Source organism: Pogona vitticeps, chromosome 6, assembly GCF_051106095.1.
Source record: "Pogona vitticeps strain Pit_001003342236 chromosome 6, PviZW2.1, whole genome shotgun sequence".
Classification (NCBI taxonomy): Eukaryota; Metazoa; Chordata; class Lepidosauria; order Squamata; family Agamidae; genus Pogona; species Pogona vitticeps.
In genome coordinates this window covers 22502161-22646339 of record NC_135788.1, presented here as the reverse complement: position 1 = coordinate 22646339, position 144179 = coordinate 22502161, and the positions used below count along the sequence as shown (strand labels likewise).

The 144179-nt window shown below is 42.0% G+C and overlaps 3 protein-coding genes and 2 long non-coding RNA genes across 10 annotated transcripts; 3 read left to right on the top strand and 2 right to left on the bottom strand.

Moving 5' to 3' along the window:
* Nucleotides 1–4324: 4324 nt before the first annotated feature.
* On the top strand, nt 4325–8578 carry RPP38 (ribonuclease P/MRP subunit p38). 3 transcript variants are annotated; one of them, XM_020777969.3, is made up of 2 exons: nt 4325–4518; nt 6410–8578. In XM_020777969.3, the coding sequence occupies exons 1-2, from the start codon at nt 4340–4342 to the stop codon at nt 7302–7304; spliced, it is 1074 nt and encodes a 357-aa protein (XP_020633628.3). In that variant the 5' UTR covers nt 4325–4339; the 3' UTR covers nt 7305–8578. The 3 variants fall into 3 exon arrangements, with proteins under 3 accessions (XP_020633628.3, XP_020633627.2, XP_020633629.2); XM_020777968.3 differs by having other exon boundaries at nt 4373–4508; XM_020777970.3 differs by having other exon boundaries at nt 4381–4514.
* Nucleotides 8579–10679: 2101 nt separating this feature from the next.
* On the bottom strand, nt 10680–44896 carry NMT2 (N-myristoyltransferase 2). 2 transcript variants are annotated; one of them, XM_073003126.2, is made up of 12 exons: nt 44723–44896; nt 30065–30200; nt 27151–27253; nt 23840–23958; nt 23349–23440; nt 22391–22507; nt 20421–20591; nt 18256–18364; nt 16549–16719; nt 13388–13555; nt 11552–11689; nt 10680–11363 (listed from the first exon to the last, which is right to left on the bottom strand). In XM_073003126.2, the coding sequence occupies exons 1-12, from the start codon at nt 44830–44832 to the stop codon at nt 11343–11345; spliced, it is 1455 nt and encodes a 484-aa protein (XP_072859227.1). In that variant the 5' UTR covers nt 44833–44896; the 3' UTR covers nt 10680–11342. The 2 variants fall into 2 exon arrangements, with proteins under 2 accessions (XP_072859227.1, XP_072859226.1); XM_073003125.2 differs by having other exon boundaries at nt 27109–27253; nt 44723–44894.
* Nucleotides 16908–24367, top strand: LOC144583821 (uncharacterized). Its single transcript, XR_013537791.1, has 2 exons — nt 16908–17034; nt 24177–24367. It is a non-coding gene; the product is annotated as an uncharacterized LOC144583821 (long non-coding RNA).
* Nucleotides 44897–53992: 9096 nt separating the features above from the next.
* Nucleotides 53993–143684, bottom strand: FAM171A1 (family with sequence similarity 171 member A1). 3 transcript variants are annotated; one of them, XM_073003123.2, is made up of 8 exons: nt 143484–143684; nt 106166–106393; nt 95098–95190; nt 90171–90329; nt 86039–86215; nt 61222–61338; nt 59615–59729; nt 53993–56822 (listed from the first exon to the last, which is right to left on the bottom strand). In XM_073003123.2, exons 1-8 carry the CDS (start codon nt 143584–143586, stop codon nt 55115–55117), a joined length of 2700 nt encoding a protein of 899 aa, XP_072859224.1. In that variant the 5' UTR covers nt 143587–143684; the 3' UTR covers nt 53993–55114. The 3 variants fall into 3 exon arrangements, with proteins under 3 accessions (XP_072859224.1, XP_072859225.1, XP_078234802.1); XM_073003124.2 differs by having other exon boundaries at nt 86039–86176; XM_078378676.1 differs by having other exon boundaries at nt 106139–106393; nt 143484–143511.
* On the top strand, nt 59365–61214 carry LOC140708121 (uncharacterized). Its single transcript, XR_012088270.2, has 2 exons — nt 59365–59524; nt 60862–61214. It is a non-coding gene; the product is annotated as an uncharacterized LOC140708121 (long non-coding RNA).
* Nucleotides 143685–144179: the final 495 nt, after the last annotated feature.

Sequence of the window (144179 nt, the reverse complement as noted above, 5' to 3'; positions counted from 1 at the left end):
CAGAAATTGATAGTGATTCATGAATATCTTCTATAAATTTATTGTTAACAACAATCTTCTATTTGATAATACACTCCTAACTAATCACCTCTCAGATTTCCCCAAACTCCACACTATCTCCTTCTCCGCTCTCTCACTCTGACTCCCTGACTCAGGCTCCGCCTCCTATCACATCTCTCTCAGCTCCGCCTCTCCACAATATGAATATGCATGAACAATTAACATAACAGAACATGAACCATTGACATAATAAAGGGGAATGCTACACCTCTACTCTGCCTTGCTGCCTAGGATAAAAGGCTCAAGCAAGGACTTCAGACTTTCAGAAGGTGTTGGGACAGAGATACAGAACAGCAGCATTAGGAAAAAAAATGGTTGTTTATTTTAAAAAAAGGCTGCCCAAATTAATAAAAATATAATATCCACCATTCATTTAAGAAGGTATCATAACACAGAATCCTGTCACCAACCATTAACTATATGGTATAAATATAGTTAAATATAACTGTATAAATCCTCAAAAGTGGGAGATATACAGATACCATCACTCATATGCTGTGTATGTGAACTACTCATTTCATGCCATCTAGCCTTTATGTACTGAAGTACTGGCTCATCATTGTAAGACATTATTTTGTATATGAATATGGATTTAAACAATTTAGCAATATGATCCATAAGTAAAATAAGGTTTGGGGCATGCATTCTATTGGACCATCAAAATATTTTAAATGGGAACTTTTTCACTCTTTTAAACATCTCCATTAAGTTGTGATTAATACTGATGTAAAGCACTGTACTGGATTTTTTTTAAGTTAATAAAATGGTCAGTGTGTTTCGCCCAAGGCAATGAACAGATCTGCAGAGGTCCCAATTGGGCTGTTTTCTCCACAGAGGAAAGAGGCTGTAAAGTGATGTGTTGCTCTTTCTTGAGATCTGAATCTACAAACACCGTCTTGCCTTACCTGTAGTCTGCGTGCAAGAAAAAACAGGCATCACATCCAGCCCAATTTGAAAAAAAAAGGTTATTGCCTCCCCATCCCCAAATTTCATACCATTTTTTGCTTGATGAAAGAGAATTTGAGAGTCCTAGTCTGTTACTATCCCAGTAGTTTCCAACCTTGGGTGTCCCCCCCCCGCCAGATGTCCTTGGACTAAAACTCCCAGAAGCCTTCACCACTAGCTGTGCTGCCAGAATTTCTGGGAGTTGTAGTTCAAGAACATCTAGGGATCCAAGGCTAGGAAGCATTACTCTATCCACTATACCACAGTGGATAGCCTTCTTAATAAAGTTACTAGCTTTTAAAGTAGCAATAAGGAATAAGTGGCTCTCCAAATATTCATAAAATAAAACCCCCCAGCATGCCTAATTATTGGCCCTACTGACTAAGAATCATGGGAGATGAAGTCCAACAACATCAGGAGGGCCACAGGCTCTCTTCAATGCTTTTCAAAAGCATATTTCCCAACCTGAGAGTCGTAACCCCCAAGGAAGCTGCAAAGTGTTTTCTGAGAGGTCATGGGTCACCTTATATGTGTTGAAGCCCTTATTAAATAATCCCTTCCTTGAGCTTTTGGAGTTGTATATTAAAATTAGCACGTACAGTATGTGCATGTATGAGAAACAGTCCCTTTTGGGGAGAAGGAAGCCTCTACTTTCTGAGAAAGGATGACTTTACTCCATCAAAAATGCCTTTTTAATGCAAACATGGTGGGAGTGTTGTCACACGTTACTTGGCTATTACAGTTGTGTTCAAAATTATTCAGCCCCCAATGCTGTAAAGGGGTTTAGGGACTATAGTGTACATTTGGAATTGTATTCAGAATCAAATCCTACAAGGACGTTTTAAAGAACCAAATGCAACTAAAATAACATCAATTGTTTATGTAATACAGTAGTAAATGTTTCTTTTGTGGTTTCTTCATTGCCACAATTATTCAACCCCTTAAAGACTACCACTCTGAAGAAGAGAGGTTCATTCAGGTGTTTTCGATCAGGTATTGAAAACACCTGTGGATGTCACCGAGCACCAATCAAGCATAATAAGCACCAATTAGGCAGCTTTAAAATGACTGTGATACTCAGCTCCTTCTAGACATTTACTGGTGTGGTTACAAACATGGTGAAGTCAAGAGAATGGTCCAGGAAAACAAGAGAAGAGGTGATTTGTCTTCACAGGAAGGGCAATGGCTATAAGAAGATTGCAAAGAAGTTAAACATACCAAGAGACACCATAGGAAGCATCATTCGCAAATTCAAGGCAAAGGGCAGTGTTGTAATGCTACCTGGTCGTGGAAGAAAGAAGATGCTGACTTCGACTTCTGTGCGCTACCTAAAGCGTAGAGTGGTGAAAAGTCCCCGTGTGACTGCTGAGGAACTGAAAAAAGATTTGTCAGATGTGGGTATAGAAGTTTCAGCTCAGACAATAAGGCGCACACTGCGTAATGAAGGTCTCCATGCCAGAACCCCCAGGCGCACCCCCTTGCTGTCTCCCAAGAATAAGAAGAGTTGACTGCAGTATGCCAAAAGTCATGTGGGCAAACCACAAAAGTTGTGGGATAGTGTTCTGTGGACTGATGAAACAAAATTAGAACTGTTTGGGCCCATGGATCAACGCTATGTTTGAAGGAGGAAGAACAAGGCATATGACGAAAAGAACACCTTGCCTACTGTGAAGCACGGCGGAGGGTCAATAATGCTTTGGGGCTGTTTTGCTTCTGCAGGTACAGGGAAGCTTCAGCGTGTACAAGGTACCATGATTTCTCTTCAGTACCAGGAGATATTGGATGAAAATGTGATGCAGTCCGTCACACACCTGAGGCTTGGGAGACGTTGGACCTTTCAACAGGACAATGATCCCAAGCATACCTCCAAGTCCACTAGAGCATGGTTGCAGAGGAAAGGCTGGAACATTTTGGAGTGGCCATCGCAGTCACCAGACTTAAATCCGATTGAGAACCTCTGGTGGGACTTAAAGAAAGCAGTTGCAGTGCGCAAGCCTAAGAATTTGACTGAACTGGAGGCTTTTGCCCATGAAGAATGGGCGAAGATACCCGTAGATCGCTGCAAGACACTTGTGTCAAGCTATGCTTCACGTTTAAAAGCTGTTATAACAGTAAAAGGATGTTGTACTAAGTACTAAGATTGAATGTCACTTGGGGGTTGAATAAAAACTAATAATGATGTGAGCACAGAAAAGACATTTGTGGTTATTTCATTATAAACTTAAGGTTATATTTCTCTGACCTACAAGTGCCTCTTTCATGTAAATGTAAGCAAGATGACTGAATGATCAAAATCAATGTCAAAATGGCCAAAACATTCAATTTCAGTGGGGGCTGAATAATTTTGAACACAACTGTATAAAAGGGAGTTGTGATCAAAAAAAGGTTGGGAACCACTGCTTTGGAGATAGGAGACCTCTTACCCTACTATTTTCTGGGCAAATGCTTGGTGATCATCCTACATTGGCATGCTTCCTTGTATGCATGACCGAATGCATGGTTCAAATGGTCCTTTCTCTTTCCTGTGGGACTTTTCTCTCTTTAACAGACAGGCAGATTTGCTTTCCACCCGCAGCATTTAAAATAGTAAATAAATAATAATCTCCAGCGGTCACATCAAGACTGACTTATGGGGACTCTTTTCAGGGTTTTTCCAGGTAGAGAATACACAGAAGTGGTTTACCATTCCCTTCTTTTGGGGGGCGCCCTGAGACTGTGCAGCTTGCCCAAGGCTACACAGGCTTGGATCTATTTACAGGAGGCACAGTGGAGCATCAAACTTCCAACCTGAACCACTGAACTATCTGCTGGAATATTACAGAAAGTCCAATCAAGAATTTGCAACTAGGGCAAACCTGACCAATTTCAAGCTTCAGGTGGAGGCCAGCCCCTGACCTTTCCAGGTAGACTGTTCCCTAGTCTTAACATTTTCTGTACTGAGGGAGTTTCTCTTAATGTTTACCCAAAATCTGCTTTCTTGCCATCTCCCTGCTTTGGTTCTAATCCTGAACAAGTTTACTCCACCTTCAGATATTTAGAGACAGGTTCCCTATCACCCCCTACATATGCTCTTTTTGGGGGGCTACATATATCTAGCTCTACCTGGTGCATTTCTGACTGCTACATAGTGGCACAGAAAGCCCTGCCGGTCAGGGGGAAGCCCTGTGGGGCCGCTCCATTCGGGAAGTTAGAGGCGAAGCTCAGCGAGGAATCCTGCAGCAACATCCCTTGCCTCCGCTTCCCGGGCAAGACGCCCGTGTGAACGCAGCGGGACTCACGCGGCAACGAGCGTGCACAACGTGCAAGGGATGAAGCTTGCCCGCAGCGACCCCTAATGGTCAGTGGGGAGAACCTCGGCTTGCCTGCGCTTGGCCGGGAAGTTGTGCGTGAAAGGGACCGGGATGATGGCGCCTCTTCCGCTTCCGGGCGCCGCGTGGTTGCCTCTTCTGCGGGTGCTTGGGATGGCTGCTCGCGGCGTGGAGACCCCGGCGGGATTCCGAGAGGTCTCTGTGGGTGAGGGGGAGAAAGGTGTCGGGGCGCCGTAGCTGGGGGGGGGGAGCAGCTGGCGCCTGGTTGCTACTTGCATGGGGCGGTGGGAGGCCGCGAGGGAACCGTTGCAGCGGTCTGGGAGGCTTGCTTTACCGAACGAGGGCTCCTCGCGGCTCCTGTGGGGCTCCCCCTGCTCGTCACCCCCCCCATAATTTGTGCACCTCGCGGCGGCAGTTGGGGGGGGGAGGAGAAGGGGAAGGCGCGCCTTAGAAGGCCGGCCCTGTGAGGTGGGCTGCCTTGGGTTGAAGGAAATTGGTTGCTCCGGGGTAGGGCGTTTGAAACTTGGCTTTGCATTCTTGCAGAAATGTAGAGGGTGAGCGTGGCCCCTCTCAAGGGGACCAGCAAAGCACCTAGTAACATCTTAAGAGACTAAAAAGGTTTAACTTTAAGTGACTTATTTGGAAATTAGCAGAAACGTGGGAACACGCGCGCGCGCGCGCACACACACACACACGCACACACACAGAGGCATTCTATACGGCAAGGAGTGAGGACCGTTTGCACTTGGACCAGCTTTAGAGGATCACACACACAAAACCCCTTTGCCTGGTATTTGGAAAAATTGGCTTACAGTGCCAGTAAAGGATAGGATGTGCTAGGTCACAGGTGGGTAATTAATTTCTATAGGGGGGGCCCACATGAAAAATCTGAACTGTGTTCGGGGGGGGGGCTGAACCAACTTTATTTAAAAATAAAATGAAACAGTGATGTTATGATTGCTTTTATTTTAAACTTGTTAATCTTCACAAATACTAAAGAGGTTTTTTGCGGTATGTTAAAGATAAGCAATTGATCAACTTTAGACAAAAAGCTATACAATGGTTTTGATGTTCAAAACTGTCCACGGGCCAGACAGGAGCGGCTTGCAGGCCATATGTGGCCCTCGGGCCACACTTTGCCCAGGTCTGTGCTAGGAGTTGTAAACCAAACCACTGCATTGCCAGGCAAAACATTTGTGACTCCTTCATCAAACAAGACATGCATATAGGAACATGTGTGGATGGGAGAGTGGGTGGGGTGCGATAATGAGACCATTAGACTAGAACTTTAGCGAACCGGTTCAAATCCTCACTTACCCATGATATTGGGTGACCCTGGTCTCATCACACACTGTCAGCCTGCCCTACCTCCCAGCAAGGTTATAAAATTTAAATGGGGAGAAACCCCTGCACACTGCCTCCCGCTCTTTGCAGGAAAGAGGAGTGATAAAAATAAGACATTCCGTCCCAGCTGAAACATAGTTGTTTCTTCAGCAGTATTTTCTGTAGGCAGGCATGGTGCGTGGATGGTCAGTTGAAGACTGCAGTCCCCTTTTCCCAGTTACAGTGTGGCAAACATATAATTTGTCTTCAGATGAAGATATAACTGTGCTGAGGCACAAGCAGGAGTAAAAAACATACAAAAGTGGACTGCACCATAGAATCTTAGAGACAGATAATAAGAATGGACTTAAAAATATGTAGATTTGTGCATGATGGGGCTTACGTTGAACTTCCTTGCAGATTGGATTCTGACTGCATGAAACACAGAAACTGTATAATCCAGTGGGACTTGGCAGTATTACCACTGGATAAACTGATTTTCTTTAACAAGTTGCTCCCCAGTCTGGATGCATCCTCCAGATGTGTGGGACTATAATTCTTATCATCCTTTAACATGCTGGTTGGATGGGAATGATGGGAGCTGTAGACCCAAGAGGTTTTTTTTTTTGCTTCTATATTTCCATTGTTCAGCTAAATAAGAGGTTCACTCCGTCTTCTGCTGTCAGATGCAAACTTATGCTAGAGTGGGGCCTTGGGGGAAGAAATATGTAGATATGTGTTTAGATGTGGTATATCTCTGGTTTTGTTCACAGTAATTGCAGCTTCTTTGAATGTGCAATTCACATGTCAAAGCAGAAGAAGAGCATCAAGATGTCTGCTCAAGAAGGGAAGGGCTCTGTCCGTAAGTCAAAGCAAATGACTATAAAAACCTCTTTAAACAATCCCTATGCTCTCCGGTGGTGCACCCTGGAAGGAGAGGACATGCATTTCATATTGGAAACCTTGGAAGAGGTCATGAAACAGCTTGCTTTTAAAAAGATAGCATTTCGGAGGAGGAAGAAACCCTGTTCTGGGCAAAAGGAAAAGAAAAAAACGCCCTGTGCTGAAGCCATCAAGCTTCAAGAGAAAAATGAAACTGAAGACGATAAAGCACATGGGTGGACTGACTTGCAAGTGAGGGACCAGCTTGCTGTTGGGATCAATGAAGTAACTAAAGCATTGGAAAAAAACGAACTGCAGCTTGTGCTGGTGTGCAAATCGGCAAGACCTGCCATGCTGACATCTCACCTTATCCCACTCAGTGTAAGTCGAGCCATCCCAGCTGTCCAGGTGCCACGGCTGAGTGAAAGACTAGCACCAGTTCTTGGGTTAACGTCCCTCCTAGCCCTGGGATTTAAAAGGAACACGGACGCATTTGGAGAGGTAGCCAAGGTGATTATTCCACGAATGCCTCATTTGGAGGTGCCATGGATTCCTGAACAGTCCCCAGGAAGCGAAGAAGACACTGAGCTAACAGACTTGTCAGCGGTTGAGCTTCCGGAATCAAACCCAGAAGGCGGCTCTCCTAGTCAGAAGCGGAAAAGAACAGAGATCAGCCAGCTCGCCTCTCCTGTCATAAGGCTGCAAGGGCTGAAGGTTAAAAAAATAGTTCCCAATCCAAACAAGAGAAGGAAGCTTCCAAAACCAAAAAAACGTATTTCAAAGTGACCAATTGTATTGGCTGCCGTCCTCCTGTATATTGTTTGTCAGTTTAAAAAAAAACCTACGTGATATTAAATCAATAACTTGTTCAGCAGTTAAAACCATATTACTTTACAAGGTCATTGAGGTTTCTGCTGAGGTTCAAGCTGATGACTTGCTGTTGTTTTCCAGGCCATGTGTAAATTTACAAAGACACTGTTTAGTACAAAGGTGTTTTAGGTGGAACATAATTATTCAAAACAAAAGAATATGAAAGTGATACATTTATTCAAACATCCATCTGTGCTATAGGTTTAATAGTTGTGCATCTGTTAGATGCTGGAGTTGCAAACATCTGTAATTTTGAGAGCACAGTGTTCTTTTTTCCCTTTTTAAATTTTTTTTTCACTATTAGATAGTTGCCCTTGTAATCAAATAATTCATGCAGAACTGATTCTATGCATTTTGCTTTTAACATTCAGATGCTTTCTTTAGCATGTCTATTCGTCCAAACACCTGCAGTAAGGAGACTATCTGAAGTTCAGATTTTATGCCAGGACTCGTGATCTTACAGATCTCATGATGCAGATTTCCTAAACAGAGGTTACAACTTTACCATGTTCAGATTAATAACATGCTATCGAATCCAAAAACCTTAGCAGCTACTAAAATAGCACAACCTAAACAGTTCTTTAGAGTTTAAACTTCCTTCAGTACACTGCTGTAGTATAAAAACTAAAATCAAGTTGTAAGGAATTGGGAATGAATAGCAACAAGAACTGAATAAAAATTTTAGGATATACAGTATAATTAATTACATACTGTGCTTTTACATGGCATTAAACCGCAGGGGGATAATTTATAGCCCTGCAGATGCTGTTGGAGTGGATCTCCCATCAACCCAAACCTGCAAGAGGATGCATGTCCCCCCACATTTATTATTTTAATATATAGGACAAATGTTCTAGATTGTAAGAGAATGTGCTATGTGTGCAAATTATGCCAATGCACATTGTGCCTTGGTGAGAGATGATGAGAGGTGTAGTTCAGCAACATCTGGAGTCTATACATTCTCTCTTACTAAACCATTTTCTTTCCCACACGGCCAGGTTTTATGTGGATAAAACTTTGCAAACTTAAAAAGAAACATTGTTTACATGGTTTTATGACTAGTGAAAATGTACAAATCATGAACAGTGCTGGCTTTGTTATTATGTACTCTACTCAGTTGCTCAACAAAACTACTGTATAAACCCTGGATTATTTCGGCTTGGTTCATAAACTAGAATTTGTCATCATGATTCCTGCTTTCCATGTAGTGACAACCTAGGGATGGGGGAAAGGGAGACTACATGGGTCAAGAGCCTTCTTTCTGGCCATGGGGGAAGGGAAGGGAATATGCAAGCCTCAACCTTTTTTCAGGCTTGTAGTAGGCCATCTCCATAGAACTAAACCCTGTCTTAGTGCTGTGTACGAGGCCATTTAGTCTAGTGAAATATGTTCTTTAATTTAGCTTTGCACTTGCAGTAGTGGTACCTCTCTTAGCGATCGCTCCGTTTAGCGATGAAATCGCTTAGCGACGCTGTTTTTGCGATCACAAAAGCGATAGCTTTGCGATGTTCTCGATGGTGTATTTTCACTTTGCAATGATCGCAGGGAAGCGATCATCGCAAAGCCCCCATTTTTGCACAGCTGATCGGCGGTTTCAAAATGGCCACCGGGGAAAAATCATGGGCACCCGCTGTGTTTAGGGATGGATTCCTTGCTTTAGAGGCACCAAAAATGGTGGTGCTATGGAGGATCTTCGCTCAACTGTGAGTTTTAAGCCCATAGGAACGCATTGAAGGGGTTTCAGTGCGTTTCTATGGGCTTTTTAATATCGCATAGCAACGTTTTCGTTCTGCAGCGATTTTTGCGGAACGAATTAACGTCGCTAAGCGAGGCACCACTGTAGTTTGTTTTTTAAAGGGTATGAGAAGACAAATCTTCACTTATCTACAATATGTTTTGTGTTTGACCTTCTTGGAATGCACATAGAACACTAAGGAAAAGCGGTTAGTAGATAATGGCTGAAATCCAGTAGCAAGTTGCAGCTTGGGTAGGCCTACTGGATTGGTAGGGATCTGGCAAGTTGTCTTTTTCTACTAGATTTCAGCCACTGGGTTACAAAAAATTATCTAAAGTCCAAATTATTGTTTATTTTGTGATTTGGGGTGGGGTGAGGGAATGTTAGTCATGTGAAGTCCTTTGTAGCTGCAAGCCCTTCCCAGTATCAACCATACCATGACAATTTCTTTTTCTCCAGAAAGCTTATATTTTGCTCAACTAGTCTTGTAAACTTGTTCAAGTCACTGAGGATATCTACATTTTTAAAAAAGCTGAAGGGGTGGAGGGGGAGAGAGTCAACATCTGAAGTATTAAGTTGAAGTTTGCAGAAGCATTAATTCATTCACCAGAGCTGTTCAACATGTACACATCCAATCAGAAATCAATTTAAGGATGAAGCTAGCATGAAATATCCCATGACTACCTTATTTCAAGTAAATGGCACCTGCAAACATGGTTTACTTTTGCAGGGTTTAAAAAAAAAATCTAATTGCTATTTGCAAAATAAATACTTAGCTGTTGCAAAGTGAGGAATGGCTATCAAATAAATGTATTAGCATATTTTAAATAGGGATGCATCAATAAGATTGGGATAAGGGAGAGATACATTGTGGCATACACTGATCTCACCTAACAAGGTATTTGCAGCAGTGAGCATTTTTGCTTATTGGGTTAAGGAGCAGCAAAACCTCTTTGCTTCAAAATTGAAACTCATACTATTCCTAGCAACAATTTTTACTTACACAAACGTACTTTCAGTTTTAAATCATGGACTTTTTTTTAAAAAAAGCAAGTAGACAAAAGGAATATGTGCAATTTTGCAAAAGCCTTAAACACATTCAGTCTTAACACATCTTGATAACAGTACCGTGTTTCCCCGAAAATAAGACAGGGTCTTATATTAATTTTTGCTCCAAAAAAAGCAGTAGGGCTTATTTTCAGGGGATGTTTTATTTTTTCATGTACAACAATCTACGTTTATTCAAATACAGTCATGTAATCATCTGGTTGCGGCACAGTGGTGGAGGGCGGGCTTATTTTTGGGGTAGGGCTTATATTACAAGCATCCTGAAAAATTATACTAGGGCTTATTTTCAGGTTAGGTCTTATTTTCAGGGAAACAGGGTACAAAAATTCTTAAGTTTTATGTACAGCTGAACTTAACCTACCACAAAAAGAGCAGGCTTTTCTTTCTCCGAGCTGTAAGATGAATAGAATAACATAATTCAGGCAACATATAAACACCTGCAGTAGACAGTGCGATACTATTGAGTCAAGTCAGTGATCTCTTGAAGATCAAAGTACAAATCTGTGTTTTTATTGATTTGGCAGCATTGCTTATGGAGAAACAAATGCACCAGTCAAACCAGCACATTTCGATACCACTCCACAGTTACAAAAGACATCCAAGAATTGTTTCCTAACAAACAGTCATATTCCCGAGACTTGTCTCCTTTCAACGATGACATCCATGTGATGGAAATAAGCAGAAATACTCAAAATTGGCTCCTTCATGGTTAACACTGATAAACATACACTACCACTTAATAAATAGAAATGCAGCAGTTCAGTCACGTAACAGTAAAGAATTTGTACTCTATTCCACTGTAATTGAGTTGTTGTACAAAAACAGTCTTATGCAGGAAAGGGTGGGAAGGGAGAGAAAAACCCCTTTTTTATCAAGATGCGAGCTAAGCGTTCAAAAATTAAATGTGCTTTATTTGTTTTCATTGATAAACAAAAAAGTTCATGAGCTTTTCTCGTTCACAGCCGAATGTGTGGAGGGCTGGTCACGCATGGATTTCTTCATGCCCCTCCTGCGCACACCTCCGAGTTCAATGGTTTATTTAAGTTCATCAGGCATTGTGCTTTTACTGCTCTTGAATTGCACTGATCCAAGAACTTCCAACAGCCCAGATGATCACTTCCAAGAAGTATAAATACAAGTGTCCTTTCCTCTTATTGTAGTACAAGACCAACCTAGAAAAACAATAGCACACACTTTAGTCTAGACAGTGAAAGGAAAGCATGGATAGCTGAAGGTTTCAAATCGTGCTTTTACTATTAGTGTTCATTTCAAAGAGTAACAAGGAAGAGAACAGAATTACAGATTATCCAGGCAAATGCAAATTATTATAAAAACCAAGTTCCCGTTGTAAATGTGTTACCTTTTCAGATTCCATGCCAGGACACCTCCAGTTATATAGGTAATACTGCAAGTTGCCATCTCCAATACCAAATTTCAGTTTTTCCAGGAATGTTTTGTTTTCCATCAAGTCTAGTGCATTGAACACATCAAATCCTTTCTGGCAATACAAGAAAATTCTAAATTGACTTCCTAATAGGTTCACTTATATCAAGGTTTACAATGACACACACTACATAGGAAGAATATTGTGGCATCTGAGAAATATGTTGCCAAATTTCAATTTTTCCAGAAATGTTTTCTGCTCCATCAAATCTAGTGCATTGAACATACCAAATTCTGTCTGGCAATACAAGAAAATTCAAAATTGACTTCCTAATAGGCTCACTTATGTCAAGGTTTACAATAGTGCTCCGTTTAGGAAGCTAATTTTGAATTTAGTTGCATTCATATTACAGTATGTTCTTTCTCACACATCTGGCATCACAACCTAATTGGTACACAAGCAAGTTCCAGGACAATTATCTCCCTATTCCCATGTGCTCTGAAATTTATAGGAAGCTTCAAGTGGAATTGTATCCAAACTCACCTCGAATCAGATAAGGAATATTTAAGGCTCTGTGCTTAAACAGAGATAATCCTTACATCTCAAAATAAGGAAGGTTACCAACACTTGCAAGCTTAGCTTTTAGACTCTGAGTATTTTATGTATAAGGCAAACAAAACTTGTCTTAAACCTTAGTGTGAAACCCATAAACCACACAAACAAAACAATTTGTTGTTAAAAACAAATGCCAAACTCGCAGGTCTAGGTATTAAATAGGAAGGGGAATATAAGAGAATTTACTTGTGTGGAGAAAGACCAAATGGCTTAAATATTATGGCTAAGCATACTTATTACAGACACAAATTATTTTAATGAAGAACATAGCGGCAATTAATAACTTAAGGTAACCTCGAGCCAGCTACCTGAGCATGGGAATCAAACTAAAGTCATGAGCAGAGTCTTGGCTGCAGTACTGCAGTTTAACCATTACACCATGAGGCTTTGGCAGTTCCAGATCAGTTGAGGTAGTGCTGTTAAACGAACACGAAAGCCAAATTTCATATTGACCTTTTCAGCACAGAAGCACAGCAATAAACCTTTGGATTTGAGCTGCTGAGTACAAATGATAGCTCTTCTGCAGACCAACAGAAACAGAGCTCTGGGCAAGCAGAAGGTGTCCTTCAAGATCAAGACAGGTGCTGCATCACAAGGTCCAATGGGGCAAGGATAGCATGCTCCCCACTGGGGGAGACCATGCTCTCACTGAACAAGAGGTCTACCATTTTTCTGTAGCAGACTGGACAACTTCCAGAGATTTGAAAGCTGCATGCACATACACCGACATAGGGTCACATCCACTCCCATACTCTTATCTTTCTAAAGTTTTTTTTTTAAATAAAAGCTTAAAAACTGAAAATACTTTCTCATCCTGTATGGTGACCCACTTTTTAAAATTTAAAAGATAGGTGAGAAGACAAATAGTTGCTAATGGCCTCCAAAACACATGGAAAAATGACCTCCCATGGGGTTTTTATGACCAAGTCTTTTTTGTTTTGTTTAATTTTGTTCATGTATTTTTGGACCTGTTGAGAAGATTTTAGGGTGTGTGGGACCCACAACTGGGCCCCTGGGGAGGGGGAGGGGCACAGGTAATCCATAGGACACACTTTTGCCTGTCCCACTCTTAACAGGTAGGCACGTATGGTGCTTCATAATGCCTCACCATTAATTAGCCAGGCTAAAGATTTCCAGGGGCTGTATTTGCCTGTCCCATTCTATAATGAAGGAGAAAAATCCAAGTGAAGAGCTTACCAGCTTTGCTATAATGAGTGCATCATTCATGAGATCCAGAAGAGGGGTTTCTGTATGAACATTGTAGAAGGAATAGGCAGCTTTGAGGCTTTTATGAACAGGATGATGCATGACAGTTGACGGTAATGTATAGAAACTTAGGAAGTCAGTTAAAACACCATTTGAACTCTGGGGAAGGAGAAAAGACTGCAGTGAGGAATTGCAACAAAACGTATTAAGCAACTCAGCTGACAGAATTACAGGTGTGGGAAGGGAAGAAAGTGTGGTCCTTTACAAACTCCAACAAAGATGAGCAATACATCATTAAAAAGCGCAAGCTTTTGAGTTCTACAACTTCATGTTGGGTGTTGTAGAGATCGGGGAAGAAGACTGAAATGTCAAAAAATCACCTTGGTCAGAGAAGAACTATCTTGGTAATGTTTTATATCATGCAGTGGCATGTTGATAATACATATATAGCTAAATAGATATTAGTATATTTTATTGGTGGACAACAAATGTCGCTGTAGCTGAGGACTACAAATGGCCGGCTTGGGGTCTAGAAAATGAAATCTAGATTTATCTCCAGCCTTCAGCCTAATTACAAAAGAGAAAAGTGAGGGCTGGAGAGAGAGAGAGGAAGGAGTGACAAAAGCCAACAGCCTCACTCATTTGAGTGTTAAGTCTTGGACATTTTCCATCTGTATAAATGCAGCCCTTGCTTGAACAGAAGTTCTACTTTCCTCCCTATCTGGCAACTGGAGAGATTGGGTACACAGGCACTTACACTTACGTCTGGAAATAATTGGGACGCTGACACAGTTTTCATAATTATGGCTCTGTGCGTCACCACAATGGATTTAAAATGAAACAATTGAGATGCAATTAAAGTGCAGACTTTCATCTTTAATTGAAAGAGTTGAACAAAAATATTGTATGAAACGCTTGAGAATTGCATTTTCATACATAGTCCCATTATTTCAGGGGCCCAAATGTAACTGGACAAATCAGCACAATCATAAATAAAATGTTCATTTTTAATACTTTGTTGAAAGTCCTGTGGAGGCAATGACTGCTTGAAGTCTGGAACACACGGACATCACCAAACGCTGGGTTTCCCACTTTGCGATGCTTTGCCAGGCCTTTACTGCAGCTGTCTCCACTTGTTGCTTGTTCATGGGTCTGCCTTAAGTTTTGTCCTCAGCAAGTCCTTCAGTGGCCCAGTGCTACTGGAAGACATGCTCGCCCATGCCATCACACTGCCTCCACTGTTTTACAGATAACGTGGTATGCTTCGGATCATGAGCTGTTCCAAGCCTTCTCCATACTTTTTTCTTCCCATCATACTGGTGCAGCTTGATCTTAGTTTCATCTGTCCAAATTATGCTGCTCCAGAAGTGGGTTGGCTTATATATATATATATATATATTTTGGCAAAGTCTAATCTGCCCTTTCTGTTCTTGAGGCTTATTAATGGTTTGCATGTTGTGATAAACCCTCTATATTTGCTATCCTGAAGTCTTCTATTTATGGTAGACTTAGATAATGATTTGCCTGCCTTCTGGAGAGTGTTCTCCATTTGGCTGGATGTTGTGAAGGGTTTTTCCTTTACCTATGATCATCCTCCACTGGATCCTATGATTATCCTCCACTGTTTTTCTTCCGTGGATGTCCAGACCTTTTCATGTTCCAAAACTCAACAGTGTCTTCTTTTCCCCCCCCTAAGAATGTAGCAAAATGTTGATTTGGGCACTCTTAATGTTCCTGATGTCTCTCTTGATGGAGTTCTTTCTTTTTTGGCATCCTAAGGATGGCCAGCTTCACTTGCATTCAGAGCTCCTTTGAATGCATGTTGTGGGTTCACAGCAACAGCTTCCAAATGTGGATGCCACACCTGGAATCAACTCCAGGCATTTCATCTCCTTTATTGATGATGAAATAACAAAGGAATAGCCCACTCCTGTCCATGAAACAGCTTTTGAGTCAGTTGTCCAATTACTTTTGGTCCCTTGAAAAAGAGGCTACATATTAAACAGCTGAAATTCCTAAACCCTTCCACCCATTTGGATATGAATACCCTCAAATTAAGCTGAGACACTACACTTTGAGCCCATATTCACTATTTAACTCTTAACTTGTATTTGTTTAGGTAAACAGTCAAAGAAACAAAACTTGTGTCAGTGTCCAATTATTTCTGGACGAACAGTATATTTCATCTTTTCCTCCAAGGAGTTGAGGACAATGCGAAAGGTCATCTTCTATTTTGATCCTCACAATGGTCCTGTGAAGTAGATTAGGCTAAGAAATAATGGGTGGCCAAAGTTCAGCCAATTCTCTTCATGTCTTGAGTGAGGACTTGTACCCAGGCCTCCCTAGTCCTAGATTCTAACCCTTACACCATGAGGCCTCTTGCTTGACTTCTCCAGGGTTTGTGGGAACAACTTACAACTAGAGAAGGAAATCCTACAAGGCTCCTCCACTGTGGCAAGACCCACTTCAAGCTCAATCCTGTCAATCTACCTGGGGCCATCTGTGGTGCTATTGTGTATATTCGTCTTTATTGAAGGAACAGCCAAGGCTCCCGATTATAATAGGAAGATGCAAACTGCCATTACCAATTAGACAATGAGGGTCATCTATAAATAAAAAGTTTTATTACAGACATATCGATAATTTTACTTCAAGGGAGACATATGACCATGTCCTGCTTTGAACATTAGGCTGCAGAGCAGCGTAGCATTACATATATGCAAGAGCACCAAACTGTGGCATAGCGATCAGCGTGTTGTACAAAGACTTGGAAAATCCAGTTTCAGCTCCTCACTGAGTTATGAAACTCAAAGAGATGACCTTGGGGGAGGAGGCCACTGCATTCTCAGCCTGACCTACTTCACACAGATGGCTGTGAAGATAAAGTGGGGAGGAAGAAAGACATGTATAGAGTCATCAGCCCACTGGAGGAAAGAAGGGACTATAAATCGATCATATCAATGAGCTCACATCCCCTCCGCCTCCCTGATGTAGCCATGAGGAGATTGCAAGTGTTGGGTTTCCTCTTTGAAACTAACCTGAATTCATTATGCACACGTATACACTAAAAGAAACAAAAAGTAATTTTATTAAGCAATAGAAAGCAGTAAAATTAAGGGTAGTTCCAGACATGGGGTCAGAATCTCTCTCACCTCCACAACAAAGGTGTCAATAATATGTTCCTGAGGCAAGAACCAATGGGCCACTTCCTCTTCATCCATAAAAGGAGCAAGATTAAACTGTTTCAAGTAATTGTTGATTAACTCTTGAACTGCTTTAATATCTTTTCGTTCCATAGGTCTCAACCCTGATGTTTTCGTGGTCTTGGTATAATGGAAGATCAAAAAGAATTAAGAAAAACACACACAGAGAGACACCTTATACCTTAAGTAAATTCCAAAGAAATGTGCAAGAGTATTCAAATTAGGAGCAACAAAGGTTCCTATCCTCTAGCACAACCTTTGCTTAAGCTGGCACCCTCCAGACATGCTAGACTGCTATTCCCTTCTCCATCAGTGTGTTGGCTGTGTGTCATAAGCATTGTTGTTGGTCCAATGGATTTGGAAGGAACCAAGTTTGAGGATTACTGCTCTGGAATGGTCTTTAGCACAACTGCCAGCAACCAAAACCATCCAAAGGTACAACCAACAGTACCATTATTCTCCACAAATGTTGTGTATGTTTGTGTACCTGGATTTTGGGAAGGGGCCAGATTCTGGATTACAGTGGGGTCTTGACTTAAGAACGGCTTGAGTTAAGAACATTTTGACTTAAGAACCACTCTCATAGGAAAATATTGACTTGACTTACATACTTAGATTTGAGTTAAGAACTGAAAAAAAACCATGTGGGAGGCAGGGAAAGTGCAAAATTTGAACCTCTAGTGGTCGAAGGCGGAATAGCAGCTTCCCATTAGTTTCTATGGACGGAAAAGAGCAGATACGGATCAAATGGTTTTCAATGCATTCCTATGGGAAATGCAGATTTGACCTGAGAACTTTTTGACTTGAGAACCACCTTCCAAGTTCTCAAGTCAAGACCCCACTGTATAAATGATGACTAGACCACTGGTTCTTAACCTTGGGTTACTCAGGAGTTTTGGACTGCAACTCCCAGAAGCCTTCACCACCAGCTGTGCTGACTGGGGTTTCTGGGAGTTGCAGTTCAAAAGCATCCGAGTAACAAAGGTTAAGAACCAATGGACTAGACATCATGTTTTCATATTTCTTGGACTCCAAGAAATCCACGTCCTCACATGTGTTTCCAGTTGTGCACAGGTAGGGAATGAAGGCTCCATCTTCCATTATTTTATGGTGATGAAGAAATGGATGAGAATGGCTAAATTTTGTGAGAACTACAAGGAATATGAAAGTTGCGTACATAACCATGACTTCAAGCCATTCTTACTCCAGGTCTCTGAGACCACTTTTGAGACTACAGAATTAGTGGACTCTGTGAAGAAAATGCATCATCAATTTTGTATCTGTAACTTTGAAATTGATAAAAACGGATGTGGAACCAAGAGCCTGCCCTAAATAATATTCTGGAAAGGATGTTGTCTAAATGACACATGTTCAGAGACTGCTTCATGTTCTAAAGACCCTGTGCAACGTACGTGGAGAAAAATGAGGCTGTTAAAATAAAATAGCTTATTTCCTGATATTGTCTTGTCTACTTAAGCCACCAGTACTCTTAATAATTCTACAGTTCTTTAAAATATTTTCTCCAAATGGCAGCAACTACTTCTATGTCCCTGAGTAGGAAATTCTGTCCTCCCAAAATGAGCCCCTTGTCAGAGAATGACAGACAGACATTTTCGCCCCGCCCCTACTCCCCAACGATAAGGATATACTGCTCACATCAGGAAGTCGGTAGAGCTTCATTGTTCTCTGTAAAGTCATATTTCTACTCAAATGAGAAAATTTCACCTCTACCAATTTTCTGGGATTCAACGATCGATGCCAGTACCTGGGAATTATTAAGAAAAAAAAGGGGGAAATTACCTTGCTTAACGCCAGTTCCTAAATAGACATCTCTTCATTTGCAATTCAGATAAAATTTATTATTAAAATTCAATTACCTATTTTAAGACAAAATCTTCCTATGTCACTTGGAGAAGACCAAGGCCATAACTGAACAGAATTTCCATATCCAGATGTCAAGTCTAATTTTGCTGTTTTTGAAATGTGTGTGTGTTCCAACTAAGCAGCAGTACAAAGTTAAGTCGTGACAGCTGCTGTCCCCATCACAGACTGCTACAGAGAGCATAACTGAAATGTGTGGGAACTACATGTAAACAAAAGCTTAGATTCTGCAACTCACACATCTGAAGCCAATGTATATCAGACCCATATATATCAGTCTTCTCCCAGCCTTGCACCTCCAACCCCTCTCCATCCTTTCAGTCATGACCATTGGAAAGCTGATACAGTGGTGCCTTGCTTAACGAGCGCACTGTATAACGACGAAATCGCATAGCGATGCGGTTTCCGCGACCGCTAATGCGATCGCTTACCGATGGCCCCAATGGGCGAAACTCGCATAGCGAAGATCGGTAAGCGTTTAACTTACCGACCTTCGCTTTGCGACCCGCGGATCAGCTGTTCGGCGGGTCCAAAATGGCCGCCGGAACAGCTGAAATGGCCGCGTGCGTTTTCGCGTCCTCCCCTCACTTACCGAGGGCACGAAAATGGCTGCCGGCTATGGGAAGACTTCGCTAAATGGTGAGTTTTTAGCCAATTTTTACTTTCCAATGGCTTTTTACTTTCCGTTTAACAAAGTTTTCACATAGCGAAGGTTAATCCGGAACGGATTAACCTCGCTATGCGAGGCACCACTGTACATATCTTCTCTTGCACTCAGCTGAAAACAATATTTCACAGCACAATTGTACAATTATCTACTCAGACATAAGCTCCACTGAATTCAAAGGGACTTGTTCCTGAGTAGTACCCTGTGTGGTGTAGTAATGGACTAGGCCTCTGGAGACCAGGGTTTGAATCCTCACCTGGCCATGGAAACTTAGTGGGGTGTAGAACTGGTAAAACCACTCCTTAAATATCTCCCTTTCCTTGAAAGCCCTATTTGGGTTGTTATAAATCAGTTCTGACTTGATAGCACTTAAGTAATGAACTATTCCTGAGTAAGTTGTATGCACTACCACTATCTCTCTGAATATACCAAATCTCTGACTTCAGGAGCTAAGCAGAGTCTGGCCTGCTTAGTATTTGAATGAGAGAACACCAAGGAGTACCAGAGATCTCCAGGTAGGTTCAGGAAAGAAGCCTGCCTAAAACTGCTGCAAGTCAGAACTGACAGTATTTGACTGGATGTGCCAAAGTAGTGACTTAGTATAAAGCAGTAGCCTTGGTTTGTCATTCCAGTTTCAGCTGCATCTATGGCTTGTAATTGGGTCACTTAAATTTCTTTGAATGTAGGCAACTTCAGATGTGTTGCGCATAACCTGCGTCAGGGAATCTTTGATCCTTCAATGGTTTTGATATCACCATTCCCCAAGATTCCCTGGCGCAGATTATGCGCAACACATCTGAAGTTGAAACTGGTACTCCTTGGTGTTCTCTCATTCAAATACTAAGCAGGCCAGACTCTGCTTATCTCCTGAGCTTGGCTAGGAAGCCCTACAAAGAGTTTAGGGCTTTATAAAGAAAGCATGAAGAGACGCCAAGAGAAAGGAAGCAGAGTTCAACAGTTCAATCAGCGCTGTTTCCACTTCATAGTATTATCAAGCTCCCTGTGGAACATGAGAAAGGGAAGGGTTTCTCTACAATAAAATATGCAAACATTTGGGAACATATTTTCTCCTTTGAACATAATGCTAGAAGTGTGACATAATAATGCGTTATTTCCCGTTTCCATGCAGTTTATGAACCTTCACTCCGACTTTAAACACACTGTGAAAATGAAGCCTCAAAACTATGTTTTGCAGGCTACATGCATAGAATCAAAAAAGACACTCCTCATTTTTTTGAAAAGCAACCAGTATTTCAGAAAACCTTTTGCTTACCTGCAAGTTGCTACAGGTTTGGGAAGTACTACTCCTGCAGTGTAAACTGCTTGAAAGATCCCTTCAAGGTTTACTCTCCTGGTTATCTCCCGAATCAGGACTGGTGCTACTCGCTTAGATCTCAGTTTTTTATGGACACACAGAAAATTAATTTCTACCATTTTCTTCTCACTAGAAGAACAGAAAGTTATAACAGCTACTTCCCATTTTCAAAAACCCAAATCTGCCCCATCAGAGAAATAAAATTGAGATTTTTATGACTTACAGTAGCTTAAAAGTATGGAATAAGACCCATTTGAATCAGTGGAACATACAGAGGAGGTGACTCACCATATAACTCTATAGATTCAATGGGCCTACTCTAGTGAAATTTACTATGCTAAGCGGCAGGATTTTTGGCACTGTAATACACAGAGTTGGCACATCTTTTAACACTGAATCCTGTTTGCTAGTTTAACAAAAGGAAAACTTCATTATTTCAACAGAAGGAATATTCCAATGGATTACTGCCAATATATTTGCTTAGAAGTTTTGTACTCTTTGCAAATCATATACCATATATATTATTATCCATATGTATCCACATCTTTAACCTTGCATGCCTCCAGCTGTATAAACAATATAATATTTAAATTATATCTGGCATTCTTTCCTTGAAGTTGTTTCCCAGGGAGGGGAGCTTGAGCAATTCCCTTGGAAATTGTTTGCCTAGCTAATTGAGTACCTTGTTTCTTAGAAAAGCCTTCAGATTATTAACTTCTGGACTTCCAATTGCACTGTTGCTTTCTAAACTTCAAAAAACATTTCAAAGCAGCTTTATAGTTCAGTAATATTTAACCATTTTAGATATTATTATGCAGATGGTTTAAAAATACTTCCTTATTAAGTGAAGTTTTTACACTGGGCTTTGCAAGCTGCCACATTACTGCCTTCTAAATCTATTCCTAACACTTCTGCCTTCCAAATCTATTCCTACTAAATGTACTCAAATATCTAAGTGTTAGTAAAAAATGTAGTGAAATGTTGGTGGTCGCTCCTTGCAGCACCCATCTAGTTCAGAAATTTCCAGTGGTAAAAAATAGCACATATTCTATCCCCCCCCCCCAAAGTTCCCAGGTCTTTCCTTGATTTTACTATCTTGGTCCCCATGTCCCAAATTAAGAACTATATTCCATAAATTACAGGCACTGACTCAGCTGGTGATGCCAGTAAGCACAGTAATTATCTGGAATGTTCAACTATAACGTGTTGTCCATTTTCTGGTTTAAACTCAGAATCAGTTCTTAGAACACATCCTCCAAAATCAATGGGGCTTAAATCAAACATGACTAATGCCAGTCCCATTGATTTACATGTATCTCTGCTTTAGGGATGTGATTCTTCCCTGACTTTGCATGTAAAGGATCAGGAATTATTCTCCTTGTCCTACAAAATGGCCAAATATTTTGTGGTTGTGCCCCAAAAAAGAAGAAAGCAAGATTTCATTTTTAAATTTTTTTTTCTGCAAACTTGCACGAAGAATGTGCTTAACAAAAACAGTGCAAACTGCACAACACGATGAGGGCTGCTGCTTTGCTGGATGGAATTTTTATTTGCATCTTTGAAAACCATCCGCAAGTCTGTCTCTGCCGCCTTCTTTATTTGAAGGAAAGGTCACAAGTTTTGCACAGTTTGTGGAAATTATGCAAATAGCACTTGTTATCTCGCTCTTGCTCGAAGGCAAGTAATCGTGTGGGGTTTGAGAATTCTCCATCAAAGTGTCTTGTTGAGTTGAGACCGATCAATGAAAATGAAAAATTTAATGAGTGTTTATTACATCCACTCAGTGGGGCTAAACCAGCATAGCACAAGATTTCAGCCTCAGGATGTATTTAAAATCTTCCCCAAAGAATAGTTTTTCTCCAGTAAATTATTACTTAAAACACACATACCTAATTTTATAAAAAAAATGACAAGCGATCAGGGCCTACCTCTCATAAATCCGAATGTGTGCAGGAATGGCACTTATGAACCCCACCAGCTTTCTATTGGAGGATACCCTGACTCCACAGTGCCACTGGGGAAGCCAGCCTGGAGGCCGTAGGGCCCTGGAAAAGATGCAGGAAAGATTTAAAAGATATTGAGATACGTGGAGTTTTCTAGGTGCGGTACAAACATTTAAAACGGGAAGGCTGCCTCCAGCACCCACTGTGGCCTGCCTCACTCCTGAGAAAAGCTAAATGAATGAATGAATGAATAAATATTTCAAAAATAATAATCTTAGAACTGCAGAGCTGGAAGGGACCCTATGGATCAATGAGTGCAGCCCCTCTCAAGTAGGCCCAGTGGGGAATTGAACTCCCAACCGCTGGCTCCACAGCCAGAGACTTAAACCACTGAGCTTAAAATGATTTAAAAATGGGGTGGGGTGGAGAGTTCTAAAAACTCAAGTCAGGATGTACAGTAGGTGTGTAGCCTCTGTTCTAGTTTTTTTCATTTTAAAATTAGGCTGTTTTTTTTTTGTTTTTTTTCCCTTTTTCTTTGGTAAAGACTGCAAAACCACTGGTCTTGTAGGTTTCTAGGTGCAAGTCTAGGGCCATTTTTACCTGGCAAAGAGTCTTTGGATCTGGAGGGCCAGAAAAACATAGATGAGCTATGTATATTGCTCACTCTTGATTTAAATTAACTATCAAAATTTGGAAAAGTTACTTTCGGGAGCTTTTGCTCCTACACCCAAAATGACAGCATGGCCACTGGAGAAATTGCAATTAAGAAAACAACAACATAGTTTCAAAGTTTTGCTACAACACAGTTCCTCTCAACAAAATCCCCATATAATGGACGAAATATGTAAATAGGGAGGGATGGGGAAGAAAGAGAGGAACAAGAAAAATAAGATACTGATTCTTCAGAGACTGATGTTCATAACACACAAAACTGGTTACTCACCATAAGAGAAATTCTGGTGAATAGTCAAACCTAAACATATTATCGTCATCTTCTACATAGTTTTCATTTAGCAGCATGTATAACTCCTTTAGCTGAAAAAGTATTAAGAGGAAAAACATTAAGCACTGTGTGCTAGTTTGGATTCTTCAATAGTCTTCACAGTTCAGAAACTCCAGATCACAAATGGATTCCATGCTCATAATAAAGTTCCCATGTGTAGGAGTATTACGCTTACTGGAATATCAGTGGAAACGTCCTATGTACTCAAGCAGAACCATGCGTCTAAAGCCTCAACACTGAAATTGAAAGGTTGTAGGTGGGAACAAAAGATACGGCATAGCAGATACTGTTCAACTGCAACTCCAATTAGCTCATGTCACTGGCCAGGATTCATGGGAACTGCAGTCCCACAACATCATGCCATACATTTGCTACCCCAGGAACAGATATTCTGTGTTCATGCTTAACGGACTACAAGCGGTTCTACTTACAACTTCAGCATTGCTCAGATCTAAAGTGTCCCACGTAAAACCCTGTGGTAAAGAATATGGCTCTAGACGGATGTTGTCCTTATCTGGTTCGATTGCACCATGAGAAGTTATAACTTCACCTGGTAGGGGGAAAAAGACACAATACACTGCATTGCAGATTTGGCATGTTTTTGAAAAACACTTGTTTCTAGGAGGAAAAGTTGATACCGTTATTTTATCTGATTCCACAAGCAAATCAACTTTAGCATAATTGTTAGTTATGCCAGAGTACCAATAGTTGGTACAGAACCCCACTGCATTGCACTGAACTGTCTGTTACTGCCTGCCTCTTTTCCAGGACTGCATGTAAAGAGTTTCTCCAGAACATTTACTCTGGTTGTTAATTCTGATCCAAGAGAAGATCCACCATCTCCAGTCGCACAAGGAAACCTGGAGCCCTCTCTCACCTCAAGGTCTACCAGATGAAAGATTTCTACTGAGACTGTATTCCATATTTGAAATATTTCTCTTTAGCAATTTTGTATTTTTTTTAAAAAATACACTATTATGGATATACAATTAAACAGAAAAGGGTTTTTAAACATAAATAAATTCCATTGTTTTTAAAGTAATAATTTATTTTCCTGATTTTATAGTTTAAATCTAACTGTTACTAGAGCCACTGACTTGTGTTTAAGTGTCAACTTAACAAAATCCTACAGATTCAAAAGTTTTTCCCATGGCTGGGACTAAAAGCTGAATTTGGACTTCTATTTTTAAGCAAGATCATCCACACTCTTGTATTTCTAATGTACAGGTGTGAAAGATGGCCAGTGAAGAAAGCTGAGAGGGGGAAAAAATGATTCATTTGTAACGTGTTGTTGGAGGAGAGTTTTGTGGATACCTTGGACTAGCAGAAAAATGAACAAGTGGGTCCTAGATCAAATCAAGTTTGAACTATCTGTAAAATAGGCAAAAATGATGAAACTGCCCTACTTTGGACACATCAAGAGAAAGCAAGATTCTCTGGAAAAGACAACAGTGCTGATAAAGGTGGACGGTAGCAGGAAAAGAGGAAGACCAAATATGAGATGAACAGACTCCTTAAAGGAAGCCACAGGCTTGAGTTTGCAAGAGTGTGGCTACTGAGGATGGAACATTTTGGAGATCGCTGATTTATAGATTTCCCCATCAGTTAGAGGTGACTTGACAGTGTGCTCGGCAACAAACTAACTGTGCTGGAATATAATTAAGCCACCTCCTTAGTCTCATGGTCACTTTTCATTTTATCTTTCAAATGTCCAACTCATCCCTTCCCCTTCCTTCTTTCTTTCAAAACAGGCCCAAGAGCATTTAGAGAAGCAAGCGAGGAAAATGCCTGGCGTGAGGGAAAAGCATCTAGAAAGATGGAGGCAAGGAAGGACCATTGGGGAACAATACCGTCAACCAAACAGTTTGTATGGTTTTTTTTAAAAGCAATTGTTAGTCTTAATGCTAATCACATAAAAGCTTCACACACACACTCCAATGTATTCCCCTTCCCCAGTCTTCTGCTCCCGCCTCCTAATGGTTAGTAAGCATTTTATGGTCACTGAAGATACTCAGTTCCTTAATGCGCTGCTTTTGGCGGAGTCTCCCTGAGAGTTACTGGAACTTTCTAATATGCACAAGGTCATCTGCCTGTACAGGACAGTCATCTTCAAAAGCCCTTCTCTGGATGAAGGGCAGGGCTGGAAAAAGTTACTTTTTGAAGGTTACATCTCCCTGAATTGTGCTGCCAGCAAGCCACTGGCCATGCAAGACAGGGATTCTGAAAGATAGCAAAAAACAACATCTCCCGCCTCTGAAGAGCATTAGGTAGCAATTGGGGAATTTTTCGTTGTGGCTTCCTTTATCTATCAATACCTTTCTCCACTATTATGGATATACAATTAAACAGAAAAGGGTTTTTAAACATAAATATATTCCATTGTTTTTAAAGTAATAACTTATTTTCCTGATTTTATACCGTATTCTTCGCTCTATAAGACGCACTTTTCTCCCCCAAAACGTGGGGTAGAAAGCCTGTGCGTCTTATGGAGCGAAGGTGGTGATTTTGCCGCCCCAGCCCCGTGGGGAGGGAGAGTGGGAAGGGTCCCAGTGAGCCTTCCAGGACCCTTCCGACGCTCCCCCCACCCCCCACGGGGCCAGCGGGGGCAAAATTGGGAGCTTCCAGGACCTTTTCTGAGCCTGGAAAGGTTCAGAAAAGGTCCTGGAAGCTGCCTATTTCGCCGGCGCCGGCCCTGTGGGGGGCTGGGGGGAGCGTCGGAAGGGTCCCAATGAACCTTCCAGGACCCTTCCGACGCTCCCCCCACGCCCCACAGGGCCAGCGGGGGCAAAATCGGGAGCTTCCAGGACCTTTTCTGAGCCGGGAAAGGTTCAGAAAAGGTCCTGGAAGCTGCCTATTTCACCGGCGCCGGCCCCGTGGGGGGTGGGGGGAGCATCGGAAGGGTCCCAGTGAGCCTTCCAGGACCCTTCCGATGCTCCCCCCCACCTCCACGGGTCCAGCGGGGGCAAAATCGCCACCTTTTGGGGCTGTTCTGAGGCTTGAGAAGCTTCAGAAGAGCCCCAAAAGGTGGCGATTTCACCCCCTTTGGCCCCCGGGGGGGCAGGGGGAGTCTCCAAAGGGTCCTGGAACACACCCTAGGACCCTAGAACCCTAGGGTGTGTTCCATAAGATGGACCTCTCCATAAGGCTCACCAAATTTTAGGAGAAGAAAGCAGATTATTTTTTTCCTGTTTTCTTCTCCTAAAAATTTGGTGCGTCTTATGGAAAGGTGCGTCTTATGGAGCAAAAAATACGGTAGTTTAAATCTAACTGTTACTAGAGCCACTGACTTGTGTTAAGTGTTGACTTAACAAAATCCTACAGATTCAAAGGTTTTTGCCATGGCTGGGACTAAAAGCTGAATTTGGACTTATATATAACTGAACAGAATTTCCATATCCAGATGTCAAGTCTAATTTTGCTGTTTTTGAAATATGTGTGTTCCAACTAAGCAGCAGTACAAAGTTAAGTTGTGACCGCTGTTGTCCCCATCACAGACTGCTACAGAGAGCATAACTGAAATGTATGGGTTGTAATAATAATAATAAAATAATAACAATAATAAAAATAATAATCTTAGAACTGCAAAGCTGCAGAGTGATTCGTCTCTATTCTTGTTTTTAGTTCTTACTGTTTGACAATAACTGTACATAACACACTTCAATAAGTGTACTTGCACGTTGAGTTCCTCTTAAAGACTTACTAAGCTTGGGTACAGGCTGTGTATCCCAAAATTGGTATTTACGTTTGGTCGCCTCATCGATATTCTTTGCTGGCCCCTGACATGCTGATAGCAACTCCATGGCTCTTTGAATATCTTGCAGCTTCTGCATTGGAATAGCTGGATTCTGGGGGGTGGAGAGAGAGACAGACAGAGAGAGAGAGAGAGAGATGCATATGCACACACAGTTAAGGAGACAATTCTGTTATCTGTAAACACAGTAATGCTCCAACCTATTTCAGCTATGATATTACCTTCTTTGATGAACATGATTGATACCTCTTGTCCTTTAAACACAACCTAATCCTTCAGCTGCTACTCATGCTGGCTGTCAGACTCTGGGGACTTTCATCCAATTTTTCACCCTAACATTTCTAACCACCCCATTAAAAATGACCTACTGTATATGAATGCTCTTCTTCCAATATTTCCTCTTTTCTATTCCATTTTACTTGAACCACTCTGTCTCTCTTCCTGTTCCAAGTTGTTCTTGGATCGATTCTTTCTCAAGCCACTTAATTATTTTTTTCAGTTACAATTCCCAGGGCCTCTGAACTAGCATAACCGCTGTCAGTTCCTGGTTGGGGAGGTCCCTGGAGTCTCCAGTGTAGAAAGTAGTATGTCTGAACTTTGTTTCCTCAAAATGACATTAAACCAGCCCAGATAATTATGCCAGAATCACCACCATGAACAGTTGGTGGGTCAGCTTCAGATTATTGAGTGCCTTCAGCCAAAACACTCTAAATGTGCCTGTCTCTTCCTCAGATTGCCAAATTCAGAATTTCCACAAGCTGGCTCCTAGCAAAAACAAACAAACAAAAACTGACCAGTTATTTAGCTGCCCTGGAAGATGCGGGGGGAAAAATGGTCCCTGGCAGAGAGGAAAAAAAGGGACATATCAGATCCCTAACCCTTTGCACTCTCTCTTTATCTCTCTGCCCCCATTTCTGTCTGACATCAATTACGTCAAGTCATTTGCCTCTGACAGCGTTTGTGAACTTTATTGACTGCAAAGCGAAACTCATGACTGTGGTCAGAGCTGTTGTCAGCTGCCGACATCATACACATGGGAGCCAGCGGGCAAAGTGCAGGAAAGCAATCTTCTGGATGCCTCAGGAGCTTTGTGCCCTGACGGTCAAGCTGACTACAGATGTGAACAGCTGTGCTATACAAGGTCTTCATTCCCTCCTTGTCTATGAATGCATTTGCTCACTTCAAAATTTAAACAGGGCCACTGGATTTCCCCGAAAATAAGGGAGGGTCTTATATGAATTTTTGCTCCAAAAATGTATTATGGCTTATTTTCAGGGTATGTTTTATTTATTTTTTATGTACAACAATCTACATTTATTCAAATACAGTCATATCTTCTTCTGGTTGCTGCACAATGGTGGAGGGCAGGGTTTCCCTTAACTGGGACTTATTTTTGGGGTAGGGCTTATATTATGAGCATCCTGAAAAATCATACTAGAGCTTATTTTCAGGCCAGGTCTTATTTTCTGGGAAACAGGGTATTAGGCAAAACAGGGAAGGAAACTTGGCTAGATTTGGGGTAATCATAAAGGGCAAGAAACCATTACTTCATTGTTATTGTTGCAACTGACTATTAAAAATGGAGGGGGGGGGTTTAGGTGGGAGAGATGCCAAGGTAGGGCAGCTACATACATTCCTGGGACTAAGCTCAGTACTCTTCTGCTGTTGAGATGGGAGAAACACTTCCCCCTGTTGCCACCATCCATTCCATCTTACTCTGAGGAAGAGCAAGAGGGCTGCAGAGAGTAGCACCAGTTTCATGCAAGGCTGGGCCTTGAGAATCATCTAAGGAGGGAAAGTGTTGCCGTAGGAAAATGGTTGATACAACTTCCCAGGACCCACCAATGTCCCCTTTGTGGATGGCCAGGCTTGCTGCATCCCAATGCAGCTTTTGGCCCGAACAAACACAGAGCAGAGGGGCTCTTTGAGGCAGCACCCGGAAAAGGGGCTGCCAGAGGGAATGAATATTAATTCACCATCTCTGGGACCAAGCGAAGTGCCTTGCCTTGCCTAATGGGCAGGTTTACCCTAACTAGCCCTTTATTCCTTTGGAGTTTCTGGGTGTGCCTGTCATCTTGCAAGCCCTGTTTCCCCCTTTCCCAGACAGCTTTTTGCAAAATAAATTCCATGTCTCCCGTGCTGTAGGACAAAAAACATCTTATCAAAACAAGCACCTAAAAATAATCCAGTCCTCCCTTGAACCAGCTGATGTTGTGGTGTAATTGGGTGACATTGTAATTAGATACATACCCGGCGCAATTAGAATGCAGCGATTTTACAAACTTGAGACCATTTATGCTGCAAATACACAAAGCCCACATTAATTGCAGGATGCAGATTTGCTCCCAAAGCCCCCCCCCCAAATGCATGCCATCCAAATGAAAATGTACAAGGCTGCAGTCTCAGGGTATGTCTTGCCAAATTCAGAGGGACTCGCTTCTGAGGAGACATGCATGGGATTAGATGGCTGTTTATTTTTCTAAAGAGAAAAAAAAATATTCAAAACAGGTCATAATGAAACCATATTGAAAACCTCAAAAGAACACAATTTCAAGATAAAAACGATGATCTCAAAAAAAAATCAAAAGAAGACAACAAACTCATACGAAACTTTTGACAATAAAATTGCGAGAGGTGGGGATCTTGTCCAGGAGGGGAGTTATAACACACTGATGGTATAACATGAAAGGAACGAATTTTAAAAGACCAAACAGAAACAAAAACAAACCCATCACTGGATTGCCAAGATCCTCTCATTTCAACTTTGAAAAAGTCAATGATCCTGACGTTTCTCAGCCAGACAGTTCTCTTGTTCTGCAATGGCAAGAGCAGTCTAAGCCCTAGCATGACCTCTTCTAATTTTTGGACTGAACCATCACAACGAAAACAAAGCCCAGGCGCTCACTTTTGAAGGTTGCTGTATTTTAATCTCTTGAGAGTCAGAGGCAGAGTCTGATTTGGTTCCCCCGGAGTTGGTCTTCTCCTTTTTTCGCTTCTGTTTCTTTTTCTTTTTTTTCGCTCCCAAGTCTCCTCCCGGACTTCTGTAAAGAGAATGAGCAAAATGACCTGTTTTCTTTCTCTTTTTTAAAAAGTACAGTCCAAAGTTGAAGTACATATGGATTAGAAAGTAAGTGCACAAATACACATTCGCTTGAAAATTATGTGTTTCTCAAACTGACATTATCAGAGGTGGAATGCATTTCAATGAGGTGCGGAATTTGTCAACCTACCCTACATAAACATCTGGCCCATAGCATTTTGCTGCCAGAGGCAGGGGATAAGACACTGCCCTTCCCATTTGTGTGTGTAGAAAAGGACAGATTTCTTAATTTTTTTTTTTACACTGGAGTGATGATGCAGTATTTTCAAGACAGCAGACTAGCTTACAGCAGTGGTTCTCAAACTGGGGTCCCCAGATGTTCTTGAACTGCAAATCTCAAAAGCCTTCACCACTTGCTGTGCTGGCCAGGATTTCTGGGAATTGCAGTCTAAGAACATCTGGAGAGCCCAATTTGAGAACCACTGGCCCAGAGTGTGCAAGGAAGGCCATGTGAACTATACAGCTGTGCCTTTCAATATCTTATAGCCACTTCATTCTGCCATAGGGTAGGGGCATTCCTGAACATTATGAAGAAAATCCAGATCCACTTATGTGTACATATCATGTAGCTTTACTCTGTTTAAATCAGAACTTAGAAAAACTTGCTTTTTTTAAAAAATATAACCCACAGAATCCTATAGCCAGTATGACTAGATGGAGGAGGACATTCATAGAGTTAAAGTACAGAAAAATAATTTTCTCAAGTTCTGATTTCAGTGTGGAAGTACACATTTACAAACATTATGAGGACACATTAGAAAATAGCAGCCCTGTGTTCAATCTACCTCCTCTAGTAACATTTAGGTCATCTTTCCCCTTCCCCTGAAGTTATTACAATATGCATTTCCTTGTACCACACTGCTGATAGCTGTGAGATAAAAATACAAACACTTATGTTGGAACAAGGTGTTGTGTAGAAGGACATAAAAAGAGAACAGGGGACTCATGACAAGGCTGTTGGCAATATGGCTTATGGCAAGATATGGTTTTATTTCATTTTGACTGAAAAACAGAACAGAACAGAACCAAGGACAGCAATATTCTATATGAAACCAGACACTTGTTTTAACTCCATCATTTTGGAATCAAATCATAGAGAATTCTGGAACTGCAGAAAGCTACCTAGTCATTTCAATTAACAAGATTTTCCTTGGTTGTTTTGCCTCATATTTGCAGCTTCTTACCACATACATGAAAAGTTTTCATTATCTTTAATTCAGAGGTCTATATTCCAATTGTTATTTTGAATTACTGCGAACGCATTCAATCAATGAAACTTACTTAACAGTTGTTTTACCAAAATTGTCATTGACTGAACTGTTGTTCTCCAGTTGGGACTAGGTCACAGGTAGTAGAGCCAATGCAGTAGAAAAACAAGTCCCAAAGCCGAAGGGATAACACTGTTGTTGTTGTTTTTTAAAAAAAGAATTACTGTTTGTTTCAACAGCCCTACTGAAAATCTAAGTGTTACAAAATACATTCTAGTTATTTCAGTAACAGCGGCAGACTCTGGAGAAGAAACACAGACCCAGTTTCTCAAGGGGCAATCCTAGATTATGTTAAAAACTTATTGTATTAAAGGAACATTTTGTGCAAAGATGGACATGATAAAGGACAAAAATGGCAGGTACCTCACAGAAGCAGAAGACATCAAGAAGAGGTGGCAAGAATACACAGAGGAACTAGACCAGAAAGGTCTGGATGTCCCGGACAACCCAGATAGTGTGGTTGCTGACCTTGAACCAGACATCCTGGAGAGTGAATTCAAGTGGGCCTTAGAAAGCATGGCTAACAACAAGGCCAGTGGAGGTGATGGCATTCCAGTTAAACCATTTAAAATCTTAAAAGATGACGCTGTTAAGGTGCTACATTCAATATGCCAGCAAGTCTGGAAAACTCAGCAGTGGCCAGAGGATTGGAAAAAATCAGTCTACATCCCAATCCCAAAGAAGGGCAGTGCCAAAGAATGATCCAATTACTGTACAATTGCACTCATTTCACACGCTAGCAAGGTTATGCTCAAAATCCTCCAAGGTAGGCTTCAGCTGTCAAAATCAGGTTCAATGCATTCCAATGTGGGAGAAAAAAATTCACCAAAAATTAACGAAGAGTCAGAACAAAGCCAAATTAAGTTTGCACATGTTTTAGAAGGTGCACTAACGATTCCAAGCATTTAAAAGTTTGTGAACCTTTTAAGACACTTTTAAAATTGCAAAAACGGACATCACAAAACCATTGAAATGCATTGAATAGGCTTCAGTGCATGCCGATGGGGGAAACACTGTATTGCTTAACGATGTTTCTTATGGCGATTTTCGCTTAAAGACTGCAATCCGTTCCTATTGGAACGGATTATCCGGTTTTCAGTGCATCTCTATGGGAAAACGTGTTTCGCATAGCGATGTTTTTTTTTTGAACCAATTAAAATCGTTAAGTGAGGCACCACTGTATATACTGTATATGATATCTCAGGAGCAGTTTTTAACCACTGGCATCCTTCCATGGCCAAGCAGACATTTGAATCCAGTTCTCACAAGGACTAATCTATCACTGTATCCAGCATGCCACACTGGCTCTTAGACAAAATTATAATTTAAACACAGGATATTTCTGGGAGACGTGGTTAGAAAGCCAGACAATTGTGTTGCAGTCCAGTGAAGGGATTTTTCTGATCTATTTGGGGAGGGATCCTTGAACCTCACTGAAATTTAAATGAGTAAGCCCTACAAAAACAAGGCAGGAGGACTTACACGCAAAACTGTAAGTTTAAATGTGTATCTGAAATACATAATTTCTCTCCCAAAACCACTTCCATCAGCCACAGCCCTGGAGGAAGCAGCGTTTTAGAATGAAACAGAAAGAGATTTTCAAGAATGAAAACGTAACACTAGCTCATCTGAGTCACCTTATCTGGACTCCCAACATTCAGCAGAAATGACCACGCAGCATGTGAAAGATACTGAGTTCTCCATCTCAGAAAGCCTCCTAGGACATTATTTTCTGCAGCCAAGTTCATGCAACCTTCTGTTGCCCCAGAGCACTGTTTTAGCACATCAGAAAAGCACTGCAGGTTTTTTAGTTTTGGCAGTCAGCGGCGTACAGCCTTGTTTTAAAGTGTCAGCTTGGAAAAGTGAATCCATTTACATACTTGCCTTAAAACCAAAGAGAGACATTGCCAACATCCCCTCCTTACATGAGAAGCGAATCTTGAGATCAAAAGGGACTGTTTGTTCAATACCACAAAAACAGTCTACTCTGAAAACACAGCAAGACACTTGACATGATCATATTTTTAAGCAGTATGTCATCTTGCAAACCGTTCAATGTACATCAATGGATGCAGAAACTTCACTGAAAACAGGGGAATCGTGGGGGGGGGGGAGAAAAGAAAAGGGCTTAGATAGCTAACAGCAAAAAAAGGGGGGGTAGGTTTGGTTTAAAAAGCGTTCCTAAAAGATAATTTGCCCCTGGTTATTAAATGGTAAGCCAGGTAACTGTTAGACTTTTGTTTTTAACATCATAAGACTATTTTTGTTTTCTCTCAATTTAATTGTCGTAACATTGACAAATCTTGGTCATTATAGTTTTGGCAACAGGAAAGGAAATGTCTGAAATTTTCTCTTACCACTTCCTGTACTGAAATATGTAAGTAAATTTCCCAGGATTCCCTTTAGAATGGATACAGCAACTACAAACAATTTTCAAACTTCCACCCCATATTAAAAAGATAATGCGTCTTCTCTGACGTGACTCCATCCTTATCTAAGGTCAGAAAAAACTCAGCAGAATAGCCGTCTAGCCACTTAGATGTTTAATGGATCCCAGTAATTGAAAACATGCTTCCATCCTCAGCTAAGGCTCAAGAGTAGAGGTGGGAGTTTGTGTTCATATACGAATACCAAGTCCCCCGGCACAGATGGGCGGCCTGATTGCCCCCCACCCCTAGACCTTGCCAGACCATGCACTGAGTGGCCCGCGTGGCTGGCGTCATCCCTTGCACCCCAATCATGGCCATAGCTTAGCTGGCACAGCCCCACCTCCCTGCATGCCCAGCCACTCCGCGGCCAAGCAGGGAGACTCATCCTCCTGCCCCCTTGCTGGAGTGGCTGGGCAAGCAGGGAGGCGGGGCCGCATCAGCTGAGCTACTGCTGCGATTGGGTCACAGAGGATGACGCCAGCCACACATCTCTCAGAGTAAGGGTCTGGGGGTGGGAGGTAATCAGGCCAGCCACCTGCGTTGCGGGGCTTCGTATAAGAGAAGCTCCCATCTCTACTCAAGAGTTCAAACAAGAACAACAACTCCACATCTGCGCACAATGAATATGTGGAGTTGCTGCTGCTGCTGTTTTCCTGCTATACACAATGTATATTTTTCAGCACTGGAAGGGGAAGAAACTATCTGTTTCAATTTCTGTCTTTATTGTTGTTTTCTTTCAGCTAATATACTTCACATGGGACTAACAACTGGGTTTAGCCCATAATATTCAACCAATTTTAGTAAGCACCTGGTAGGATTCATGACCTCAGAACACTACACAATATGTGGAACAAAGCATATTGCACTACACAAGCTGCAGAAATATATGAATCGAAAGTCATCAGGATGCACCTCAGCAGAAAATCCTACACTACAAATCCCAAGATCCCTGAAGATGAGAGTCACAGCTGCTATAACTGTGTTGTGTAGATCCATTTCAGGGCTTGGATAGCGTTGCACTGCTCCTATCTCTAGCCATATACCCCTAATAATCATACACAGGCATTCTGCATACAAGCTGGGCCTATGGTACGGATGGGCTGAGTGCAGCCCTCCAGATGTTGTGGGCATGCAACTCCCATCTCCCACCACTGATGAGGCTGGTAAGACCTGCTGGGGGAAGCATTTCCACCACATCTGGACAGCTGCACTATGCCCATCCTTGGTTTAATCATGTACACTCATGTTATAGTGTTTTAAAGCTGTTTGGGTCTGGGTGGGAGATTGCTAAGAAGCTCCAGTAAACCTGTTCTAAAAATAGAACACAATAAATTTAGATATTCTTAATAATAATAATAATAATAATAATAATAATAATAATAATAATAATAATAATAATAATAATAATAATAATAATAATAATAATAATAATAAAAAAAAACAACCAGGAATGCATGGCCACTCAGAATAGGTAATAATGTGTTTGTAATGGCATCTATCTGAGGGCTATACACACATTTCTCCCAATAATGAAATTGTTATCTTGCAAAATTGGTTATATATTGGTTAATGATTGGTTTAAATCATTTTGTGCAACTTTACACTGTGCAGAGCTGATGATGGCATCAGCCACAGCAGTTTTTCATGAATTAAAGGGATCTCCTTCTTCCTGGGAAATCCTTTGGGGGCTGCAGAAGAGGGGGAGGAAGTCTTTAACTAACCACTAATTGGGGGCATTAAAGACTTCTTCCACTTCCAACCTGCGGTCTCCAAAGGCTTCCTCAGAATGAGAGGGATCCCAAGACAGCTTTGGAATCTTCAGGGGAGAGGAAATCAGAAACTGTGGCTCATGACATCATTTACCTTGTGCAACAGGATTTTAGTCACTCTATGTATATATATGGAGCAAAGAGATCAAACTGCTGCTTTGTCGTCATGTCAAATAGGAAATCAAGACGACATTGTATTCCCTTGCTTTTTGTTAGCTTACATTAAAGAAGCTGCCTTTTTAAAAAAGGGAACTTAATCCAACCTACTCCTAATGAGAACTACAAATGAGATTCTAAGCTTCAGAACTTTGTTATCTAAAACATCCCAGGGGAAAGAACTAGTGGCAGGTTAACTCCAAATTAATGCTGAGTGATGATCAAAAAGCACAGCCATAAGAAAGCAAGGACAAAATCAGCAGCAATTCCGGAAAGCAGTTAGAATAAAGTCATCCTTGCCAGACTAACCAAGCAAGTACCAAATGTCTGCATTTTTACAAATTTGTTGTAATATTCCTATTTGATTGACCAAAAAGAAAAAAAGAAAAAAGTCCATTCTGTTACTATATTTACCCAAACACAGAGAAAACTGCAGTTGTTAAGGGCCATGACTTTAGCACACATGATATTTAGGTGATATAGGGAAGAGCAGACTATCTTGTGTTTACCTCCGGCTTCAGGACTCTTTTACAGCTGGAGAGCAGTCAGTGACAGACTGACAGGCAGTTTCTTACTCGTTAATATAAAAATATGGAGTCTGTGCAAATGGAACTAACATGTAACCTGGAATAGTAACTTCAGTTCCAAGTATCCAACTGGCAATAGTATCATCCATATAAACAGTGCCAGTACTATACAGGCCAGTTTCCTGTTCGGTATTCATGTGCATGAAATTTCTGCTGTGGAAACCGCTGCAGTGATATGATAGCACTTTTCAAATATTTGAAAGGCTTACAGGGGCAAGATCTGTTCTCAATCATCCCAGAGTGCAGGACACGCAACAATGGGCTCAAGTTAAAGGAAGCCAGATTTTGGTTGAATATCACGAAAAACGTCCTAATTAGTAGAACAGTACAGCAGTGGAACCAGTTACCTTGGGAGTTGGTGAGTGCTCCAACACTGGAGGCATTCAAGAAAAACTTGGATAATCACCTGGCAGATATGCTTTGATTGTATTCCTCCGATGAGCAGGGGGTTGGACCTGATGACCTTGTAGGCCCCTTCCAACTTCACTTTTCTATGATTCTATGATCTGACAAGGTACTGGGTACATAACTGGTTGTGTGCAACCAGTACCATGTCCGACTGCCACAGCCGCTTCCGCAGCTGGAGTTCCCACATGCATGTACTGTAAATACTGAACAGGATACTATTGAGCATGGTTATACAGCAGGACCTCCCTATCTGTGGGGTCAGTATCTGCTAATTCACTTATCCACAGCTGAAAATACTAGATACATTTTCAGGCTATGAAAGGGACGTGGTGGCGCTGCGGGCTAAACCGCAGAAGCCTGTGCCGCAGGGTCAGAAGACCAAGCAGTCGTAAGATCGAATCCACGCGACGGAGTGAGCGCCCGTCGCTTGTCCCAGCTCCCGCCAACCTAGCGGTTCGAAAGCATGCAAATGCAAGTAGATAAATAGGGACCACCTCGGTGGGAGGGTAACAGCGTTCTGTGTCTAAGTCGCACTGGCCATGTGACCACGGAAGATTGTCTTCGGACAAAACGCTGGCTCTATGGCTTGGAAACGGGGATGAGCACCGCCCCTAGAGTCGAACACGACTGGACAAAAAATTGTCAAGGAGAACCTTTACCTTTACGGCTATATTTACCAGAATTGACCCCTAGAGGGAGCCAGTCCAATGATGTACAGTGTTTGATACTTCCATGTTTTCTGGCATCCATGGGAGGGCTTGGGACCGATCCCCTATGGATACCGCCGTCCTACTGTATACATTTAATCTATGCTCTTGGGTACAGCCTGACTGGCTACAAAGCAATAAAGTATTTTTATACGTTTGATATCATTTTCACTGTCAAAGCTCCACCCTACGGAATCCTCAGATTTGTAGTCTGGTGTGACAGAACAATGTATTTCAGACATTTTCCTGGATATTTGGGAGGCTTACACTGATTTGTATTTAACATTATTGTATTTCTTTTTTCCCCCCTCTGCTTTTGTTTTTTTCTTTGTTAATTCAAATTATTATTGTTTTTAAAATGCAAAATTTGCAAAAAGGTAAAAAAAACCCACCCCACCCCAACTGTCACAATGATGGCAAAATAAACCACAACCAAGCATCAATTTTCACACTACCCTGACAAACAGAAGCCTTGCACCTTGTTTTTACATTAAATTGCATCTCCAAAAGGCTCTAAAGAGTATGATTCCATGCGCCTCCTGCAGAAGATTTTAAGTCCAATTGTCTGTATATCTGTTAAAAAGGATGTGGACAGCAAAGCAGAAAAGATTTCTGTCAGTATTCCCAGAAGCCTGCTGCCAGTCAGAGTGGACAATAATAGGCTCAGTTAGATATCGAGACCAAGTGCCCTCGTACAGGCTGTTGGCCTCTTGACTTCCAAAAGTTGCACCCAGCATGAGCAATAGCTGGGAAGTCCCAGTCCATCAATATCTGGAGGATTACAGGTACCTCCCAGGTAAGCCACATTTAGGTGTCTGTAAGGTACTGTATGTGTAAGTCAGGTAAGACAGACTGATGTTCCAACTCAGTGTGAAGCAGCTTTTTGTACAATTGCTGTAATTCTGTAATCCCAAGCCCACCCACTTCTAACACAAAATTATTACTTCAGCCATCGCAGAGCCCTTGTGCACTTCTGCTTAATCAGCCCAGAACAGAGGCATCCAATTGTGGCAACTATATTTCCAAAAAAATTACAAAGCAGAAAGGATTCTGTAAGCAGCAAGGCTGATAAAATCATAAAGCAGTAAGCACACATGTAGAAAGAATAGAATAGGATTTCCTTTGTTTAAAAAAATACACCAGATGTGGGATGTGATTCTTCATGAAAGCAAAACATATACTCTACCACTGTATTGCGGCCCTTCCCAAAATGTTTCAGAGTAATGGTTCTCAACTTTGGGTCTCCAGATGTTCCTCAACTACAAAATTTTCAGTGCTGGCTAAGATTTATGGAAGTTGTAGTTCAGGAATGTCTGGGGACTCGAGGTTGAGAAGTACTATTTTAGAAGCTACCAGAAAGTGGATGGAACAACACTACCATTCTAAGCCACTGAGAATCACATTAAACTAGTACTAGTTTAATGACAAGTTGTTCAGAATGGAAATATTAATATACTGTACAGTGGTACCTCACTAGACAATTACCCCGCATGACAATTTTTTTGCTAGACATTGACTTTTTGCGATCGCTATAGCGATTCACAAAACAGTGATTCCTATGGGGGAATTTCGCTGGACAATGTTTGGTCCCTGCTTCGCAAACCGATTTTCGCTAGATGATAATTTTGACAGCTTCCTCCGCGCTCGCAAAACAGGTGTTTTTGGGACCCAAGCTTCGCAAGACAGAGATTTAAACAGCTGATCGGTGGTTCACAAAGCAGCTTTCCTATGGCCGATCTTCGCTAGACAACGACGATTCTTCCCGATTGGGACACATTAAACAGGTTTCAGTGCATTCCAATGGGGAAATGCTTTTCGCTAAACAATGATTTCGCTAAACAGTGATTTCAGTGGAATGGATTATCATCATCTAGCGAGGCACCACTGTACTTACTAATGGGACAGAAGTGTCTTGGAATTGCACACATCCTCACAAAAAGATAAAAATCCCTCTCTTTAGGGAATAACTATCAAAAATGATTTGCCTTTAGGCTGCTCCTTCACTACAGAACTTCCATGGCTTTCTCTGCCTCTTTTGACTCATAATATAAAATGATCTCCTGATCATAAAAGTTTTACGTAGTGTGGTGGGCAATCCTAGCCGATATGCAAGGACATGCATATATGATGTGCAAGCAGATGTAAACAGCAAGAAAGAAACAGACTGGTGTCAAATGAACAAAAAATATATTTTTGCAAGCTCACCTGTATATTGGTTGCAAGTATCAACGGTTCTTAAGAGCTGGCACATTACACAACTGAATGTAGCACAATTTCTCCCCATAGTATCCAAATATATGCAACTCTAATTAGTTTTAAAATCTCTGCAAGGGCGTAGCAAATTGAATAATATGCTGGTGTCTATGAGGAGTTGAAATTAACCTTTAAAATCAATATAACAATGCACAGAGCCCACCTTTTGATGTGTTTATAAATATGGTCCTATGTTCTTAAACATCATCAAGTATCAGAAACATATCTATCTATTTTATATATTACACTTACACCACAATCCTAGGTCTGTCTAAACAGAGTTAGAAAAAAATCCCGTTGAGTTCAGTAGATCCTGCTCCCAAGTAAGCCTGTTTAGGACTGCAGTCCTAATTTATATGTATACACTTTTTCAATATTCAACTCCCAAACTACATTAGAGCATAAAAAATGAGAACACAACTCATGCCAAGAGGTAACCACCAGTTAGAACTAAATGAAAGCAGGAAAAAAACCCCACACCAAATAACCATAGATACTAGATAGAACATCCATTTCAATGTACAAAAACTCATACTCAAAGATACTGCAGGCTAAAAAGGCTTTCAACTCTTTCCAAATGAAATTGATATGATGGGCAAAGAGTTGTCTTAGAGGAGAGGCTGGTACTCTTTTGGGGCAGCTACTAAAAAGAACCTAGGTACTCTGAACTGATGTTAAGAATGCGTCCACAAGAGATGACATCCTGTGCAGAACCTTCTTAAAATCTGGGAAGGAAGGGATTAAATGAGAGATGACACCTAAGAGGTTGACATGCAGGCATGAATATATATTTTCCAGCTATGCTCGCCAGGAAGCCTATCTAATAAACAATCAGAGGCCAATCCAGGTTTTGCCATGCATAACATATGGATTAACCCCCAAGATGCAGATGGGAGCTGTAAGGTTATTCAACAGAACTCTATCACCCTGACATACAATATCTTGATCGCAGCCCTAACTCAGCTTCTTATTTGGACACAGAGGTGTCGTTTGTAAAATTACTTTTAAGAAGGCGCATGTGATGATGAAGCAGGGATAGGAAGATGCTTTGGTTTCCAGAGAATTATCCTGTTACTGCTCACTGATAGATCCCATTCATGCTTCCCATGCTCAGCACAAGGATTGGCAACTTTCAGGAGGTGAAGGGACACTCTGGCACACCCAGAATCCACTGGCATGGTGAATAAACAACATAGTTTTGTCTCTTTAAAAAGACGTTCCCCCTTGTTTACAAGTAGAATCACACTTTTCCGGAGTGTAAAAACACTTTTAAGGGATGTGCCTGGGGAATATGCCCTTTTTTATTTAAGGAAAATCAGCTCGGAGGTACCAAAACAGCTGGGCAGTCTTATGTTTCTTTTTTATATATATAAACAGAGAGACATACGTATTCCTTTTGCAAACCCAAGTTACCTACGCTGAATGACAAGTCAGCCTTGTTTTCTAGTTCTCCAGCATATCTGCATGCTTGCCTTTAATTTCAGATGTTTCATCAAGGTTAGAAAAATCTGATTGACTCTCTTTCACACACTAGATGTTTCCTTAAAAAATAAACAGGAGCTGAGAGACGGTGGTATTTGCTACATTTATAAACAGTGAAAAACATTTTAACGACTAGCCCTTCTTAAACTGAAGAGTAAACCTCAAGCCCATGAATACTCTTTTCATGAGACACAGGGTAAAATATTTTTAGGCTATAAGGCCCAGTGAAGCAGAATGTACATTAAGCCTGTCAACTCTGGTGTTTGTAAGCAGGAGTTTTACACCATTCATGCTAAACACAACCTGATGTGGGAAAAAGACTGTAAACTGGGGACAATTTCTACGCAAAGGGGACCAAGTTTGACCCTCTAGCAATTCCAGATAGATTTCAGCAAAAGCTGTCAGAATCTGACATTGTAAATGCCTTTTACATCATGGTTCCTGTGTTGAAACCACAAATTCAGCACCAACACCTAAACTTAGGTCAGCAGTTCCCAAATGTTTCAACCTCATGCTCCCTTAAAAAAAAAAAAAATTGGGAGACCTTCATGCATCCCCCTCTTCTGAACAGAAAATTCAGTGTGTCATTTAAAATAAAAAAAAACAAACACACAAACTTAGTAAAGACAGTCCCATTTTAAATTAAATAAATAAGCATTAATCATTTTCCTTGTCAATGAAGTGAGTTAAAAAGTAATTTAACATATAGTAGAGGCAAAACAAATCTGATGTGAAGGATGATAGAAATCACATAGTCTCTCACACACAGTACTTGGCATTTCACACCCACGCCCACTAGCCTGGGAACCAATAAGCTAGTTTTCAGTGGAACAGTGAATTTGGACTCAGTGGTTTTACAGCTGTGATCTGTATTTGTTCACTTCAGGATTTAGCACATCAGCTCTGCTGTGTCTGGAGTTCTTCTGGCTCATTCCCCCAAGAGAAACCCTGACTGATGCTCCAAGTCTGGCCTGACAGCCCTGCAGCTAAGCCTTTTCAAGGCAAACTCTTTGGGGTTGCAGAAATAAAGGTGAAGGTCTTACTACCATCAGCCCCACCCATTGCATTCCCTGCCAACCTGGGAAGATTAATCTATTTTCCTCCTAGTGGGCTGCATCAACATTTCATTGTACACAAAGTAGGCCCCGGTGAAATAAACGATATTTGTTAGCTTAAGGGTCTTCTTTGACCATCACACACTGCAGAACAAAAAGTACAGATTGTTACAGCCCATCATTCAAGGTAAAATCAATGTGAGAAGATGTGCAAGGAGAAGACATGGGCCGCTAAAGAGCCTTGGTTTAGAGTGGCTACAGTCAAAGACAGCACAGCCATTATCAGGTTCACCTTCGAACCGAAAAGAAAGTACAGTGGTGCCTCGCATAGCGAGGTTAATCCGTTCCGGATTAACCTTCGCTATGCTGAAGCATCGCTGAACGGGGCAGCGATTTTTAATGCGATGTTTAATGCGTTCCAAATAGGCCAAATATTCACCGTTCAGCGAAGCTTCAGGATGGCCGGCAGCCATTTTCGCGCCCTCGCCTCGCTTAACGAGGGCACGAAAATGCTGCGCGCAGCCATTTTGGGCCATTTCCCGGCTTCCGGCGGCCATTTTGGCCGCTGAACAGCTGATCGTCGGGGTTCGTTTTGCGAAGATCGGTAAGCGAAACGCTTACCGGTCTTCGCAAAGCGAATTTTTCCCCATTAAAAAAACGTTGAGCGATCGCATTAGCGATCCGAAAAAACGGATCGCTATGCGATTTCATCGTTATACGGTGCGCTCGTTAAGCGAGGCACCACTGTAGTTTTGCCTAACCTAAATCCCATTGATTTCAATGGACCTGCATTAAACACAGATCCAACCCATTAATAATAATAATAATAATAATAATAATAATAATAATAATAATAATAATAATAATAATAATAATAATAATAATAATAATAATAATTTATTGTCATTGTAAGTACTGTATATACACAGTATACCCATACAACGAAATTCACAGACACCCAGAGACCAAACACATGCACAAAGAGAGGTGTTTGACCTCGTCTTGGGGGAAGCCACACCACCCTGCCCAAAAACCCTGCCTTCTGCAGAAGGGATAGTTGTGGTTAAACGGCAGTGTGAACAGTACACTGTGCAGGCGCAAGGTACCAATCCCTTTTCTGCTGGCCTGCACAGGAGCTGAGCCTCACTAAGCAAAACGAGTTCAGGATTTTCAGGTACTGGCACGAAAAATAAAAAGTCCCAGCTTGCTTCTTCCTTACATGTTTACCTTCTTATACAAACCTAGTACCTTATGTTTAGAAAGAAATCAGGATGGCACCAGAACCGACTGGAGCCTGCCTCTCTCCTGTGGTGATGCACAATTAGACATGAGATACCAGCCTCCAAAAGATCACATCCCTGTGTTCTGCACTAATTAATTTGAAGCAGCTACGGGCTCTCCACACCGCCCAGCACCAGAGTGGATTAAGCATTCTCACTTCGATGAAGACAGGAAGAAAAAGAGGGAGGGAAAAAGACGAGGCGAAACCCTGCACCACATTCGAGATCGTGTTTAAGAGAAAGCTGAACTCAGCTCCTGGAAGTAGGCGGACTACCAACCCTGCACCATCCACAGCCAGCCAGGGATGATGGGGGCTGTAGTCCTCCCTAATCCAGAGGTCCAAAAAGCGGGGTGAGGCTGGGCGCACCGCTTCTGGCATCAAAGGCGCTGCCCAAAGATGGTAGGTGACCACAAAGAAAGCATGTGGGGCGGCGGAAAGGAAGGGGGGGGGCAAGCCGGAAGAGGTGATGGATGATTGTGGGGATGCGGGGTGGAGGGAAGCTTTCCCAGGCGAAATCACATGCTTGGGAGCCGCAGCAAACATGAGCTTTAAAAAAAGGGAGGGGAGATGCAAGCCGGGAGGGGTCGGCCTTGGGAATGGGGTGCGGGCGGGGGGGGGCGGGACAGCGAGAAGGGGAGCGCCCGCGCGGCCGAAGCCAGCGGCGCGCCCCCCCCCCGGGCCCCGCGGAGCCGCCTCGCCTCCCGGGCGAGCAAAGGTGGCTGGCCGGCCGCTGGCGGGAGGCGCAAAGGGGAGCGGCTTCCTGGCCCCCCGCCCGGCCGAGGGTGGGCGACGGCTGGCAGCCGCGTGGCCTTTCCGCGCCCGGCGAGAGCGAACCCCAGCCCCAGCCCCAGCCCCCGGCCGCCTCTCCTCCTCCTCCTCCTCCTCCTCCTCCCCGGCACAGGCGGAGGCGCCCGCCTGCAATGCCGCAGGGAGCGGCGGCGGCGGCGGGTGGCGGGAGCCGGGCTGCCCCTCGGAGCTCTCTGCCCGGCCAGGCCGCCTCGGAGCGCCGGCCCCCGCGCCCAGCAGCCTCCCGGGCGGGCGGGCGGGCGGGCAGGCGGGGCTCGTACCCTTTGGAGTGCTCGGTCTCCTCCTCATTGTCGCCGTCGATGCCGCAGGTGTCCTGGTCGTCCAGCTCGAGGCTCTGCTGGCTGGCGGCAGACTCGCTGTCCTCCGCCATCGCGGGGGGAAGGCGGGCAGGCGGGCGGGAGGGAAGGAAGGAGGGACTCTCCGCCGGCACAAGCCTATGACAGGCGACCCACTCCGGCGAGAGGCGGGCGGGCGGGCGAGGCAGGCAGGCAGGCGGCGGCGGCGGCGGCCCGGAGGAGCTCCCCCTAGCTGCTGTCCTCCCTCCATGTTCGCCGCCAGACAAACAGGCGCGCGCGCCCCCGCGCCCGGGCAAGGAGGGGCAAGGCGCGCGCCCCCCGGCCAGGTGGGCCGGGGGAGGGGGGGGCAAGCGCTCGCCCCCGGGACCGGCCGCCGAAGACACAGCCGCGGCTCGCTGTCAGTCTGCGGGGTCGGGCTTTTCCCATAGGGCACCCGCTAAACGAGTTTGACTGCAAGCCCCATCATCCCCATCCAGCCATGCTGGGAGGAGAGGATGGACTTGTAACCCAGGACGGCCTCTCTCTTGCTTAAGAGCTGCCAGTACCGCTCGCTGTTACTGCGGAGTCGGGCTTTTTCCACAGGGCACTCTCTAAATGAATACAAGCCCCATCATCCCCATCCAGCCATGCTGGGGGGAGGGGAGGGGTATCCTCACCTATCATCGCTCCACTAAGGAAGATTTGGTTTATGTAAGATACAAGAGCCGAAGTATGGTGCAGTGGGTGGATTGTGGGAACTGGGACTCAAAGAGACATGGGTTCGAATCTTTGCTTGGCCTTGGAAGCTCACTTGAGGGTGACAATTCTGAGCGACTCCCTGAACATCTCGCATAGCTCAAAAACCTTTATCTGTCAGTTGGTGGCGAGTTGAGGGCATGCAGGAACTGTGCACAAGACTTGGCTTTGTTGGAAGATGCTAAGAATTTCTCGGATGGAGGGGTGATGAACAAACGAAAAGGTGTCAAAATGAATGAATAAAGCCCAAGAAATCATAACACCCATGCAATGCAAAGAGGGAAAACATTTGGGATGAGAAGCAAAAAGTACAGATTGTTACAGCTGATCATCCAAGGTGAAGTAAATAGGGAAAGGAGTGGAGGAAAAACATATTGGCTAAAGAAGCTTGGAGACTGGTTTGGACGGAGCATATTGCGTTTGTTTAAGAGCAGCTCCATCCCAAATCAGTATAGCTGTGATGAAATCCAGCGTCTGGCAGGACAGGATCAAGAACAAAAAATAATTTACTACAAGCATTTCAGCTGATGGCTGGAATGGCGCCACTAATTAGCAGGTGTATTACAGTTCTTTACAAATTACAATGTATAGTTATTTGAAATAGTTTTGCAATGGCATGTACTTCATGAAACCTGCAGCTGGTTAGCCCAAAGAAGCCGTCCTTCTGTAGAGAGAGGAGGGTGACATGACCGACCCTCTTGTGCCTCGTGATTATCCTGGCTGCTCAGTGGTGGCCCCAACCAAGTTGTGGGGAGTGGCAAGCTGGCTGGGACAGCAGCCTCTTGTCCAAACTGCGTCCAGTGGGGTTACTCAATCAAATCAACAGCTGTTTCCTGCAATATGACATATAATCAGAGTAAGTCCTGCTGTAAAGCAGGAGGGGAGAGCATGTGCCTGCATCTGAGGAAGTGAACATGTCCACAAAAGTTCAACTTAAATTATATCACACCATCTTCAAGATGCCACAGTGTTTTTGTTGCCTTTATTTTTAAACTTTCTTTTGTCCTGCTATATAAATGAGAAAGCCACCTCAAGCAGCAGATTTTTGATTTCGAGAAACAGCAGCAAATAGTTATGTATTTAATACATTATTATATTACTGCCAGGAGTGGAGAGAAATATTTGTGGGGTTTTCTGCCTTCAGTGTCAAAATAACTTTACTAGCAGTGGGTAATGTACCAAGGGCCAAAATAACTTAGCTGGATCTTAGAGGGGCGATCCCATTTCCTGCTCTGCCCGTGGGAGTTTATTTCCTCCTTTTTCTATCTGGTGGCTGATGTTTACGGATTGCATTTGGACTTCTGGTCTAAAATGTTGGACTGCATTGCTTATTTGAGGAAAGATGATAAGGTATTCTCCATGTATATATTTGTATACAATATGTGATCAATTCATTTCCCACTTAAAAGCAACTCTATGAATTAATGATGTTCAAAAGCTTCTGTCCACTACAATCTTCTCGGGATCTTACAGGCTACGGGTTGTGGTTTTCTTTTTTGAGGCAGTCGCTTTCATATTTTTGTTGTTGTTGTTGTTGTTTAGTAGTTAAGTCATGTCCGACTCTTCGTGACCCCATGGACCAGAGCACACCAGGCCCTCCTGTCTTCCACTGCCTCCCGGAGTTTGGTCAAATTCACCTCCTTTTTTCCTGCTCCCTTCAAGTTTGCCTAGCATTATTCCCCCCCTCCCCATGAGTCTTCTCATTTTGTGCCCAAAGTACAATAGCTTAAACCTTTGTCCTTTTACCTTGCAGTGAGAGTTCCCATGTTTGGCAGTATAAAACTCTCTTCCAACACAACATTTGAAAAAAAATGTTATCAGCTTTCTTCATTGTCCAGACATTATAGCTGGGAAAACCATAGTCTGTTAGGAATTAGTGGGCCATGAAGCTTGGTCTGCAATAGTTTTACAGATGGGGTATCATGAAATGAATTCTTCCCTAGCTCAGTGATTTAGGTCCCTGGTTGTAGAGCCAGAAGTTCAGTTCCCACCTACCCCGACTGTGCCTCCCAGGAGAAGAGCCAGCCTGTGTAGCCTTGGGAAAGCCCTCTTACTTGTGCAAATTGCCCAGAGAATGTATGTTATTAAGTAGTCTATGCAAACACAGTAAATAAAAATAAATAAGCCCCCTTCCCTTTCCACCAATTCTGAATACACGGTTAAGGCTTTTCTTTCTGTTTGTTTGTTTTTTTGTCACCAGGTTATGCTTTCATCTTTATGGGTAGGTGCAACTGGTGTCTTTAAATATTCCAGCAGATTTTTCTCTCATAAATTGAATTTCTTAAATTAGGATGATGGCTTTTATTGAGGGAGAAGATTTTATTGGTGAGAAGTTCCCCATTTGTCTACCGTAATTACCGCCAGCTTGTTAATTGCCTTTGCTTGAAATAATAAAACTGCCAGAAATGTACGGAAGGGAAGCGCAACAGAGCAGGTGCCAATGTTTATTGAGCGCTAACGGGGGTCCTTGGTGGGCAACGGAGAATCGTGGCCAAGAGTTACTCCTATCAAAAGGCTGGCAGCTCAGTCAGTTTGCAGAGTGCTCTTGGTACCAGCCTCCAGGCGGCTCTCTGGAGAAGCAGTTTTTCCAATGCAAGGAAAGAGGAACCAAATCCCCATCCGTGCAAGGCTTGGAAACAGAGGTCTCAAAAAGCTTTGGCACTGCTGGCGTGGCCTTCTGGGAACTGAAAATCTAAAACAACTTAAGTTCCCCATCACCTTATAAATCAGGGACACGATATACAGCAATATCCATCAAAGCCTGTTCTCAGAGGACAGAAAAGAGATGAAGCATAAATTATGAATATGAAGAACGATGTAGAATATCATTGAAACTTCAGGCTGTCCCTGACAAGAAGAAATGTTTTAAGGGCTTTGACGTAAGCAACTAATCGTGATGTTACCTTATGGGTGGGTGGCCCTGTTTGGCTTGTTTTTATTGCTTGTCAGTAGCTTTTAGTTAAAATTTCTAGAAAGATTTCTTGCCACTTTTACAGCTAGTCGGTCCATCACTTGGTCAATAAACAAACATTTGCAATGGTTTGCTTCTGGTTCATAAAAGCCTAACGGTGCTGCAGCTATGGGCACATTGTGGAACTGCAAGGTTGAGGCTGAGCAGTTTGCCCAAGGCTAAACAGGCTGGGTTTTCTGCTGGGACACAGAACAGGGAATCAAACCCCTTGTCCCACGCTGAACTCACTGAGAAAGCCAGCCTCCAAAGATAAAGACATGGAAACATGCATCGTATTTCCATCACCATTAGAATCAGGACTATTTAGAACAGGGGTCTCAAACATGCGGCCCGGGGGCCATTTGCGGGCCCCCCCATATGATAGTTTGTGGCCCTCGCCTTGCCTGCCCCCCCAAAGTGCCCACATATTCTCAGCTGTCAAGAGTAACAAAAAAACCTTGCCTCGCTCGCCGGCTCTCTCCCAAGACAGCACCTCTTGCACCCTCCATCCAGACCTGCAGCCTGCCAGCCAGCCCACCTGTCTGTCGGCTAAGGAAACTCCTGGGCGGCTTCCTCGGGCTCTTGCTCCGCTTGGCGGAAAATCTGATGCGGCCCAGCCTCACCCAGACTCTGCCTCTAGCAGCCCCCAGGTAAACTGAGTTTAAAACCCCTAATTTAGAACCATCATAATACTGTACAGTACTGCATGTCCAAAAGGCCACTAGGGTGCATTTGACTCATCGTAATTGGTTAAATACACCTGGGTGGGCAACTTGTGGCCTTGCAGCTATTACCGGCCTGCAGATCTCCTGGGATCTCCTTCACACAGCTGATTTTAAGGGAGGATGGGAGCTACAGGCCAACTATATCTGTACAGTGACACATCCCATGGGTTTGATTGTACTGCTAGGTGGTAGAAAGAGGCGAGGCCTCAAAGACTGTTGTAAGGAGCTCAGTGGTTTGGTAATCAGGGTCTTACATCAGTTCTTTGCATTTGTTAACAGGCAGCACCCTTGAGCCTTGGGAGGCAAGGTGGTGTCTGCTGGACTGGTGAGGTTTCCTGTAATATAGATGTTGCATTATCTGGCACACCACAGGTTGGAACGCCAAGAGCCGAGTAACAGGTTTCTGGAAAACGTACAGCCTTGGGGAAAATCTATCGTGTATATTAAGAACTGTGGCTATGCTAGCATAGGTAGTTATATCAACATGTAAACATATCAGGCAATACAGGAGAATGCAGACAAAAAAATTGTAACTCCTTAAAACAGAAATTTAGAAATTTGCAAAAGTATTAGTTGAAAGTGCTATTTCTGGAATCATTGCTTTCCTCTCATGGTAGCTGAGTATACTGTTTAGTTCAGCATGAGGCAAGTAGATTTGCTGATAGCATCCTGCCTTGAATATGCCTTTATAGAATACAGTACTGTATCTCCTTATCTCCAAGGTTGGCATGGAAGGAAAAAAAACTTGTTGCCACTATTGAGTTCACCACTAGGTGGCATCAATGCTTCTTTCCTGCCGCTGACTTTAATGCCATTTACAATTTTCTTGAATTGAATTTAGGGGCAAATAAAAGTTAGCTATCGTAACCACAACACTTTTAAAAGAGAGAGTCTCACAATATGCAGATGACACTTGTTACTGCGAAGGGTTAAAACAGAAATGTTCCTAGTGAAGGGAATTTCTAGGATGAGGGCAAAGAGCTGGTTCCAATCCTATCACCTCTCCAGTAGAATTCGTATCTGTGAATCATACTGCAATTGTACAGTATCTGCTGATGTATATTTACAACTGACAGGGCTGGCCCAAGGTATTCTGCTGCCTGGAGGAAGGGGAAATCCACCATCCCTTTTCCCCCCATCTGTAGAAGCTGATGGGTCTTGGGAACAGGTAAACAAGGCAGTGCCCTCCACCACACCTGAGGATAGAGTTGTGTTAAGAGGGAGGTGTCCATGGGGCAGCCACAATGTCTCTAGCAGAGTACTCAGGATAAAAAGAGACAAGCTTGTGTTACAACACTCCACCACCACCACCTGGGCCAGTAACTGCTACCTGAGACGGTTGCTTTACCCTTCTAATGGAGGCCAGTCCTGGATATAGAAGAACTGAACTAACAAGACCTCTCATATGATTAGGGTTGGTAGGTGGCGAACTTTGGTGTAATACTCAAGGGGAAATGTTGATCTCAGAATAACTTATATAAGACATAAGCGTGTGTATTTTAATTCTTTGAAATGTATGTATGCACTGGTAATGAACTGAGTCTGTTTGTGTACAATTAAAGCAGCATGAGGAACACCCCCTCCCTCAGCACAAATCCTCAAATGTGTATGCACACATGCACATGCATGTGCACACACAGTATTTATGCACAAGCCAACAGTCAAACTTAGTTCAAGTGACCAAAGGAATGGCGTTTCCACATTTTGATGTTTATAGTCAGGGGTGGGGCCTTGAGTTGCAAGATTCACTCTTAAGTCAGACTTAAGTAACACTGGCAACTTGACTCAGATTTCATTTTTCTTTTTAAAATGACTTGGACACAACTCACAACTCAAGAGCCCATCCGCCCTTCCCTTTTTTTCTGGGGAAAAATGCTTGTTTTTAATAGGGACCCAGACTTGGCTTGGGATTCAAGATTTGGTACCAAACACCCGGACTTGGTGTGAAAAACTTGGAATTTGGACCCAAAGACATGCCAGCATCCTTTTATATTTCAACTTGAAATGTTCCTTTTGCTTGTCTTATATGTACAAAAGCACAGGGCACAGATGTGGAACTGGGGCAGCTTCTACCAGCTTGAGCCGGTGAGGAGGGAATGTAGGAGTTACAGTGAAACCACATTTGGATGAAGGAAACAGCTTTCCGGGTTACCCCAGGTCTCCTTGAAGGAGAGCTAGGAGGTGTTTGAGAAGAAAGCCTTCTGAGGAAGCTCTTATTGGCCTTAGTTTGATTCTCAGAATATTTTTTTTTGTTATTCTCCTCTTTGATCCTCCTCCCCACTCCACCCCCACTTAATTACAAAGAGAGTTAAAATGCCGCTTTTGCAGGAATCTGAGACTCCATTGTTAAATTTCTAATGGTCCTCCAGGGCTTCATTAACACACACTGAGGTGGCCCCTGCCTGCGGCAAAGACAGGAGACACACACACACACAATTTTATATACAACCATCTGGGCTGGCAGATTAACTTCTCTTAAAAATGATAATGGGAGAGCATCCTGCACCCGCATGCAGCAAGCTAGGCTGAGGCAGGAGAGACAGCTGTCATTTCTCTCCCCCAAGCATTTACTGCCACCTCAACATTTACTGCTTGAAGCACTCACTTTGCCGAATAACAAGGCCAACTACCTTAGAAGAGCCTCGTGGCGCAGTGGTTAAACTGCTGTACTGCAGCCAAAACTGTGCTCACGACCTAGGGTTCAATCCCAGGTAGCGGCTCCAGATTGACTCAGCCTTCTATCCTTCCGAGGTCAGTAAAATGAATACCCAGCTTGCTGGGGAGAGGCAATGTGTAGTCTGAATAATTAACTTGTAAACCACCCAGAGAGTGCCTGAAGCACTATGGGGTGGTATATAAGCAGCACGCTTTGCTCTGCTTTACCTACATAACCCTTAAAAATTGCCACAATATTATTGAAGGCTTTTCCAGAACACTTACTTGCTGTATTAGAAGTCTTCAAACATTGCTCATGGCAATGTTAGCCAATCAGGCCCTTAATGGGCACTGTACACACACACACACAAAAGGTCTGACTGAATTCAATGGGGCTTATTTCTGAGTAGGTATGTACAGGAATGCCCTGGCAGTCACACACCATCCTTTTGTTTCACCTGATGCATTCTAGTATTATAAGAGGTCTCATCATGGAGCAGGTGTGGACAGCTGCGGCCCTCCAAGTACAGGCAGACACTCCGGTAAGATTGGCAGGGTCAAGCAGACAAATGAACAAAACTGAGTGTCTCAGGCACACAGGAAACAAAAGTGGCCAAGAAAGTCTGAACTGTAGCTTTCTGGTTGTGTACTTACAAGCCCAAGGTTGGGTGCGAGGTTTCAACCCAGATTGCCTGGGTTTGAATCCCCACCCAGCCATGGAAGCTCATTGGGGAACTGGTGGAACTAGATACAATGCAAATAGCATTATATTTCTGAAATCCAGAAGAATTCTCCTACGCTTTAAGAGATATGCTTACTTGTAGTCTGCTTGTATGGCAAATATATTTATATTGAGGCAGACCTTTAGACAACGAATGTCTGAGGATGATGTGCCTTTACTGGCGTGTGTTGTGTGCATATTTGGTTGTTGTTTTAAAAAAGGGTTTAGACTGTTTTGTGTGATTTTAATCCAATAATTTATTTAATTATGTTTGAATATCATAATTTATTATGATTTTAAACTCTATGCCTTGGGTCCTGCAAGGGAGAAGTGTAGACAATAGGTAGATTGATAGATGAATGAATGGACAGGCAGGTAGGAAACCACTTAAAACAGACATCTGTGTTCATAATTACTGTTGGCCAGTGGCAATGTTCAAAATGCTTGCTTAACCTCAATTTGAAAATTGCCTTGACCACGCCTCAAGAATTCTTCTAAAAATGACTACGTATTAAAACTATCCTGCAGAAAAATTTACAAGATTTAAATTGGCTGCTATCCATTTGGGCGTCCATCAGTGGTGCCATGATGAATTCTAAAATGCTAGGGGTCCTCATTACTGTCTCCACAGCAGTGCCCCAAAGAGTCCAAAAAATGGAGGCAGTTGTGCTCATCTACACCAGCAAACCAATCTTGGTAGTTTCCATCAGTTCTAGGACTTTTCCTTTCTTCCAGGAGCTAATGATCTACAAAGCTAATCCATCTTAATTGGCTGCTCCGAACTAGCCCACCTCGCCACTACCTCTAACACCACAATGCTTTCGCTTACAACAGAGATAGATTACACAAGACTATGTTGTTGACAGGAAGATCTTTCCTACACTTCCAGCTACTGTGAGGAGTGCAAGAAAGCTCAGAAGGTAGAACAGGAGACACAAAACATTTGCAAGGGTTAGTTGATGGATTTGAACCCCTGATCAACCATGGAAAGCAGTAGGCAGGTTAGTGTTTCCTTTAATTTCCTCTGCAAAGGTATCCACACTGTCTCCCCACTTTTCCCATGACAGGTTCTCTTCTTGCATTTGCTCTGTTTTGGCAAATGTAAATCAGGAAGCATGTTTCTGTAGATCTTCTATGTTGTTTTTTTCTGCAGGTAAATTTGAAGAACAGGAGATCCACATTGGGAAACTTCATTCCACTTTGTGTAATCACTTTTAGACACTGAAGACTGGCCTTATAGTTGGGGCTGCTGCAGGTCATCCTATAAAATATCTCTACAAAAAGGCTGAGAGAAGCAAATAACCATGTCTGATGCCATGACATCTGTTGTGGGCCTTAACTAGGATGCTGCAAGAATTAAATAATCAGACTCAGGCATATATACTTTAATAATCACTTTCAGAATCCTTGTTTAGTCTACTAAATAATAATGCTGTGACACCAAAAAGGAGTTTTTTAAAATCCTTTTAAAAAGTTTTTTTAATTATAATTTTTGGATAACCAAGCAGCTTTATGTAGAGAAAGCACAGAAGTGTTACCTGGCACTTTTTGATAGTACATATAAAGTTTGCCTGACATTTTGAAAACACATTCAGTTCACTTGCTTGGTCCATGATCCATGTCACTCGAGCCTATATACATCATATGTACAGTCAGTGAAACTATCCCCTTGGCTGCTTTGGGGTCTTCCAAAGATGTCCTCTAGTCTATCTCGGCTAAACAGAATCCACAGTACACACCATAACGAGAGAATACATTGTAGTGAAATGAGGAATCATTCAGCACAGACACTTGATGGCATGCAGTTTAAAGGAAAGGTACAGCTTCAGAAATTTTATTTAAAAAAAAATCTGAATATTCAAGGCGCTAGCAAAAGAAGGGGCTGTTCATTGTTCCTGTAAAAAAGGCACTTGGATTAGGGACCAAAACTGGAGGAATTGCAGCTGACTTAAAATTTTTATGAAAATTTGGTTTCATAAAAAAGCTTTTTAAAATACCACAAAATGCTACCCAGGCTCCACATACATAAAAAACTCAGTTGCTGAGCAGACTACGAGAAAGAGACGTACAATGTTTTACCACTACCTTGTAAATAAGTAAGAAAAGCATAGTTTAAACAAAACGATTACTAAAAAGCAGCAATGCATAGCCTTCCTTTGAGATAATGCATATCTGTTAAGATGTCAAGTGTCAAACTCTGAAGATACCCTTTCAGTAGCGTCAATAACATTGAATCAAGAAAATGCAACAATGCTTCACACATCTGAGGTCATAAATCCGCCATACCACATGCCAATTATGTCCAAACGTCCTTGATGGCCAATATCAAGTAAACGGAATTAACGTCACACTGTTCTCTTGCAGGACATGTTCCTCGTATAGGATTCCGAGGAACAGATTTCATTCTGCACAGGAATCCTTAAAGTGTACTTTCTCTGTTGCCTGGCCGTGAGGGTTATTTTCATCTCCTTTTCACCCCCTTTAAACAGCCAGAGCATCCACTGGAAAAAAATATTTGGCAATTTTATATTCCTCTGGGGAAAGGGGAGAAAAAAAGAATCTGTTGTAGCTCACTTTAGATTAAAAGCCATGAGTGGTCTTTCTTCTCGTTTTTGCCAGGGACTCTTTTTATCTTCTCCTTGGTCATCCTCCTCATCGTCCTCATCCTCGTCCTCCTCTCCAACTTCACTGTGGACAGTTGTTCCATGTTCTGGACTTGTTAAAGGCTCTGGTGAACTTTCTACAGTTCTTTTTATTGTTTCTTCCTGCAAGCTGGGCAACTGGCCACCCGGTCGTCTGCTGCCTCCATCTAACAAGCACCTCAGGGTGCTGTCTTCCGGACTGCACACTGCAGTTCCACATTCACTACCACTTTGGTCCATATCATCCAGATAGACCAGCTGTGTGTAAGCTGTGCTGTCCGGAGCTTTCTGCTCTTTCTGCGGGTGTGTCTGCCCTTGCTGATGAGTTTGCTGCAAAGACAAATGATCTCCCCTCCCCTTTCGGGCAGATTTTGGTTCGTTCATGTCGACGCCCGAATCCAAACTGGCATCGTTGCTTCCATTCCTTCCAGCTCTTTGAAGATCGATGTACGAATGTCTGACATGGGCGTTTGAACGCCCATCTAGAGAAACAAACCACGCTCGTGGATGAGGTAAAGGCTTGCCTCCGCCCAATTCCATGAGAGCCTTCTCCGTAAGAAGCTGCACTTCGCTGTTCATTTGGGCCAAAGAAGCATCATTGAGCGAGGCTGGGATGGACACAGATTCCGACATGGAAACATTTTGCGGGTTCCATTCGCTCGCACCAGCTTCTTGCAAATGTTGTTGAGATATTGCCTGAGCTGCCAGTTGTTGAGGCTGCATCTGTTGCTGGGAATGTGGGAAAAGCTGCGCATGAGGACTCGCCAGATCTGCCTGGAGTCTTTCGATATCAATTGGCTGGTCAGTGGGAACTGCCAAAGGCTGGCTAACATAAGGATGGTCCCCAGGGAGTTTCATGTAATGACCTGGAATGACTAAGGTAGGCAATACTTTTCTGTAAACACTGTCATTAACCTGATCCACAGAATTACAGCAAACCAGTTGACCTGGCCGAGGGAAAGATGTAGGTCTTTCAAGATGGTCGACAGAGCGAGACATCATACATTCAGAGGGTCTGCAGTCTAACAGTTCTGTTTCAGGCGCTGAAGGTATGGGGTACAGTGGTTCCTGAATATTGTATTTACTTCCAGTCGAAATATGATTCATGGATGTTTGCTCTTGCTTCTCAAACAAAGGCCGAGCCAACATTGCATTGTAACTCCTTCTATGATCCTCCTTGTCAGGGGAGTCATAGCCTTCTGATGTTTCTACAGATTTTCTTGGGTTTATAGGGAAAGCATCCACTAATTTAATATAGTCTTTTCTCAAAGTGTCACCAGAGGTCATATTCTCCAGAGACATTCGGTTCTGGTCCTTCTTGTGGGAAAGCAGTTCTTCCCGAGAACTGAATTCCTGCGAAGTGCTATACGCATGTTTGAGCATGGGAGTACGCATATCTGCTTCTCCGCCCAAACCACCTTTCTCCATGTGAACCGCTCCCATCAGCTCTTTATGGCCTGCCGATTCTGCATGCCTGTTGCTAGCAGCAGAGAGCCCACCAGGAAATTCCGACTCTCGTCGTGAGAATATTAGGTTGAGGTGGGACATTGAGGTTGATTGATCCTTCTTGGCTCCACTAAGTGCTGAGGACAACTGCAGTTTCTTATGGTGTTGACGTGGTTTCAAACATTTTCTCCTGTAATTTAAAAAGGAAAAGGAAAGAAAATTTGTCAAGATAAGTGGAAGCCACAATAAAAGATTATTGCATATCCTCAACCCTTAACAACAGTGTTTCTAAGCAGGGTTCCAATTAGCTAATACTGTTAGTTCATGGTTCAAGCAAGTAAGGCAGCTCATTCTACAGTGTGGGGAACGGAAAATTCCCTCCTATCCCGATGCTTCTAGGTAGAAACTGCTGGTGTCCAGATATTTTAAAAGTTCTACTGGACCAACAGCAACAAGCAAACACTACTCTCAGAGTTAGTAATAGATACTTTTTGATGAGAACAGCAGGTGGTCTCCATTAGACTCTCAAGCACAGTTTGGAATTGTTAATTTTGTGTTCCTAAAATCCCCCAGCCAGATTGACCATGATTTATCTCTGGTGGAGGTATTCTGGGAGTTTAGTCCCAAAAAAGTAAGTTTTCTAAGTTCTGGCTTTTCCCCTCACTTTTCTAGTTTTTTTCCCAGTTGAGCTCAAATTTCTGCAACTCAGTCTTCACTGCAGTATCTTATGTGTTCCTATCTGCCTTATGTTTCTGCATACTCTGGGTATCATCACCCAAGCATGCTGTTATGCCTCTTTATTTTCTCATGGATCTCAAACACCTGAATTAGTTATTCATTTCAGTTAATATTTCAACTGCAAAATATACAATAAAACTCCCTAGATAAAGTAAACAAGTGAACAAACAAAAGGTGGAAAAGTTAGATTTCCAGTCATTCACACAGATTAAAGTTATTAATGGTTATTTAATTATAAAAATTTACAAACATCAATTCAGCAGACATTAGTGTAAACCCTATGACATATTGTTTCAACCCAAAGGGGTGAGACTAAGAAAGAGTGGGGTTGTGAGTAAGAGATCTGAATCAGAAAGAGCGGAAGAACTGAAGAGGCTGGACTTGCTGCTGCCACTTAGACTACTAAGGCCCTTGCCAACTTGGTCTAGATTTAATTCATACTGGAGGGGTGAATCCACATAATGCATTCATGTACAGTGGTGCCTTGCAAGACGAACGCCTCACATAACGAAAAACCTACAAGACGAATGGTTTTTGCGATCGTGTTGGTGACTCACAAGACGGCTTCTTCTATGGCCGTGCTTCGCAAGATGATTTTTTCCCCGCAAGACCGATGCCTCACAAGATGAAAATAATTCATTCATCTTGCGAGGTTTCTTGCTTTTCGCAAGATGAAAATTTTGCAAGACGGTGCTACTCGCGGAACGAATTACTTTCATCTTGCGAGGCACCACTGTATATGCAACTGAATTTATATTTTATTCTCAGGGTTTTGAAGTCTCTGCATGTGGGGCTGATTCTTCTATGTTAGTGATACCCAACCTAGCCGAGGAAGATATGATGGAATTTTGTCTGAATTTGAATTCAAAAGGACACTTGATTTTTCCAATTCTACAAGCAGCTTCTGTATTGGTGCTGTTGCCAAAGACCTGGGTGCACAATTGGTAGCATTTTGTTATTGTTATAACTGCTTATGTTGTCTGTTATATAACTGTGAATAAGAAGAGGCTCATTTTGTGAAATTACAAACAGTCATACAGAACTCAGATGTGTTACGGTATTAGCACCTAAAAATAATCTTCTTATACCCAAAAAAGAAATATTCAGAAGGGGATTGGGAAAAACAAAATTCCAGTTAATGTTTTGTAACAGGCCATTGTTTAGTTTTCATACAAAGTTAAAATGAAGGCTTTTATAAACAGATCACAGTGAATTGAAGAAATGGCAGCTTTTACTGATCTTCAGCCAAAATGAAAAACCTTTATAATCTCATTTGTTAATATTGATGATTTCCATCTCAACACAATGGAGCACATGCAAGTTTAAGATTTTTCCTTTGCTTTTTTGATTGCTAATTTTGTTCCTTGTTTTACAGTGCTAGTAACAAAAAAAATCATTTTCACATTAACTTTTGGGTTCTTAATATCTGTACTCATCAAGCCATAAAGTTTTCTATAGAGTAAGCAAATTGGTTCTTCTTTATATTGTTCCACATTTTATACTGAAAAATTAGATTTTCTTTAACATGTGGCTTTTAAAACATTGGTTTAGATATAATGCCTAGGATGCAAACATATTATTCTGAATACGGAAATCATATTATACTCACAGAAGGACCATTTTACAATTTGTGACAGAATATTGCACAAGATATTTGAAACAAAAAATAGAAAGTGTGTCTGAATCCTTTACATAGTGCAAGTCTTGTACACAGACTTGAAAGTGAAGTAGGAAAATCAAAGAATAATCAAATAAAATGGGGTTACTTGGATGCAAAACAAAATTTCTGTGACTGGAGAAATTAAATCAATGCAGCATTTAGGGGCTTGCGATTTATGGGCCCATGTGTACCGAAGAAGATTTAGCAAATGGCTGAGATAATGCTATTGAAGCAGCTTCTGGTCAAACATAGGCTAATTATCTTAACATTTTAATTTGTCTTTAATTTTATCTATATTTCATATACTGTATGTACATAATTTTAAATTGTGCAGTGCTCTGATAGGAAGGAAGGAGAAAGAAAGAAAGAAAGAAAGAAAGAAAGAAAGAAAGAAAGAAAGAAAGAAAGAAAGAAAGAAAGAAAGAAAGAAAGAAAGAAAGAAAGAACAAACGAACGAACCTCTTCATTAGAACAGAATATGGCTTTGCAAGAAGGTACTCAAAGCTGTTTTCTTCCACACAATTTTTTTTCAGAAAGCAACCAACTGCAATTGCAAGACTAAGTATGACAACAAGTTGTTTTACCTGCAGTAGTACAAAAGGAGGCACAATAAAACAAGTAGTATAAGAGCTATTCCTCCGAGGATTGCCAAAAGAAACACTGTGTGATATGTGGTTATATCTTGGGTTATGATGGGACCTGGAAGAGAAAAGAAAGTTTTAAATGTTAAACAAAACTTTTGGGATGTGGAAATTGAATATTTTTCTTCTAAATGAAGGAAAATTCTGAACCCCAGAATTATGACATAAATAATGAACATGGGATGACGGATTTGGAAAATATGGTTAATTCAATCTCATTCTGCTTCTTGTGTAGACAAGGGCTAGAAGCGACAATACATCCATGCTGGGTAACTTATCATGGTTAGGAGATAATTTCTGCAGCTACAAGGACTAGCCCAATGGCATTCCCCCCCCCAAAGGCTACATTAACTTCATGTGGCTGCAGGGTTGCACACACATACATAGGCACACAGACACACATCTGATATGCATTAGCTTTGCCCCTCCCTACAATGATCCTGATGAAAATAGTGTCCTCCAAATGCATTGCATGACAGTTTCCATAATGCTTCAATCATCAGTGCTTGTAGGTGGACTGTAGAGTTACAGACCATGGCACCTGGTGGGCCTCTGGTATGGGAGGCTGCTTTCTGTGATCTAAATCAGTGACCCCCAACCTTGGGCCTCCAGATGTTCTTGGACTTCAACTCCCAGAAATCCTGGCCAGCAGTGGTGGTGGTGAAGGCTTCTGGGAGTTGTAATCCAAGAACATCTGGAGGCCCAAGGCTGAGGACCACTGAAAAATGACCGCAGTGCAAGCAAAGCTATAAAAACCAACACTAGACAGAATCTTATTGCGGATTTGTGCCAATATAAGCATAATGACATAAACTGTATTGGCAAATTTCTACTATTAACAAGTTGCTGCTCTAATTTCCTGTCATTCACCAAGTCATACAGCTGACAAGAGACCACAAATACGAACAGTGACTAGTTAGTTAGTGGAAAGTTGACAGTGGAATTTATACTACTAGACTTAGTTTGTGTAAATAACCAACAAGATTCTCACTAACTACATTTTTAAAAATGTCTACAAAACAGAACTCAGTATTTTGACAGTATTTAACACCTCCTTCCCAATTTAGGGATACCTCAGCATGTGCTATTTTGAAATACATAAACTTTTTACTAATGAATGATATCTGGCCTTGGGAAAACGTAAAGCAAAGCTGTATAACAGATTTATTTTTCTTCTCCTCTACCTGCAGCCCTAAAAAGGTCTCTCTGCTGGACTGGGAAACACAGTGAACATTACAAGTTATGTCTTACAAGGACATGTGTGCGTGCAGGTGAAGAATCATTTGAAACCAGGAATCTCATGTGGGTGATGCAAGATTCCTCCACCTGATTTGGATAATCCCCCTCCCACCATACTCCTGTAAGACCAACCTCACACAGCTCCTCCCTCCAGTCCTGACCCATGAGAGGCTCCTTGGAGAAGATGGTTGAGTTCACAGAAAGAATGGGGAAGGAGAATTTCACCCAGCATTTTACTCAAGATTCTCACCCAGGATGTCTTGCTATATTTTTGAGACAAATAATATATATTTTAAAAGAGTCTGTCTCACCTGGATTTGTGGGTGACATGGCTGCAACCCAATACCCCAGCTGTGGGGCAATATATGTCCAGGTCATCTCACTTCCTTCTCGTTCTATGATGCCTAAGCTGCTTTTCAACCATGTCCCTGTAAAAACAGTAGTTCAAAATACATTTAGCTATATATTGAAGGAAGACTTAATGAACCTTAATAATAATTTTCAGTGACCTCTTTAATGTATATCTGAAATGCATATAATGCTCAATAGCAATCTGTTTCTGTCAAGGATAATTTTGACATTCTTTGAGATTTTTTCTTTTAATGAAAAAAGAGAGTGACAGACAGGCAAACGAAGGCTGTGATTGTATACACCCTTAACCTGAATATAGTGGGGCTTACTCCTAGGTTCGTAAGCATACTGTATATATAGGCTCATATCCAGTAGAAACCTGCCATGAGAGTTCCTTACAGAGGAATGAACTCACCAAATCCCCACTAATCCAATGAGTCTACTCTAGTTGTGATTTACTACTGGACTTCAGGCAATAAATTGTCCTGAAAAATCAAATTTACTGACATTGTGTGTTGCCTGAAGTCATAACAGTTAATAATAACAGGCAGAAAGAATGTTTAACCTGTTCCTCCTCCATCACAAAAAACGTAGGCCAGAGACCTAAACCACTGAGCTATTTATTCAGCAGTTCTATTCTCCAGGTCAGGCAGTCTCCCAGAAATCCTCCCATCCCTTGCCCGTAGCTTAAAATTTTGTGTTTCAAAGTGACACATTCAGCATCAAATGTAGTTTTGACATTAAACTGCAGCTTGCTTAAACAGCTTGGGCATCTATCAAGTTCCATTCAAGTGTTTCTGTTTGGAGGAAAATTTTAAAATGCCCTGCCATGTTTACACTGTTATTCTGACACCTCATAGCGAAATAAGGTCTATCTCCATGTAACAAACCAGCCTGCTACAAAAGTATAGCACCTTGAATTTATGGAATTTATGCTGGGAGCTGCTGCACATGCTGGCCCAAATCCTGCTGTGTACATATGCCTGTGTAATTTGAAGTTGCACAAGCAGCTGTGAAATCAGCACTGAAATGGAAGTCACATCCAGGAGGCAGTTCCCCAAACACAATGCATAACTAACCTACTGCACAATCAGGCATGCACTGCAAACTCCTTGTGTGTAACTCCCTGTGAACTGCCATAAGCATAACTTCATACTATGCCAAGTGCAACAGGATTTCCGCAGCCATGGAGTCCTGCCTAAAATGACTGGCAATGGTGCTCCAGGGTTTCAGATTGGTGCTCTTCATGCTCTTCTTGGAGATGCCAATGACTAAACATAGAGCCTTCTGCGTGCAACACTCTGCCAGTAAACTCTCTGAAATATTCTGCTCCACCAAACGTAAACATTTGGAGCCGCAGCACACAGTTTTACAGTCTTTCCTACTGGAAGAGACTCTTGGGAGGAAAAGAGAGCCCACAACGACTACAGTTGTCATTCCTCAATTCGGTAATGGAGCAACCCAATGTATGACGGTTCAGAAGTACCACAGAGTTCCACGAAACGTGCTCACACATACCGTATAGCTGCTTGTATCAGTCTGCTAGATATCCATGTCCGTAAGTCATGTTTCTACATGTGAAGCTGCATGGATGATGTTACCAGCACAAAATAAGGTCTAACTGGTAGTAGGATGAGAATTCTGTTCACAGAAATTCCCTCTGGCTGATTTGGGGGGATCCTCCACTCTTCTCAGTTCATCCCATTCACAGTATAGTTCCTTGACCATTGGGTGTAGCATTTTTAAAGGTGGCTTATCACAGAAAAACAGTGGTAAAGAACTCTGCTTGCATCATACCACTTGCGCACATGTAAGCATAGTATTTATTCCATAATTTGGGTGTGTGTGTGTGTTATTGTTTTAATTTTTAAAATATCTATTTGAATATTTTAATATAAATCAATAAAGTGATTTTCAGATAAAACAAAATGGTAAGTATTGCGAATCTTAATTTAATTTATTGAATGAAAATGGTAGTTTTGCTTTTTTCCCACTAGTGGGTGCCACAGTTAATTTTTTTATAAAGGAAAAAGAAAGACACCTTTAGATCAAGGCAATTCCAGGTTCCACTATATTTATCCGTTACAGAAGTGATTCTGTTTAAACTGGTGGGTAATTCTCAAAAATTATATATTCAAATGACAGAACAGGCTGGGCCACCGTACTTAACAAGATTTCTTTGTTGTTATGTATTGTTAAGCTGCCCCTGGTCCACCGCGACCCCATGAATGAGCTATCTCCAAAATGCCCTGTCCTAACAGTATTGCTCATCTCTTGTAAATTCAAGCCTAGGGCTTCCTTTATGGACTCAATCCACATCATATTTTCCCCTTCCTCTTTTCTTGCTGTCTTCAACTTTTTCAAGCATTATTATCTTTTTCAGAGACTCTTGCTAGACCATCTAATCCTCTGTTTCTATGCCCCCTTTCCCGAATACGCTAAACTACAACTTTCATCATTTCCAGCCATCATGTTCAAGCTTGACTTAGATCCTTAGGTCTCAAGGACAGTATTCTCCCCCCACCTCTGATTCCTGGGAGGGGGGGGGACCCCATAACCCTGGAATAGAAACTGAAGGCCAAGACTCTTCAGGCAAGCTTCTTCTCAGTGACTGGATACATGAGTGACTTTTAGATGGATTGTTATGCATTACTGCTCTGACTGGGTCTTTAGTACTCCTCTTTGGCATCTCTTAGAGTGGCATTTGCTCCTTTTTAATATTTGCATGTTTACTGTTTTAGCTTTAATATTGTCTTTCAATGATGTAAGCCGCCTTGGCTCCTTTTTAATGAGAAAGGAAATATTTAAAAATATTTTAAATAAATAAATAATAAAACCACTGCAGCACAGCAGCTGGTAAAAAGCTGAAGGCAGAAAACTGGAAGATATCATTGGAAGTAGTTCTTAATTGTGCTGCCAGCTAAAACAGGCAAGCATTCTGATCAGAGGCTGGAATTAATGGCTTATCAAAGAGGGGAAAAAATCTGCAGGTTTAATAATTTATAGTATGATTAAATAGAAAGCATGACATAATATTAAAATGAGAGGCTTCTACTTACTAAGAGCATTACCCAGCCCACCACAACGAACCAATGGAATTTGAAAATGCTGAATTTGGGCTAGTTTGGGTTCTGCACATTCATATGGAATTGGGGGTCCTTGTGTGAGTTAGGCTCTTCAAGAAGAGGAAATCATAGTGACCATTCAAATGAAAATGTCAAGTGTGTGTGTGTGTGTGTGGGGAATGGTTGATTTTTTTTTCTCTGTCACTTCTCTCCCCTCCATCTTTACTCTATTTCTCTCCTTTAATCCCTTTATCCCCACCCCGCTTTGCTGTTTTAATTCTTTCGGTTTGCTCATTTTTTTTCTGTAGCAAGTACCAGCATCTCCTCAGGGTGATCTGCCTCCTGTGGTAAAAAACATGAATCACAGAAATCTCCTCCAGATTTCTTCTGAACTCTTACGTCATTGACGTCTTTGGCAAATCCCTTTCCCCTGTTTCTGCAGAGCAGTGCATGCTTAGCTGTTCATGTGCTCTGCCCCCCCTTCCCAAGGAAGATGATGCCGAATGTAGACTGAACTCTTACTTGTAGCTAATTGTTTTTTTTTCTAAAAGTAACAGGATTAGAATACATTACAGCTCTAAATAACAAGGTATAAACACAGTGCTTTCATAATGGATTTTTAGATTCTTTTATAATGATGGGGGTATATTCAATGGTTTCAAACATTGGCTTGTATTGTGCCTTGTGCTCTATTGTGAGTGATGAGGCAAGAAAGGGAAGGACAGAAGGATACTTTGTTTTGTGCCATATGCCAGCACTCTGTAGCATTCAGATGGTTTTAAAACTACAGTAGTTACTTTCTGAAAAATGGGAAACTTACCTATCATGGCAACTAGCTACCTTTTCGAGCCTTGAAACAAGAACTGCCATGCAATTCCTTTTAAACGAAACTTCCCATGCTCTGGGATGTTACTGCATCTCCCTTTATGCAGCAAGCCCCACAGCAGAGTGTGAGATACATGTACTCTTAATGCACATGCTAAAACATATGGTAGTTCAGCACTGTTCCTCTTGCAAATGGGAGATATGCTAGAAAACTACTATGTAAACTGCTATATCCTCATCTGCTGGTTGGACATACGCTTGATGTCTTAGGCAGTTCATTTGAACCACTTTGTTGTTTTGTGCTATCACAACTTATAGCAGCCTTAATAGGATTCTCAAGGTAAGTGAGATATTTAAGGGATGGTTTTACCAGTTTCACAACCCCAGCAAATTTCCATGGCCAGATGGGGATTCGAACCCTGTTCTCCAGGGAACTAATCCATCCTTCTTATTCACTACACCACACTGAGCAACCTTTGAACCTAACATGTTAAAAAGAATGTGTTTATTATGTGTTTATATTGCAAGAGTATACCGGATACTTTGCAGTTGTGGTCAGGTATATATTGGAACCACAAAATGCAGCATCCACACCAAAATCAAAGAATATGAGAGACACTGCAGACTAAAACAACCAGAAAAATTGGCAGTAGCTGAACATGCCCTGAATCAAGCTGGACATGAAATTTTATTTCAAAGCACAGAAGTACTGGGCAACACCAGCAATCATTATGTTAGACTGCACAGGGAAGTCACTGAAATCCACAAACACCAGCAGAGCTTCAACAAAAAAAGAAAGTCTAAAACTCAAGAAAGCCTGGCTCCCAACACTGAAAAACACAGCCTGCAAAAGGTCAACAAACTCCAACCAGCCACAAGGACCAGCGATCACTGCGCACAAAAGACACCCATCAATCACACTGACAGATCATCTCTTCCCCTTTTCACAACAATAAACCCATAAGAAAAAACACGCTGATCACCATAATCACCCAATCTCCTGAAAAGGACAAAAAGCTAATCCCACAGCTATAAATACAGTACTCAACTATCCCACAAACTGCACCAGAGCACAGACAGAATTCTGACTCCTGTCCTCTGAACATTCCAGCCACAGACACTGGTGAAACACCAGGAAGAAAAACCTCAGGAGCACTGCCAGACAGCCCAAAAAACCTACAAGGACTGTGTTTATTATGAGTTTACCTTTCAATCCCCAGTTTTCTCCAGTGAGCTCAAGGAAGCATACACAGCTTTCTTCCTTCTCACTTCATCCTCCCAACAACTCTGTGAGGTAGATCAGGGTGAGGAACCGTAACTGGCCCAAGGTCACCCAGTGAGTTTAATGTGACTGAGTGGGGCTTTGAACACGTCTCCCAAGTCCTAGTCCCATTTGATATATGATGACATTTTTGCTATTTTACATTGGCTTCAGGGGAGCAACCTTTCTACCATAATATATATGTATGACTATATTTAAGGCAGATCATGGAGAGGGTGATTGGTTTACATCTGTAAATTTTGTCTCTAGGTGCTCAGGCATTAGGACTACAACCCCAATGAGACACTGATCATGCTTGTTATTAACATTAAACCACTGGCCCCAAATGTGAGGTTCAAAACATTTCTGCCATTTTGTAGCTAAGCACAGCTTGTCATTATTCCTGAATTCAGACAACTGTTCTATGGTTCAGCACTAAACTATGGTTAGTGTTAACTATGATGTACTGGAAAAAAGCCAACTTCAAACCACTGGTGGTGATTCCGGTTAGCACTAAGCCCAGTCCCCAGTACAGGTAAAAAAACAAAGTGCAATTAGCTAAACATAAGAGTCACATACTACAAATGTCCTTTTAGCTACAGTGGAGGAAATCAGAAAGGGAAACACAAAAGCCAAAGTAATTTGTATATAACATTCAAGAGTGTTTTGCAGCTTTGTGGACAATCCTAGCATGATAAGGGAACATTATTTTTGCCAATTTTGGGAAATGGCAAAAAAACAAAAAACCTGGAGGGAAAATTTAAACTGGATGGGCTCTGATGAAACCTTTTTACTTTGATTTGGGTGTTTTTGTTAGTTGGGAGGGAAGCTTAACCCCACCTGACCTGGTTAACATCTATTTTTCCTCTCTCTTATATATAGACACAGTGTGTGTACATGGGACCAAAGAAAGGAAGAAAAATGCACACAGCCCATGGGCAGCACTTTACCCACACAAACCCCGGTGAAATGCATGGAGACACACAGATTTTTTTTTCACGCCTGTGACATAAATAGCAGGCCATCAAGGAAAACATATTTAGTAGCTTCTCATGAAAGCAGCCAAAGGTACATAGCAGCCATGATCTAAAGAAATCTTAGCCTATTGCTGCACCTTCTTATCCTCATGTTGCATTTCTCATTCTGTTTTGACTTTCCCTCCGCTCATTAAAAGGTAGATCTAGGCCACCATCACCCTACTTTCTTTCCTGTTAAGAGCAGAATTTCCTCCTGAGGAGGAACAGGGAAACGCTTCTGCCGCATGTGACCTGCTCACCTTTTTCCTTGTCTCTACTACAAATCACTGCATCACTTTTCAAAATGCACCATACTATTCTGTTTGGAACAGAATCAGAAAGAATGATCTCATCTGTGTTCTTCCAACACAGCCAAATGATCATTGATCTTGGCCTATTAAAAAAAAAAAAAAGGCAGCTGCAGTTCTTCCATGGAAAATTCTATAAAATGCAACCATTCTGTTGTCTTGGGTGGTGAAATGCAGACAGATATATAGTTATACAGACTGACGAGTTTTTCAAGCCAGCATTATGATACTAAGAATAGAAGTTGTCAGCGATTTTCAGTGCTTTTGTTGGTTTTAATTAATAATTAAACTTTCCCTCCCTCACTCCGCCCACCCCACCCCCCATAATTTCTGGCCTTATTTTATGTCATGTTTTAAAATAAACACGTGGATAAGAAAACATTCCATCCTTGGCTTTGGCACAAGGAAGCTGCCCTTACTTAAGCATGCAGAGTCACATATAAGTCCAGCTTCCTGTGTCTCACAATGGCCCCACCAGATGCCTCTGGGAGCACACAAGACAACTCGATACCTGTCTCTTGATACCACTCCCCTGCATCTGGCATTCTGAGGTATCTTCCTCTTAAGCCTGGAGATTATACATCCCCATCATGGCTTGTAACCTGCGACGGACTTTTCCTACAGAAATCTGTCCAATCCCCCTTTAAAGGCATCTAGGACAGATGCTATCACCACATCTTGTGGCAAGGTGTTCCACAGATTAACAAAACGCTGAGTAAAGCAGTATTTTCTTCTGCCTGTTCTCACTCTCCCAACACTCAATTTGAGTGGATGTACCCTGGTTCTGATATTGCACGAGAGAGAAAAGAGCTTCCCTGTATCTACTTTATCCATCCCCTGCTAATTTTATATGTCTCAATCATACCCCCCTCAGGCGCCTTTTCTCCAGACTAAAGAGCCCCAAATGCTGTAGCCTTTCCTCATAAGGGAGGTACCACACATATGTTATGGGAACATACCATTGTTGCCTTCTCCATCATTACTTTCAACAGATCATAGCAACAGCCTGAAGAATGGGAGGCTGCTGGTTAGCCACTTTCCACAAGAGTCAAAACCCAGATTAGGAGGCAGGGGGATTTGATCCCATAATATTCAGATGGAACAGCCTCCCACTCTTCAGACTTTTCTATTTTGAAAGTGGTAACAGAAGTGGCCAGGGTTCACCTGTTGCGGTGTGAGCTTCCCAGGCTTAAACAATGAATGTGCAGGGATTAAGTCTGGAAACAATCCAATGTCGTGACATTAATTCTGCCAGTATGAGAAGAAGTTCCATTGAGATATTTTATTTCAGCCATCAAACATATGGCAAAAGAAATTATTTTCTTCTTTTTAAGTACCATTAACATTGTCTGTTGCTGATGAACTAAATAGTTGAGAACTTTTAGGACAACTATCAGTGTGGTTGACTGGTAATTCAGTGGCTGAAATCCTGCTGCATAACATAAGCAAATGCATGTTTTCAATCTGCTCCTCGCCATTAAATAAAGAGCCCTCACCACAGTTTTCAGGGCTGTGTGAGCATGCACCAAGTCAGCACATTGCTCACCCTAAACAAACAACACAGGGAGTGCCCCCAGATTGCTTTACACCTAAACTTGTGGAGAAAGTTCTCCCCTTAATGGAGCTTCCAATGGGAAATAAGTTAGCTCTGGCCCATACCCCATTCCTCACTGCTGATTTATTTAATGGAAACAAGATCTTCCACCATATCGAAAGGCCCTTCAGAAGTACCTGGACTTGATCCAATGGATCATTACTACTCGCCACTCTTCTGAGCAGCCTCCTAAGCGAAGATGAGAAATGCCAGGCTCTTGCTAAGACCTACGCCTAGTATACTATTCATAAGGTTCAACAAATAGCCCATGGCAATGAAACAGTTGATTGACCTGAAGCAGCAGCCCTCAAAACCCGAGTTATTGATCCCAATACTAAAAAGCTTGCTGGGGCCTGACCGCTGAAAGCAGCAAGAAATGCTGTAATTCATGGTCTCAAACTAGGAGTGCCAAAAGCTGTGAAACCTTCACGGAGTATATGAGATTATTTAAAAAAAAAAAACCCATAGAATCCCCAAATGAATTCCTGACGAGGCTCAAGGATGGTTTTCGCCAGTACACTCACCTTGATCTGGATTTGGAATCAACAGCCAGCTGTGCTACAGGTGCAGCTCCAAAAGCACCCAGTCATGTGTGACTGCAGCCACTGAACTGCGCAAGTCCTGCAGCTGGTCTGGTCAGACAGCTATGCATCAGCTGTAGCACAGCTACACAAAAGCACTTTGCACATGTCTCTCTGCTGTCTGTCTATTCATTGTCTAAGATACAAGGGTGCTTCTGAGGAGAGATGCCTGCTCAATAAAATGCTATGTACAACAACTCTGAGTCAAGTTTCTTTATTAGACAAGGTAGCTCAGGGCCATGTTCCTAGGGAATAATATTGCAGTAAAAAGGGAGGGACACAAACCTTATTTTAATTGATAATGATGGGAAGGGTGGGAAGGAATGCATGGTTTGCCAATCATGAGATATGTGAATGGGATGATTCATGAGGCTGAGGGGGCTGGGAAGATACTGGCATGGATACAGGCTGGTGCCCTCATCATCAGTCAGGAGGTAGGGGGTAGGCAAGATATTACTGGGATGGACACAAGCTGGCCCCACCAATCATGAGCCAAGAGGCGAGGTTGGGAGGAATTCAAATTGCCCCCTCAATCATGAACCAGGGGGTAAGGGGCAGGTGGATTGACAGTGGTAGGGATTCAAGCTGGCCATCCAATCATAAGCCACAAATTTAGTATTGTAAAAGGGACCCAAGCTGCCCAATTGTAAGTAAAAACAGAAGGGAGAGTCCAAGTGCAAACTCAACATTACCCAACCAGGAAGGAGAGCAGGAAGATGGACAGTGAAAGGGCCAGGCCTTGAACTGTGTAGAATTGTGTAGTGTCAGATGGATAACAGACTATAGAATCCCTTGAAAGCACAGCCTAAACATTCTTGCCTGAAGTATAACTTTACACAGCTCTAGTCACTAACCTTACCACTAATCATGAGCTAGGGCAGGGGAAAGAGGGAGTAATGTGAGGCCATCCTATAGCTCAATAAAGTTTTATTTGGCTGCCTTCTGTGGTTCTCTCAGACAGTGGGGTGGGTGGACGTTTAAATGAGAGAAAGGTAGATGTCATGGGGGCACTCTGATTGCACCAGATGCACTAGGAGGGGCTTAGCCTTCTACGGTGCAAACTGGTGTTGCAATGGGTTTCATGGCAGCTGCAGAAAGGACTTGCATTTGGGGGAAATAGCACACTGTACCTTTAACAGGCATCTCCCTCTTAATGGTAAGAGTCTGATTCAACCAGCCTAAGGCTAGCTTGGTTAGTTAGGATTGTGCCCTAAGTCAGGATGAGAAAAAGAAAGATTTATTTTAGTGCTAACATCTTCTGAATTTGGACCAGGGTTCTGTGACATAAATAGTGCTTTGAATGGCAATTCGTTCTCCAACGTCTTCTAATATTCCATTCTTGACTCTTGACCTAAAAAGGAATAGGTAAATAGCTCCATGTCATTAACTAAGATAGTTAATGGATGCTCATTTGGAGATACTACTTATCATTTATGAGCTTATAAGAAAAACAAACAGCCCGACAGCAGCCCATGCAGAAGTATTTATGATCCACAAGACAAAACTTTTATTTCACTCTTGCAAGCAGCCTGGTTAGGCTTCAGAGTGTGAGAGACATTTAAATAACTATTGACATACCGCTGAGGACATAATGAGAGGTGTCACATGACCTCTGAGGTCATATGATTGCTGGAGCAACAGTGCTCTAAGTTCTTGACAGTTGGTCTGTGCCCACTTGCTGCTTTCCTGCCTCAACAGCCATTGGGAGCAGACTGAGTTAGAGAGACCTTGGCTTTTCAAAATTACTTACATTTACCTTTCGTCTGGGCTTAACCTGATCTGACATAGGCAGGTAGAGGCACCATTTGGCGCTTCCCACAAGGCTGTGCTGTGGCTGGATGTTGGTGCGATTATAGGATCCTTCTGCCATCCAGCCAGCCCTTTTTCCTTTGAGTTAACATGCCCGCCCTGGGTCCTGTGTGGCTTAGGTGATCGCTTTGGGGCTGGATAGGAATTTTGGGCTCATCTCACCTGATTGGCATATAAAAGGTGGGCGGACGTATTTTTGCCTATCCCACACTGTTTACCCATGGGATTCTGAGGGCTATTCTAGGTTTGAGGCACGTTTAAATAGGTCAAACTGTCAGGTAGTGCAGAAGAGAAGGTGAGTTTCAGCGAGCTCCCAAAAAGCACATGGGGTCCTACTGCACCCAGCATCACAGCAACCAGGATCTAGCGTTCCACTTGCTGGGATGAGGGGTGAATAAGGTATAGTCCCATCCATTGCATGTCTTACTTCTGGACAATTGGATGGATGGCAGATAGGGAGGTTTTTCTTCCCAGTCTGTGGCCAGCTGGGTACAAGCTGTTCAGGGGACAGCTCTGACCAGGGCCTTGGGACTCACCCGCTTAGGATTGGAGAGGGCGTAAGAGATACCCCTAGAGCCTGCCCCAGGGATCCACATGACGTCCAGGCTCCTCTGCAGGATGAGAGTAATTGGAGGTTAAAAGCAATAAAGTGTGGCCCTAGTTAACACCAACACCTTTGTCTGTCTATTTCGGGAGTGGGCAGGCAGAGATGAAATAACAGTGGTGGAGGAAAACAATGAATATTAATTTCATGAACTTTAAAATATCATGTGAATAAATCTACAGAGTTTTGGAAATTCATAGTATTACTGAATATTCCAAAGTGTCAATGTTCAACAAGGGACCACAGTGGAATATTTTAACTGCAAAAATTTTCAAATGCTTTCCAGACAGTTTACATGTCTCCTCTACATTTTCTCTTTTGCATTCTTTTTCAACAGCTCCACAGTTCATCCCAAAAGCAGTCTTGACTGCCAATAGCAAAGTTCCATCTCCAACCCCTCCAAATGTAGGATATCCACAAGAATAATCACAGGCCTGACACTATACTGATTTCCTACTGATTCTGCCTCTTATCACACAAGATAGGGCTCACACGATCAGCATTGCTGACTTATTAAAAAAACATCAAACTAGTGGCATTCCCATTTGGACATAAGAAAAAAAAACTCTCCTCTTTCTCTTGATCCTGAAGGATAGAGATCCAAGGGTTGGACCCTTATAAATTTTAAACAGAAGTTTCCAAGAGCTGCAGATGGAGATGGTATTTGTAGAAATCTGTGACAGATTGTTACCGGTGATCATACAGGTAAAAGGTAAAATGAATGTAAGAAGCAGTACAGGAAGAATAATCAATTATTGGTCTGGATACAACACAATATCATTGTTTAGAGTTGTTGCATGCATGGTCAGAATGGTTGCAATGACATCCAGCCTCTAATAGGAAAGGGATGAGAAGACCACTGTCTCTTCAATTGGACATGTTGGAGTGAGATGTTTCTTGCTTAAACATTGAATTTCCTTTTTTCCTCTTTCAGTCTGCATTTGGTCCTGCCATTAGGCAGAAGGGGATGGGTGATTCAGAAGTCATATACTGGGGAATGGAAAGGAATAGTGGAGTGTTGGATGGGCGAGCTCTTTGTGGTACATGGCGGGTCCTACATACAACTAAACTACATCAGGGCCCGAAGACAGAATTCTACTCACACTGAAGCAAAACTGCTCCCTTTCAGTCTTTGGTGCTACACATACTCAATTAAAGGTAAAGGTAAAGGTTCCCTTTGACAATTTTTTGTCCAGTCGTGTTCGACTCTGGGGGCGGTGCTCATCCCCGTTTCCAAGCCATAGAGCCAGCGTTTGTCTGAAGAAGGTTTCTGTGGTCACATGGCCAGTGCGACTTAGGCACGGAACGCTGTTACCTTCCCACCGAGGTGGTCCCTATTAATCTACTTGCATTTGCATGCTTCCGAACCGCTAGGTTGGCGGGAGCTGGGACAAGCGACGGGAGCTCACTCCGTCGCATGGATTCGATCTTACAACTGCTTGGTCTTCTGACCCTGCAGCCCAGGCTTCTGCGGTTTAGCCCGCAGCGCCACCACGTCCCTGGGCACATATTCAATTACTGGGTGACAATAACAATATATTTTGAAATAGGTTGTGTTCTGCCTACATGGAAGAAACAAATATAAAATAGGCTTTGTTCTGTTCTACTAGATACCAAGACTCCTTTCCTTTTTGTTTGTTCCTTGTTGGCCGCGGCTCTTCGGCCCCGATGGCGGCGACAAACAAGCAGCAGCAGGAAAGGAAAAGGAAAGGAAGAGGGGGGGGGAACGAGCGACAGACCGTCAAGATGGACGGATGGACAGGTGCGAGCTCTCCGTGGCAGGCTGCGAAAGGAGATGGGGGAGGGGAGCACACGCAAGAAGGCTGTTCTCTTGGCATCACCCCCTCCCACGGCACACCTGGGCAGGGAGCAAAGGAGCGCCAGGCGGGAGGAAGGAGAAGCACGTGGCCAGGTTGTGAGTGAGGGCCCTCTTTCACCTCAGCCAGAGAGAGGACGAGGCGACAGCAGCAGCCGCCTCGCCAGGTGACCCGGGAAGAGCGGAGAGAGAGAGAGACCTAAAAGCAGAAGCCTCAGTGGCGCCAAACCACTGAGGGAGAAGACTGCTGGGCAGGGAGAGGGTTCCCCTTCTGGACACATGGGCGCTTTGGGGGGGCAGGCGGGACCCAGCCCCTACGAGGCGGGGACGAAACCCCACACTTGCCAAGTAGGTGCCACCGCTGCTCCTCCCACTCCAGGTTGGGCTGAAATTAGAAGCCAGGCAGATTTTGAGAATGGGTGGGCGTGTCGTGCTTGCGGGTGGCTGTGTTGTGCTTGTGTGGATACACATAAGTGTGACACGCCCCGTGCGTGTGGGGCAGAGATCCATGTCCACAGCCCTATTAAAGGAAGCCCATGGACTGGCGCTGGGCCACGGACCGGTGGTTGACGACCCCTGCTGTAGAGGATCATGGCAGGGACTTTTTATTTGCCAGCAAATAATGGACTGAAGCGTACAAATGTGCTTATGTTACACAAAAGGAGTTCAGCCACTTTGCACAACACACATGGGCTTCTCAACACCTTCTAGAACTGATGCTGCCCTCTCAATCAACATGACAACACTGTCTTTAAAATTAAGGGCATTGGTTACAGCAGAAGGCTCTTCACTGAGAACTTAAAATACTTCAGATGTGTATTTTAGACAATGACCATGGCACCAGAAATTTGAGCCTCAAAGCTTCCTGCTACCATTGTGACACACAAGGGCCCTAGCTGCTGTTTTGAAGTTACCAGGCAACATAAGAAATAAGCATAAATGCTGTTGGGTCATCTCTTCCTTACCCTTCCCAGTCCTTTGAGGTTACATTAGTTTTTTGTTTCTGCATGACTTCCAGCCTACTAGACAGTTTTACTTCAGCTTGCTACTGTGCTACAGAAAACATCTAACAGTTTGGCATAAATGAACTATTCTGCTTCAGGGACTGGGACTTGGAGGATGATAAGAAAAAGTAAAACACTCGTTCTGACATGTAGTCTATATGATGTTTGTGTGTGTGTGTAATCCTCTCCAAAGAATTATTACTATTGTCTCTTGTGGGTTTTTCGGGCTCTTAAGCCATGTTCTGGAGGCTTTTCTTCCTAACGTTTCACCAGTCTCTGTGGCCGGCATCTTTAGAGGACAGGAGCTAGAATTCTGTCTGTGTTCTGGTGTATGTGTGGGATTGTTGCGTATATACTCAACAATCTAGTATTCTAGCCAAACAGCCCGAAAAGCCCACAACAACAATTGGATTCCGGCCATTAAAGCCTTCGAGAACACAATTATTACTATTATTCATTACTAAAATGCAAGTTGAACTTTGCATTTTCCCTCCATTGTTCCTGCTGTCATTTTTACTCTACTTTGCTATTGTATGTATAAATTACCTGTCTAATACTGAACAAAAGAACACATTACTACTCTGTACTTAGCAATTCTAATTATCTGAAGCAGGAGGGGGGGACATGTTACACATATGTACTTTCTTTTGGTTCTGATCCTTAAACTCATTTTTATTAAAACAAAAATATAGAGAGAAAAGAACTCAAGGAATGATACATATAGTGCTTTTGATTACTACTTCACAGTTGGCATAAAACATTCTGGTCTCCTTTATAATGGAAAACAAACATATACTGTACATATATAAGCAAACGTGCATGTGTCACGATGTGAAATTTTGTGTGTATAGAATGTTAAAAGGGTTTTTAAAAAATAAAAAGTAACCCTGAAAATACAGTGGTGCCTCAACTTACGAACATCTCTGCTTATGACCATTTTGAATTACGACCAGCTCCGGCCACAAAATTTCGCTTCTACTTGTGACTGAAGCTTCCACTTACGAACAGAAAAAGGCAGGGAAAAAAAGCAGGAAATTCAAATTGCTAACTGTAGGTGGCAACGAGGCTGCTTCTTTGTAGCTCTCTTGCCCCAGTAGTTAGACAGTGTGTGTCGGAGGAGTCTTGGGACTGTCTCCTTCTGCTTCTGAGTGTGTGTGTGTGTGTGTGTGTTTGCAGGGAGGCTTCGGGCTGCCTGGTAAGGTGCTGTTTTCTGTTTTTAAAAAACTGTTATGGTTGTTTTTGCAGTGTGGGTTTGAGCTGGGTTTTTAATGTTTCTGTGCTGTAATGGGTCTTGGGGGGTTTGTTTGGGTTCCCCCCCATTTCTGATGGGTCTTGGGGGTTTGGTTGCTTTTTGGAGTGTTTTTTTCCCATTTCCGATGGGTCTTGGGGTTTGTCTGTTGGCTTCCCCCGCATTTCCAATGGGTCTTGCGGCTTTGGTTGCTTTTTAGGGTTTTTCCCCTATTTAGGATGGGTATTTAGGATGCTTTTTCCTTTGTTTTCTGTGCATTTCCGATCTGCTCCGTTTGTTTTCTGTGCATTTCCAATGGGTCTTGCATGCTTGTTTCCTTTTCTCCCTCCCCTTCAGTTGGAAGGGATTAATTGCATTTCCAAAGAGTGTTGCAGTGATTTTTGTGTGTGTGATTTTTTTCTTCAGCCAGAATGGATTAATTGAATTTCAATGCATTCCTATGGGATATGGTGCTCCCGGTTCAAATCATGGCTTCTCATTCTGGCTTCCAGACCATCACAAAGCAACATTTATAAATTGAAACATCACACCAAACTATAGGTAGGCTTCTTTTACCACGGTTTGTCCTGGTAACAGAAAAGAACTTAGGATTCTTTTTAGATTCAGTGCTAAACATGGGTAAGCAGTATAAGAAGGAGCCATAATGAGCTGCTAGCTCACACACTCCCTCCGCTTTCTTCCTCTGGTCACAAAACCTTCAAAAGATTCTACCTGTATTTCAGTTTAACCACAATTTGCCGTGCTACTCAACCATGATTATTTGAAACAAGCCAGCTTCAACTAGTTTGCTGGTTCAAATAAGCCACAGTTCAGACTGCCCACAGTTATTTCTAGGCATGGACAGTATGATAAATTGCCAACAAACTAGACTGGAAGCAAAAATGTCCAACTCCTTGGGGCCACACTGGCTGAACAGCACATGAAACCACAGTAGCTTATTCTCATAATGCTAAACTATGGTTGGCTTTAGGTCAGAAAAAGGCTTTTGTGTCTTTAACAGAAGATGTGATAACAGCAATATGCAACTGGGGTTCCATAGAAAAGCAAATTGAAATGTATGCATTCTTTGGTCTCCACCATTGTGATGCAATAAACTTAGTTAACACAAGAAAAGAGCTTCTCTTGATGCTACAGGAGATCTACCACCATTCCATTCTCTCTATTTCGCTTGCATGATGTTGTTGACATTGTTATGTACCATCAAGTCACCTCTGACTTATGGTGATTCTATAATCATCATTATCATCATCATCATTATCATCATCATCATCTTACAACAGCACAGCTGAAAGGGACCCTATGGAATATTGAGTCCAGCTCCAGTCCAAGAGACACAGTGAGGAATAGAACCTCCAACCTCTGGCTCACCATCAAGATGCCTAAACCACTTAGCCATCCAGTAGTTCTTTATGAATGAAAGTCCTCCAAAATGTCCTGTCCTCAACAGCCCTACTGAGCTCTTGTAAACTCAAGCCTGTAGCTTCCTTTAGGAACTCAAGCCGTCTTGCATGTGGTATTCCTCTTTTCCTGCTGCCTCCAACCTTTCCCAGCTGCTACTAATAATCTAAAAACTGTTTCTGGCAGCTCACATTTCTATAGCAAGGAGGGAACAGTTAAGGCTTTTGAAGCCATTTTCAAGAAGGCAGGATTTCTCTCATTTCAGAGAGGAACATTTAACAATTATATTTAGACAGAGAAGGAAATCTAAAGCAAGTTATCAGCAATCTCTGAGAAAGACAAATGGAATAAAAGCAGCACGGGGCATGAACTTTGCAGAGGTTCAACTTCCTCTCTAGCTTGAAAAACAATAATTACATAATGAGCATCTGATATTAACAGCAAAGCTCTGCTTGACATAACTTTCAACTGTTGGGATACACTGACTGACTTAACCCTCATGATAAGGAATGAAAAAAAATCTTAGGGTGTATTCCACACTCTAGAGATCTCTGCTGAAATTTTCTGTCACTGCTCTGTTGTTCATCTGTACACTTTCACATTGATTTATCTGGAATTGGTGTACATTAAATTCAATGTGCATTGGCCAAAATTCTGTTGCTTACCATAGGAAATTACATGAGAGTAGGCCTATTGAATCAATGGAAATTTGCTGAGTCAATTCCTCTGTAAGTGCCACTGACTCAAATGGGCCTAATCTAGCTGCAAAGTACCTACTACATTGCAAATAGAGTAGCCTGCCCCCCCAATTAATGGAGCTTACAAAGAAGCTGCTTTAGTAAATACCTACAAATTCAATGGGCCTCCTCTAGTGTGATTTACTACATTAAGCAATAGGATTTTGGCCATAGTCTATTAAATATTTTTGAATGTCTAGGGAGCACCTAGAAAAGTGAATTTTGGGGACAGGATGCAGACTCCCCCAGCAAGCATGGCCAGCGGAGGCAACAACATTGGGAGTCACAATTCAGGAAAGTTACTTTTCTAAGCTCTGGCCTGAGGATTCATCAATGGGAGAGAGAGAGAGAGAGAGAGAGAGAGAGAGAGAACTGAAAGCCCCCCCCCCCCATTCTTCTTTAAAGAGGAATCTCCTTCTGTTTGCATTTCTTCTCACAATAGTCCTGCAGGTGTTCAGCACCACAAAGAACTGTCAAAGCCTGCTTGTCAAAGATGAAATGGAGAGGACTGTACACACCATAAGCAGCAAGTTATTACCCTGCCCCAGCTCTCTAGGAAACACTATCATCTTGTCTCAGGCTTTACATAATGAGATTACTGCAGAGCAGGGAGGAGAGTGATTTATTCAAGTCTCTTTATGAAGTCCATTACGAGTTCTTCCCATAAATGTGGAGACAATGTAGACAAAAAGAAGAGGGAGGCACTTAGATGTACTGACATGCCTCCGTCTGCAAAACAAGTTCCAGCGCACGTACTCCGCACGCTACTTTTGCCAGGCTTCCGATCCAACAATGCCATTCCTTGATGTACTACTGATGTCTTTCATTGGCAGTCAGGAGGAGACACTGTGCGATTATAGGACTTGTAACTCCTATAATTCCTCATCACTGACTGTGCTGGCTAGGGGGCTGATGGGGGCTGTAGTCCAATAACACTGGGAGGCCAACATTGTCCTGCATTCTCCTTTTCTACTTGGCTCTTCGATAAATCTGGTATTCCTCAAGCTTGCATGCTCCCTTTCTCTGTTCTGCTTAACACTTGATGAGGAACTGTGCAAATTAAATCTCACCCTCCCATCATTTCTAAAAGACTCCCATGGGGAGGGGTAAAATGCCTGACATTTGTAAGCAACACCCATTTAATACGGGATCATTGACCGGACACACTGATTTAAACGTCAAGTGTCATTTTTGCTCTTTCTGAGGTTCAGCCCCAAACTCTTGGTGCCAACACAGAGCCTAAACTGCCTCCATCTGTGCTAAGCAGATGAGCAGCACCTTGACTCTCTTAAGCTAAAAATAATCCCCCAAGCTTCTGTTCTGCCTTGCACGCCCCTATCACTTTGAATTAACGTGCAGCCAGCTTGGATTTACTCCGAGGGGGTGGCAATGGCTTCTTCGCACGGAATACCGCATGCTAAAAGGACAACACGGTTATATCCAGGATGTACGTTAAGTGTTCAGGGAAAAAGAGGAGGAAAACTAAAAACAGTACACCAGAAGGGGTATAAGATCAGTAACAAAACAGTACGCAATAGCAAAAGGAACAAGTTTCCTTTCCAAAACAGCCATTGAAGCCAAGCAATGCTGTCTATTTTGGGAAATTTAGATCAGCAGTGGCCTAAGTGTGGCTCCGAAGCCTCATGAAGCCCCCAAGGCTGTTTCTGCACCCCCCTGGGTCCCTCAAGCTCCCCCTTTCCAATCATGAAAAGAAAGGCTTCCCAAGCAGAAAAAGAAAAGAAAGAAAAAAGGTGAGCCGCTGATCCTGGAAACTTCCAGGTCTACTGATTCCCCCTTTTAACTAGGTCAGAGCCTCCCAGCAGTGTTTAACATTTCGAACACTCCCAATACAGTACCCAGAAATGGACTTCCTGACTTCTTCCAGTTTTGCTTACAGTATGTCACTTCTTCCCTGCTTTGGGTGATTTGTTTGGCCTTCAAAGGATCCCAGGAACAGACCATTGGCCCTTCCTGATTTAGGTGGGGATCCATCATGAACAAAAGGCAGTCAAATACTGTGCAAAGCTAAGATTTCTCACTAGGGAAATAAGCAAGCCCTTAGCTGAAGAATGGAAATGTTGCATCTTACTCCACTTCAAGCAAGCAGGGGCTTCAAACATCTCCTAGCTGATGAACCTGGCAAGCTCCAAACATTGACACGTTTATTTTCAAGACTGAAAGAGCCCACCCTCTCAAAGGAAGAGCAAGTTGTGATCTAGGCCAATCGGCCTTCCTTTCCGACAGCTGACAGCACATGTTTCAATTCAGCCAAAAGACAGCATGAAACTATTTTCTTGTAAAAGCATGTTTGGATGAGGCTTAGAAGGTCATCCAGTAGTTCCTGAAGTCCTGACCCCTGGCTGTGCTAGCTAAAGCTGCTGAGATGTTCTTGGACTATAGCTTCTAAAGCTTTCTCAGATTTCCTTCGACTACAACATCTGAGAAGTCAAATTTATGGACCACATTATTAGCCTCTACCCCCCAGCTTGTGAATTCAATCATGTGATGTCACCAAAGTAACAAATGCATTCATTCAGAATATTTTTACCCTACCTTAAAAAGGATCCAAAGGAGTTTACATCACTAAAATACAATATTTAAAGCTAAAAACAATAAATATAAAAATATTAAAAAGTAACAAATACCACTTTGTGAAATGGTAAACAAAGGCAATGGTGAAAACATATTCAAAGCAGGAAGGCATAACAATCCATTTAAAAATCCCATTCAGGCAGCCAGTCACTCAGGGAAAGCTTGCCTGAAGACGAAGGTTGAGGGACAGCAAGGATGGGACTAATCTGGCCTCCTGTGGCAGGTAGTTCCAGAGTCTGGGAGCAGCTACAGAGAAGGCTCTCTCCTGTGTCACCACCAAATGCACCTATGAAGTTGGCAGGACCAAGAAAGGCCTCTCCTGGTTATCTTAACACCTGAGCAGGCTCATAATGGGAGACAGAGTCTTTGAAACAGATTAGACCCAAGCCATTTAGAACTTTATAGTTTAGAAACTGGACATTCGTGCCTGGAAATGGATTGGCAGCCACTGCAGCTGCTGGTAACTGGGTGGTGGTGGTGGTGGTGATGTGATCTCTGTAACCAGCTCCATTCAGCAATCTGACTGCTTTGGGAGTAACCACAGCACAGAAGCTGAACACATGCTTTACATTTGAGCAATTCCAGTTTTAATCCTGATATAACCTGAGGGTATCCAGTGTATTAAAGTGGATGGCGTGACAGACGAGGGCCCTGGAGATCTGCATTCAAATCTCTGTTTGGCCACAGAAACTCAGTGCAGTGGTGGTGCTGAATTGGCGACATCTCTTAAATATCTCACTTATCTTGAAAGCCCTACTAGGGTTGCTAAAAGTCAATTCTGACTTGACAGCAATTCACACACACACATGCACACGCACGCACAAACACACACACACACACACTGTTTCCTATATTCCTGTGACTTATGGAATCAAGCCAAGATACACACTGCAGGGAAGGAATTTTTTTTAAAAAAATTACTCCATGTGATGACAACAGATTTGAGATAATTTGCTTTTAGTAGAAGAGGAACGCTCTGAAAAGGGTCCTAACCAGCGTCCCCAGAGGATATATAACAAACTCAGTTCTATCCTACATTGGCACAAAAAAAGCATTCAGGGTGAGGCAGAAAGAGCAATTCCAGGCATAACCCATTGTTTCAGCTGTTTGCATACAACCCAAAGCAAACACTGACAAAGCTCTTTGAGCAGGAAGAGGAAAGGGGAGCAAGCCAAAAAGAGCAGTGATGAACTTTCATCAAAACACCAGAAATAATTTAAAGCATGCCATCAACATGTGAATTTCCCTCAGTGGGTGGGGAATTCCGCAGGCTACCAGCTACCGTTGTCTGTATTATTATTATTATTATTATTATTATTATTATTATTTATTTATTTATTTAATTTATATCCCGCCTATCTAGTCGTGGTGGACTACTCTAGGCGTATTCCAACACCACAGACAAATGGATGGATGGACACTTTGGGGCGTCATCCAGAGGTATGATGGTAGAGACTGCTAATGCATCTCCCTGCTTACCATCTCTAGTAGAGGCAGTTGCTGGCGGATAAAATGCAGAATGTATCACTAAGTGAAAAAGAATTAAATGTCTCCAGAGGATCATGAAATTGTTTAATTTATTAATTATGCAAAAGGTGCCATTCCTTTAATTTATTATGCTTTGTATCCCGGCAGCTAAGTTTTACTCGCCAAGACTTAATTCCTGTTTGGGATTATACGGCATAGAAATGTACAATGGTAACATAAAACATCCAGCACTTTTTCTTCTGCTTTAGTCATGTCAAGGGACAGGCTGCAGCTCAGAGGCAGAGTGCTTGCTTTTTGAACACATAAGGTCCCCGGTTCAGTTCTAGCATCATCTCCTAGTAAGACTAGAAGTCCTCTTGCTGGAAACCCTGGAAAGCTACTGTGAGTCAGTGTCGACAAACATGGAGCTTGATGGACCTACATCCATCTCAGTTATGAAGAACATTTCTTGTGATAGACTGTATTTCAAAGGATATTCTTAGATGGGACTAAGACCCCTTACCGTTGCTACACATCATGGCAGCCCTACCCTGAATTGCTTTTCTCACAGAAATGTACCAACATCAGACTTCAATGAAGTTCTTTTGGACTGTAGCCTCCAGAATCCACCTAGCTAGCAGGCTGCCTGGAAGAATTCTGGGAGTTGAAGTCCAAAAAGTAACTTCTCTAAACTTGAGAGTAACCTGCATTGAATCTGTGTTTTGGGGAAAGTAGTTTCCTTCATTTATTGGTTAGCAAGCCTAAGTGCTTGGAAAACATGAAGGCAAGTAACTGTGAAGAAGAAACATTTTTAGGTATTGAATGGAGTTTCTTTCCAGGTTCATGAAGTAATGATGACATCCCTCAAAGCATAAACTGGCAGGACTTCGGATTACAATCTGTCTATACTTCCTAGATGCAATTCTAAAGCTGACCAAAAACATATGACTGCAAAGGGTCCAGAATGTGGCAGCCAGACTTCTGAGTGGGGTTAGAAAATACCAACGTATCTCCCCCACCAGGGCTGCCTTACCCTGGTTACCTGTTCGCTTCCGTACCAGTTTCAAGGTGATGGTACTAACCTATAAGGCCCTAAATGGTTTGGGATCTCACTATCTGGCTGAGCGCCTCCTTTAGGTCTGCCCAGCCTATAAGATCGTCACAGGCAGGGCGGCTGAGATTTCTGACCCCATGGGAGACCTGGAAAACAACCACTAGAAATCAAGCCAACAGTTATGGAACTCTCTTCCGCCCGAAGTCCGCCTGGCCCCTTCATGGGGCACATTCAAAAAGCTACTAAAAACCTGGCTATTTAGACAGGCCTTCTCTGAACAAACTATACTCTGATACAGTAGTGTCCAATAATAAAACTTCTATCATACTGCCATGTTCTATGTTTTTATTTTTCTATGCTATTAGTTGTGTTTATTGCATTATAATTTTACCCTCACTTCACTTTATGAATTTTGATTTTCAAACCTATGTATTAATGTTGCTCTTTGCTTTTTTATTACTCCGTTGTTTTTTGTTATTTGCTGTAAACCACCCAGATGGGCAGTATATAAAAATAATAAATAAATAAATAAATAAATAAATAAATAAATAAATAAATAAATAAATAAATAAATATGCATGTAGTTAAGTCTTAAAAAGAAACGTTAATAGCACCACCTTCCTATTTAACTGCTGTTTTTATTAAGAATTAATTTCTTAATTAATTCTTAATTATTTTTTCTATTCAGGCGTTCATACAACTTGAGTGTTGGAAGGAGTGAGGACAACACATTTTCAAATAAAAAAGGCAGACTTTAGCTAAAACAAATAGTCTGTGCACAATTTGATGCAAAGGGCAAAAGTGTGAAATAATGCGAAAGTTCAGATCATAAGATTTGGTATTTTGCCCAGTAAAACTAGAAGCCGAATTGAACTGGGTTCACCATTTCCTCTTCTACATTATACATTCAGACTGCAGACATACACACACTTTAAAAGGGCTGTGGGCAACTTGTGGTTCTAGATCTGCACGCAACCCTCAACCCTGCCCAACATTCATAAAAGTTACTCTTCTTTTAAACTACAACTCCCAGAAACTCTACACCATGTTTGAGAGTTTTAGTCCTCAAAACTGGTGCTTTCTTTGTATGGCTCTTCAAAAGCTATCTGGACGTGATTGATTCATGTCATCCCACTGTGTGGAGGAAAAGGGAGAGAAAGGAGTGACAAATAAAGAAAAGAGAGTGGTGGAAAGCAAGAAAGAAAAGGGTCCATCTCCCCAATTTCAGGCCTTCCCTCCACCCACTACTCCAACCTACTGCTGGTATGCAATATTGACAGATCACCCCTAAGGGAACAGAGCCCTGGACCAGAAAACTGACCGTCCACCAGTGCTTGACAGGATGTAACGCAAGTTTGAAAGATGGCAGTTAGGCTGATTTTCCCCAAGACATTCTGAATGTAGTAAAACAGAAATTTAAGTTGCAGAAAAAAATGTTTTTTTCTTCTGCTCACCAATTGAACATCATTTACTGACACCCAGATAGCTATGTTTTGATTTGTTTTTAAAAGAAAATACTGTACTTGGCAGGGAGCAAGACAGAAAGCAAATAACCAGAAAGAGATCTAAGGGCCTGAATGCTACAACTTAAATCGTCTAATTCAGAAGGTTCTTTTCCTCAGAATCCCTTGCACATGTGAGATGCCATCCTACCAATTTAAAACAGGATACAGGAAGGGTAAAAGGTGACCTCCTTCTTTCAGGAAATGGCAAGTATGAGTCAATTTTCCCAATTTCTTGTCACAGAAGGAAAAACAACAGCCTTGAACCCAAAAGTAGCAGTGAAGAAAACCAGAATGAAAGATAAGGGAATTAAATTAAATGATAACCTCCTTCCCAGGAGTAAATAACAACTGTACTGGCATTCCAGAACATGATACGGTACATTCCAGTAGTAACCATATTGTATTTTCTGTTAATTTTAAAATACAGATCTCAGCTATGGAGACTCTAACCCACAGTGTAATATAGACTGGAAATGTCCTTTTGCAGTTTCACAAAGGGAAAAGAGAAAGGAAGTCAGCCCTCCCCCACAACACCACACAATCATCCTACCTGTACCAACTGCTATATGGCTCTTCCCTTCCTGAGTCCCATCAAAGCTCTACCATTTTTCAGATGAGTAAAGGGAGAGGAAAGCAGAGCTGAGGCACTTTCCACCAGCCCGCAAAGCCAACCTGCAACCAAGCTCTTTCCCCTCTTATATTCAAGGAAGCACTAATCATCACACAGAAGAACAGTACAGGAAAACTGTCGTATCTAAACAGACATCATGAATCATTCTTTGAACTACCGTGAAAAACATTCTCTAGTCATTCCCTGACTGTATTCCAATCAGAAGCTGTGAACGAACAGATGATGCACATATTTTTGGATCAATATCAAAATGCTGCTTACCAAATTTTTGGTCAAACCTCCAAGCCGGCACATGAGTGTTGTGTTTCAAGCTGTTGGTTGTTGGGAGAGGCACTGTGACATAGATGGGCCCGTTCACTGGAACCGGAGTCCCATCACTTCTGAGTAAGTGAACACTAACTGCAGTGACAGGAGTAAGATCATACCTAGTGTTATTTCCTGTAAGCAAATGGACAACATTATGAACATGCATAAAAGAGAACATCAAAAGCACATTAACACAGAGACATCACACAAAAGCCCATACTAACTGCAGTGAATCCCATTCACTCGAAAATTATTAACCAATGTAAGATTGAACATCCTTCCTTCCAATAACATAAGAATTTTGGCCATGTGCTTTTCAGATGAAAATATCACCAATTACATTGCATTTTGCTATTACCTTCTGGAGGTCTAGTCCAGAGATGGGGAATCTGTGCCCTTCCAAGTGCTGGACAACGATTCCCATCAGGCTAATGTTAAGGGATGTTGATGTGAGTTGTAGTCCAAGAACTTCTTGAGGGACACATATTCCCCACCCTGGTCCATCAACAGTTTGCTGTGATAAAAAAAAAGAAATGCACAAATAACTACCAAGACAAGCAACTCCCCCCCCCCCCCGCAATTGTATACAATTCACATGTTCATTCAAATGACTATGAAAATGAACCTATGTGCAAGGAGGAAGTGTTTCTATGCAAACAAGAGTGAGTTGGCAATTTCAGCTGTACCCTGTCATACCGTGGTGAATCCTAAGTGGGACCTTGAAGAAATGCTTCTCAGGGATACGTTCATTTGCAGCAGAAAGACTTCTTTAGCCAAAATTTTGAACACACAAAATAGGTGGCCTATCCACAGATCCGTTTGCCAAATTGAGTCTATGCAAAAATCTCCTTCCTTACTGAAATAACGGGGACTCTGTAGTATATGGAACAATGCAGGACAGTAGGAATACTGTATCCGCAGAGGACTGGTTCCAAATACCCCTTCCACAGGTGCAGGAAACTGCAGATAATAGCAAAAGCTATACATAGCATGGTAAAATAAAAAAAAATCCAGAAAAAAGCATCTTCACCATGTTTTACCAGAACTGGCCACTAGTGGCCAGGTCTGGTAATTACATCAGTTTTTTTCTTTTAATATTTTTAGTATTTTCAGACAGCAGATAATTAAATCCATGGATACTGATCCCACAAATACAGGGGTCCTACTGTGCTTCACCTTCACTGTTGTCTTCTTCACCACTCCCTCATAAGAGACGCAACATGTATTTAGACACTATCAATACTGATACAGTGGTGCCTCGCTTAACGATTGCCTCCCTTAACGAGGAAATCACTTGACGATTAGGTTTTTGCAATCGCAAAGGCGATTGCAAAACGATGGTTTAAATGGGAAAAATCTGCTTCACGATGATCGGTTCCCTGCCTCGGGAACCGATTTTCACATTACGATGATCTAAAAACAGCTGATCGTCGGGTTTCAAAATGGACGCCGGGTATACAAAATGGCCCCCTGCTGTTTTCTAGGACGGATTCCTCGCTTTACAGGCACCGAAAATGGTCGCCCCTATTGAGGATCTTCGCTGGACGGTGAGTTTTCAGCCCATTGGAATGCATTGAATGGTTTTCAATGCGTTTCAATGGGCTTTTTTATTTCGCTTAACAAGGATTTCGCTCTACAGTGATTTCACTGGAACGGATTATCCTCGTCAAGTGAGGCACCACTGTATACAACTAGAGATGCTGGCAGTTGCCTTATACCAAAACAAGTAAATCCAGTAGTTCATCTAGCTTGATACTGTCTGCATTGACCGGTAGCATCTCTTTGAGGTTGAGGAGAGGAGATTGCAATAACCCTATCTGAAGATGATGGGGATCGAACCTGGGATCTTCTACCTACAAAGCATGTGCTTGATCCCTGAACTACAGCCTTAGCATTAGCTATTTTGCCATCATGTTTCACCTATATCTCCACAGCATGTAAACATACAGGGTGGTTTTCTGAGCTCTGGAAGCAAAGGGCTACTTGTTTCCCTTCACATGGCAGCTCCTTCAGCCCCTGGACAACCATGCAGAGGGGATTAGGCAGGCTCTGCTAAACAGAATAGACTGTCATACGTGGAGCTAAACGTCAAAGAGAATCCTGGAACATTGAGTAGACATGTCTTTTGAAGCACAGTTCCATTCAAAGACCTTTTTCCTGCCAGAACTAGGAGGATTCACCTTCCCTCACATCATAGTCCCACACCATTCAGCATTGTCCCCTGACCTTCTGTGCAGCACTTGGGAATCGGGGGGTGGGGGCGGAATGTTATGCTACCATGAGGAAGGGGCAACCATTTTTGACAGTCCAGACACATGCACCTAAATCTGAATCCAACCTAACATTTGGATTAATTTCCTGCCTCAAGTCCTGCCTTGCATTGTCAATTTATTGTATAACGACATTGGTTTCTATTGGATAAGCTCTTTGAGAAGGAGCATTTTTTCCGGAAGGCAGAACTATCATTTTGGAGGAAAGTAGATATAAAAATGAAAGAGAAAAGAGAGCTTAGAATTGTAGCAGAAGGACATCTGCAAGGCAACCTCCCAAAAGACAGTACTTTATGGCTCCATCATATGGAAGGCAGAAAGATCAGCAGGAGTTTGGCTCCCTAAGGAGAAGGGATGAGGAGGACAAAGGCCACAGTTTTTACAATCACTATTAGTACCACGCTCAGCATGCACTAGTATTGTTGGATTTAAATTAGTTACATTCCTACCCTGCCTTTTCTCCAGTGAGTTCAGACAGGCTTACAATGCCTTTTCCCCCCACTATATCCTCACCCAATCCTGTGAGGCAGATAGGCTGAGACCAGCCCAAGGTTACTCTGTGGCCATAACCTAGACTTCCCAATTAATTAATTAATTAATATACCGCCCATCTGGCAGCCAAGGCCACTCTGGGTGGTTTACAGAAAATAAAAACCAACAGAGTAACGAAAAAGCAGCAATAGCAAGATTAATACATAAGGTGTGAAAATCAAAAATCATAAAGTGCAGTGAGGGTAAAATTATAATACAATAAACACAATTAAAAGCATAGAAAAATAAAAACATAGAACATGGCAGTATGATAGGTAGCCAGCATAAGGCAGAACAGGTAGCCAGTGTAAGGCGGCCAGGGTGGAGGAGATATGTTGGTATTTTCTAACCCCACTCAGAAGTCCGGCAGCCACATTCTGGACCCATTGCAGTCTCCTTATGTTCCCAGTCTAATATTGTTGACTTCTACACTGCAGTGGCACCTGTCCCTGACATGTATTAAAATTCAAATTAATGAGGCATCTCTTTTTTTCAAATTCTTGGCACTCACAGAAGCTCAATACTGCAATATGCTAAGAATAATGCAGTTCATCAGAAGGGCTGATGAACCTTTGGGGAATGTGGTTCTCACTACCTGGACCTAGAATAACCCCCAGAGAGGAATCATCTCAGGCCCAACCTTACCGAGAAACATCTAATGACTGAAATACTCCTCTGAAATATTCTTTTTTTACAATTATCACAAAGACTAATGTTTGCTTTTTCTGTGTTAATAATGTTTGTTTGTTTGTTTGTTTGTTTGTTTGTTTGTTTGTTTGTTTGTTTGTTTGTTTGTTTAGTTAGTTAGTTAGTTAGTTAGTTAGTTAGTTAGTTAGTTAGTTAGTTAGTTAGTTAGTGTATTTATATCCCGCCAACCACTCTGGGTGGCTAACAACAAGGGTCTTGTAAAATTTCCCAACTACCCGTTGGGAATCATGACTCTTAGAAAAGACTCTCCCAGATCAGTGGGTTGGAGAGCTCAGTGAGTTGGAGGACATGGCTTTTGAATGAGGGGTCAGGTGTTTGATCCCCTGCTGAGACTTCCAAGAGAAAAACCAGCTTGTGTGGCTTTGGACAAGCTACACAGTGCCAGAGTGAACCCCATGAGAGACTGCTTTTAAGTACTCTGTATCTAGAAAACCCTGGCAAGGGTCGTCTAAGTCAAGAGTTGACTTGACAGCAGTTAATTATATTATTATTATCATAGCATTCCAATAATACTCAAGCAAGCTTGTCCCCCAAAATTTTAAAACATACTTTAAGAATTGCAAAATTAAAAATTTTACCAGTTCCATTGCCATCATATCCTTGCAAATAAGGAAAACTATCCACCTCCCATGGTGAACTAGCTGAAGTAAGAAACGCTGTCAGGTCACTATAGCTGGTATTCTCTGGCAGCTTCAAGGCTCTCCTTTGGAAATGAACTTTGGGTTGAATCCGTGCACCTAGCAATAAGCAGAAAAACACCTACGTAAATAAAAATGTCATTTCCCTTCTACATGGAGCATGTCTTCAGAAATGTAACTAGAACTCTGGTAGCAAACCCTGATGTTTCTGGTATAAAGCTGCTTTATCAAATGAAAGGATACTCTCTTATTTCCCCTCCTGGATTACTTTTATGAATCTTATTGTAGAAAGCCAACATTAACCATTCCCTAATGGACACCCCCCTTGCACTGCAGCCTTGAAAAAAATACACGTACAGGGAAATGTTGTTTTCTGCTGTCCCAGAAGGTAGAACCCAAAGTAGTGATTTCAAATTATAAAAACAAGGACCTAGGGTTAGATACTTGGAAGAAATTCTTGGCTATACCAGTTCTTTGACACCAGTGGACACCTCAAAAAGTGGTGAATATTTCTTCAATGGAAACTTTTCAATAGATGACTACATATGAGGGTAATATAAAAATGGATCTCCTGCCTCAGCAAGGGTTGGACTAGATGTTTCATGAGCTATCTTTCAACTATGAAGTCAACTGCAGATGGCAATGTGTTATTTTGAAACCTCCCACCTCTTCTCAGTTGTAAACCTCCATTCCTTACAGCCATCATTCAAAGAGATATGATTTCTTTTAATTTTAGTTCTAAATGACAGAATAAAATTACTTCATCTTCTCTTCCAAGAATTAAAATTTATTTAGACAAAAAAACACTTCAGTAAAATGTATATATTGAACATAGTCACATGGGGATACACGTAAGTATTCATTCTACAGGTCTACACTTCACATGGCTATAACCCTGCCAAGAAGTTGTTGCAGGGTCATAAGCTCTCCATCCAGGATTCCTCAATTACCCCTTGCTTTTGATCACATGATATCGCTCAGCCTCTTGAGGTAGTGTCAGTACGAGGGAATCGTCTCATCTGCCAGGAGATGAGAGGCAATTCCTGAAATGGATCACATCCAGAAGCACAATATGATCCACTTCAGGTTTCTGAATGGTTACTAGGAGTCATTCATAAACATCAGTGTGCTGTTGCATTACAAGACAATCCAGCTCCAGGCAACAGCAAGCAATTCTTTGAAAAATTATTTTAGACTAAGACTCTCAATATCCCGATGCCACCATAGAGGCCACAATGGCAGGGGAATTCTGAACGTTGTAGTCTTTTTTTCTTTTCTTTTTCCAAGCTCTGCCCAAAACATATCAGAGTAACAGTTTACTTGAGACATAATCTCAAAGACAAACAAAGACTAAGAGTAATATCTGAATCCTATGGCACCACTGGGCTCTTGTTAGAGAGCAAGGATCTTGACTTAAGCCATGTGTCAAGAATGCAGCTACTATTCCAAAACCTCTATCTTAATCCATATTGGTACACTTCTGCTATGTCAACTTCAAATAATCAACCCAACATATCATACACAAGGCTTCAACTGGAAAGCTTCTCCATTCTCTAAAGATTTATTGCCTTCAATGAACTCTCAACCAGTGATGAACTTTTGCTCAAAACCACTGAGTGGTATTAAAGACTCTGATACTCAGCACAATCTGGGATAGCTTCATGTAGTATTTATTATTGTGCTTCCCATTAGGCGCCTGCTTCTGAAGCCAAAAGTATTTCTCCACAAATTCATACCATTAACAAAACTTTGCAGCAAACACAGCAAGGTCCCATCTGCAAGCTTTTGCATAACATGCAAATGAAGATTTAAAACAGCTGTTACTTTATTCCCCAAAGTTCATTTTCCCATACATGACGTGTACTTTTAAAGGAAGCTTTCAGATCAAGATTAACTCCTTCTTACGAATTATGGAGTGTGATTCAAGAACAGCCAGTTCATGCCGCTTGAAGCTATTCATTCAGTAAATAGTTTTAAGCCTGTGTAACCAGCACCGAGCCCATGAAATTGTGTTACTTTAAAATAATGTTGTCTGATATAGAATCAGGATTTAAAATCTTCTCTTAAGATGAGTTATACTTCTAACAAGGTTTCAGTCACTCCATAATTATAACTTTATTCCACAAAAATTTAAACTCTCATTTTCGAATCATACATCTGGACTGATTCATATACTCACCTACCCAAAGTTTCTTTTTCTATGGGACAGAAGAAGGGGCATGCTGTTTTCCCTCACTATCTTCCTTTAGGAACATAAAAATAATATGTGACATGAATGCAATAAGCCAAATTCACACGAGTCTACCTCTTCAAAAACATGGGAAACACTTGCACGAAGTTGACTTACATGTGGCACTCTTATATCACATATCACTTTATGTACATGACCCACTTCATATGGCTAAGGTATTTGATCAGATGCACGTTGGACTTGGCCCAGCATGACACAGAACATAATTCCTGAGGAAGGTGCATCTAGAATCGAAGCACCCAGTTGAGAATTTATTTAATTATGCATTTGTAAAATTTCATCCTTCTACCCAGTAATACTATGTAAAGGTTCCCCTTGACAATTTTTGTCCAGTTGTGTCCGACTCTAGGGGGCGGCGCTCATCCCGCTCTTCAAGCCATAGAGCCAGCATTTTTGTCCGAAGACAATCTTTCCGTGGTCACATGGCCAGTGTGATTTAGACATGGAACGCTGTTTACCAGTAATACTAGAGGCTGCTAAAAGTGATGCAAACACTTTTGTTGTTATTTACTCATTGAGTTGTGTCTGACTCCATGAACCAAAGCACGCCAGGCCCTCCTTTCTTCCACTGCCTCCCGGAGTTGGGTCAAATTCATGTTGGTAGCTTTGATGACACTGTGCAACCATCTTGTCCTCTGTCGTCCCCTTCTCCTCTTGCCTTCACATTTTCACATTTTCTTTTCCGGGGAGTCTTCTCTTCTCATGAGAAGGCCAAAGTATTGGAGCCTCAGCTTCAGGATCTGTCCTTCCAGTGAGCACTCAGGCTCGATTTCCTTCAGAACCGATAGGTTTGATCTCCTTGCAGTCCAGGGGATTCTCAAGAGTCTCCTCCAGCACCACAATTCAAAAGCATCAATTCTTTGGAGGTCAGCCTTCTTTATGGTCCAGCTCTCACTTCCATACATCACTATTGGAAAATCCATAGCTTTGACTTTGCAGACATTTGTCAGCAAGGTGATGTCTCTGCTCTTTAAGATGCTGTCAAGGTTTGTCATCGCTTTCCTCCCAAGAAGCAGGCAGTCATCATGGAGCCCAAGAAAGTAAAATCTATCACTGCCTCCATATCTTCCCCTTCTATTTGCCAGGAGGTGATGGGACCAGTAGCCATGATTTTAGGTTTTTTTGATGTTGAGTTTCAGACCATTTTTTGCGCTCTCCTCTTTCACCCTCATTAAGAGGTTCTTTAATTCTTCCTCACTTTCTGCCATCAGAGTGGTATCATCTGCATATCTGAGGCTCTTGATATTTCTTCCAGCAATCTTAATTCTGGCCTGGGATTCATCCAGTCCTGCCTTTCACATGATGTATTCTGCATATAAGTTAAATAAGCAGGCAGACAATATACAGCCTTGTCATACTCCTTTCCCAATTTTGAACCAATCAGTTGTTCCATATCTAGTTCTAACTGTTGCTTCCTGTCCCACATCTAGATTTCTCAGGAGATAGATAAGGTGGTCAGGCACTCCCATTTCTTTAAGAACTTGCTATAGTTTGCTGTGGTCCACACAGTCAAAGGCTTTTGCATAGTCAATGAAGCAGAAATAGATTTTTTTTCTCTGGAACTCTTTGGCTTTCTCCATAATCCAGCGCATGTTAGCAATTTGGTCTCTAGTTCATCTGCCCTTCAAAATCCAGCTTGTACTTCTGGGAGTTCTCGGTCCACATACTGCTGAAGCCTACCTTGTAGGAGTTTGAGCATAACCTTTCTAGTGTGTGAAATGAGTTCAATTGTACAGTAATCAGAGCATTTTTTGGCACTGCCCTTCTTTATGATTGAGATGTAGAATGATCTTTTCCAGTCCTCTGACCACTGCTGAGTTTTCCAAACTTGCTGGCATATTGAGTATAGCACCTTAACAAAGTCATCTTTTAAGATTTTAAATAGTTCAACTGGAATGCCATCACCTCCACTGGCCTTGTTGTTAGCCATGCTTTCTAAGGCCCAATTGACTTCACTCTCCGGGATGTCTGGCTCAAGGTTAGCAACCACACTATATGGGTTGTCCAGGAAAACCTGCTCCAAATGCATAAATACAAAGGGCTATAGAGGGGAGAAAATAATCAACAGAAATCACCTCCTCTTTGTTTTCCTCAGCGGGGATTTTTGTTGGCTCAAATTTCCCTACATTCTTCTAATTCTAGGAGAAAACCCTTCAATTGCATTAGAGTATTAGGGTACAATATCCCACAATATTAGTTGATGATCCATCATTCATTATCAACAAGAGCAATTAATAAAATACTCAGTTTTGACCATATATATGGTGAATGAGAAATTTACTGTGTAATACACATGTATTACTTCATGTGTGCCAGCATCACCATCTTATGGAAAGACACGATAGTAGAATGATATCATACAGAACATCCTGACTTGATGAGAGCAGCTTACAAATCTTTTGTTCCAAGAGAAGCTTATCATACCCTCATTGGTATTTAACACATTTTTCTTCAGCAAACCAAGGTAAATGATACAATTACAGTAACTACCGTATCAAATACAGAGAGTGACTTAAATTGTTTTCTTAAATTTCAGTTTTGAACAATACTTTAGATGGGGGGTGGGTAAACACGATCATGACAACCAAAGCTTTCTTACCATAGAAATCTACATACCTTGAAATCCTGAGACTATTTGCACAACATCTTCATACACCATTAAAGTAGCTGAACGTTCAGGAAGAAGGCCAAGGCTCAGAGAAGAAAAAACTGTAGAAGGAAAGTTGGTTAAGTGTAATATATGCTAGTTTTGAAGCAATTTCCCCCAAAACAAGAATCCCGAATCTCTTAGTGTTTCATAATGTAGCCATCTGCTAAGGATAATGCACATATTTTTGATATTATAGCATCCAGCACATCACATATATTGATTTCACCAGCTTGTGAGTGAAGGAGGCTGTACCTTTATGTATACATTCAGAAAACCAATTTGAGATGGATAGAATGAAGTTACGTAGGCGTATGGGAAGATGAAGAATGATGAAGAAGAGGTACAATGTATGATTTTCCCTCAAAAAAGGTGGAAAATACAGCCTCATTGCCACCAGAACAAACAATATAGCAAATTTAAGTGTGTGTAGGGATCTAGGTCAGGGACAGGTACGAAGGCAATCTGCTGGTTAGGGACGTGCCACTCATTTTTTAAAAAATACAAATACCAGAATTCTCCATTCAGGGAGTTCCATCTGACAGAGAGACACTAAATGTGGCTCACCTGGGAGAGGGGCCTAAGATGGAACGTTTTGTGATCTAGCATAGGCCAAGCTTTGCCTAGTTTCCTTTTCAAAAAGGACGTTGCCTCGGTGCTTGCTGTTTAAAAATGAATCTCATATCACTACCACTGATAAATTTGGAGGTGAGTTAAATCTAACTGACAAGTGTTTCTTACTCTCAAAGAGATAACAACAGTGACAAGCAAAGACTATTCTCCACTCCAAAATTAGGTTGCTAGAATTATGAAGCTGGGGGGGGGGGATAGTGGTAGATTTGTATGTGAATAGACTGATGTAGGAACTCCATTTCAGGTCTGAAAGCAAATTCCTGGGCTGAAAAAGTACTCAGAGACGTCATAGCATTCTTTACGTCTGCCTTCCTGAATCATAACTTTGCATTTGGTTCCATTTCATGTTCCCTCAGAGCTCCAGTGAAACACAGCAGCCCTACACAGGCTTGACTCCCTATGCTTCAATCAACACATGAACAGGGAAGGCCTAGCCCTCCATCCTCTCTAGACACACACAGTGATGTGTATGAAGAAGAGAGATGCTCTTGTTTGTTTCTCCACACCAGCAAGAACTCTTGGGAAATCAGGAAGCATGTCCACATGGAAAGTCTCCATTCAATCCGAAATCTCTCCTCTTTGCCCACTTCACCTTTCAGGTGAGAAAAGAAATGGCAAAGGGGGAACAGAGCGAATTGCTAGGCAGTGCAGTAATGCCTGAGTAGGGCTAGATTCAATTCACTGTATCTGAGGCCTGCTACTTCCAAAAGAAAACAGTCGTATGCATAGTTAAAATAAACATTTTCTTAATCATTTTCCTATATTCAATGCCTAGTTTGAATAATTCTCAGTATCTGAAAAAGCAAGATCATAATGATGGACATGAATAAAAAAAGAATTGCAAAATTTGTCAAAAAATGCTAATTCATGAATTTGTATTCATCACAATGATGAATTCATCACAATGAATATGAATCGATGAATTTTTAGCAATTTTTGATTTATTGATTCACTGGGCTATAATACGGCCCACCAAGCACCTAGAGACACCAGGATCCCAGAGATGCTTCTACTGATGCTCTTCTATAAGCACCTGGATTTAAGACCAGCTAAAAGTAATTTAAGTCTGTTAGAGTGGCAACATTTTAGGAGGAGTGTCCTTCCTGCACAGAAAAGAAAGCAAAAAAAGTTCTATCCAAACCAAATATTAGAGGCAATGAAACACACATTTAACACACACAACATAGGTTTCTTAACTCAGAAGAGCCCTCCTAATTTGCAGAAATGTTTAACAGTTTTTTCCATCCAATTTACATCTACAGTAATGGAAATGTTTCAAAGCTGATAAAAATATATCTAGAAGAAAATAAAATAAATTCCCAGAAAATGGTTTATTGGATTTTTCTTTCGAAAATAAACTTAAAGCTTCTGCCACTGAATATGAATCTGCAAAAAGATTTCATATTTTTCACTATGTCCCCTCAGAATAAACTGCATTTTCCAGAAAAGTGGAAAATATGAACCAGTATTTTGAACAATCGCAGACAACTCATAAGTAACTGTTTAAACAAGATCTGTCCCTAGCACAGCCATAACACATTTAAATTTCAAGAATGCTCTGCTAAGCACTAATGAATTCACACTGTAAATCAGAATCTTCTCAAATTACAGCTGTTCCTTCATAATAATTTCCTTCCCCATATACTGTATCAAACTAAAACTGCTTATCAGGCATAATGCACTACAAGTAGAATGAATTATGGAAGAGGTGGTGCTGAAGGGTAGGATAATTCTCTCTCTCCCCACCTTCTATTTGCAAGAATGAAAACCAATGCAATTCTAAGAGCTTGAGAAACCAAGAACATGCACCAATATATTTTACCTATCAATCACTGGAGCAAAGCAACATTTGTAGCTTATGACTGTTACTGAGCCTGTCAGACTTTGCATTATTTGCAAGTGTGTAATAAAAAAATCATCAATTCCCCCTTTTCTTTACTCATATAAAGAAGTCTCATAAATATCACATCAGGTTGCACGGCTTTAAGACACACTTGTATGCCTAGCTAACTAAGATCAAGTCCTTCTGAATTCAATGGGACCAAATTATAAGCAGACAGGAATATCATCACCTCATTAGTCTCCGAGCAGCCTGTTCTGAAAATGAAATTAAGAACTCAAAAGAATCCCAAAAGAAAGAATCCTAAACCAATATTGCCTCAGTGATCAATAAAGAAATGTTTATGCCTCAGCAACATGCTTCCAAACGTTACCTTGATTCAAAAGTAGTTAGTTAACTGTAGTACTGTAAGGTGAACCACATGAAATTCAGTGAGACTTACTGCTATATAAACATGGACAGAATTATGCCATGCAATAATGTATTATTTTATATCACATTCACATCATGAACTGGGTGAGCAACTGTGCCCTCTAGATCAGCCATTGTCAATGGGAGCCTTATGGCCTGCTTGGAGAGAGGGGCTGCCATATTTGAAGGTCACAGACTGAAAACAATTCTTCACACACCACCTCATGCAGTTTGCTGTACGACTTATACAATCCTATATTTCTTTCATATTGTGTTTATTGCCATGGCCAAAATAATAATAATAAGGATGAGAATGGTTGCTCTCATAGATGATTTGGACCTACAATTTCCATTAGTCCTAGCCAGCCAGTCATGAGGGATTATCAAACCCCATCATAGACTTTATTTTGCTTGGATAACAACGTTGAAAAGCTTTGATATTTGGATCCAAAGCACAATTACATAAAGATTAATAGAGCAAACAGTTTATAGTAGTGTTTTCCCAACTTTGTCTTCCTTCTCTTATAAAAGGGGGGGGGGAGGCCTAGTTTAATGAGCCAACATTGGTATGAACAGCAAGATCTTGCTTCACATATGCAGAAGAACCAATAAAAAGTCATTATTAATCTTACTTTTCCACTCTGTGAAGATCATCTATGGCTAACTATTCCCAGACAAGCTAGGACTGGAAGTCTGAAGCTAGCTTACAAATTGTGGGTTGTTGCTGAATCTGGAGTTTTCAGTTTCATTTTCAATTTTTTGCCTCTTATGTAAAGGGAAGACGAAAGTGGCAGGAAAGGAGCTTTGGGGGAGAGATACATTCCACCTCTGCATATGCAAAATTACTGTAAGATTTCCACAATACGATAAATGGATCACTATTGTAATCCGACCATTAGTGTATATACTTCCATAGTTTATCTATCCATTCTCCTGAGGTGGATACAACATGCAACCTCCAATATTTCGCACATCTGGAAGCACAAGAATCATGCTTATTATGCAAAGTAATACTTCTTAAGGATGTACTTTCTTCTGTGGCAAAGCAGTGTTCTTAAATTTTTAAAAATGTCATTTGGCAGTCCATTTGCCAAATGACAATTTCATTGTACCAAATGACAATTTGGCCCTGAAACTCAATTTGTTGTTGTGATCACAAGGACTTCCAAGTTACATGTGATGCATAAGGAATGGCTTGTTATTGCCATACACACCCAGAGAATTTTAATGGCCGAACAGGAATTTGAACCCAGGTCTCCTGAGTGCTAGTCCTACACTCTATCTGCTACACTGTGCCAACCTCTTGGCATAGTTGATACAAGGAAATCTTATAAATGAAGGCATAAAATGTTACATTTCTGTGACTACACCTTTGTTTTTGCACCTCTCACTTTAATTCTACATTACACACACACACACACACACACACACACACACACACACACACACACAAACTTTTATGGCATGTCCACTTCAAACTACCAGTGTTACATGTCTAAGCTACCATCATGTAAGGGAAACTCAAAATTCTTTGAGTTGGACACCTACTTAAATCTCACATCACCATATTTTTCTGTGTATAAGATGGCCCCACGTATAAGACCCCCCCCCACTTTTCTAATGCAAATTTTCTTTCTTTGCAAAAAAGTGGAGGGGAAGGCAGGGATCAAAGCACTTTTGATTCCTGCTTTCCCCTCCACTTTCTTGAGAGGAAAGTGCTTTCCCCCTCCCCTTTCTTTGAAAAAAGCCGCTTTCACCCTCCACTTTTTGCGAGGGGGAAAGCAGCTTTTTGCAAAGAAAGTGGAGGGGGAAAGCAGGGATCACTTTCCTCTCAAAAATTGAGGGTCGTTTTATACACGGTAGTAAGGACGGGGGAGGGATTGATCCCTCCCCTTTCCTTATTGTGTTTGTGTGTTTAGTCGTTTAGTCGTGTCCGACTCTTCGTGACCCCATGGACCAGAGCACGCCAGGCCCTCCTATCCTCCACTCCCTCCCGGAGTTGTGTCAAATTCATGTTGGTTGCTTCGCAGACACTGTCCAGCCATCTCATCCTCGGTCGTCCCCTTCTCCTCTTGCCATCACACTTTCCCAACATCAGGGTCTTTTCCAGGGAGTCTTTTCTTCTCATTAGATGGCCAAAATACTGGAGCCTCAGCTTCAGGATCTGTCCTTCCAGTGAGCACTCAGGGTTGATTTCCTTTAGAACTGATAGGTTTGTTCTCCTTGCAGTCCAGGGGATTCTCAAGAGCCTCCTCCAGCACCACAATTCAAAGGCATCAATTCTTCGGCGGTCTGCTTTCTTTATGGTCCAGCTCTCACTTCCATACATCACGACAGGAAAAACCATAGCTTTGACTATTCGGACTTTTGTTGGCAAGGTGATGTCTCTGCTTTTCAAGATGCTGTCCAGATTTGTCATCGCTTTCCTCCCAAGAAGAAGGCGCCTTTTAATTTCAGGGCTGCTGTCTCCATCTGCAGTGAGCATGGAGCCCAGGAAGATAAAATTTGACACTGCCTCCATATCTTCCCCTTCTATTTCCCAGGAGGTGATGGGACCAGTGGCCATGATCTTAGTTTTTTTGATGTTGAGTTTCAGACCGTTTTTTGCACTCTCCTCTTTCACTCTCATTACAAGGTTCTTTAATTCCTCCTCACTTTCTGCCATCAGAGTGGTATCATCTGCATATCGGAGGTTGTTGATATTTCTTCCGGCAATCTTAATTCCGGCTTGGGTTTCTTCCAGTCCAGCCTTCCGCATGATGTATTCTGCATATAAGTTAAATAAGCTGGGGGACAATATACAGCCTTGCCGTACTCCTTTCCCAATTTTGAACCACTCAGTTGTTCCATGACCAGTTCTAACTGTTGCTTCCTGTCCCACATATAGGTTTCTCAGGAGACAGATAAAGTGGTCAGGCACTCCCATTTCTTTAAGAACTTGCCATAGTTTGCTGTGGTCCACACAGTCAAAGGCTTTCGCATAGTCAATGAAGCAGAAGTAGATATTTTTCTGGAACTCTCTGGCTTTCTCCATAATCCAGCGCAAGTTAGCAATTTGGTCTCGAGTTCCTCTGCCTCTTCGGAATCCAGCTTGTACTTCTGGGAGTTCTCGGTCCACATACTGCTGAAGCCTACCTTGTAGGATTTTGAGCATAACCTTGCTAGCGTGCGAAATGAGTGCAATTGTACGGTAGTTGGAGCATTCTTTGGCACTGCCTTTCTTTGGGATTGGGATGTAGACTGATCTTTTCCAATCCTCTGGCCACTGTTGAGTTTTCCAAACTTGCTGGCATATTGAATGTAGCACCTTAACAGCATCATCTTTCAAGATTTTAAATAGTTCAATTGGAATGCCATCACCTCCACTGGCCTTGTTGTTAGCCAGGCTTTCTAAGGCCCACTTGACTTCGCTCTCCAGGATGTCTGGCTCAAGGTCAGCAACTACATTGTCTGGGTTTTCCGGGATATCCACATCTTTCTGATATAATTCCTCTGTGTATTCTTGCCACCTCTTCTTGACGTCTTCTGCTTCTGTTAGGTCCCTCTTCATGGATTGCTGCCTTCTTCATGGATTGCTGCCTTGTCGTGGCGAAGGGGCTTGAGTAACTCAGAGAAACTATGGGCTATGCCGTGCAGGGACACCCAAGACGGACAGGACATAGTGGAGAGTTCCGACTAAACGCAATCCACCTGGAGTAGGAAATGGCAAGCCACTCCAGTATCTTTGCCAAGAACGCCCCATGATCAGAAACAAAAGGCTAAAAGATATGACGCTGGAAGATGGGCCCCTCAGGTCGGAAGGCGTCCAACATGCTACTGAGGAAGAGCGGAGGACAAGTACAAGTAGCTCCAGAGCTAATGAAGTGGTTGGGCCAAAGCCGAAAGGACGCTCAGCTGTGGACGTGCCTGGAAGTGAAAGGAAAATCCAGTGCTGCAAAGAAAAATACTGCATAGGAACCTGGAATGTAAGATCTATGAACATTGGGAAGCTGGAGGTGGTCAAACAGGAGATGGCAAGAATAAACATCGACATCCTGGGCATCAGTGAACTAAAATGGACAGGAATGGGCGAATTCAGCTCAGATGATTATCATATCTACTATTGTGGACAAGAATCCCGTAGAAGGAATGGAGTAGCCCTCATAGTCAACAAAAGAGTGGGAAAAGCTGTAATGGGATACAATCTCAAAAATGATAGAATGATGTCAATACGAATCCAAGGCAGACCATTCAACATCACAATAATCCAAGTTTATGCACCAACCAGCATTGCTGAGGAGACTGAAATTGAACAATTCTATGAAGATTTACAACACCTTCTAGAACTGACACCAAAGAAAGATGTTCTTCTCATTCTAGGGGACTGGAATGCTAAAGTAGGGAGCCAAGAGATAAAAGGAACAACAGGGAAGTTTGGCCTTGGAGTTCAGAACGAAGCAGGACAAAGGCTAATAGAGTTTTGTCAAGAGAATAAGCTGGTCATCACAAACACTCTTTTCCAACAACACAAGAGGCGACTCTATACATGGAAATCACCAGATGGGCAATATCGAAATCAGATTGATTATATTCTCTGCAGCCAAAGATGGAGAAGCTCTATACAGTCAGCAAAAACAAGACCTGGAGCTGACTGCGGTTCTGATCATCAGCTTCTCATAGCAAAATTCAAGCTTAGACTGAAGAGATTAGGAAAAACCACTGGGCCACTCAGGTATAATCTAAACCAAATCCCTTATGAATACACAGTGGAAGTAAAGAACAGATTTAAGGAACTAGATCTGGTGGACAGAGTGCCTGAAGAACTTTGGATAGAGGCTCGTAACATTGTCCAGGAGGCAGCAACGAAAACCATCCTTTCCTTATTTACTGTGTATAAAACGACCCTCAATTTTTCCTCTAATTATTTTAGGAAAAAGCGTTGTGTACATGGAAAAAAGACGCTAAATACAGCACAATTTAAGTGTAAGCAAACCTGGATATAGCCCACTACCTTCTAAAACTTCTGAAGAACTCCTGACAATACACATGAATCAGAGTGCTAAAAGGCACCACAACTCACAATTTCACCTTCTCCACACAATGAAACAGAAACAGAGGCTGATACTTTGGGCACATCATAAGAAGACAAGACTCACTGGATAAGAGAGTTGGGTTGACTCCATAAAGGAAGCCACAACCTTGAGCTTGTAAGAGCTGAGCAGAGCTGTTAACTGCAGGACATTTTGGAGGTCACTCACTCCCAGGGCTGTCATAAGTCTGAGGTGACCTGACACCCCATAACAAGCAAACAAAACACAAGCAAAACTATGCAATAATCATAGGAAGGGCTTTCTGTCACCTATAGGTCAGTGGTCCCCAACGTTGGGCCTCCAGATGTTCTTGGACTTCAATTCCCAGAAATCCTGGCCAGCAGAGGTCGTAGTGAAGGCTTCTGGGAGTTGTAGTCCAAGAACATCTGGAGGCCCAAGGTTGGGGACCATTGACCTATAGGTTATCGTGTTTGAGAAAGTAACAGTTTAAGTCAGGAGTGAGAAAGGTCAGACTAAGTCAGGGGCTAGATTGCAACTTTAATGACTCTTCAACAGGGACTACTCTGAGTAGGGCTGATGGGAGTTGGTGGTTAACAAGATCTGGATCCCAACCCACCTCTCATGTTCAAGGGACAGGGACAGTTATAGTTTCTGTACCGTCCCACAAGTGATTGTGCAATCCAGGCGAAGAAAGCACTACTATCACAGCTCTTAGCACAGCTTGTGGTATCCTGTTTTAACTTTCATTTATGTTTCACTCAAACACACTCCCTGTTGACAGTCTTGAACAAAAGCCAGTTGAGGAACAGGGAGGGGAAAAAAAAACCTCAAAGAAAGAATATTTGTAAACTGATGTGTCTAAAACCCTTCGTAACGTATGGTTTGGAGTGATTTATTAATAACTGTACAACAGCATGCATTTTCACCACAGATGGATCTTTCTGTTTTCTTTCATTCCTTCATTTGCTCATTTAGCAGAGGATGCAAGTACAAGCAAGTATACAAAAGAATGGGTCCTTCGCATTGAACATGGTGGCAAAATGCCTAATGAACTGAACAGAGAATGCTCAAACAAGCATTTCTTTCAGGCACATACACTCATTTCAAGTGCCTCCTCTCCTCTCTTGAAAATACTTGGATATGCAACAAAGCCTAGTTCAGATTTCAATGACCCATCAAAACCTCTGCAAGCTTCATTCTTTCCTCAAAAATCAATATTAGCAGCAACATGTGTGTGCTTTGGGGACCTCTATATGAAAGAAATATGGGATAAAAATGAAATAATTTGTCACTGCTATGCATTAATTACACCCTTGAGTCCCGCCCACTTCCTCCATCCACACTTTTATGAGAAAGAAGATAAAACAATAATGTCCAGTTCAGCATTTTCCAGAACTGGCCACGTAAGTGAATGGAACCATCAACAACAGTGTCTTCTGTTATGACCACTAAAGCAACAGCGAAAGGCAAGTGATCTGTATAGGATAGAACTGTGTGCCGTGTATGTTCTGTGGACATAGATCGATATTGGTTTGGGAACAACCACTCTGCTTAATGTACAAATATTGGTTTCAAACAGGCAAGTTCAGTCAATGTTAGTGTAGTCTTTTTTTAAATAAACAAACAAATAAACAAAAAAGGAGTTATTTGTTTGTTATTTTCTTCACTTTTCTTTTCAAGATGGCATCATTTTTGCTTTAAAAGCTTATGCTGCCATTGAGCTACATACAGATATAGGCATATTTAAAGCAGAACCACTGAAATTTGAGTATAATAGGTTGGATCCAGATGGAGCCATGCAATACAGTAGATTTCAACAGGTCCATTCTACACGCTTCTACATCTGGATCCAATCTATCATCTACAGACCTCTTTTGAGCTGACATCTAAATGTGAGGAATGACATCATGGTCTAGCCTTATGTTTTTTGGAGCCTTAAAAACTGAAAAATTCTTAAAATTAACATTTTTATTTAATCCTGCAAAATCACATGACCAGGGAAGGCAAAGTGTCTTCATTATGGATAACAAAGGACAATAAAATTAACTATTTGTCTAGACTGTTTAATAATCCTGAGACTTGACTTTACTACTAAGAAATAAATGGGGCAACCAATCTTATTAAGGGGCGCAGCACATAAACACAGTGCAAAGATTAAAAGGACATCAGTGTTAGGCATGAGAGGAAATGCAAAGATGAGAATATTTGCTTTCAAACCCAGGTACCTGCATATTCCTACACAAAGCATATTTTTTCCATATTTGACTGGGGACTCCATATTATCAGGACTCTCCCTGAAATACTTTGAACAAGTTCAACTTTGAATCCTCCTCTTCTTATCACCATATTCTGTCTGAGAAGATTGGGGGGTCAAGGAGGTGAGAGTGGGTATGTTAGGGATGAGGTTGGCAAACCAGGTCCTGTATCCACCCCGTTTCATGATCTCGTGCAGCCTTCAACCTAATTTCAAAAATTCTTTTGCAAGAAATCAGTCCAAGAGTGACCGGTCCCTCTCCACACCCCAAGAGGGAAGGGAAAGAAAAAGCTAAGTAACAAAATAGGGTGGATGTGACCAGAAGAGGGGCTGCCTTTCATTTATTTCTTTTCTCATTCAGAAACCACCTTTCTCTCAAAGGGGTGGTGGAATTATGAGCTGCCCCAAATAGGGCAAAAAGCCCTCAGAAGAGTTCTCAAAAAGAAGTAGGAAGAGGATTAAGAGTACCAAGAGGGGGAGGATACGTTTTCCATCATTTTAAATTTCACAAGCCACGACTGCAGGTTAAAACGAGTTTACCAGTTGGCCTGAAAGTCCCACCCTCTGATCTGCAACACTTTCATTGCTGAGGTGGCTTAGTTCTGGTTAATCAGGGAGCAAGGCAATGGTCTTCTGTACATGATTGAGGAACAGGCTCCAAGGAGTCCCTGGGTCTAGACTGATAGTTTTCTCATACCTGTATCATCTTATATAAACCATTCTTATATTATGCTCATGCTTCAACCATCAGCTCACAACCACAAAAACTGCAGTCTGTTAGTTTTCAAATCTCACATAGTTTTGCATTCCCCTCTCCCCTTCCGTTAGAAGTGAAATCTTACCTCAGAACAAAAATAAAGATCTCTTACCAGGCAATCTTATAGGTTTCCATGGTGCAGAATTTGGCACGTAAGCATGCTTGGTCGCAGTAACGATCAGCTGACTGCCCAGCTTGTACTGAAACTTGATGAAGGCAGTGCCATCTGCTCCTGAGGTTCCAGAAGCAACAGGAATCTGGTTGGTAAAAATCTCAATAAAGGCTTCGGTGACTGGCTGATGTGTGCTGGCATCACTTACGTGGACCTTCAGGGTCACGTCTGCAACAAAAACACCAGGGAGGGGGGGAGTGTTAATTCTTAGGCAAGCTTTAGCATCCTATGTTGGGAGAACATAGTAATATCCTACATGTGAATAATGTTAACTAGTCTACACAGAGCTCATGTGGAAGAGGAAGAGCGCTCTCTCTCTCTCTCTCTCTCTCTCTCTCTCTCTCACATACACACACACACACACACACACACACACACACACACACAACAACAACAACAACAACAACAACAACAACAACAACAACAACAACAACAACAACCTTTGAAGTGCAGAGCTGGCAGAGACCCTATGGATTATCGAGTCCAGTCCCTATCAATGAAGCACAGTGCAAAACTGAACTCTCAACTTCTGGCTCCGTAGCCAGAGACAAGCTATCCAGAAGTTCTTCCCCCAGCCATTACCATTCATGCTGATTTGGAAATTCTGGGAACTTGTAGCTGTAGGAATGGACATAAGGCATGAGTGTTCCTCAAATCAGTGAACTGACCATGGACTACAAATTCCAGAACTACAGATTGCTGTTGTTTGGAGAGTCTAGGTATTGTAGTCCAAAAAATAAGTAACCTTTTCAAGCTCCAGGAATTGGCATATTGTGCAACTGCTTGGTAAAAATGTGGGACTGTTAGTAAGATGACACAGCTGGCATGACAAGAAGACACAATGTCCATATAAACCTTTGGAAATGATGTTTTCAGTCTTCAGCTTTAAGTATAAGCCAAATCTTTGCAATTCATTTCACATGAAATTCCCAAAGGAAATACACAAGCACAGAGAAATTTGAACCTCTGAACATCCTATTCTTGTTTCTTTGCAAAATTAAGCCTTAACCCTGACTTGGGGGGGACAGAGGATAGAGATGAGCAAGAGGCAAAATTCAAAATCAATGAACATGTTATGAAAAGAAATAGGAAATGACTGCCTGTTGAGGGTGGCAATATGTTTATGACTACAAGACTGAAACTGCCTCTGCTAATTTTATTTATTTTTTTTAATTTTTAATTATTATTTATTTTGAATTTTAATTTAATTTATAGATGTGCAGACAGCATCCATTGTGCTGATCATTTAAATCAGTGGTCCCCAACCTTTTCCAAATCACAGACCTTTTGGGGGAGGTTCTGTGCGTGGGTGGGCAGGGCACGCTCGCGCACATGTGCAAGTGGGCGGGCTGTGTGGGACGTGCATGGAGAGCTCCAGGAGATCTGTCTCCATGGCCCGATCCTGCCAAGGCCATGGCCTGGTACTGGGCTGCGGACCAGGGGTTGGGGAGCCCGATTTAATCTGTAAGTACAGTGGGGTCTTGACTTGAGAACTTAATCCATATTGGAAGGCGGTTCTCAAGTCAAAAAGTCTGTAAGTCAAGTCTCCATTGAGCTACAGTGCATTGAAAACCGATTAATCCCGTAACAGGCCGTTTTTGTTCCATTTTGGTTTTTTTCTGGTCTGTAAGTCAAATCTCAGTCTGCAAGTCAAACCTAAATTTTGCGGCCAGAGAAGTCTGTAACTCAAAAAGTCTGTAAGTCAAGCCGTCTGTAAGTCAAGGGTCCACTGTAGAGGAAGTGAACACATGTTTCAGAGATGAGGTGTTATAGCATTAGATTTAGATGAAGTAGCTGTGTTTGTCTGTGCTAGCATATCAAGCAAAAAACAAAGAAACAAAACAAAGTCAAACACTGTGGCACTTGAAATATTAATTGCTATATTTTAATGTGAACTTTTGTGGGCAAGTCCACTTCTTCAGACAACAGATTATAGCATGTTTCAGGGATAAGATGTTAATGCTGATCCAGCATCATCACCTTCCACTATTCCGGGTACCAAGCAAAGCTAATTCTAGTATTGCATTTAACTTTATCCTAATGCACAGCACAATTTGCACTGAATTTGCACTCTTAGTATATCCAAAGAGGCCCTCAGTCACAACAAGGTTCTTCTGGTGCTGTTATTTACCGTTTGTTTCCTTGCAGCTCTTTCATGGAATTCAAAAAAATGCTTTTTAGAGAAACCCTTCCATGCTGAGAATAAGTGATATGTATTTAAAAAAACAAAACAAAACAAAACAAAACAAAAACAAATGAAGGAAAATTCCTGGTTTTATTAATGGTTTTGTACCAACTTTCACCCATTAATTTATAAAAACAGAAGTTGCAATATGGGAACAGTGAAAACGAAAAAATACAGTGGGGTCTCTACTTAAGAACTTAATCCGTATTGGAAGGTGGTTCTCAAGTTGAAAAGTTCTTATGTTGAATCTGCATTTCCCATAGGAATGCATTGAAAACCATTTAATCCGTATCTGCTCTTTTCCGTCCATAGAAACTACAGTGGAACCTCTACTTAAGAACTTAATCCATTTTGGAATGCTGTTCTTAAGTTGAAACGTTCTTAAGTTGAAGCAAAATTTCCCATAGGAATGGACTGAAAACCAATTAATCCGTTCTGGCTGGTTTTTTGTTATGTAGAGGTGTGTTCGTACATTGAAGCATTAGTTCCCATAGGAACTAATGCAAAGCTGGTTAATACATACTCTACCACTAGGGGGAGAATTTTTTTTAACCTAAGATGACCTAAGGTTAAAAAAAGAGCAGGAAAGGTTTTTTTTCCTGTTCTAATCTTGGATTTCTGTTCTCAAGTAGAAGCAAAATTTAGCAAATGGAGCTGTTCTTAAGTTGGATTGTTCTTAAGTAGAGACATTCTTAAGTAGTGACCCCACTGTACTTAAAAAGTTGTATCTCAAAAGAACTGCCATGAAAAAAAAAATCCTAGAAAAAGCTCTAAGGCACTCCTGCCAAAATATTTCTAGATTTCATTCAGAGTAACAAAATGTTAAATATTATACTTCTTAATCCACTAATAGTCATTGTTAAGACATTTTAATGAGTCCTTCGAATAGTATTCTAGAGCAGCTTTTGACATGATGGTGCTACTCTGCGCAAGTTGGACGATGTCTCCTAACCTTAGGATCTGCAGTCCATACTATACAGAAGCTACACTTTGATGCAAAAGCCTGCACCATCTATGGGTACTGTTGGGTGCTAAGTGTAAATTTCTCTTTGAAGTCCCTGGATCTCTAAGGATGCATTATGCAACTAACTCCTTGCTAAAATACAACATGCTATTAACCACATCACTCATCACTAAAAATTCACCCAAAGAACAAGTACTTGCTGTGCAGATCTTTCAGCCTCCTACACACGCTCCCTTCTCCATTTAAACCACCATAGCAACAGCATATGATTATGAGCACAACCATCTACATTCTTGTACTCTCGTGACATACAAATGCTTCCACCATTTCAGAAGCCAAACTCGACATACAGCACATTGATTTATTTGCTTTCTGCCTTGCCTTTCCAGCAAAAAAAAGAGAGAGGAATGGATGGTGGTAACAAGAATAAAATACAGGTTAAAAACAAAAGAAAATAAAAGCAAATCAATCCAAAACACAAAAATAAAAGGCACAGCAAGCATCCAAGTAGTGACACCCTTTCAGTAGCAGCCCAAATGTTGCACTTTCTGTTTCCTCCTTCAATTTGGCCTCCCCGTGAATTCTGGGAGAAGTTTGAAAACTTGTGCACTCTTTTGTGCATTCCATTTGGTGTTGACAAAGGCATTTTCCCATACTAACTTTTGGCTCCTAGTTTGAGAAACTGAATACATTAATCACACTAATTACATGCCATCAAAACAGAGAATACTCAGAAGTAGGTTGCCATTTCCTTTTTCCGTGGCTACTCTGGGACTGTGCAGTTTTTGTCCAAAGCCAGAGGATTGGAAACGATCAGTCTACATCTCAATCATAAAGAAGGGCAGTGCCAAAAAATGCTCCAACTACCGTACAATTGCATTCATTTCCCACACTAGCAAGGTTATGCTCAAAATCCTACAAGGTAGGCTTCAGCAGTATGTGGACTGAAAACTCCCAGAAGTACAAGCTCCAGAGGAGCTAGAGACCAAATTGCTAACATGTGCTGGATTATAGAGAAAGCCAGAGGGTTCCAGAAAAAAGGCAGGTTACTTACCTGTAACGATAGTTCTTCAAGTGGATCTCTGTGAATTCACACTTACCCGCCCTGCCTCCCCTCTATCCGTCACTCTCCACTACTGCTCTGCAGAGTACATGGTGGCAGATAAAATAGAACTGACGTGGGCGGGCGGGACTTCCGCTATGGAACACTCCGAGGACTCCTGCGCAGGCGCAGTTTACCCACCAGTGTGATTCACAGAGACCACGTTGAAGAACATCTACTTCTGCTTCATTGATTACGCAAAAGCCTTTGACTGTGTGGACCACAACCAACTATGGCAAGTTCTTAAAGAAATGGGAGTGCCTGATCATCTTATCTATCTCCTGAGAAATCTATACAGTATGTGGGACAAGAAGCGACAGTTAGAACTAGATGTGGAACAACTGATTGGTTCAAAATCGAGAAAGAAGCATGACAATTAAGATTGCTGGAAGAAATATCAAGAGCCTCAGATATGCAGATGATACCACTCTGATGGCAGAAAGTGAGGAAGAATTAAAGAACCTCTTAATGAGGGTGAAAGAGGAGAGCGCAAAAAATGGTCTGAAACTCAACATCAAAAAAAACTAAGATCATGGCCACTGGTCCCATCACCTCCTGGCAAATAGAAGGGGAAGATATGGAGGCAGTGATAAAATTTACTTTCTTGTGCTCCATGATGACTGCAGATGGTTACAGCAGTCACGAAATTAAAAGATGCCTGCTTCTTCGGAGGAAACCTTGACAGCATCTTAAAGAGCAGAGACATCACCTTGCTGACAAATGTCTGCAAAGTCAAAGCTATGGTTTTTCCAGTAGTGATGTATGGAAGTGAGAGCTGGACCATAAAGAAGGCTGACCTCCAAAGAACTGATGCTTTTGAATTGTGGTGCTGGAGGAGACTCCTGAGAGTCCCCTGGACTGTAAGGAGAACAAACCTATCTGTTCTGAAGGAAATCAAGCCTGAGTGCTTACTGGAAGGACAGATGCCGAAGCTGAGGCTCCAATACTTTGGCCATCTCATGAGAAGAGAAGACTCCCTGAAAAAGACCGTGATGTTGGGAAAGTGTGAGGGCAAGAGGAGAAATGGACGACAGAGGATGAGATGGTTGGACAGTGTCATCGAAGCAACCAACATGATTTTGACCCAACTCCGGGAGGCAGTGGAAGACAGGAGGGCCTGGCGTGCTCTGGTCCATGGGGTCACTAAGAGTTGGACACGACTTAATGAGTAAACAAAAAAAACACACACACAGACTAGTTCTTCTCTCAAACGGCATAGTGGGGAATCAAACTCCCAGCCTCTGGTTCCACCAATAGATACCTAACCCCGCTGATTTCATCAGACAGCTATATTCATTAATATATATTTGTTTAAATCCAGCCAGAACAGATCCAGTGAATCAATGAGACTATCAGCATCAGCATCATGTGCTCTCAAGTCAGTTCTGACTTATGATGACTCTTTTCAGGTTTTTCCAGGTGAAGAATATGAGTCAGAAGTGATTTATTGTTCTCTTCTTCTGGGGGGCACCCTAGGACTGTATGGCTTGCCTGAGGCCACACAAGCTGGTTCTACTTGCAGGAGGCACAGTGGGGAACTGAACTCCCAACCTCTGGCACCACAAGGAGATACCTAAGCCATTGAGCTATCCAGCCAGCTCGGACTATGACAGGTCAACATTTATTAAGTCCTACTAATTCAGTGTATCCACTTCATTTCTAGCACACTAATGCTTTTAGCCTTCAGAATCCAAACATTTCAGAAAGTTCTGTCAATTGAAATGTTTCATAATGAGGGGAGGGGGAAGAAACATATGAATGAATGTGGAAACTATATGTGCTTCAGATTGTACAAGCTGTAAAGGAAACAGCAAAATAGGCTTTGATTTTAGAAACTTACATAAATCTAAATCCATACCAGGGCCAGTCCAAGACATTTTACTGTCTAGGTCAAAAGACAGGTTGGCACTCTCCCCTTGATTTTAAGTACAGACATTGCCAGAAGAATTGAATCTGACTTTATCATAGTTAACAGCATAGAGTCCTTCTCAGATGGCAGTAGGTTAATTAAGGAGATACTGAAGGAAGGACTGGAGCACTGATACCACTTTTTCCGGCATCTGCCATTTGAAGTGGACACGTTTCTCTGCCTACTGGTAGGGCCGGTTCTGCCATAATTCAGTATAAAACTACACAGGCTGTGAGGCATTAGCATTTATTTCCCTTGGCTTGACTACCAATTTAGAAGAGCCAATGTAGCAAAGAATAATGAAGCATGCAGGAAAAAGAGAGAGAGAGAGAGAATAATGAAAGGGAGGCTTGCGTGCGAGGGTTACTTACAAAAGACAGTTCAGAAGCACAGATTCTTAAATTGCACAGTACAAAGCAGAAGAAGAAAACGTGCAAAAGAAACAAGACAGGAGATCCAAAAAGAAACAAATAATTCCTAAGTACTGCTTTCGATATTTCAAATTTAAAAAGTGAAAAGGAACTAGAAAATTAGGTAGCTAAAAGTACAGGTAAGAGGAAAGTAAAATGATAATCAAAAGGTTTCCTGTTCACTCTTTTCAAATACAAACAGCATCACTGATTCATTCTAATATTCACAGCTTCACTGGAAACCCCCCTCCTCAAAAGCAACCAAGAATAATATTATAATAATCTCAGAACTGCAGATCAGGAAGGGACCCTGCGGATCATCAAGTCCAACCCCCGTCAAGGAGGCACAGTGAGGAATCAAACTCCCAACCTCTGGATCCACAGCCAGATACCTAAACCACTGAGCTATCCAGCAGTTCTCCAGCTGATACTACAGGGCAAGTGTCTGAAGGCCTATGTAAATGGCAATATTTCACTGCGCCCTACTACCAGCTAAGTTTTGTCTTGCCTAAATGCAATGAGATTGTTCTGTCCTGGCCTTTGGCAGATTCAAGCAGAACAGTCCTATGTAGAGTTGGCATAAATGGGGAAAAGGTGGTTTGTGATGCTTTGTGGTTCATCGCTATTCACAAACAATGAACCATGAACTTTCATTTGAAACAAATTGCTTCATGGTTTGTGCAATTCAGGATTCTGGAAGCAGTAGAGCAGCTAGTTAAAGAGCACTTTTCTGGGGGACATGCTTTGGGTGGCTATGACTTGGCCATCCCAAAACCAATCTCCTCCAAACTTAGAGGGGTGGGGAAGAGAGTCAGCCCAAGAATTAGTCCAAGTTTGGCAACGTCTGAATTTGGGATGTCCAAGTTATAGCCCATGTATAAATCACCAATGTTTTGTGGTTTGTGTCTTGCCCATTTCTAGTCCTAGGGCAAATGGGTCCTGTTCAATCAGAAACAATGCACCGCACAACGACTCCTTGTCGGTATCACTCCTGGCTAGGCTGGTAATACCCAAGGTAAATGCAATACATTTTTTTGTACCCTGTGTATGCTTCTTTATGTGTAATCAGTGTGGAGATCAAGCAAAACATGGAACAGTTCTGGCCAGGCAGGCACACACTGTACATGTAGTATACTGTAAAGCTAACAGCATGAAAATATAGACGTATATGAGACACACAGAAATTAGGAAGCTCAGCATTCAGGTGTGCTTATCTAAAGGTGCAGAAGGGCTTTCTAAGCTCACCATAACCCTACATAGGTGCTCACTGCATGAAAGAAGGAAGTGGATACAAGATGCTGCAAGGTGGCAGGCCTACCTCTACCCTGATGTTGCACAGTCCCTTCTGGATCAGGGGGTTGACCTTGTGCAGCAAGGAGCCCTTGCTATAAACTGTGCAGGAAATAAGACTCCCTGCAACAGAACACAGTCAAAGACTGGAAACGTTCCTCCTTTGAACTACAAGTCCTGATCCCCTAGGTTGGCACGGTCAAATAGGGACTTCTATCAACCAGCCTCTGACATCATACTTCCTATGGGTGCTATGTTCCTTGATCCAAACAAAGAGACCTGTATGTCAAACCTGTATGTCAAGGGCACCCTCTAGGCCAGCGATGGTGAACCTGTGGCACACGTGCCACAGCTGGCACGTGGAGCCTTTCCTGCCGGCACGCGAGCCATAGGTCGCCAGATCGCTACTTCCCCCCGTGCGGCCAAACCTGAGAAGGCAGCTGCAGCCGCGGTGCTGGCGCTTTGGCAGGCAGATCCGGAGCAGCTGGTGCTGCCAGCAAATTGACAGTGGGGTCTTGAGGCACCTCTGTGCCAGGATTCCTCCTCCTGCCGCCACTTCCGGTTATGCCGCCACCACCACCTCCGGTTCCGCCGTCACCAGTTTGGGCACACGAATCCAAAAAGGTTCGCCACCACTGCTCTAGGCTGTAAGGTAAAGGTAAAGGTTCCCTTTGACAATTTGTCCAGTCGTGTCCGACTCTAGGGCGCAGTGCTCATCCCTGTCTCCAAGCCATAGAGCCAGCGTTCGTCCACAGACAGTTTCCATGGTCATGTGGCCAGCGCAACTATACATGGAATGCTGTTACCTTCCCATCATGGTGGTACCTATTTATCTACTCTTTGCATGCTTTCGAACCGCTAGGTTGGCAGCCAAGGATAATATATAGACCATAAACATACAGAGGTTCAAAGCTGCCAATATCTGTTTAAACCATGACACCTGCTTTATAGAAAATTACGTCGTCACTGGAGTAGTAGAAAACAAACCAGAACCGTACTTAAGTCCTCTTCCTAGCTCTGTTAAATGAAAATGAGGGGAAGAGTCAGGACTTTGTGATTCTGAGGTCTATCCAAACACAGCACAAAATCTTGGTCTATCGTCATTTGTGTGAACGCAGTCCTTATTGAACCCTCAAATGCCCAAAGTGTCAACTCTAGCTGCAGTATTGTGGAGAGAGATGGTACACCTGCAAGATATTTCTAAGATGCCAGGCCTTAAAAATAAACATGCAGCGTGCAAATTGCTAGCACTATTGTAGACTATGTGATATAGGGTTTAGTGGTCCCACAAACTAGACACAGTCTTAACATTTACGTTCTTTTCCCTTGAGTTCATTTCTTAATTACAGTCTACTTGTTTTTACAACTAAGAGGGCAAATCAAAATCACTTCAGTTTGGTCAAATATAGCTGTGCAAGTACAACTTTTCTTTCCTATTGCTAAATTTGCTCTCCCATGTAAAGAAAACAAAACAGTTTCAGGCAATAATTTGGGGAAAGGCAAGTTTGAAAAATCTCTGGAATCCAAAAGCGTCCGATTCCTTTCTGCCTTCCTACCCTGACTGTTTTAAGCACCAAGCAAAAACCTACATTTGATCTGATAAATCCTCTTTGCTCCATCTGTTTGGCAAGCTGAGATTTCCCCCGATTTAAAACATACTTCCCAAAGAGTTTGTTAATGGAAACATCCCCAGGACCCGAAGCAGCCACTTGAAATAGGGACTTGGCAAGCAATTAGGGTCCCTGGCTGCCAGAAAAGCACTGATGTACGATGCAGCAAGGCACAAGCTTTCATTATCATTCCAGAATAGGTTTGGATAACAAATATTCAACATGATGTTTGCCTTAAGACTTTCCAGGTGGGATCAGTCCAGATTTCCAAACATCTTTCTTCACTGAGACAGAAAAAGAACAGTATAGTTGTTGAGTTGGGCTTGTTTGATACCACCTGTCAACCTCACCGTAATCCTTATATTCCCTTGAGAAGTATCTCACTACAACACTGTTTTTCCCATCTAATAAGCATATATAGATCATGACTTCCCCTGTAATTTTATTTGTAAACGTAAGGCAAAAAACTAATTTTTTTACATTAATTACACCATTACTCAGAAACAGAGTTAACAGTGCACAGCATCAGAAGATGCTTGTTCTGTTTTCCAAACAATTTAAAAAAATATTTATTTATTTTTTTACCCCAAAATATAACTGCCTCACTTGAATTCCTAATATGGCCCCAGATGGGGTATATCCCAATGGTAGGAAATCACTGGCTGAAATCCTACTGCTTGCAACTAGAGTAGATCTATTTGACCAATGCAACTTATGGAAAAGTTGACTCACCATATCTCCACTGAGTCAATGCTTCTACCCTAGTTAGTGCAACTTGCTTACTTACTTACCCTAGTGCAACAGGACTTCAGCCACTGTCCTAGAATCATCAGTCTCCCATACAGACTCCCATACAGCCACTGTCCTAGAATCATCAGTCTCCCATACAGTGTTGGAGTTCCTTGGAAACCTAACAAGAGTGTGTTGCCATGGCTGGACTTGCCATCAGCAGCTTGATCTTCTTCTTGCAACAGAACTGTCTTGTCTCCTCCCAAACCTAACAGACCAAAGAAGGAACAGAGCCAGCTCATGGAAGCATATATTTAGGAGAATAAACAGGGAAGGCAACTGACTATTACCACAGGGAATGAGGAAGAAATTAACTGGAAGGAAAGGAAGATGGAGACAAATGTGAGGACCTACTGACAGTCACTAAGAACAGTCTGAGAAGGAGAGAAAAGGTTACAGAGACAAATGAAGTGAGCAGGGAAGGGAGGGTGACCTGTGAACAGAAAGCCAGAATAGGCCATAGGCCAGTCAAAAGAAGAATCTTTCCTATGTCCTAGATATCCTGAGTTTTGAAGCTACCATCAAGAAACTCATCAAGAGGTGAGTGGTGAGGGGAAGAATGAGAGAAGAATGGAAGAAGGGGGGGGAAGGCATTCAAAAGGGAGAGTAGAGGAAAGAGAACTTAAGCCAGAGTGCTCAATGGTTGCCCTCGAAGTGTTGCTGAACTGCAAACTGCAACTTCCATCAGCACAGCCTAGTCAGAACATACACAACATTCTGTAAGAAGCAAATAAAGACTGCCTGTCCTTTCATGAGAAATGAATTTATGTGATGCAGCTACTAGGGAGAAGAGTGAAAGTGAGGGGGTTCTAGCAAGAAGCTCAAAGTGGCTCCTGCAAGCTTGGAGTATGCTCCTTCCTGACATACCATATACAGTAATGATGTCTTAGGACACTGATTGTTTAAAAGATGGCTTGAACTGGCCGCATACTGCCCTAAACTGTCTTGAATATGTTAAGCCTGCGGAAAAGTAGTACTGTCATGAGCAGGGTGAGACTTCAGTAATTGAAGACCTTCCCTTTTCTCCCATTACTCTTAAGTAATCTATGTTGCTGCACAGAAGTCATAATTTTTTTTCTATACTGTTCAGATAAATGTTATGTATGGAAGGGGAAGAAATCCCATTTTTTTAAAAAAACAACACTCTGTCTCATAACTATCCAAAAGCAATGGGAAAAATATGAGAAATCTATTGCAACATTTTCAGAAATTAAGCTTTAATTACCCAATTTGTATGCGTATCATCTTTTAATGATTATACATTTCTAAGAGATTAAAAATATCCCTCTACTCTGGGATAAAGGTTTGCTTTCTCACTACAAAATATTCTCTGGACAAGCCATTTCCTTTTTTGAAAGATCATTGAAAAATTAATCCGCATGTGATGTCGAGCAGCAGTTACATCACGTGTTGACAAATTACTTAGTGAAAGCAAAGCTGGATCACAAGAAAGAAGGGACAGCAGGCAAGGCCAGATCGTTTTCCAAAATAACACAGTAAGGTACTTTGCAGCTCTGTTATCTGAAGAGGGAAAAAACAAAAAAGCCACACTTGGGACTTAGAAACCTATTTTATAGTCCAATATAGTGAACTAAAGCCACAGTGGATTTAATTTTAATCAGTCTGATTTAAATCATGATCACGATTTAAATATTCACTCAGAAAGACTATTTTATTGTGTGGTTTCTCCCTCCCAAAAGCACTCTCTTGCTTAATATAATTTTAATACAACACAACAATCCTCTGTTCTCTTACACTTCCATTGTCTGAAAGCATGCAATTCCAGAGCGAGTTTAAAAGTCACAGAGGGACAACAGCAAAGGTTTCCACTCTAAAGGAATAAGCATCATTTCCAGAAAACTACTGAAAGGAATCCTAGAGATTTAAGTAGGGCTTTCGAAAACTTTCAGGTTTACCATGTTGGCAGGGGAGGGGGCGCTCATGCCTTGAGGGCAGCAGGGAGGAGAGACGGCGATGCTTATGGCAGATGCCAAAACGGCCAGCTGTGGCTCTGAATACAGGCAGCGGTGGCAACAGCAAAGAGCTGGTAGCAGCCCCAAATACGTGCAGCTCTCTTGCATGCATGTTACACTGTCCAGCCAGTTCAGCGGGAGAGAAAGCTGCATGCCTCCCTCCTCTGCGCTTTATGCCAGAGCTGTCCGTTCGTTAAGATCACCTCTAATGGTGTTGGTGGGCAGGTGGAGCCTTCATGTGCATGCAGGCAGTCAGCCGCTGAGGCTGCCCAAAACCATCCCCTTCCACATTTTTAAAATCCTTACCCGTGTCCCCCTAACTTTGGAATATCTTCATCTCTGCTACAGTGGGACATGCCCTGTACCCAGTACGGGAACACTGCCCTTATGATTTGAACACTTTGCCTATTATGGACATTAACACCACAGTGACTGCTATATTTTACAGGTAAAAAAGGAACACAGAGAAAGGGGGGCTGAATGGACATACAACCAGGAACATTCCCCAGCAATTTAGCCATGTGTCCCCTCAGCACACAAGCCTGAGGAAATTTGTTGTGATTCAGAGTCAGAAGTCATCTTTTCTGCCTGAGGCAGCTGTTCCTCTTTGGGCCACCATAAGGGTGGTGGTGGTGAGGAGATATAAAACAGGTAAAACAAAGAACATTATTTTGGATGATGCCAAGAAAGAGCACCCTTCAGAGTTACATACAACAGAATTTGCATGTGAATCAGTCCAAAATTGTGCCATTCATTACTCACTGACTAAGTAAAATCTAGTATGAAGCCAATCCCTTTTTTCACTTATTGAAACTCGCCTTGTTTTCTTACACATACCCCTCACATTTCTAGGCCTTTATATTATTTCTGATGTCCTTCCTATTTATGCCTTTTTAGTCAACACCATTTGAAAATTGTAATTAAACTACTGCACAGCCTCCTTCTAGATAATTAATAGAGACATAAAATTAAAGGACTAGTACAGAAAGCATCTTTCAGCATAACTGCAATAAAACTTCTCTAGCATAACCTACAGTCATTTATAAGAGTTATCATTGATCCCTCCATCCAGTTTTCAATGTCACGCAAGCCCCCTGCTTCCCTCCCAATCATTCTGAATTATTCTCCAAATGGATGCTTCCACCTAGGCACCATGCTGCATGATGAACAACAATGACAGAAAAAACCAAAGGACATTTATCTTCCACCAAAGGAACATGCTAACAATTTGTTGTGACCTCATGTCTTGGCTCACACTATAATTAAGAAAAATGTAACTGTTTCTTTTCCAACACAGAAAATAGACTATTCCGCAAACAGTTTTTAAAATAATGTAACAGCTTCCAGAGCTACTGAAATTTAGAGTCAATTGTTAAACAAGCCCACAAATATCAATGGAAGCTGAAATATTTTACCAGCAGCATCTGAGGAAGTGGGGTATGTGTCTATGAAAGCTGCAATAAATCTCTTAGACTTAAAGGTGCCACATGATCCTTTTTTAATTTTCCAGAGATGGTGTCCTTCCAATGGAAAATTAAAGCAACAACTACAGTCTCTTCCAAAGTCTGAAAGATATTCATCTTCGACCAGAGTTGCACCACTATTTAAGTGCAACTTTAAAAACCGCTGTATCATGGATTCGCATTAGGAAGCACACATCTATTAAAACTCATCTAAACCAGATGTAGCCAAGCAAGGGTCACCCAGATGTTCTGGAATAAAAATCCTATTATCCCCAACCAGCATTACTAAAAGTAAGAGGCTATGGCAGTTGTAGCCCAAAGCATTTGGAGAGCTCCAGTCAGTAGAAACCTAACAAGTCAACCTACAGAAGTTTACCAGGTGGATACAGAAGAGACAACTATGCCTCTTCTCTGTCTCATCAACCAGCATCAGAGGTAGGATGCCTAGAAAGAGGGGACACCAACATACTAAGCCAAAATTGTTTTGGAGAAATATAAATATATACAACAAAAGGTTCCATGATTTAATAATTTCAAATCTGGGGAGGCTACAGTGCAAACACACATAGTGTTCAGCTAGTCTGTCTTCTCCCTCATAATATGGCCTGACACTAGCAGTCATTCACATAATTCCACCCATGTTTGAACAGACTTAAGCTCTTCAGCTGTAGATGTCAGAAGACAGATCCATTCCTGCAAAGACAACTTCTGCAAAATGAGGTCATTCTTCTATTGGAAGACTCCCAGAGGCAAGTCGAAAAGCGCTTTATTTGCTATGCAAAGTGAAAGGGCACAATGAATAGAGAAAAGAATTCCCTTGGGGTGTATTTGAATTCAGCCACACTTATCTGGCAAAGAAACAAAAAACTAAACAACAACAGAACTTACACACAACTTTAAGCAATTTGCATGCCTCCAAGTTAACACTCTCTACACTCTCTTAAATTATTACCAGCAACAGTTCTGGATTTGTTGTCCTAGCCCAGATGCCTAGAAATTAAAGGAAAGTGATAAAATAAGCAGTGATTTTCAATAACACATGACAAGCCCTCTCTGAAGTCCCTGCAAAGTGGAATTCTGACTCTGACATAAACAAATAAGCAGTGCTAACATCTACTTTTTCAATGTTTACATACAAGGAACATTTCAAATACACATTTGCACAACCTCTAAGCTAGCAATTCATCAATAAGAAAAAGGTTCTTTATGCAAAGTCTTGCTAGCTCTGTTTTGTTCTGCTTTGTTAAGACATTAAAGAGCAATACATCTGCTCATGTAGCTGTATCTCTTCATATATTATTTAAGCCTTTAAAGAATTCAGTAATGAAAGAATGCCATGGACAAGATTTTAAACTCACACTGAAGCATCTGCAATAGTGAACTGGAAAGTTCAGTGCTTCTCCCGTTTTTAATAGAGAAGACAGATCAATATGAACACAAAGGAAGAAAAACTGTTTGGGGTAGGACTCTATTGATCATAACTGACACTGGGTCCGCCTTAGAGCAGAAGCTAGAATTGCAAGATCACTAATGATGTAACTCCTTAAACAAAAAAGAAAGAGTGAGCCAACTTCCAGGATAACAAATGTAATACTGTTGAAAGACAGGAATGGGGAAAGTTATTATTTTTTTTAAATAACAACAACCATAATGTGCCATCAATTACAACTTATGCTTGACCCTTTCCAGGGTTTTCTCAGTAGAGAATATCTAGAAATGGTTTACCATTCTCTTTTCCTGGAGGAGCCCTGGGACTCTGCAGCTTGCCCAACGCAATACAAGCTGGCTTTTCTCCCAGGAGGCACGATGGGGAACTGAACTCCCAACTTTGGACTCTGCAACCAGATGGATAAACCACTGGGCTATCCAGTCAGCCTATGCCTTCCAAAATGCTACACCCATTGGCCATATCATATGCAGGGTTCCATGATATCTATTCTGAGAAGGTAATTTTTTTCCCCCATCTTTATCTTCTTGCCTACTTTTTCCTCTTTTTTGGGGGGGAGGGACTTATTTCATGCATTATGCAAGCAAAGCACAAAGCAGTTACAGCACTTTAAAGACTTCCTGAAATGTGCAGTCAAACAGCAGCAGGGCAACGACAAGTGTCTTTAAATAATTTGTCAATACCTTTTGTTAACAGCTGCTGAATGAACCATTCTTTGATCTTTAGGTTTGAAGGTTTACATTTGGAATATTCTGTGACATCAAAATAACTCAAATAAACCTTGGGCTTCTCTTGCAACCCACTTCCTTCATCTCCTTTCCTCAGTTTCCTGCTTCATCCATTGTTTCATCTGCTACTCGCCCTCTCACCTCATTATTCCCTTTCCATTCCTAACATCTAAGGATACTTCCAACCGTCTACTTGATCCAATGTGACGATTGCCCCACTTCACTCATGCCATTCATAGTCATGAGCTGATTTGCATGAGCCTATGAGAGGGCTGGAGAGGCGGAGTCAGGAGCTATATGAAGGTTTGGCAGGAGAAGGTGGAGTCAGATAGAGATGAGATCTAGATAGAGATCGGGATGAGATCTAGATAGAGTTAGGGCTGGTTAGTTAGAGAGAGAAGGAACAGATATGAGTGGTAAGGCTGGTTAAGAAAATAGGTAGAGAAGGTGGTAATGATATTGCAAGAGAAAAGTATGTACTGAGGGAATTGTTAATGGTTTGCTTGTGTACAATGTTTATCTGAAGAACTTCTCTTATTATTAAATCTGCTTCACTTCAATAAATAAGCTCAGTTTGTATTCACAAGTTAAGTGTTCTGACAAACGTCATTTATACAGTGGTGCCCCGCAAGACGATGTTAATTCGTTCCATTGAAATCGCTGTCTTGCGACAACATCATCTTGTGAAAAGCGTTTCCCCATTGGAATGCAATGAAATCTGATTAAGGCATTCCAATGGGGAAAAATTGTCGTTGTCTGGCGAAAATCGCCCATAAGGAAGCCATTTTGTGAAGCGCCGATCAGCTGTAAAAATCGTCGTCTTGTGAAAAACGGTCTGCAAAACAAGGACCAAATCATCATCCAGTGAAATCCCCCATAGGAAAAACTGTTTTGCGAATCGCTATAGCAATCGCAAAAAGTCATCGTCCTGCGGATTACCCATTTTGCGGGGTAATCGTCTAGCGGGGCTCCACTGTATTGTGGATTGAGGTAATCCACTGGTGGTAGCAAGAAGAAAACACGACGTGAGCCTTTGTGAGGGCAAAACACGCAGGTGCCACAAGGGTAAACGCCACATCCATCTTTATGCCTCACCACCTGTTCTCCTGGTTTCTATGACATCACAGCAACTCAACCAACTGTAGGGAAAGTGGGGAACCCTGCAAATGGGTCTGTCACTATTCACTGCCTTGGATCCAAAGGGCTCTGAACTAAAGTAGAAAATGTGTTAATGTTTTGTAAATACTTGCACAAGTGCTAAGAGAACTCTTGTTGAAGTGCTACGTTGTCACCACAGTGTTTCACAAGCTCCATTACACCTCCATGAAAGTGAGTCCATAGAAGTTACTGTGCTGCAGCTTTTCTTTAAAAAAATTAACAGCTGAAAGATTAGTAACCTCTTTTTCCACTCTATTAACTCAGGAGAAATTCAAACGCAGTGTTAATTTCCATTTGACAATTCTGAAAAATAGGATCAAGTCCAGCTCCTGTCAAGTGCACTGGGGAAACTGCACTCCCAAATTAAGGCTCTGCAGCCAGAGACCTCAGAGCTATCCAGCAGTTAACCTGCAAAGCACTGTTCTGTGATGTAAAAGTCCCAGGTCCAATCCAGAAATCTCCAGATAGGGATGGAGGGGGCCCTGCCTAAAAACTGGAGAGCCACTACTAATCTGTGCGCCCTGTACTGGCCTAGATGGACCAACAGAGTAATTCCGTATAAAGCAGCTTCCTATGTTCCCATGTAATGTTGTACAGTATTTCCAATTATCAGTTAATTTGTATATTAGCATTGCCATTAACATTACACAATTCTGATCCATGTATGACAAAAAGTACGTTAGCAATTTTTGCTCTCTTTGGGGATAATAAATCACATGGGATATGCAATGTTTCTAACACAGATTTTAATTCTAACTTGGCAGCTGAAGTCTGTATTGACTGAAAGCCAGGAGGCTGAATTCCTGGTCTGTAAAGCCAACCAGTAAAGAGAAAGATGATGTCATATCTGCAATAACAGAAATAAAACTGCACAGAAAATATTTCAGAGGATGTCATGAATACTACATGGCAAAAATATATGTTACACTGAGAAAAATGTACATGTGGCAGAAAATTGATTCCCAGGCTCTACTTTTTTTTTTTTTTTTAGATAATGGGTTTTAGTCACACAAACTTAAGCTTTAAAAAAAGCTAGAGGGCAGGTGAAGCCTATTTGACAGATCTGCCATGACAGAATTCAGTCAGCATCTTCACTAGCAACATCCAAACAAGGAAATGATGTAGATTCATTCAAACAGAGCTTCTAGCACTCTCTTCAGTGCCAATATAACTATATCACAACAACTCACATGATACTATAAGCTTGCTGACGTGCATTTTTAAATATATATACTGCATATAGCTAAGTCTGTATACAGCAGAGACTGTCAACCAGAAAGGAACATGCCCAACGTTTTATATAACTACACATTTTATGTTCTGCTCACAGACATATATATACCAGATACCTTTCCTGGAATTCACTGGTATGTATGTCTCTGCATATTTACTTGGACCCAATATATTCTCAGACCACATCATCCAGAAATCTTGACTCCTGAATGTGCTAACACATCTGGGCATTGTAGTTTTCCGTGATACCCAAAATTTAGGAATCACTATACTGTATTATCCTTTCTCCCCCAGCTTGTAAATTTGATCAAGTGGTGTCAGCAAAGTAAGAAATTACTTTGGGAGTGATCGGAGCTCAAAAGCAGAACACATGCTTTGCATGTGAATGGTTGCAAGTTTAATCCTGGTATATCCTGGGGATACCCAATGTGGTGCAGTGGATAGAATGACAGACTATGACTCAGGAGACCCCAGTAGGAATCCCAGATCTGTCCTGAAAATGTATTAGGAGTGGTGGAATTGGTAAAATGTTCCCAAGTGGATAAGATACCCCGTGTAATGCAGTGGACAGAGTGAAGGGCTATGACCAACATTCCCTCTAAGCTGCGTGGGCACATGCAGCTAACCTAGCAGTCTTGCCCGTTTGCTTCCGTTTGTGATTGGAATCCCGCATGCAGGAGCCAGAGCCACTGCACAGCACTCTGAGGAATTAGAGGGAACACTGACTATGACTCAGGGTTTGAATCCCCACTCAGCCATGGAAACTCACCAGGGGAGTGGAACTGGCAAAACCTCCCCATAAGTATCACTGGGGCTTGAAAAATCCACTTGTCCACTTGTCTGTGATGAGTGAAAAAATGCTGCTTGATGAGCCACAGTTCCCTCCCTCCTTGCCTCCTTACCCTCAGTCTGTCTGTCTGTCTCTCTCTGATCCTGCAGTCCTCCCCTCCCCCTTCCCATTGCAAAAGGAAAAACAGCCCTTTAGCTCTTCAGGAGAATGCTGGAGAATATGGAGATTCCCTGCTCCCAATTTCAACCGAACGACCCGGGTCGTTAAGAGGCCAGGCACTTTTGCTTTCAGTTTAATTTTTGTTGGAGACATTCACAAGAAAGGCACTCAAAATACAAGTTTCATGACCCCACAGGCACGCAGGTAATAAAGCAACCCAAGTCTGAGGGTATATTTATTTTGGGTTTGTACGCATTGTTATGTAGAAAGTGCCTAGTTTAAATTTAAATTTAAGTTTAAACATAAATTGCAAGGCATGCTGACTGGTGAAATTTCTGATTGACTGGTGAGACATTCTAAAATTTTTCAAGCCCTGAGTATCTCACTTATCTTGAAAACGCTATTAGGGTTGCTATCTGGTGGTTCTAACTTGATAGCACATAGCAACAGTGGGTATACAAGAATTTCCAAACAAAGAATGCTGTTTCAGGTAGAAGGGGACACATCCAGACATCCAGCCTTTTTGCTGACACACTAGTCCTTCCATTTACTGGAGCAACTCATTCATATTGCTGAAATCATTATTAATAAATTGACATATATTGACAAATAACTATGTGTGGCACACATATGACAAAATTAAGTACAGTAGTAGCTCAGATAGTCTAAACTAAACATTAAAATTTCAATTTTTTTTCATTTGTAAAATCAGATGAATTCATGACAGTGGTTTTATAAATAAAATTGCTTAAATACTCTATATGGGACGAAGCCCCATAAATGGTATAATAATGAAAACATTATAATAACTGAAAGAAATATTTTCTGTTGCACATGTAGAGTTTTAAAGTTATATATAACAAGAAAAAATTGTCTCAGGACTCCATTAGCTGTGATCCATCCAAGGGCAAAAACTGACTGGCTCATCTCACAGATGAATTTGATTACACTTCCAAATATAGAGCAAAATCCATATGGAACTGTAACTGCAAACCTGCTAGTATAACCTAAGCACACATAAGCAAATTGCATGGCACTATAAGCTTGACAAAGTGAAAGCCTGCATGTTGTTGCTGCTAACATCTAGCTTATCATTTGGCTTTGTTAGCAAAATACAGTACAATTTATGAAGAGCAGAGAGTGTCAACAAACCACAGATAAAAGTGCCCAGTATTTACTACATCACTTAAATGCTTAAAAAAAGATTGACATTTGTTCAATTGGAAAAAAGGTATGAAAACATATTTTTATAACTAAAACTAATGAAAAAGTTTCTGCTCGAGGGCCAGGTGGATCAAACCTATTCACTAGTCTCTCTTTCACAGAAACATACAGTAGACAAAGATAAATGTCTGGTTGAGCCACAACATTCTGGACTTGAGTCATCTTGTGACACAACAGTTTCAGCTGCCTAAAAGCATTAGGGGAATATCTGACAAAAATCTAGACTTAACATGTTACAGTGGACAGCAAAACCTTGCTCACAATGACCATGCTTGCAAAGCCATGCTTAAAGGCATTTCAAGACTGCTGTTACAAAAACTCAACATGATAATCATGTAATGGATGTGGGGATAGATTATGGACTAACAGTCAGGAAGGCAATGAAAAGGACTTGGGGTTGGCAAGGCAATTCATAGTATGAGCCTCGTGGCACAGTGGTTAAAACGCTGTACTGCAGCTAAAACTGTGCTCACGACCTGGGGTTCAAATCCCAGGTAGCCGGCTCAAGGTTGACTCAGCCTTCCATCCTTCCGAGGTCGGTAAAATGAGTACCCAGCTTGCTGGGGGGGGGGCAATGTGTAGCCTGTATAATTAAAATTGTAAACCGCCCGGAGAGTGCTTGTAGCGCTATGGGGCGGTATATAAGTCCAATAAATAAATAAATACTGTATTTGAGCTGCAGATAAGGAAGATCTTTGGTTAATAGGAAACTGCTGAGAGACAGAGCCAACTCAAGACATTTTGCTTCCTGAAATGAGTGACAATATACAGCCTCCTGTCATTTTATGTACTGTACAGGAAAGGGAGTCGGCTTATTCCACTGAACCCAATGGCCAACATAACTACTACTTCTAAAATACCACTGGTGCTATTCCCAACCTTCCAGCCTCTGCTGACAGATCTGAGGAAAGAACTTAAGACACCACAATTTTCTAGATATATTTTCAAAATGGTTTTCCCACCCCACCCCCCTTTAAAACTGTAGCAGTCATAAAACACAGATAGAAGCTTTCTCTGGTTTCTCTCACATGCTAAGGTCAAACCTATCATGATGTAAGACTTTTCTGCAGTGGTAGCTACTTTCTCGGAGCTTAACTCATCAGTATTCCTCTCCAATTCACCTCACAGACTGGCCTACTTTTCTTGCTTGATCTGAACCTTGAATAACACAAGCCAGTTTTATACCATATCATCTGTGTTTCATCTTATGGACTATGGTCCGCTTGTCCTAGGGCAGGGTTCTCAACCTGGTGGGAAACCATCTCTTCTCCCCCCCCCTTCTCATTGCTAGAAAAGTCTATTGTGAGCAAGTATGATATTCTTCCTCCTCCACTATTAAAATATCTTTATAACTGCAGAGTCCTTTAAAATAAATATTTACTTGAATGCCTATTATTTTATACATGCGTTCTTCATATCAAATTCTAAAAACTGCTTCTGGCCAACATGGGGGCCTTTACATGTTGTGCAGCATGAAACGTGTTATACTGTCTAAGTACATCTCAGATATTCACTATAAACATTAAATAGACCAGTCAGGTGTGACTAGAGGGGTTTTGTGATGATTCAAAAGACCACCATTAGACTGATTTTATTATCAATCACATGAGAAGATGCCAGTGACAACACGAGGGATGTACAACTTCAGTGAGGTTGAAATAGCCATTTCAGTCTCTATTAATAAAGCCTAAGCTCAGACACATAACGAATACAACATAAACAGGAGCTTACAGCCTACTCTTATTGATTTTTTTTTAAAAAAAAACAAAGTTGGACCAAGGCATTTTGCTACCTGAGTCAACAGACAAGGTCACTCTCCTTTCATTCCCTCTATGGAACCTAAATGGATTCCCATTTCAGCCTTCCTCCAACACTGATAGCGGGGAAGGGATATTCTAAAAATATGAAGACCAGTTTCAGGGTGTAAAGGAGGGTGTCAACCAACAGCTCACTCTTCCAGGATAGAGTAACAGTCAGGAATAGCAGGAAGAACAGCTACCACCCAAGATAACTGCTTCACTTGGCCTTTGCTGTAAAATTTGCCCTGGGATATTGTAATATGGTATTACCTGTTTATTTTCACAAAGGCAGGATATACATGATTAAACAAATATGCAGAAAATTCTTAACTTCCTGGAGAGTTAGACCTACACCACACATTAAATCAACGTATGTAGTAAAAAGCCTTGCCTGGTAAGCTCTGCTAGATTAAACTATTATTTAAAACACTAAGAAAGCAGTTATGCAACTGTTTTCACAAAAGTGTACTGAATACATCATTCTTGCACTAACTTGAAAAATGTGCAACCACTAGCACAAGTTTTGCACGAGCGCAATGACATCACTACTTTACAGGCCTATTTTACTAATAAGTATTTTTGAAAGTACCAGCCATTGTTCACACTTCTCTAATGCACATTAACTAGAAGAACTGCACTAGCAGGAGCTTTTTTCTGTTTGTGTCTAACTATTCTTAAAATTGCGGAATTATTTCCTATCATTTGTTTTCCTTGTCTTTTCCCATGGCTATTTCAAGGAAGTTCTGCAGTTTTCCACATACTGCTTTCCTTTCTCCTATCAAAGCTCTTAAGGATTGCTCTTCTTAAAGGAAAGGAGGAACCCTGTCACACAGAATGCTATGAGACCTTCTCTAAGGTCACACCAGTAGCAATCTGCCATGGATACTGCAGCTAGCAGTATGTCTGTCAGACTTGAGAGGGGGAGATGCAAGTTTGAATCCCACTTAGCCATGAAACTCCTGAACTGCAGCTGTAGTCTTTCAGCATAACCAACCCACAAGATTACTGTGAGAATAAAATGGTAGGATAGAAGAGGAAATGCTGCCATGAACCTCCTGGAAGGATGGGATGCACGTATGTGCTTGATATAGAATAATAAGACAATAAGCATATATGACCAATACAGAGACTCAAGGCAATACATTGTCAAAAGGCAGGCAGTGGTTCTATGGACACCTTATTGAAATGACCCTTCATTTAAACAAGATGAAACATACCTCTGAAAAATGTATGCAACCCCTATGGAATATTGGTTCATCCCAAAACAGGAATATTGGCAAGTCTTTGAGTCTGAGTCCCAAATCCAATATTGAATCCTTGGTACTAAGTCCTGAGTCCCAAGCCCCAAGTCTGAGCCCCTATTGAAAACAAGCTTTTCCCTCAGAAAAAAAGGGGTGGGTTCTGAGTTGTGACTCAAGTCCAAGTCATGAAAAAAAAACAAATGTGAGTCACTGGTGCAACTCAAGTCCAACTTGACAGCGAGTCCTGCAACTGGAGTCCCCATCCCTGACCCAAAGGGGTGGGACTAAGAAGAGATCTGAACCAGAAAGAGAGGGAGAACTGATGAGGTTGAAATTGCTAATGCTACTTAGACTAAGGCCCCTGCCAACTTGGAGTAGGTACAATTCCTATGTTTGTGTTGAAGGAGTGAGTTCATGTACATGCAATCAAATTGATATTTGATTCTCAGGGTTATGAAGATTCTGCATATGGAGGTGATTCTTCTATGTTATGGATGCCCAACCAAGTAGAGGAAGGTATCTAGGATTTTTATCTGAATTTGAATTCAAAAGAATACTTAAATTTTTGCAATTCTACAAGCAATGTGTGTATTAATGCACTTGGTAACACAAATTGCAGAATTTTGTTGTTAGAATTGCTCATGTTGTCTAACTGTGGAGAAGAGGCTCATTTTGTGAAATTTCCAAGGTTCATCAATAATCATGTTAAGTAAACAAATAGCCCCAAAGAACTTTCAAGTGTTTCATGGGCAGAGATTTCAGCTGTCCATTTCAAACCACAAAACCTGTTTCAAATTTTATCTCTGTCACACACACAGCATAGGTGAGCTTAGGCAGATCACAATTTATAAGCAAAGCTTAGAAAATTTACTTTCTGCCAATGTTAGTTGGTGGATTCTGGAAAGTTTAGTCCAATATAAGCAACTTTACCAAGCTCTGTCTGCAAGAACAATGATCCTGGGAAAAAGATATAATATGTACTAAAGGTAGAAGTTCCCCTTGACATTTAGTCAGTCGTGTCCGACTCTAGGGGGTGGTGCTCATCCCCGTTTCCAAGCCGTAGAGCCAGCGTTTGTCCTAAGACAGTTTCTGTTGCCATGTGGCCAGCGCGACTTAGGCACAGAATGCTGTTACTGTCACACCGAGGTGGTACCGATTTCTCTACTCGCATTTGCATGCTTTTGAACTGATAGGTTGGCGAGGAGCTGGGACAAAGCGACGGGAGCTCACTCTGTCGTGTGGATTCGATCTTACGACTGCTGGTCTTCTGACCCTGCAGCACAGAGAGGCTTCTACAATTTAACCCGCAGCACCACCACGTCCCTAATACAATATGTACTACTCACAACTTTATGCAAGGGACAGAACGTTTCAAGATACAATACAGATATGCCCCTCCAGATCTTGTACTAAAACTCCCATCCTGCCTGCCTATTAGATGTGTTGATTGGGACAGAAAGGAGTTGGAAACCAACAACATCTGGAACATCATAAGTTCTCAGCTCAGCTGGAAAGGCTACTGTTTCCCATTCTAGGTTCTGAAGCCTTATCTGACTAACTTGCAGTACTAACTTTTGTAAATAACTGACTAGGAGTGTGGGATGGGGTATCTTACTTTAGACTACTTTTCAAGACCTCGAAAATGTGAAAAGTGCAATCTAATGTAAATGATTCCACTGAAGCCCATAGGACTTAATCCCCAGCAAATAGGCATTAGATCAAGCTGTAAAATAAGTCACATAAGACATTGAATCAAGGCTCCATGTAGCAAGCCTGGCTTAGGAGCCACTGTTCTTTTGTCCTTCCTCACCCTCTGGAGTGAGACCCGTACTTCTGTGTTGTACATCACACTTTAGAGGGCATCTAACAAAGAATATGTCATTGCAGGAACACTCTTTATAAACAGAAAGTAGAGGCAAAAGATAAAAGCCAACTTCAATCTTTCGAACAAGAAGTATAAGACATGACGGAGCTGGCAGAGGTCAAAGACACACACAGGAAAACCTGAGCTAGAAGAATACACAGAGTTGGCCAAAAACCTTCAGGAAATGAGGCATAAGCCTGAACACAGCAATTACATTTCCCAAAGGGAGAAACTATGCAAAAAGCAAAGCCAAGGACAGAGCCTAAAGGCACTCCATAGAGAGAGAAAAAGACAGGAGACAATAAATATCCTGTCAGAATACTGGTTATAAAAATTAACGGAAAGCTCTATGAAGTAGAGGGATATACTGGAGACATCAGCTAAGGCCTACGGTGCCCTGACACAGGCTAGGAGGACCAATGAACACTGAAGGTCAGTGACAAAGGAGATCAGAGCTGAGAAACTAGAGGCACATTCGATGCCTTGAATATCACCAGAACAGATGTGGAAACAGCTAACATGGTTGTGCTGGGGGGGAAGTGAGAAAGATTACCCTCATGTGGATGGAATGTGGATACACTTGATAGTGGCACAGTCCTACATTAAGCAGAGGGAAGTGTGAGTAGGTAGCCATCTGAGGAGTGATTTTTAAACTAATTACTTAAAGATGTGCTCTTGGTTTTGTGTCTATGTGTTAACTCGCTTCACTGCCATACTGACTCTGACTTATATAATTTGTCCACTACATATCAAATTCTATCTGGGTATAAGAACAGTAAACAAAGGGCTCCAGTTGGAGTTTGTGTAATGTGCACACATTTTCATGACAAACGTATTTGGCAAGAGAAAAGGCTGAGCCTTGAAAGGCTACTCTAGGAAAAGACATCTTTGACACTTCTCACCTTACAGATGTGTTGCACTAGGATACAACACATCTGTTATAAATGTACTCCCTAGTTTGTTGGCCACCCACCCAATTCCATAACCATAGCTTTACCCAAACTTCATAAGGAGTCTTCATGAAAACAATCAGCTCTCTCCAGCATTCACTCAGGTGTAATTTAAAATTTCTAAATATGTAGCAGTCATTAATGTGGATTCAAAAAGAGGGACTTGTGCTTTGCACAGTATGGCTGAATGCCTGAAAAGTCAAGAGTTGGGGAGCAGGGAGGTTGTAGGCAGAGAACATCCTGCCTATCTTATATGTGTTCTAGCCCTTGTAAAATAATTTATTCCTTGACCTTTTGAAGCCAGATATTAAAGTTATCGTGTCTGTGTATGTAGGAGAAACAGGTCCCTTGTGGGAGAAAGAAGTTGCTTTCTGCTTTCTTGACTTTCTGAGAAGGGATGACTTTACCCCATTAAAAATGCCTTTTTATGCAAACATGGGGAGAGGGTTTGCAGGTTACTTGGCTATTATTAAAAGGGGGTCACAACTCAAAAAAAAAAATTGTGAACCACTGACTTATATTAACAATACAGTCAACCCTTGACTTACAAACTTAATCCATTCCAGAAGGAAGTTTGTAAATTGGAAAGTTTGTAAGTCAAATCAGCATTTCCCATAGGAATGCATTGAAAACCAATTAATCCATTCCAGCTGTTTTTGGTTCCTAGGTCGAGGGGTGGTAACCCCCCCCCCCCCACACACAGCATGGCCCAGAACCCAGCAACCATTCCTCCAGCACAAAAAGACTCTGGATCCACATTTTAAGCAACCAGCACAAAAATGCCTGCCTTCATGAAGAAACAGCACATGCACTCAAAGAATATTTTAACCACAGGCACAGACATTTTAAAACACTGCAAGACCCCCCCCCCCACCTAGCCCTACCCCCCCAAGCTGCAAAAACACTGTACAGTACTGTAATTACATCCCATCAAGCCAATTCTCCCTTTTAAAAAAATATTGAAAGAACATGGAAAAATCAACAGCAAAATAATAGCATATATGTCTCACACATCTCTTCATAAAGCTGAAGTAAAGATTAAGCAAATGTTCACACCATTGCAAACTGTGTAAGATTAGAATACCACAAGAAATAAGACTTTTTTTCCAGGGTCTCCTAGGTACAGAGTTCTCAGAAGTAATCTACCATTACCTTGTTTGAGATGGCTAAGGCTTTAGGTAGTCACACAGCAGTTCTTTGTGAGGCTGTAAGTTATAAAGCTGGCAATAGAAGGAAGAGGCAGGCAAGCATGAAGAAAAGCCACATCTATTCTTTTACACGGTTTGCATGTGGGAATGGGCTGGCACCAACTGATGACTTGCTCACCGGCTGCTATTTCCTGCCCTGCCAAATGTTTATAACAGGTGGCATATCGACCTAGACAAAAACATGCCTTGGTTGCCAAAACTTGCGGAGACCAATGATGTTGGTGACATGAGCTAGGAAGCTGGACTAGTTGCAGTGTTTCAAGGGCTTATGGGAAGGATCTTTGGAGTGGCAAAGATAACTGCAGTCCTTACAGGTACAGCCCAGAAAAGTTACTTTTTTTGCACCATAAACCCCCAAATCTCCCAGCCATTATGGCCGAAATGGTCTCAAATCCGTTTCGGCTGAAAATAAGCCAGGGTCTTGTATTAATTTTTGCTCCAAAAATGCATCAGGGCTTATTTTCAGTGCATGTTTTTTTTTCCATGTACAACAACCTACACTTATTCAAATATAGTCATGACACCTTCTGGTTGCTGCACAATGGTGGAGGGCAGGGTTTCACTTAACTGGGGCTTATTTTGGGGGTAGGGCTTATATTATGAGCGTCCTGAAAAATCATACTAGGGCTTATTTTCAGCTTAGATCTTATTTTCAGGGAAACAGGGTATGTTTTCTAAAATCCTCACCTCATATTAACAGAGACAAGCCAATGTAGGCTAAAAAAGAAGGGGAAAAATATCTGAAAATCCCCAAAAATGTGTGAGCCACAAAACACATTTTACACCAGGCCTAGGGGATGTGGGACCTTCCAATACTATTGCCACAGATACCTGTAAAAGAGCAGGGATTACAACTGGTATTTAATTAGCATCTAGATTAGTGGTTCCCAAACTCAGGTAACCCAGGTGTTCTTGTACTGTGACTCCCAGAAAGCCCACACAGCACAGCTGGTAATGAAGGTTTGTGGAACTCTAATTCAGGAACACCAGGTTGGCAATAACTGCGCTAGAGGACCACAACTTCTCTAATCTTGCTTTAAGCATTAGAAAGTAATTTAGGAGTTAAGTTTCATATTTCTGGGTGCCACAGCAACAAACTCCTTCAGATATTTCTGTCTCTACAAAGCAGTGACTGCTTGCTTCACAGAAAATACACTTTTAAATTTCCAGAGGGCACAAACCTCTTGAAAGACAAGATCATTTGAATGAATGCTCACTCCATACATACAAATATATTAAAAATCGGCCTCAATTATATGGGTCTGATGCCCTCATATTTGCATCAGACCCAGCCTCAGACTGTAATTATCCACCAGACAAATCTGAGAGATGTGTGTGTTCTCTTCAGTCCAAGCTGTCACTCTGAGGTAAGCAAATATGGAGTCTCCTTCCCTGAGAGGCTGCATTGTCACTGACTTGGCACCATATAAATGCTATTGTTAGGGCAGAAGGATAAAAAGCGACTTAAAATATGATTACACTGGACTGAGTGTGACTTTAAAGAAGTTTCTTGTACACGGAATTCCAAGACAGCTCACAGCTCCAAGCTACTTGTTAAGCCCTAATTGGAACAGACTAGAGAATATTAAGCTATTAGGAAACATTTTTTAAAAAAAAACCCTACTTGCTGAGATGGGAAAAAGAAAAGAAGATTTGTAGAAACATTAAAGGATGCTATTGAAGTCTCTGAGGATGAGATTTTCTTGGTCCTAAGTAGGGCTTCAGAGGTTAAAAAGAAGAAGAAGAAGAAGAAGAAGAAGAAGAAGAAGAAGAAGAAGAAGAAGAAGAAGAAGAAGAAGAAGAAGAAGAAGAAGAAGAAGAAGAAGAAGAGTATATTTAGGTTTTAGTTATGCACAGGTAAATCCCACTGACATCAGTGGAACTGACACATAGACACATATTAGAAAACTGCTATCTATATCTGAAAAGCATCTTTGGACTCTCATTCATACAGCAGAAGGATTCAAGTGGGCCAAATAAAACAGACTTTAGAGGAGTTTCCAGATGCCCTCCAGGTATTTTGGACTACAACTCCCATAAGGATAGCTCAGTGGTTTAGGTATGTGGTTGTGGAGCCTCCTTGTGCCTCCCTGACTAGAAAATCCACAGGGTCTCTTCCTGCTCTGTAGTTTTAAGATTAAGGCTCATAACCAGCATGGTCAATCCTCAGGCATTAAGAGAGTGGTGTTCTAAAACATCTAAAATGCACCAGGTTAGAAAGGGATACTTTAATGGAAGCTTTCGGTGTGATCATTTATTATTTATCTCATAAACAGAGCCTGCCAATTGCTTTAGAACGAAATTTGTATACAACAGCCACAGCATCACAGTTTCTAAGTTAAAATAGATCCTTACCCCCAGGTAGTTTACAATATAAAACAGACAACAAAGTGAAGACAAGATTGGGGGGGGGGGAGATAAATGTAGAAATATTCTTAAAACTTGGTAACAGTTGATAATAATGGTTAAAACAAGAATGCGTGAAAAGGGTTAATTTGGAGCAAGATTGTTCTTCCTATTCATCATGTGCAAAAGGTTTTTTGAAATCAGTCCACAAATTACATGAGTCCAGACGGAAGACCACATGCGTTCCCCAGGCTGTAGGTTGCCTTTTGATCAACAACAGCAAAGCCTACAATCCAGTGTCAGACTGATCTACTCAACACAGCCAGGAGTCACATCAACCAAGAAAGAGTGACCTACAGACGAGGCAGCCACATGGATACACTAACTCCTGTTTTTCCATCACTGTCAATACTACTGGTGTTGATGCAGTCCTTGAAAACACAAGATCTAAAAAACTCCATAAGCTTATTCCTATCCCAAAATAACAAAGTCCACATAAATACACACTGTGGAATGCTAACAGGGTTACTGCAGTATAATCATATGAACTAAGCCCATTTCCTTAGCTATATTAACTGCTGGAAGATATTATATATGCACACATGGAAACAGAAAACAAAACCTTAAAACAATGGAGCCAAAAGGTCAGGAAAGCCCAAGAGTTACAATCTATGTAACACTAAAAGAAGTATCAGATAAGCTCAGTGACTTTTACATGTTCAAGAGTGATTAGAGACAACCTCTTGAGAGGAAACCACAACTGCAAATAACTAAGTCCCAATGTCAAATTCCTAAACCTGGCAACCCTTCAAATGATTGGATGTCAACTCTCATCATTGCTAGCCAACATGACCAATGGCCAAAACACAATGTCTAGCATCTTCTTGGAAAAAATGCATGGCACGGGAATCATGTGAGCGGTTTGCAACCTTTAATGACGTGTTCTTTGTGCAACTGGTTTCACAAACAGTGTACCACTGGTCATGCAATAGATGAACGCAAGCAGATGCAGACCATTTATACAATTAACACTGCATTGGATTCTGACCATTATGTATATTTTACATTAAGAACACTTAAAATGTTCGTTAGTTATTCATAGTTAGTGTCCCTCAGTCTAACCTATTTTGCACAATTGTAAATACAGAAGGACAGAACACCTTATACAACTATCAACATCATTAAGGATGAACAGCAAAGGTAAGTGTAGGATAATGTCACCCATAGCCAATAGGTAACTTCTACAGAGGCTCTGCAAAGTTATGGATTATTCTTTAGAAAGAGACAAAAGGGATGAAAACATTAAGATATACTCACTTTAAATTAAAGAAAACAATCCTGTTATCACTGATGACTTGCTCAAGCAAAAAGATTTACAGGATGCTTCTACAGAGTGCATAGACCTTTGACAAACTTTTAAGAAAACTGAGATCAAGAAGGCAAACTACAACCAAGCCTCCACTAGCCATGCAGGTCACAGAGGCAGAGGTGGTTCCTACAGTATGCTGGGAAAAATCCTACAAGATTTGATATATTTCCCCAAAAATCAGCACCTTGTTCTATGCCTAGCACACCACCGGAAGGCAGTATTGGTTTAATATACCCCACTAACCTGAAATGATCAGGAAGAAGGGCGCCAACATGAAGCACAGAGTCAAGCTATCAACTGTTTTGATCTGGGTAAACCAAGACACCTTGTACCAGAACAGGAATAAAGAGAAGCCTGCATGTGTTTGTTTAGACAAGCATGCTGGGCTTTAGCACAGCAACATGACATTTTCCGGGATTATCATCAAGTGTGTTCAAGGCATTTCACTTTAGATCAACTATGATTTCAGAATGATCCCTTAAGGACTGACATTAAGATGAGTTAACTCTGCAGGGAGAAAACTCCCAGAGCAAATTAAACAAATTCTATCAAAAATTCTTGAACATTCACAATCCTGTATGCAAAAGCTACGCAAAGGCTGCAAATACACATAACGGTTCATCTCATATGTGCCACCACCTGATATTTTTCAAAAGACACTGTCTATTAAGTAGTTTTCCCTCTGATAGATGGCTGCTTTTTTATCCCCAGTACAATATACAAACCATTTACTCCAACACAGCCCTTTTATTGCCCAACAGGGTTTGAAAGAATTGTAAAATACCAGATTATCCTAAAATACAGATCATCACCCTATCATACACTTCTTCATACTTATTTCACATATAGCTGATATTTAGCTCAGCACCAGCAAATATTCCACTTAATCCTCTTTTCTGAATTCATATTAATAAGCTATTATTCAATGTTGACTGAATGTTAATTAGACCACAACTCCCATAGTGCAGGATGATAAGACCTGCAAGTCCAACAGTACCTAGACTGGCATGCATTCTCCATTCCTGGTCTACTCTGATGACTGGGGTTTTCCATCATTTTCATCTGGGATCTTCTCAAGTGCTTGGTGCCAGACTTTGTTTTTTTAAAGCAATCCTAAACACTGAACCTCAGATCTTCTATGCACATTCTATCACAGAACTTAAGAAAAAATTCTCAACTGAGAAAAGATAAATGAATCCCTCCAAACTCTTCCAGTGTTCATCTCTGCCTCCTGAAATTTAAGTACAGGTAGTGAGGAATATTTTCAATGAAGATAGTTTATTTGACAGAGATATGATCCAGTAGGAACTGGATTTCAATATCAACCCAACAAAAAAAATCAAACTGAGGCTACCATTTCACTCGGACAACCTTTTCCCCCACCTGAATATTCTCCTTATAGCTTGCCCTGTTTAAAAATCCATTTGCATTAACAAGGAAAGCCAAGAAAAGAATCTATTGGGCTTGGTGTCTTGATAAACCATATAGTGATAAACCCTGTATTTTCAACGACTGATGACAGAACTCTATTCACAATAAATCAATGTTCACTGTTCACTCAAGGGTGACATAGCTGCAAGAAGAAAAGAGGTCAACTCTTCAAAGAGAGATAAATTGAGTCCTCTGTACATTAGCTATAATAATAGCTGACTCCCCAACTTTAAACCTGTCTTGATATAGAAAGCTGTAGCCACTGCAGTCAGTGTACTTTAATTGACATACTGGGTGAAGTCAGTCCTCCTTAGGTCACTTTTCCACAGAAATTAAAAAATAAATAAATAAGGAGTGGAAAAAGACAAAGCAATTGTAGAATTAACACAGATTGATGTACCTAAAGGGTTAGAAGTCTATGGGAATTTCATATTTTCTACAGGATTTTCCACAGAATTCCATTAAGTGATTCCTTTATTTGTGGTTTTTTTTGGTGTTTTCCCCTTTCATTTAGCTTTTTTCTTCTATTCTTTCCTGTCAAATCACCTAGAAAATGTTTAGCATTGTGAGGGCTGCTATCAGAAGCCCATCAGAATATCCAGGAACACCTCTAACTTCAAGTTTATCCAATGAGTTTAAAATCAAAAGGAGATGTAAACGCTTCCTACTCTGACCTGCTGGCTTGATATGCCTCCATATATATATTTACAAGTCCTCTGTATTTACAACAGATGGAAAATCTTCCATCATGACTTTGCCAAATGGTGGAAAATTAAAATGAAAGAATCCAAAAGAGCCAGTCCCTTTTGTGGTTTAACAAAAATACTAGTATACAGAAGACCCAAAATAAATAAAGTGTTCTTGGGAAAGAACCTAAAACAAATAATACCCAAATGTTTTCCTGATGCACATTTTTAAGATTTAATCCCATGCAAGAAAGAAATAATAATAATCAAACTGCTTTGATGACATATGTGCTCTTAAATAATCTATGTTACAGATTTTAATAGCAACATTATATATATATAACAGCAATTAGACCTATTCACCAATTAGCTGCTTCTCTAAATGTTCAGCAGTTCTCCAGCTTTAACAGTAGAAATAATTCAAGTAATTTAGATCATAATTTCTAGCCACCTAAGAAACAAACAAACAAACAAACAAAAATAATGTAGTACTTGGAAATTTCTAGTAATACCTCCTTCTGCTCCATAACTACCAGCAGACCTTAACTACAGCCAATACAGAGATGAAGACCAATTCATAATGCATTCTAATTAAGTCCTCCTGCTTCCTGATGAGTAAATTTGCTTTCACTCCCTGATCTGTTCTTTTAATCAAACAGGCATCCTTCCCCTCCCCCCCTGTTTATACGCAGATTCCCAAGGAAGCAAAAGAAAAGCATCAACAAAAAGTTCAACCTATGAAAGAAAAAAAATCAAACTTGTCAAAATAAGATTTGGCACAGAGAGCTAAAGCTGAGACGTTTGGGACAGGGAAGTTAAAAGTAGGTGGCAAGGAAAAACAATGGCAGGGTATGCTATTCACCTTTTACTGGGTAGAATGCAGTGTCACTGAAGGCTCAGTGGCCTTTACAAGCATACCATTAAAAAAAAGGGCAAGGAAAGTGACTGAAACTATGGTAGACTGGCTTTCCCATCTTTCTCACTGGAGATTCATTAGCCTGCCTTGATGCAAGTTTTCAGAGTATTAAAACTCTCTGACAACTACCCTGGTGGAGTGACTCTATGGGATCTTGCTGTATTCTAATATCCAAGGCCCTTTATTTGAGGCAAGTCACTCCATGCAAGAGAAAATTCCATTATCACAATCCTCAAATTTCTATTGCTTAGGAAAGGTGACACCTGTTGAGTTAGCAATTTAAAACTGAATGATAGTGATCTCCTTGATGAAATGTCAAATTATGCCGAATGGCCTCTGGTACTGTATATTTTAAAGTGCTGACAATGGACACACTTAGCCATATGTAACTTGCAACATAATGAATGAGAGAACACTAAAAAACATTCAACAGTAGAAGTGAGCTCAGTTTTTAAATTTGGTTTATACCCCTTCCTTCCTCAGAGGAGTCCAAAGTGGTTAACAAGCTGCTTAAACTACAATTAAATCCTCTAACTTGAGATTCTGCTAGAATCCTAGCGAATGCTTTTTAGAGGGAGAGTGCATTGGCCTATAAATACATTGAAATATAAATAATTAAGCTACCCTAAATCACCTCTACACTGCCAAGATGCTGTTTCTTAGTGCTTTTTTAAAAATCAAGGAAATGGCTACATTATTTCTGAAAACTTGGTTTGACATTTTGCATTATTGCTGCCATCATCCATCCAACAGAATTACAAACCAGAACTACAAGGACCACAACTCAAGCCATTAAAAAGAACCATCTACATTCACTCTTCAGAGGATTCTCTCTGCCTGGGAGCTGGTTAATGGAGCCAGTTAACTCATCCTGCCAGCTACTTATATCATCAACACATAGGAACAGATCAACACAGTGAAGCATAGATGCTTCACAAGGGAACATGGGACAATGTGAGACATTTTCACTCAACCCAGAACAGTCATCCTACCCATCTAGGGTCCTGGAAGACCCTGGCGTAGTATGGATATAGTGAGTACGCAGTGAACAAACACAGTTTGTGTCACTGCACAACGTTGTTCCTGATTATGGGATTCATCCGTTAAAGGCACCAGTCTTGGCTACAAGCATCCTCATTTTGTGGAGGTCAAGCTAAGAAGAAATCATTTAAAGCTGGTAGATTTCATCACTGAATGAGACCAAACAGATCAGATGGTTTCCTAAAATACTGTATGCAGAAAGCAGCCTGGAGACAGACCACAAGGGCAACAGGAAAAGAACTGCAACATGGAATTATGACTGGGTATCTATCACTCCCAGTTCCAACATGGTTATGGGAATGTCAGTTTCTCAGTACATAGGTGAACTCTGCTGAGGAAAGAACAATTCAGTTAATACGCTACAGCTATTTTCAGCAACTGGTCAAAATGGGCTTTAACGAAACAGAAATGGACACATATATGTTTCATTTCAACATTACACGCAGACTCTTTTTAAGGTTCTGATTCAGCAAATTTCTATATGAGAATATTTGTGTTCTGGAAGAGAGGAAGGAACAAAACAGACAATAAGTGGAGCAAGATGTGAGCATCAGGTGCCTGCTCGTTGCAAAAACAGCTAAGCACCATAAATGAAAAACTATATAATTGTATATGTTTTCTATATATGCAGAGCACAGCATGCGAAAGGTACTGTGTGGGAGATCACAGCATGGGCAACCTCCGAATGCTCTTTTGTGGGCAAAGGAATTTAACAGAGCCAAAGGGAGAGAAAACCAACTTTCCTGGGGGCTCTTTCGTCATGGGTCACATATCCCAGCTGAGTCCACCAAGGATAAGCCATGCATGCCGCTGGCACGGAAGAAAGGGGAACAGGAGAGAGAGAGAGAGAGAGAGAGAGAGAGAGAGAGCGCAAGGGGAAAGGCATCAAGGGCAAAAACCAGGCCCAGTGGCAAGCAGTGGCACAAGACAACAGCTGCACCTGGTAGGCCATACAGGAAGGAAGGGGGGACACCATGAGGGCACCAGAGTGGTCCAGATAGGCGGGGTATAAATCAAATAAATAATAAATGATTGGGGGGGGGAGGACCAGAGAACCAATTTGACAAGACTTGAAGGCAGGGGAGGCAAAGGTCTGCCAGATGGTCTTCCATCCCCTCTTTCTACCCCTCCCCCTTTCCATTATTTTAAGAAGATGCCCCCCCCCAATTCCAGGCACATACAGTAGACAGCAACACTCTCCCTCTTTATGGCTGTTTTTTAAGGTCCACTGCAAGGAAAAGGGCACCAACCGCTTGACTCCTTCAAGGATCACCCCCAGAAAGGAAAGGATCCCTCGGCTTCCCCTCCCCCCCAAAAAAAACCCCACACGTATATGGGCCACTCGGGGGAATGGTGAGAGGAAACGGGGTGGGAGTGTGTGTGTGGTGGTGGGGGGGAAGAGGACGGGCACGCAGCGCCCATCACCGTGTGGCATCTGGGGCGCTCGCGGGGGAAGCGAGGCGAGTGGAGGGGGGGGGCGCGGCACCTCTGCGCCAGGAAAAGGGCGAAATGGGAAAAGGGGGGAGGAAGGAAAGAGGGGCGGGGGGACGGGAGGCAGAGCGGCCGAAGGAGAGGGAAGGCGGGGAGCGAGCAGGGGGGAAAAAAGAGCCCCGCTCGGAAGCACAAAGCCCAGGCAGTAACAAAAGCCTCCAGGCAGCTCCGGAGCCCGTCGCCCCGACGCCGCGGCAGCCCCGGCCGCTTCCTTCGGCGCGGCCCCGGCGGGCGCCGCCCCCCTCCTTCGCCCACGAAGCCTACACCTCGCCCCCCCCCCGCCCTACCCTTCTGGGCCCCGGCCCCCAATGCAGCCTCTCCCCCCCCCCAAACGAGAACCCCTGCACGGGGAAACCGGGACGGGGAGGGGGCCCGACCGGGATGGAGAGAAGGGGGTGGGGGGGGGCTTTGCCTCACAAAAGCATGCCTCCCGCGCGCGCCTCGCCTCCTCTCTCTCTCCCCCCCCCCCCGCGCGCACCGACCTTGAGCCGCCCCGGGCGCTCCTAAGGTTTTGGTCACCGCTTTCCACACGTTGCAGCCCAGCAAGCAGAGCAGAAGCGCCGCCGCCGCCGCCGCCCGGCTCATTTTCGCCCGCCGTGGCAACAGCGGCCAGGGAAGAAGGAGGAGGAGGAGGAGGAGGAGGAAGAGGAGAAGGAGGAGAGGAGGGGGGGACTCGCCGGAGCCTGTGCCTGAGAGGAGGAGGAGGAGGAGGAGGAGAAAGAGCAGAGCCGCATCAGGGGCCGGCCCTCTCCGCACCTCCCTCTACCTTGCCTCCCGTTACCCCCCTCGCCCTCGCCGGGGGCTTCGGCAGCCTCGCTGCCCCGGCGCTGCTCCCCATTCTGCGGATGGGTGGGTGGGGGCTTCAAGGGGGAGCCTCTGCAGCGGGTGGGTCTCCCTATACTGTATACAGGCAGCCAGGCTCCTCCAGCAGCAGCAGCAGCAGCTATTTAACCCCTTCCCGGTCCCCCTTTTTCCCTCCCCTGCTCGTTGCTGGGAAGACTGGCCAGAGGTCCGAGCTCCACCTGCCGGCTGGCTTCAGGACTCGTTTCTGCCGGAACGGTTCAAAACGGGGGGGAAAAGTTTCATTTGCAGTTTGAGTGCCTTTCCTCTAGGAGCCCAAATCCTGTTGCTTTGAGTAGGCTTGTTTGAATCAATGGAACTTAACGGAATTGGCTCGC

Coding starts and splice junctions, on each gene's coding strand:
- RPP38 (XM_020777969.3), top strand. CDS start 4,340: ATGGTCAGTGGGGAGAACCTCGGCTTGCCTGCGCTTGGCCGGGAAGTT. Junction 4,519..6,409: donor ATTCCGAGAGGTCTCTGTGG/GTGAGGGGGAGA, acceptor TTTTGTTCACAG/TAATTGCAGCTTCTTTGAAT.
- NMT2 (XM_073003125.2), bottom strand. CDS start 44,832: ATGGCGGAGGACAGCGAGTCTGCCGCCAGCCAGCAGAGCCTCGAGCTG. Junction 23,959..27,108: donor ACAGCCTGTACCCAAGCTTA/GTAAGTCTTTAA, acceptor TCCCCCTACCAG/GTGAAGTTATAACTTCTCAT. Junction 11,690..13,387: donor CACTCATTATAGCAAAGCTG/GTAAGCTCTTCA, acceptor TTGTATTGCCAG/AAAGGATTTGATGTGTTCAA.
- FAM171A1 (XM_073003123.2), bottom strand. CDS start 143,586: ATGAGCCGGGCGGCGGCGGCGGCGGCGCTTCTGCTCTGCTTGCTGGGC. Junction 90,330..95,097: donor AATAGTCTCAGGATTTCAAG/GTATGTAGATTT, acceptor GCTTATTGCTAG/GTGCACGGATTCAACCCAAA. Junction 56,823..59,614: donor CTCCTTTTGTACTACTGCAG/GTAAAACAACTT, acceptor TTTAAATTACAG/GAGAAAATGTTTGAAACCAC.